The sequence below is a fragment of the Lepus europaeus genome, chromosome 7, assembly GCF_033115175.1.
Source record: "Lepus europaeus isolate LE1 chromosome 7, mLepTim1.pri, whole genome shotgun sequence".
NCBI lineage: Eukaryota > Metazoa > Chordata > Mammalia > Lagomorpha > Leporidae > Lepus > Lepus europaeus.
Genome location: NC_084833.1, coordinates 23,637,808 through 23,781,986, shown reverse-complemented (window position 1 = coordinate 23,781,986; position 144,179 = coordinate 23,637,808).

Here is a 144,179-nt window from a genome sequence, read left to right as displayed (position 1 = left end):
ACGCCATAAACAAGAGTGTCAAATTGTTAAGTCAACAACAGGAGTCACTGTGTACTTACTTCTCATGTAGGATCTGTCCTTAATGTGTTGTCCAATGTGAATTAATGCTATAACTAGTACTCAAACAGTATTTTACACTTTATGTTCTGTATGGGTGCAAACTGATGTAATCGTTACTTAATACATACTAAATCGATCTTCTGTATATAAAGATAATTGAAAATGAATCTTGATGTGAATGGAATGGGAGAGGGAGCAGGAGATGGGAGGGGTGTGAGTGGGAGGGAAATTATGGGGGGGGAAGCCATTGTAATCCATACACTGTACATTAGAAATTTATATTTACTAAATAAATAAAATAAATAAATCACTGATGCTCCTGAAATGGAAGCAGCAGCTAAATCAACTCATACCACTCATGTCCTCCAGTTGACTCATAACCATCACAATTACTTCACAAAAACAACTACTAAAGAGATTTTACTCATTTAATAGTACATGGCAGTAAAAAGATATGAAACTATGAGATTTTAGAGGGGAAATTTCATTAGCAACATGGAAATTTATATATTGCTATAATTTGCAGTCATATAAAAGCTACCACTTATCTCTTATACAGTTAATATAGATTAAGTGAGAGATCCCCATGTCCTTGTTGCAGAAAACCTACATTCAAGGTATGATTCTCTTCCTACTTAAGATAGGTGATCTCAGATAAGCAACATAATGTTACCAAACCACAGTTCTCTAATCTGTGCAATACTGACAGCAGCAAAATTTTTCATGGGTCAAAATGCTATGAAAGGAAAAGTGTTTGTAAGGGTCCCTTGGAATCCAAGCCTATTTTATATTCCTTTTTAAAAAAAAAAAAAAAAACAGGCAGAGTGGACAATGAGAGAGAGACAGAGAGAAAGGTCTTCCTTTGCCGTTGGTTCACCCCACAATGGCCACTGCGGCCGGCGTGCTGTGGCTGGCGTACCGCGCTGATCTAAAGCCAGTAGCCAGGTGCTTCTCCTGGTCTCCCATGCGGGTGCAGGGCCCAAGCACTTAGGCCATCCTCCACTGCACTCCCGGGCCATAGCAGAGAGCAGGCTTGGAAGAGGAGCAACCCAGACAGAATCTGGCGCCCCGACCTGGACTAGAACCCGGTGTGCCGGCACCGCTATTTTATATTCTTAGATACAGAATTGGAATAAATTAGCTCAGTCATTTATAATGCCTTTAAAATTTCTTGTTATATACAATATAATAGTAACTTCTCTGCTAATAACCTCAAAATATGAGCAGCAATTCTGGCTACCATGATTAACTTAGGAATCATTATACACATATAATTCACATTTAATGTTATCCATTTGAAACTACATTTTCTTAAAAACAGAATATACTAAAATTAATTTGGAAAAAATAAAAAATAAGGAATAACAAAGATAATTCTGAAAAGAAGTTATGTGGGAGAAGGTGTGACTCTATTCCCAAAAGGGAGAAAATACAAATTAACAATCTCTTTAATGATTAGAGTAGAAATAAAATAGATCACAGTAAAAGAAAAACAACAACCTAAATCTAAAGGTTAAAATACAATAAGAGACTTTGGATAAGACAAAGTTAGCAGTTGCAAGAAAAGAAGGGAAAGAATGGATGATTTATCAAGGACTTTGTAGAAGCAAGTTAGGACAGGAGAACAGAAAATCCACATATGGTAGCATATATAAGCACATCCTGTGTTAGGATTAGTAAAAAGATGTGATGCTATGTTCTAATGCAGAACAAATGAGAGTGTCTTTCTTAGAGGAGAGGACACATATTTGGTGGAGAAAAGGTTGGGGCATAATGGAGACTGCCATGAAGATTCAAGGATATCTGTCATTGGAAAAATAGACTTATTTGTAAAACTGAGATTTGCCATTGCTTCCTATTTTTCTCTGCCTTTCAAGTAAATGAATCTTTGCAGCAGGCACTGTGGCATAGTAGATTAAGCATCTGCCTGTAGTGCCTGCATCCTATATGGGTGCTGGTTCTAGTCCCGGCTGCTCCTCTTTCGATCCAGCTCTCTGCTATGGCCTAGGAAAGCAGTGGAAGATGGCCCAAGTCCTTGGGCCCTGGCACCTGCATGGGAGACCCAGAGGAAGCTCCTGGCTCCTGGCTTCAGATCGGCACAGCTCTGGCCGTAGCGGCCAACAGGGGAGTGAACCATCAGATAGAAGACCTCTCTCTCTCTCTCTCTCTCTCTCTCTCTCTCTGCCTCTCCTTTCTCTGTGTAATTCTGACTTTCAAATAAATAAATAAATCTTTTAAAAAAATACATATTTTTCCGAGTTTGCATAGAGTGTGTGTGGTGTGGACCTTAGTATGAAGAAAGTAAGTTCAATTCTCAAACATTAATCAGATTTTAAAAACATGCATTTTCTTGGAAAGGTACAAATGTATAATCTAGAAAAATAACTAGAGGGTCATCGGTGTAGCATAGCAGGTTAAGCCTCCGCCTGTGGTGCTGGCATCCCAAATGGGTGCTGGGTCATGTCCTGGATGCTCCACCTATGATGCAGCTCTCTACTATCCCCTGGGAAAGCAGTGGAAGATGGCCCAAATGCTTGAGCCCCTGCATCCACATGGAGACCCAGAAGAAGCTCCTGACTCCTGAGTCCTGGCTTCTCATTGGCCCAGCTCCAGCAGTTGCAGCCATTTGGTGAGCGAACCAGTAGATGGAAGCTTTGTCTCTCTCACTCTCTTTCTGCCTCTGTAACTCTGTCTTTCAAGTAAATAAATAAATAAATTTTTAGAAAAACATTAGACTAGTCATTGGGTAGTGGAGTAGATACCAGGTTTTTTGCATTTTTAACCTTAAAATTCCTTCGACATTACTGAACTAAAATTTCACTGTGAAAACACATCAACTTTCAGCACGTTGCTCCTTAAGACTTTATTGGAGGTGGGGCCAGATCTAATTCAAAATACATTACTAAGTAAACTTTTTAATTTTTAATAAAATAAATATCCACAAACTAAACGTAGACACACTGTTTATGGACTGAAAACCAGGAAGTACAGTAAATGAAACAAGGGCATCAGTTCAGTCAAAATCCAAATTATTCCCTGAATGGCAATAATGGGTTCTTTTAGGACGCTAAGTCATTTTGACAGTTTGTGTGTTCACATGTGCTTTGTTTCCTTAGATTTTCTATGGCTTCAGAGTATTTATCATAGTTTTGTAACAGCAAAATCTTTCTCAATCTCCTAACATAAAAAAGAAAGTAATTTTCCATTAGATTACAAAATATATGCATCTGATGAAACAGAAAGATGATTCTGTAGCTATTATCAGACAAAAGAGAACAAATGCTGGTGAGGACATAGAGAAAGGGGAACTTTTATATGCTCTTGATGGGAATGGAAATTTGTAGTCACTATGAACAACAGCATCGGGGTTCTTTAAAAAGTTAAAAATAGAACTACTCTATGAACCTGCAATTGCACTACCAGGTATGTACTCAGAAGAAATTATATGTATCTCCACTTCATGTTTATGGCAGCTCTATTCAGAATTGCCAACATATGGAATCAACCTAAGTGTCCATCAATAGGTAAATGAATAAAGAAAGGTTTTGCATAAATAATGTTAAGTGAAAAAAGCCAGACAGAAATACAAATACCACATTATTTCTTTCATATGCATAGTCTAAAAAAGCTGATATCACAAAACTGAACAACAGAATAGTGGTTTTCAGAAGCTGGTGATGGGAATGATGATGACAGATTAGTTGTTGAGTACAAAGCCATAGCCAGATAGGAAGAATAGGTTCTGATGTACTATCACATAGAAAAGTCATTAGAGTTAACAATGTGGTATCATACACTTCAAAATATCAAGAAGAGGGAATTTTGATTGTTATCACTACAAACAAAAGACAAATACTTGAAATAACAGAGAAGATAATTCTGATTTTATCATTGCATAATGTATATGTGTATCAAAACTTCACATAAATACATAAAATTATTATCTGCCAATTAAAATTCAAAAAGATGAGAGGCAGCCATCTGGCCTCATGGTTAACAAGTTCACAACCCATATTGGGATGTCTACATTGGAGTCCTGGCTCTGCTCCAGAGGCAGCATGTAGTGACTCAAACACTTGAGTTCCTGCACCCACATAGGAGAAACTGATTGGGTCCCTGGCTCCTGGCTTCAACCTGGACCAGCAGTGGTTGTTCTGGACATTTGGAGAGTGAGCCAGTCAGTGGATTGGAGTTTTCTCCATCTTTCCATCCATCTCTCTTTCTCCCCCTCGACCACAAGTAAATATCTATCTATCTATCTATCTATCTATCTATCTATCTATCTATTTTGTAGATGATTTTGAAAAGAATCCTGATTTTTTTCATTATATAGATCTGGGTCCAAACCCATATCTAAAATGTGCCAGCTGAGTGACTTGGGCACATTAATTAAAATTTCTGATTATAATTTTTTTCATGTGTGAAATGGTGGTAATTTTACTACCTACTTCTTGGTGCTGCTAAAAAGGAGATAGAATCTGAACAGTTTAAAAGTATCACTAAAAGTTCATTTCTTTCTCTTTCATTACTCCATGTTATCAGTAGTACATGAGTGAACTCAAAACCACTCTCCATAAAGCTTTGCAACACTTCCCCAGCTTCCACAAACCTCCTTTGGAACCTGTCATGCATTTTAACTTTGGGTTGAATATTTTCAATCCTGATCTGCTCCCCACCCTCATCACAGGCAGAGAATTAATTCTTCTCCAGGAGACATGCTATTGAGTAGAAACGTCATTGCACAACTTGAAAAAATCAAGAATCCTACTGCTTACAATTTGCTTTTAGTTAAGCTACATATTCTGTTCTTTCCCAAGCTCCCCTATCTCTCCTTTAAGTAGGCAACTAAAAAAATCCTTACTTTCTTCAATACTATATATTGAAATGATCTGACAAAGAAGCAGCATGGCATAACAAGGAAAACTGCATAGAAGGTAGTTGGAATGGATACTCAGGAGTTAGTCTTCCTGAAAATCAACCCCAGCAAAATTTAATAGGTTTGTGTGCAATAGTCCTCTTACTGTAGTTAGGACAAGGACATACACCAACTACTCACAGGCTCACTGTGGGATCAAATGCACAAGTGTGTAGAAGAGTGTCTATAACACTGCAAATGATTGAGCAATGCAGATCAGCATTATTTTCAAAAGGTGTAGGAGGAAGAAGGAAAAAAAAGAAGTCAGAAGACTGGGAAAGGAGGGAAGAAGAGAGGGAGGGAGAGGGGTTGGAGAGAGAGAGGAAGGGAGGGAGGGAGAAAGGAAGGAAGGGAGGGAGGGAGGGAGGAAGGGAGGGAAGGAGGGAAAGGAGGGAGGAAGGAAGGAAGGAGGGAGGGATGGAGGGAAGAAGGAAGGAAGGAAGGAAGGAAGGAAGGAAGGAAGGAAGGAAGGAAGGAAGGAAGGAAGGAAGGAAAGAAAGAAAGAAAATACAGTGTAATGTAACGATTAAGGCCTTGGTGCTAAAACTTGTTTCTGAAATTCCCTAGCTGGTTTGGGGCAAGATATCAAGCTTCTCTATGCTCAGATATCTTACATAAAGAACCATACATCCTTTTTGTTATGCTTTCACAAGAATTTGAAAGGAAATCACCTTATAGCACAACACAGAATTTGCCTGTCTCCAAAAACAGCCTGATATATGTTAGTGGTTTCTAAAACTAATAAGTGATTGTTATTACGCAAAAATTAATGCCTGCTTTCAAGCTCAAACCACAGAAATCAATAACAAGAATACTTCTGGTGCACTTATGGCCAAAAGATTGACTCACTGGATTTCTCAGTCATCTATTCCACAAAGATTTATAGAGAATCTAGTATGCAAGGAGCACCTATAGGTATACACACACACAACACACACACACACACATATATACACATACCACTGTCAGTAATACAAACAAGCCCTTGACTTCACAAAGTCTATATTCTACTGGTAGATAAAAGCAATGAGTTGAAAATAATTATTGATTTTGACAAATGATACAAAACTGCTGTGATGAGTGGGCCAGGGATTGTCTTTCTGTGTATCAGTTGAGTTGAGACAAATCAGAAAAGGTTTTTCCAGTGGAATAAAGGCTTTGATGGGGAAAAAGACCAAATGGATGATTGGACCCAAGAGAACAGCAATGTGACTGGAAAACAGGGAAAATAGGTGACAGGAGCTCTGTTTGTGGAACTGAGTATGGGACTGGATACTGCTGTGCCTGCCAATGCAATAAGGAGTTTGGATTTTTATAAAATGGGAAGCTTTAAATGGGAGAAACATGTTGAGAAATAAGGATCATGGCATTTAGAATGCAGCTGAATTAAAGTGAGAAAGCATAAAGGAGAAAAGGTTGCTTAGGGGTACATCATCATTAACTTGATGACCTGTATCAAGGTGATAGCTGGCAGGTGAAGAGTAATGGATAGACACAAGGTATATTTTGAAATTAGAAGTAATGATATGAGAGGGAATGAAAGAAGTGGGTGGTATGAAATGAGGAATGAGGAAATAAACTCTGGGGATAATGCTTTTTACTCAATTCACAGTCAAGTCTAAGTAGTTCCCATTGCACTTCCCTGCCAGCACAAAGCAACTTAGGGTCTTCACAGTATATGCCCATTCCCAGAATGGCCCTGATACTTCATCTGTTGTCTTCACTCCATCAGTCTTTCCATAATTGCCTACCTCTCTAGATGACCAGTGTTTGTGTTTGCTGTCCTATATATAATTAGATTGAAGACAACAGAAAAATCACAGACATGTCTAACAATCTTACATGAATATTTGTAATATATATATTCTAAATTTAACATTTATAAATATTTATATGGCATGATATAATGTTACTGACAATCTTTCAAGGGCCCTAGTTTATTCATTACTCTGTAGATGTTGAGGGTTATATCTATTTACCCTGCTTCCCTGACTTCCAGACTTCCCTCTTGAGTCTGAAGTAAGGTGGAAAGCAAGAAAAGTGAAGGGAAAAAGGCTAGAGAAGTGAAATTCAACATACTTGTGACATCTAAACAACTTCATCTATTAATGGCCTTGAAAGCTTTATAATTAATGAAAAATGGCAAAGTTACAGAAAATTAGTTCTTATTAGTGTGAATAGGGCAAAAATCCAAACATTTCCTGGAAGAACTCAATGGATGAAGAACTCAATGGATAAAGAACAAACACCTCTTGGGTAGTGTTTTATTCACCTTGTTTGGTAACAGCACAGTGCCATCCTCAATGCATTCAGGTCCTAGCAATGAAGAAGCAAAGAAAGAATGCTCTCCTCCACTGTATTTATTGTGGTCAGAGAACTGTGCACATAAATTACCGAGTCCACACTAACGCAGTGCACTAGCTAAACAACTTTAAAATGATGTATGCTCATCTGAGTACATTTGTGTTCATCCATACTTGCATACACAAAAATATATTAGCAAACCAAAGGCTTGATGTTTAAAATCTGAAATGACGTGACGCTGGTTTGGCCATAGTTTATTTTCAAACATGCTGTATCTGCAGAATGTTGGGTAATGATGATGAAAATCCTTTCAGAATAATTATAGTACAATCATTCAGCACCAAACCCCTTCTGAAGCTCACTGTCACTTGTTCAGTTCCTTAGAAATTAACATCTCTTGCCACAGTGAGAGGAGAACTGCGGCAGTGACTTACTGTTGTATATCCCAATAATGAGAATTTGAATGATGAAGTGTGATAGCATTCGCTGGCCTTGGCTCATCTGTATTAATAATTGATTGTTGTAATCTCTCTTAACCCCTCCCTGACCTCTTTTCCTCCAGCTATTTTCTGCTTAAGGACAAAGTGTTTTTATTCTGCAATCTGGAGAAATTTATCTTCATAATGCCTTCCTTATTCATTTTAAAAGTACTGGTTTGAACTTGGTCTTCCTCATTATTTTCATTTTAAATAAGAGTGGACAGATCTAAGTCAGAATTCCCCAGACCCACAGTTTTTCCTGTATTTTCTATAATTTCTATTGAATATAAGATTATCTACAATGAGTAATAAGAACCCATGTGAATTTCCTACTTTATTTGTGCCAGGAAAAGAAATTTACCTGCTCTTTTAGAGGCCTTACATTTAACCAAATATGGAAGGTGTTTTTTTTTTGTGTGTGTGTATGATTGAAGATAGTCTTTTCAATTTCATGACAAATTAACTAAATCAATATTTTTTTACTGTTCGTCATTCATGAAATGGTAAACCAAAGCAAAAGAGGATACCAGTTCTGATCACAACAGCCAAGTATTATAGTGACCCTGTCATATTGTGAATAAGTCAGCCTAGGAAAGAACTCACTGCAAAGGTATCAGGTCATGCTAAGCCAGACTGAGGACCTAGAGTTGGTCTAACACAATTTTCTTTCTTTTTTTCTTTTTCTTTTTTTTTTTTTTTTTGACAGGCAGAGTGGACAGTGAGAGAGAGAGACAGAGAGAAAGGTCTTCCTTTGCCGTTGGTTCACCCTCCAATGGCCACCGCGGCCGGCGCGCTGCGGCCGGCGCACTGCGCTGATCCGAAGGCAGGAGCCAGATGCTTATCCTGGTCTCCCATGTGGGTGCAGAGCCCAAGCACTTAGGCCATCCTTCACTGCACTCCCTGGCCACAGCAGAGAGCTGGCCTGGAACAGGGGCAACCAGGACAGAATCCGACGCCCCGACCTGGACTAGAACCCAGTGTGCCGGCACCTCAAGGTGGAGGATTAGCCTGTTGAGCCACGGCGCTGGCCCAGAATGGTTTATAAATTGTAATTTACAAGGGGCTAATGCACTGGATCTTAGGAACTTTGGTTCACAAGATGAACCCTGGACATTTCTGACCCCCAATTTGCATCAAACAGAACAGCTCTCAGTTGATCATTTTATTTGTTGATGCTTCAGATATGTTCAAGAAATGATTCTGAAAATTATAAACAATAACTGCATACCTGGGACACAGACTCAAATTTGTAGACCAGATACAAAGGCTCTAAGGTGCTATGGCACCTTCTTGTTGTCTGGCTTTGAAAATTTTATGACTTCTGTGTCAAAGGAAGAGAGAAGTTTAAAAACAATGAGAAGACTAAGAAGATAAAAAAGATATACATGACTCATATTCTTTTCACTTATTATTTTCTGAAGAATTTATTTATTTCTTTATTTGAGAAAGAGAGAGAGAGAGATCAATTTTCCATTCTCTGTTTCTTGACCCAAATGCCCGCAATAGCCAGGGCTGTGCTTGGCTGAAGTCAGGAGCCAGGAACTCCATCCTAGTTTCCCATAAGAATGGCAGAAGGCCAAACATTTGGACCATCATTCACTGCCTTTTCAGGCACATTAGCAAGAAAGTAGATCAGAAGTCGAGTAGCCAGATTCAAACTCACACTCCAATCTGGGATGCTGGCATCACAAGTGCTGGCTTAATCCACTGCTGCACAGCACTGCTTCTCTTCAGTTGTTCTTCCCTTGAACTCTAAATACTCACTGTGAGCTTCACTCACACCTTTGCATTATCTGCTTCAGCATCAATTTATTTATTTTTTTAAAGATTTGTTTATTTATTTGTTTTTTTAAATTTTTATTTAGTAAATATAATTTCCAAAGTACAGTTTATGGATTACAATGGCTTTTCCCAAACCATAACTTCCCTCCCACCCGCACCCCTCCCATCTCCCGATCCCTCTCCCATTCTATTCACATCAAGGTTCATTTTCAATTATCTTTATATACAGAAGATTGATTTAGTATCTATTAAGTAATGATTTCATCAGTTTGCACCCACACAGAACATAAACTGTAAAATACTGTTTGAGTACTAGTTATAGCATTAATTCACATTGGACAACACATTAAGGACAGAGATCCCACATGAGGAGTAAGTACACAGTGACTCCTGTTGTTGACTTAACAATTTGACACTCTTGTTTATGGCGCCAGTAATCTCCCTAGGCTCTAGTCATGAGTTGCCAAGACTATGGAAGCCTCTTGAGTTCGCTGATTTCAATCTTATTTAGACAAGGTCATAGTCAAAGTGGAAGTTCTCTCCTCCCTTCAGAGAAGGGTACCTCCTTCTTTGATGGCCAGTTCTTTCCAATGGGATCTCACTCATAGAGATCTTTCATTTAGGTTTTTTTTTTTTTTTTTTTTTTTTTTTTTTTGCAAGAGTGTCTTGGCTTTCCATGCCTAAAATACTCTCATAGGCTCTTCAGCTAGATCTGAATGCCTTAAGGGCTGATTCTGAGGCCAGAGTGCTGTTTAGGACATCTGCCATTCTATGAGTCTGCTGCATATCCCGCTTCCCATGATGGATCGTTCTCTCCCTTTTTGATTCTCTCAGTTAGTGTTAGCAGACACTAGTCTTGTTTATGTGATCCCTTTGACTCTTAGACCTATCAGAGCCATCAATTGTGAACTGAAATTGATCACTTGGACTAGTGAGATGGCATTGGTACATGCCACCTTGATGGGATTGTATTGGAATCCCCTGGCACGTTTCTAACTCCACTATTTGGGGCAAGTCAGCTTGAGCATGTCCCAGATTGTACATCTCCTCCCTCTCTTCTTCCCACTCTTATATTTAACAGGGATCACTTTTCAGTTAAATTTCAATAACTAAGAATAATTGTGTGTTAATTACAGAGCTCAACCAATGGTATTAACTAGAACAAAAAAATACTAAAAAGGATAAAGTATTAAATTGTAGATCAACAGTCAGGACAAGGGCTGATCAAGTCACTGTTTCTCATGGTGTCCCTTTCACTTCAACAGGAAAAGTCAGAGTCACATAGAGAGAGGAGAGGCAGAGAGAGAGGGAGAGGTCTTCCATCCTCTGATTCACTCCCCAATTGGCCGCAATGTCCAGAGCTGTGCCGATTCGAAGCCAAGAGCTTCTTCCAGGTCTCCCGCGTGGGTGCAGGGGCCCAAGGACTTGGGCCATCTCCTACTGTTTTCCCAGGCCATAGCAGAGAGATGGATTGGAAGAGGAGTAGCCGGGACTAGAACAGGCACCCATATGGGATGCTGGCGCTTCAGGCCAGGGCGTTAACCTGCTGCACCACAGCGTTGGCCTCTCAGTATCAATTTATTAGTGAGGTATTCCTTGGTCATCCAACTAAAATAGCACATACACACTGCTCTGCAATCGTTTTCCTCAACTGATTTATCAGTAGCATCTGATGTAGTCCATGTTAGGTGTTGTCATTGACTCATTTCTTCCCACACTTGCATGAAATTCCCAGAAAGGGACATATTGAGCTTTTTTTTTTTTTACTGCTTTATAACTGAAATGTAATATTCCCTTCACATATAGACATTCAATATATAGGAGAGTATTTTTAAATATTCAAGGGAAATGGAATTAAAAATAAATTTGAGTTAGGCTCAAAAATTTTGAAATCAGTGAATATCAGAGTTCTGCAAAAAGTTCGTGGAGATTTTTCTTATGCAAATACTATTCATATATTTCAAAAGTGTTTTTTACACTGAAACAAATATTTTAATTCCACATTTTATGTACTTTTTGACGTTCCCTCACATATATTTGTTGAATAAAGGGGTAAATGAGTACCCCTTTTTTCTATAAACTGTTTATAAAGTAATTATTGCCAAATAGGTAAGAAAATAGAAAAAAAGGTTTTATATATAACGAGGAGTCATGGATTATAGCACTGTTGCTATTGTTAATGCACTGGATAACATTTGCCAAATAACTTCAACCCTGTGAACAACAGCACAGACACACTAATATCAAAGGAATTCAGGAGCCTAGATTATATGATTGTACAGATACACATCCCATGATATTTGTCTCCTGGTATTCAGGGATTTGTGTAATCTCCTCCATGGAAGAAACCTGTAATTTGTTTCTAATCAGTAGAATACAGAAAAGCAACAGATGTACATAATTACACTGCATATTATGAGGCATCTTGCATGAGTCGTTCCATTGCTGATTTTAGGAAGCGAGTGGCCACATTGTGAAGCTCCATATCACGTGACCAGAAACAAAGGTTTCTTTCAGACCCACAACTGGAGAGGACCTGAGACTTTCAGACAGAAGTCCATAGGCTAAGAGATGCAAACAACTAGATGAACCTGGAGGCCGATTCTTCCCCAGTCAAATCTCATTTGAGACTAAAACTCCAGGTATGAGTTCAATCACAGCTTTTTTGATCCTGAAGCAAAGGACTTAGTTAAGCCACGCTGGACTCCTAAGCCACAGAAACTGTGCTGTCATCAGTTTGTGTTATTTTAACTCACTACATTTGTAGTCATATTATTACAGAACAACAGATTACTAATACCTATATGGGGTATTTCCTTTGTTGTAATCGCAGGTTTATCAAGGTTACCTATGAAGGAGAAAGAGATAACCAAGCCTCTGAGGTTAGGGTTTTGAAATTTTCAGAGGCATACCAGAGAATAAGCCTCATTATGACATATAAAAAAAGGCTTATTCATTTTGGTACGTATTTCATCCATATTGCAAAGTGGGCAAAGGTGTATTTAACACATAGTTTCTTTTTAAATCTTTCTTTTTTTATTATCACAGCCTCCTTCATCTGTCTGTCATCTTCTGAACCCTTTTCCCTAGGTATCAGTCCTCTGCCATTTTTTCCTCCTTAGGTTAACAAAACAAATCACATTATGTGCACGTGCCCTTTGCAAACTGCTCACCAAAGTAAACACTATTTAAATTACCCTCATCAGAACTTGGCCTAGTTCTTTCACAAATTCTTCTCCACAAAATCAAACCAATAGTTAATCATAATTCAACCAACAGTTAATCATAATTCAACCATTGGAAAAGATATCATTAATTAGTTCACATAGATAAAGTTATTCAAGGTACTGGAATCATTAACACTGCATGGAATGTCCTTGCACTCGCTCTCTCTCTTTTCAGAAACTAACAATGTGCTAGGGAAAGATCTAGCAAGAAGATATGCAGATACTTTTGTGTTGGACTCTGAGCCAAAGTGGTCTCTCCATCAAACCTAGCTTAACTAACAATGGAGCAATGGAGCTATTCCCATTTAGGAAGAAGAGAAGGGAAGGGTTTGATTTCTTTTTGGTCCAAGGACTCATTCCAGGTGAGAGAATCATTAATGATGTTCTTTGACTATTCTTTCATCCTTTGAACCAATTTCTTTCAAAGTGTCTTCTAGTTTGTTGCTTTTTTTTTTTTTTTTTTTTTTTTTTTTTTTTTTTTTTTGCTTATGGTCAATTCTAGTTCTAGTAATATTGGTTTTCCCAACAACTTGTAAATTATTGAATCTTGATAACATCTCCAAGGCTCAGAGTCCTAAGTTTTTTGTGAAAGTTGTTAATTAGTCACTACAATAAGGTGAGCTAGGATAACAGAAAATTCCATCCAGAATTTTAATGGCCTAGCAAAAGAAATTTATTTCCGTTGACATAGTAATTTATTAGGGTATTTGGTGGATAAAATGTTTTACTCTGTTCCTGTTATTTTTTGATCTCTGCTCTCTCTGAAACCTTCAGAGTCCTTCCCTTCCAGGCGGTAGATGAGAAAAAATAACTTATAGGTCCTCACACGTCTTAATCATTTCAATCAAAATGTAATGCCCACTACATTAAGTGAGAATGAGTCTCATTAAGCCTCAATATTCAAGAGCTAAAGTAGTTCTCAACTAAGTAAACACATTCAGCAACAATCCTATGCTATTGTAGGACAAACAGAGCTTAATTGGGCAACTAGTCATCTCTTTTTGGGGGATTATCTTTGATTTTTTTTTTCAAACTCTATCACAGAGTACTTGTATTATGCATATCTTCTATCCCAAGTTAAGGTATAAAAGATGTAATTGGAAGGGTGGACATCTAACTTAGTGGTTCAGAGACAGGTTAAAATCCCTGCCACCCACAATAGAGTTCCTAGATTTGATACCTGGCTCCAACTTCCTTTTTTTTTCCTTCTTTTTGATTTATTTATTTGAAAGGCAAAGTTACAGAGAGAAAAAGAGAGAGAGAGGGAGAGATGTATAGAGAGATCCTTCATCCTCTGGTTCACTCCCTAAATGGCCACAACAGCCAGACAGGGCCAGTCTGACGGCAGGAGCTTCTTCCTTGTCTCCTATGTGGAAGCAGCGGCCCAAGCGCTTGGGCCACCCTCTGCTACTTTCCTAGGTGCATTAGTAGACAGCTGAATCATGAGTGGAGCAGCCAGGACAAGAACTGGTGCCCAGGTGGGATGCCAGCACCGCAGGTGGTGCCACAGTGCTGGCTGGCCCCTTGCCCCAGTTCTGATTCCAGCTTCCTGATAATGCAAACTCTGGGAGGCAGAACCAAGTTTTGGCCAGGTCCAGCTCCAGCTCTTGCAGACATTTACATAGTGAACTAATGAATAAGAGTGCATACTTGCTTTCTGTCTCTCAAATAAATAAAAATTCAAAAAAGATATATATGTACACAAATAAATGAAGAACTAAAAAATAGAAACCAAAAGAAATTTTAGGAAAGTATACTCACATGGATTCTGATTAAGTATAGATATAAAATATGTACTTCAAGCTGTCCATCAATAGAAATTTCATGGGAAGAATCCATAGAGACTCAAAAATATAAATTGTGAAATACATGGGCAAATTATTGGTAAAATATTTTCGTTATTAATAATTTATTTTGGAGGTAACTTTCCTGGCAACACTCTAACCTGAAAGGAATCAATTGCTTACTAATCATCTACACTGTTCAAAGCACTATCCTGGGTATAGTAGTAGAAATAAGATGGAGGAAAACACTTTATTAGGTGGACAAATATCTCATTGAAGGAGGAAAATATCACCGATATAATTAAAAACATAGTAGGTGAAAGTAAGTCACAATGTGTCCTTTAGCATACTTATTACAGGAGTGAGCATTCAGCTGGGCTTTGGAATACACACAGATAGGATTTGAGGACATGAAAATGATTACCAGTCTCCTACTTTATTACTTATCCAAAGAACGGACCAAAGAAATAAGAAGTCCTTGTCTATGGACTTTAAGGAATTATGTATCTGCACATATATTTATTTTTGTATCATGGATTTGCTCCATTTTTCTATGTGAGTTCTCCTATTTACCCTAATTTTTATATTTAAGTGATTTCCATTCTAAGTTTCTAAAATAACAGCTATTGTAATTAGCCAATATTCAACTAGTATTGCTAAATCCATGACATTTATAAATGCCAATTTGAATATTTTAAAATGTACTATGCAAGTGTACAGGTACCTCTTCTTAAATTTCACATGAAATTTGGAGGCATATCTCCTTCAAATAGACTGTACATGCCCCTTAATTATCTGAAAGTATACCCTAGGGTAAATGCTAACTTTTGAGGGAAAGAAAGAAACAGTATCGCTTATAAATGCTGTTAGAAATCAACTAGTCTAGTGCCTTCATTTTTAGGTGAGGACTAGGAAAGTTAAATATATGACCCAAAGACTGTCATCAACTTAATTAATGTTAGTGTCATGATGAGAACATAAGCGTACACATTATCCCATTTACCAAGCTGGGTCCATCAAATTCAATTCTTAGTTCATAGCGGAGAGACTGAAAGGTTAACATTCATTGTCAGATAGATGGAAAATAATATATTTGACCACCAATAATTACCTAGCACTTATCAGATGATCTCAACTTGTAACAAATAAGTGCTTAAATGAATACAAGGATGGATAGATGCATAAATGGATGAAGAGTTGAGGAGGGGGCAGATGGGTGGATGGATGGAAAGACAAACACATTACTACTATAAATTTACAAAAATTTCTCAAATTTTCTTTCAGATTATAGCTCAGTTGTACCAGGGACTGAAAATTCATTTAATACCAGGATTTACAGAAATTAGTTGGCGATTACTTTTAATAACTCCCATCACCCAACTTTCTCCAGAAAGTATCTTCATTCTTATGTCAGATACTCTGAATTGAAGGGAAAATAGATGCTAAAATCTTAAAATATATATTTTTTTGTTTTTCAGCTTGAAAATCATTCTGTGTTTGCTCTGGCCCAAACATTAAGAATAGGAAATGGAGCCAATGATTAGAATCAAGGAAACTGTGTGCATGGAAATACCATTTTGTTGGACTGCAGAACAAGTTACAGCTGCACTCTCCTTCAAGTGGTATAACTGCAATAAAGTAAGAGCTTTCTGTTGTTATTTGGCAGCAGATTCATCCACAGATCTCTATACACACTAGCATTCTTCACGGATACATCATAAGACAACACTATTTTAGAAAATAAGCCCTTGAACTGATAAGGCCTAGATTCAGATCTTTCTATTTCTAAGAGATGCCTGAGGTGGTAGATTCGGATGCCTACCCTGACATTTGGGAAGATAGGCTTATCATTTTATTGGGCTTTGCAACCTGGCTGGTACCATGCTTAAAATAACTGCTGGAAAATAACAAGAAAGGAAATTCTGTTTGCTTGTCCTACACATCATTGTGTTCTATTCTCTAGAGGATTTGCAGGTGTGAAATTATCCCTTAGAAAGACTCAAACACTGAACCACACATGTTTTAAAACTCTCTCTCAAACTCTTTACTAGAAAAATATGAGGTTAGACATCATTTTTTCTCCAGATATTGATGGATTTTTTTTTTCATTGACAACAGACAATTCCTTCTGTACAGTTGGCTTTAATAGGTGGTCAATTCTCAGAAGTTCATTGTTCACCAGGCATCTTCCAAATTAGTTTCCTGAGACTTATTTTCACCAAATTATTTGGAAAAGTCACTTGGTCATTCTAGTCTTAGTCTGCCTGAGTAAGATGGAAATATCATCTGTGTCAAGGAATCACGGAGGGGCCAGCGCTGTGGCATAGTGGGTAAAGCCGCAGCTTGCAGTGCCAGCATCCCATATGGGCACCAGTTTGGGTCCTGGCTGCTCCACTTCTGATCTAGCTCTCTGCTATGGTCTGGGAAGGCAGTAGGAGAGACATGGGAGACTGGAAAGAAGCTCCTGGCTCTTGGCTTCGGATTAGCAAAGCTCTGGCAGTTGTGGCCATCTGGGGAGTAAACCAACGGCTGGAAGACCTTTCTCTCTCTATTTCTGCCTCTGCCTCTCTGTAACTCTGCCTTTCAAATAAATAAATAAATCTTTTTTAAAAAAGAATAATGGATATCTCTTGCAAGTAAACAGTCATCATAATGCCTAGCATCTAGTAAGTGCTCAATACATGAAAATTGATACCAATATTAATCAAAGTCACCCTTTTCCCACTATCACAACCACCCCCTCTATTTTTATCACCATCAGCAGCATTTGAATTCAAGGTCATCTTGTCAAATTTTTCTTACTTAGGTAATAGTGGAAACATTTAGCAAATAGAATGTAGGGTTTTAAATAATCATTATTTTAAACTGTATCATCACTTATGGACATTATGACAAAGTAAAATAATGAAATAGCAGACAATTTTTATAATGTATAAATCTATACATCTTTAAGCAATTAAACCTATACTATTCTTTTGTCATAAGTATCTGATTACTCACCCTAAAATACATGCATGTCCCACACATCACCCTAAGATGATTTTTCTTTAACGTCCTCCATTTGAAATATGCTATTCTGGAGGAAACATATATTATTGTGAATAATTATGGAAGTTACCCAGGTTAGAAACATAATTCTGTGTATTACTGAACATATCTTTTTTTTAGGAGGTAAATGACAAGGAAGTACTTAAATATCTGTTATCAACATCATTTGAAGATTCAGAAAATTTCGACAAACACAGCTTTGAATGTAAAATGGAGCATTTTCTTCAACGACAAGGTTAGAATCACAGCACATAACAACAATTTGGAATCCACAGAGAAAGCCATGCTCCTGGGTCCTCTGTAAAAGGGAGCTGGGCTTCTGGTGCAGCACTTAAGATGTGGCTTGGGACATCCACATGCACGAAGGATTGCCTGGGTTCAAGCTCTGGTTCTACTCCTAGTTTTAGCTTGTGGCTAATATTCTCCTGGGAGGAAAGTAGATGAAGGCTTAAGTTTTTGAGTCTTTGCCACCTATATGAAAGATCTGGATTTTAGTTTTCAACCCAACTATTGTGGACATTTGGTGGAATAACCAGTAAGAGAGATACATTCCACCCCCATTTTTCAAATAAAAATAAGTAAATAAATAGATAAATAAATAAATATTTTTTTAAAAATATTGGCTCTTGGGCTTATGATATTGGCACCCACATGGGAGTGTCATATGAGAGTTCCAGCTGCTCCATTTCTGAGCCAACTTCCTACCAATGTGTCTGGGAAGGCAACAGAAGATGGCCCAGGTACCCGGACCCCTGCCACCTATGTGTGAAATACAGATATATTTCCTGGAATCTGGCTTCAGGCTTTAGTCTGACCCAGACCTGGCTGTTGCAGGTAATTGGGAATTGAAAAGCAAATGGGATATTTATCTCTGTGGAAGTTTATATGGAAAATCACATTGCTTTTATGCCTATCATCCTTAATTCTGTTTTATTCTCTTCATACACTTCTCAATTCTGAAATAAGCTAACTTGTTCCTCCAATTTTTGCTATCAACTTGGCCAATTACAATGCAAGCTTTGTGGAGGTTAGGGCATTGTCAAACTTGATCTTGTTTATTGTTAAGTTCTTAACTCGCTAAAAATAGTGACACCTATTAGGTGCTCTGAAATATACATTTTCTAATTTGAGAGGCAAAGGGACAGCCAGACACACACACACACACACAAACACACAGAGATGCACACACAGAGAAAGAAAGAGAGAGAGGGAGAAAGAGAGAGAGAAAGATATCTCATCCACTGGTTAACTTTCAAATTCCAGCAATGGGCCCTTACTAAGGCCAAAGCCAAGAGCTGGGAACTCAATCCAGGTATTTCACACAGATGGCAAGAGTCCAGGCACTGGGTCCATTGCAGCTACCTCTCAAGGGTCTGCGTTAGCAGGAATCTGGAGTCAGGAACAGAGCCAGGTGTTAAACCCAGGAACGCTGATTTGGAAAATGGGCATCCTAGCCAATGTCTTAACTGCTAGGCCACACACTCATCCCTCTGAATAGTTTTGAAGGAAAAAATGTATGACTGAATTATTCTTGTGTGTTAGGAATGAAAAAATGCTCTGGGAGTTCAAATATTATATTTTAAAATGAACTAAGGCTTTCTGCATGCATTCAAGTCATTGTTGCAACTGACTTTGCTATCTCATGCATTTTATATCACCGTGCTGTGGAAGGTGCACAGAGAAACTTGTTCTCCTCCGGAGAGTTAAATCTTCTTAGGCATATTTCTCTTTTTTCTTACTGCTGTCAGAAAGAGTTAATCTACCTAACTGCTGTTGCTATAAAAAGGTGGGGCCGGCGCTGTGGCATAGTGTGTAAAGCTGCCTCCTGCAGTGCTGGCATCTCATATGGGCACCAGTTCCAGTCCTGGCTGCTCCACTTCTGATCCTGCTCTCTGCTACAGCCTAGGAAAGCAGAAGAAGATGCCCCAAGTCCTTGGGCCCCTGTACTTGCATGGGAGACCCAGGAAGAAGCTCCTGGCTCCTGGCTTCGGTTCCACACAGCTCTGGCCATTTGGGACCAATTGGGGAGTGAGCCAGCGGATGGAAGACCTCTCTCTGTCTCTCTTTCTCAGCCTTTCCTTCTCTCTGTGTGTAACTCTGACTTTCAAATAAATAAATGAATTTTTAAAAAAAGAAAATCTTTAAAACAATAAAAAGTGTGTGTGGGGAGGACTCAGTTTCATTTACAGTCACTGCTACTTACCTTTGTGTAACTTGGGTCAGAACTTGGTTTGGGGCCTGCACCATGGCATATCGAGTTGAGACGCTGCCTGCGGCACTGTCATCCCACATGGGTACCAGACTCTACTTCCCATCCAGGTCCCTGCTAATGCACCTGAGAAAGCAGCACCAACATGGCCCAAGTGCTTGGCCCCCTGCACCCATGTGGAAGACCTGGGAGAAGCTTCTGGCTCTTGGCCCCTGGCTTCAGATCAGCCCAGCTCCAGCCATTGCAGCCATTTGGGAAGTGAACCAGTAGATGGAAGATCTCTCTGCCCACCTTTCTCACTCTCACTCTGCCTTTCAAATAACAAGTAAATTATTTTTTTTTAAAAAGAACTTGCTTAACCTGTGACAGAACAGATATCCTTATGACAATACTTCTAGAAAAGACCACGCTGCAATTGTTTGGGCTTCATATCATCCTGCTTTTCTCCACTTTCACCTAAGTTAATTGTGCTGAATTGCTATTCTCTATGGCCAAATCATTGCCCTCCTGAACAATCTTCTTTTAGAACACTATCTGGAATTGGCAAATGATTGAACAGCACTCGAATTTGGACCATTTTGTTTGTCAGTTTCTTTGCTGCTTTAATTAATGGGACACATAGAGAAAAAGAATGCTAGGCAGGTAGCACACTGAAAGAGGGGAGAGGAGAGAGTGTGGCGATGTGATGAACCAGACAAATGGGAACTCCAGAATGTCCATTTGTGGAGGACACCTGGGAGTAGTAATGTGTCCATGGCTTGTATTCCTGCTGCAGTTTGTACAGGAAATGCACAATTATTTCTCAGTTTGCATGCTAATTTGATGTATTCTAGGATGAAGGAACTAAAGGAGATTATAAGAGATACAAAACTAAAAGAGACCTCTCTGTCTCCCCACAACAGAGACCTGACTGTTGCACTTCTCATATTTTAAAATCGACCTTTTGTTAGGCTTGGGTGGTAAGGTGAAAAATGTAAGTGGTTATAAATATCTATCAGACAAAAGGAAAGACTCTGAAGTTTTGACGGGTAGCGTAAGAGATTGTATTTAAAGAAACCGAACAGTAGCTGAAATTAAGAGAAAATTCTTCTTTGGAGCCACCCAGTTATGGAGCTCGTGTTCCCAAAACCAATCCCAACGTGACACCTAGTGGCGGCTCTAGGCTTAACCCTTCAGGTCCTGACAAATGCCAGTCTATGAGGCTTACAAAATCGTCATTCCTGGTGGCTCTTAGTTTTGTGGTGGGGAAATTTATCTATTTCATGGTAAAATTCAATTATTCAGAAAGACTCCTTTCAGAAAAGCGCTAACCCCTGGTTTTGAAGATGATAACAAAGCTGCTCCCTGCAGCCCCCACTCCTTGCAATGTGTGAATTGTCTATTTCTGAGAATCTGTGAAGAACCTTTCTCACCCCCTCACACATCTGTCTATTTACAAATGCAAAGATCCAAAGTCCCTCTTCTGGTATTATAATAATAATTCAGCCACTTTAATAAAGTGATAATAATCTCAGAAGAGTATGCACTGGTTTTCTTTTAAAGATATTTGCACTGCCAAATTTTTTTTTGGAAAAAGTTAATTATTCAAAAATATTTGTATAAATGTGAGACATGTTGGTTTCATTTTCTCCTGTGCATTTATTTATTTACTTACTTTCTACTTCTAATTTTAGTTTCTATGAACATTCAGGATGCTTGTGGCTGCTTAACATTCGCCCCACCCCACCCCTCCCACCCCCACCCCACCACAAACACACAAACATGAACTCCAGCGAATACAATATAGGCCAAAGTGTGAGATGAAGTTGAACTTTGATTCCAAGACTTCTAAGAACCTTTCTGTACCATTCTTCTGCCTCATTGCCTTAGCCACTCTCTAGAACCTTGGTTGTTCTCCTTAGCACAGCAGATCTTCCTTGAGTGGACATTGGCCAGTATTTTATTCCTTCTCTGGTGTGCCTCCGTTTGATCAAATAGTCATCACTAACAGAGAATCGGAAAGGCCCAGATTACTAAATCTGAAGATGAGCTAGATTTGTTTGAACAGATCTTTACTGGTATTGGCTCAACATTGTCTATTTAATAGACAGAAGAGGATTGCAATAAATGATTTGAGCTTCCCACCATCTCTATCCTGTCTATGCATATAAAATAGATATTAGTACATCAATTAAGGAATTGATTTAGCTTCACTCTCCCAAGTTTGATGATAAGCTGGAAACAAAGGATTTTTGTATTATGTATATAATGATTCTCTTTTATTATCTGTCACATAATGAACACCCAGATGTGGAACTAAGATCCTTTTGTAGACATGATCTCAGGAATCCTCAGATGAGTACAATAGAGCTCTTTTATTCCCATTTTATGTGAGAGGCAACTGAGGTTTGGTGGCTTGCTGTTTGTCCTTCTGTTTATAGCAGTTCTTTTGACTCTAACACCCTTTGCATGAGCTTCTCTTTATATACTTTATATACTTATGAGTTTGAGATAGAAACTCTATGGTATAAAGATAAGTTTCCCTCAAATGACTATTTATTAGTAAACTGAGTCTGTCCACACTTGATCTTGGCCAAAAGGCCAAGAAGTGATATAAACCAAATCTCCCACAGACTCATAATATGTACCTATGTGCTCTCAGAGCTGACAGTGTATCTAATGAACATGATGTTGTAATATGTTGATCCTCATCATCGGAAACTCTTGCTTTGGAAATTGATCTTTTTTTTTCAACTTCTTGGGCTGTGTTTATCATGGAATACCTAATTTTTAGGAGGTCCATAATCCTAGTCGATGTCTACTGCTTTAGCTTTCCTCAGTCCTGTTTTCTTGAGAATGGAATGCATATGGATATTTGGACAGACACAAACATAGCTCATTTTATTTATCTTCCATTTTGGAGATCACATGTAATTGAAGGCACCACAACAAAAATATAGAGCACACAGAATATAAGCCCTGTCATTTTGACAAATCTCATCTAAGATGCTAAGGAAAAGGCAGTTGCTTTGGTAACAAGGATTCAAAAACACTGGCCAGCTTTAGATGTAGAATTATAATTATAAGCCTGAAATTTTGCCTAAAAATAAGAGGAAGCAATTTTTCTGAAACTATTGGTTTTAGATGATTACAATTTTAAAAAAATAAAGTTAGAAACTGCATTCTGATGTATGAATCCTTGTAACCCATTTATTCAAACAGACTGCTGTTGATATTGGCTTTTCATTTTCTATTTAATAACTAGAGGAGAATTGCAAGAAGTGAGTTTGGCTTCCCACCACCTCTATCTTGTCCACACATATAGAATTAGGATTGTCTACTACACACCACACACACACACACACACACATCAGTATTGGCTCACCAATTCATCAATTAGGGGATTAATTTAGCTTTACTCTCCCAAATTTAACCATAAGCCAGAAACAAAGTATTGTATTATTATGTAGAGAGACCTCAGAGATACTGCCACTGGGGGAGTAGGTTTTTACAAACTTACGTCTACAACATCATGGGTCACCTTGGACACCACTGATCTCTCGTACCTCAGTTTTCCCAGCCTTTGAATGTGAACATTAAAAGAACTAATTTATGGGCAGCCTTTAGATGTCATTTGGAAAAAGATAAGCTGTCAAAGTTGAATGTCAATGCTGTGTTGTTGAGAATAAGTGTGTACACACAGCATTCACATCCCCAATACCTCTGCCCTTCCAGCAAGCCTGTGAGAGGACGTCTTCTGGAGGTGTCACTGACAAGTAACTCTTGGAAGATGCAGGAGGCATTTCACAGACACTCCATTTTTTTTCTTTCTTTTTCTTGCTGTGAAATAGCCACATGCAACTGTTAGATGAGAATGAGAGCTCACTTTTCCCCCCTCCAGATGATAGATGGCAAAACTAAAATAGGTCCTCTCGAGATAATGTGTTTGAGTGTCCAGCTGGTGGAGACAGGAAAAGCAATTTCAGTGATACAAGAGCCTTCAAGAACAGATTTGGAGAGAAAGTATTATCCTGGTCTTCTAGAAATAGAAGTGCCATGATGCAGACGGCAAGGAATTAAGATTATCCACAGAGGCATTTTATTGTTCAGTGAAAGAGGAAATGATGGAATGCTTAAAGCAGAAATGGCCTGTAGAAGGCAGAAATGGCCCAGCCTGTTGAAGCTTGATTAGGCACGAAATCCTGTTTCAAACACTTAACCTCCTAGGTGCGGCCTGACTGTCGCACAAGGAATGTGGTACTTTCAACCTTCATCGATGTCAGCACTTACTTCATGGACAAGCCCAGAGACCATCAGCTCAGTAACATGACTTAGAAAGGCACTGCTTTCTTCCTTTGGGAAAGAGATCTTTCTCAAAAACAGGGTTTTAAAATATCCACTCCATTTTCCTCACTATAAAAAAAAAAAACCAACAACAACAACAACAAAAAAAACTTTAGGCTCCCGACTCCGTGCCAAATAGTGCTGTCTAGTTGTTGGTAAAATTTTTCAATTAATTGTATAAGCTTCGTGTTTAGGCTATTGTTTTGGTCATCATGCTAAAATAAATTGGGTACCTTTTATGAACTATTATTATTTTTCTTCCTGCCTTCCCTTCTTCATCCAAGTGATATTCATTGAGTTCTTACTATGTGCCAGTCACTACGGAATGTAATGTTGAATAATTCAGATAAAATCTTGCCCACCAAATATCAGGGAGGAGAGACAATGCACAAGCAAAGAGATAAATATGCAAAATAATTGTGCCATATGACAACAGGTACTAAAGAGATGATATATATGCAGATCACTCTGAAGAATTACCCTCTTCAAACAAAATGCTAAGAAATGGTTTTTCTGGGGCCAACATTGTAGTGTAGCAGGTTAAGCCATGGCCTGCAGTGCTGGCATCCCATGGGTGCCAGTTTGAGACCTAGCTGCTCCACTTCTGATCCAGCTCTCTGTTATAGCCTGGGAAAGCAGTAGAGGCTGGCCCAAGTCCTTGGGCCCCTGCACCCACATGGGAGACCCAGAAGTTCCTGGCTTCTGGCTTCGGATCAGCGCAGCTCCAGCTGTTGTGGCCAATTAGGGAATGAACCAGCAGATGGAAGACCTCTCTCTCTCTCTTTGCCCCTCTTTCTCTCTCTGTGTAACTCTTTCAATAAATAAATAAATCTTTTTTAGAAAAAAAAATGACCTTTCTGAGGAAGATAACTGAGTAGAGATACACTGCTTGAGAGGTGGCATCAGCCCTTTTTAGGTCTGGGATAAAAGTTTTTTCTCTCAATGTGAATATGCACAAAATCTCTCTGTAGAAGTGGCTGTTTAGTCTGGTGGTTAAGACGCCTATATCCCACATCAGAGTACCTGGATAGGATTCTTGGCTCTAGCTCCTAACTCTGGATTCTGGCCAGTGAAGACGCTGGGAGGCAATAGTTGATGACTGAAATAGTTGTGTTCCTGCCACCTTTGTAGCTGTAGATTGCATTCCCTGTTCCTGCCATTGGTCCCATTCAAGCCTTGACTGGTGCAGATATCTGGGGAGTGATCCAGCTGACAGGAGCTCTCTCTTCCTGTTTTTTCCTATCTCTCTGACTCTCAAATAAATAAAGTTTTTAAAACCCTGAGTGTGTTCGAAGACCCAGAGGTAGCAAAAAGTTTGATGTGTTTTGGTAGCATAAAGGACACAAAAACAGGTAGAACACAGTGAATAAAGGAGAAGATTTGAAACAAGGCTGAATACTGGAATGAATTGATTGCAGAGAATCATATGAACTAAGGGTGTAAGATGGGCATTCTTCTAAAATTTATAGAAAGTCAGTTAGCATATTAAACAGGGAAACAGAATGACTTAAGTTTTCCTTTCTTCTGACCATTGCATGGAGAATGAATAGTTCAATAGGTAAAAATTGAAGCTTTGAGGCCGGTTGGAGGCTATTGCAGTCTTCAAGGTTAGAGATGATAGTGGCTTAAACTCAGGCAGTGAAAATGGAAGATCATCATATTTAAACATTACACCAAATATATGAAAGGAACCTTCTATTTTCTCTATTTTAGAGATGGGTTAGCAAAGGCTACCAGTTATTGCTGCCTAACGTTATGCAGTTTCTAAATAGTAAGTCACAAATCAAACCCAGACCTCAGGGATCTAGAGGCATGTTTTATTTTCAGTAGATTCTCTGACCGGTGCTTCTTTACTGAGTTTGGCAAAGGAACCTTAAAATAAGCTCCAGGAATCCCTGCCACTCAGCAATGCTTTCAGTGGACCTGGCTGCACTGTGTTTCCTGTGCATTAACAAACTTAATTTTCATGACAACTCTATGAAGTAGATGTTATTATTACATGCCTTTTGCACATTACTAATCTGAGTCTTGTAGAAACTAAGCTTGTAAAAGTCAAAGACAGAATGTTAAAGCAGGTACTTAGCTTTGAAGCCATGAGCTTTACCACTGAGCTCTTCAAGAATGGACCTTCTTAGCTGGCCAGTTTTTCTACATAAACTATGATAAACACACACAGGAAATTAGCTACCATGAAACTCCTTCAAACTTCCAGTTAAGTCAAGGATTTGCAGAAAACTTAGCTAAACCTTTTACAGCAATTTCATCAAAATGCTGAAGATGAGATAGTCAAGGCTTCCCACACATTTCAAATGAGAATAAAGAAACATCTCAAAAAGAAAATGAACACAAGATTTGTCTTTTAACCATTTTCAAGTCTCAGAATCAACATTTTCCCCAGGTTGGTTTCTCTGATATAAATGTAACAGGAGATAGATTGAAATGCCAAACCTAACGGCTCAGTGCTTCAGAAAAACCCGTTTCTCACAGGCAGCCTCAACTCAAAACACATTTGTTTGATTATTCTGAAAAATTTCAACAAGTTGGGTTTGTGGTTCCTAATATTAATCACAAAAAGTCTAATATTTCAGCAGAACAAGTCCTCCTTAGTTTTCTGTTAGGGCCATAGCACTATGCTCTCAGAACTCAAATATCACCTTGACTAGCTGTAGCTTTACCCACAGCTTTCCTCTTCTATCCACTTCCCATGTATCTTCAGTAACCTTAAATCACTTGTACAATTACTGTGCTATTTTCACCTGCCCTTTGATTGCACAGGGTTTCACCACTTTCATATGTAAACTATAACTAATTTGGACTTTTCAAGGACATAATTTTGAAACCCTTACTCCAAAGTGTGAGGGTCTTAATGTATCAGGGAAAAGATAAATGGAAATAAAAAGCAGAAATTTTTTCTATTTGAGTTCTTTATTACAACTGCTGCTGATGGTCTATTTGAGGCTTTACATATGTAATTTCACCTAATCTTCAGAACAAAGAATGCCATTAATATCTTAGAACTCAAGTTGTTTGGTTCTAAGGCCTTGTCTATAACTTACACCTAAATTTTAAGTACAGAGAGTGATATACAGTATAAATACATGTTTTCTGCACATCACATACGTATAGTGTATAGATTAAAATAACATATAATATATATAGGGGTTATTCCTTGCAGCCACAATCCGATTTACATATTTGCATTATGGATTGGATCAATAAGTACAGAAGGACATCATTCTGTGGTTTTTCAATCTTAGATGAAAATTTATAATCACATGGGGACAACTTTTAAGGAGTTCTGATGCTCTTTCCTAGCCTCCAAGATTTTGACTTTATCATTCTGGTGTATGGCCTGAACATAAGTCTCTATTTGAACAGTACAGTGAGACAGCTGCCATCTCTTGGTTCCCTTCCTAGATAACAAAAACAGCCCTAGCCAAAGCCCAGAGCTAGAAACTCAATCCAGGTCTCCCACCTGGATGGCAGGAGCTCAATTACAAAATAGTCACCACTGCTTTCCAGGGTGTGTATTAGCAGGAAGCTAGAACCAGGAACCAAAGCTTCACATCGAATCCAGGATGGACAATATGAGATGTAGGCTTCTTAACTACTGGGCCAAATGTATGACCCTCATCAATTTCTTTTAATATTTCTCTCCCCCACTCCCACTCCCCAATGACAAAAAAAAGTCCAGAAAATGGAAAATCACTCCTCTTAGTTAGCAAAATCTCATCTGATATAGAATGGATTATTTGTCTGAAACAAAGTCATACATTAAAGACCTAACCACTAATAATATGACTATTTTTGGCAATAGGGCTTTTAAGGGGTTAATTATGGTAAATAGAGGTCAAAGGCCTAATCTCATTAGAAGAGATGCCATTTCTCTCTCTCCTTCTCTCTCTCTCTCTCTCTCTCTCTCTCTCTCTCTCTCTCTCTCTCCACAAACAAAAGGCCATGTAATTACATAGCAACAAGGTGGCTATTTGCAAGTTAAGAAGAGTGACCTCATCTGAAACGAACACTGCTGGTACTGATTATTCAACTATTATTCAACTTGAAGACTCCAGAGCTGTTAGAAAATAAATTGTGTTGAAAAAGTCACCACGTTTATAGTCTTTTGCCTGGAAACCTGAGTATTCTCATAAAGATTTTAGTGCAAGGAAGTGGGGTGCCACTGTAGCACATACTTAAAAATGTAGAGGTGTCTTTGAAACTGAGTGATGGATAAAGGCTGGAAAATGTTGAAGTGCATTCGAGGAAAAGCCTTGATTACCTTGGAGGGACTGATAGTAGAACTATGAACATTATAGGTAATTCTGGTGAGTGCTCACAAACTAAAGATGAGAGATATAGTGAAAGCATCGATCATTTTAGAAAAGATACACATCATCTTGAACAGATTGTTGGTAGAAATATGAACATTAAAGGTGCCTCTGGTGAAGTCACAGACAGGAGTGAGGAATAAGCTATTAGAAATGGGGAGAAAGGCAATCCTTGCTATAAAGTGATGAAGAAATGGGATGGATTGAGTTCTAGTATTTTATGGAATGCATAACTTGCAAGTGATGAAACTGGATAAGTATTTATTTTAAATGTTTTATTTTCTTTATTTAAAAGGCAGTGACAGAGCGAGAGGAGATTCAGAGAAGGAGAGAGAAAGACAGAGATCTTCAACCCATTGCCTCATTCCCCAAGTGGCTGCAAAGACCAAGGCTGAGTCAGACTGAAGCCAGGAGCCAGAAACTCCATCTGCGTCTCCTACATGAGTGGCAAGGGCCTCAAGTACTTGGAAGATCTTCCAGTGATTTCCCCAGGACATTAGTATGAAGTGGGATCAGAAGCAGAGTAGCCAGGATTGGAACTGGCACTCTGATATGGGATGTTGGCGTTGAAAGCAGTGGCTTAACCTGCTGTGCTGCAATGCCAGCCATTAAATTTAATATTTAGTTGAAGATATTTTATGCAAAGTGTTGAAGGTGTTACCTTGTTTTTCCTTACTACTTATGTAACAAAATATGGGATAAGAGAGATAAACTAAAAAAAATTGTGCATCAAAAAGGAACAAGAATTTAGATTTGGAAGTTCTCTGCCTACCCATATTGAAAAGAATAAGAAAGTGTGCTATACACTGAACACAAAGCGTGTAGTTGGACAATCCATAAATTGCTCCACAAAGAAATTATAACAGGGTTTAATTAACCATTTTAACAGAAGCCTGGAATAGAGATGGCAGCAGAAACACTGCCAGCTGGAACTAAATGGGACAGAAACAAATGGACAGAATGAAGGAAGGCTTTCGACTTCTGGGATTCTAAGGATGAGGCAATAGAGTTATGTGGCTGTGAATATGCATTGCTCTTCTAGTAAAGGAAAAGCAAAAATGATCCTAAAGTCAACTCCAAGGTCATTGCAGCTGCTACTTCCACATCAGGCTAATGAGACAACCCTGTTTCTGCCCTCCTTTTCAGAGGTTTGGGCCACTTCTTTTGTTGCAGTGGGCCACAATGCTGCCGATCAGTAAATCAGGGGCCAGGAAACTGCCCAGGATCATGGGATTGGGATGGCTCTCTTATTGCGAAGCTGAAGGGAAAGGGCCAGCATGGAGAGCTAAGGGACTGGGAAAGCTATCTGGGGTTGTGGAGGAGTACAGAGCAGTAAATTGAAGAGCATTGTTCTCAAATCTTAACCATCAAATGACATTTTCCTTGCTAGATTTTTGCTCTTGCTTGGGCCCCATCACCCTTTGTCCTTTCCGATTTCTCTCTAAAGGAATGTGAATGTCTACATTATGCCTGTCATGCCACTGCATTTTGGCAGCACACAATTTGCCTGATTTTACAGATTTACAGCTGGAGAGCAATTTTGCCTCCGTATGACTCATATCTCAAGTCTCATCCATACTCAACTGAGATGGGACTTTGACCTTGGAATTGATATAGAATGGGACAAGAATGTTGAAGATGTTGCTGTGGGGAGAATCAACTTTGCGTACAGGAAAGACATGGATTCTGGGGAGGCAGGGACTGAAATGTTATAGATTTACTTGTGCTCTCTTCTAATCCATATGCTGAAGTCTTATCTGCCAGCATCGTTGTACTTGAAGATAGGGCCTTTGAGATATAATTATGGTTAAAAGATGACAAAAGGAGGTCTAATTACATAATTGATGTCTTTGTGGAAAGAGAAAGAAACATCACACATCTCTAACCTTCACTCCCATTTTCTTTCTCTTTCTTTTCAGACACACAGAGGAAAGACCATGTGAGAAACTGGTGAGAGAGAAGTAAGCCGTCTGCAAGCTAAAGGCCTCACCTGAAATCAACCCTGCTGGGACATGGATCCTAGAATTCTATTCTCCAAAACTATTAAAAAATCAACAAAACCAAGAGCTGGTTCTTTGAAAAAATAAACAAAATAGACATACCATTGGCCCAACTAACCAAAAAAAGGAGAGAAGATCCAAATCTGTAAAATTAAAGATAGTAATGGAAATGTAACAACAGACACAAGAGAAATAAAAAGAATCATCAGAAACCACTAAAAGAGGTGTATGCTAACAAATTGCAGAACCTGGAAGAAATGGATAGATTCCTGGACACATACAACCTTCCTAAACTGAGCTGTGAAGATGTAGAAAACCTAAACAGACCCATAACCATGAAAGAAATTGAATCAGTAACAAACGCACTACCGAAAAAGAAGAGCCCAGGATTAGATGGCTTCATGGCTGAATTCTACCACACATTTAACGAACAACTAACTCCAGTTCTTCTCAAATTATTCATAATGCTATAACTAGTACTCAAACAGTATGTTTCACTTTGTGTTTCTATGTGGGTGCAAACTGTTGAAATCTTTATACTAAATTGATCTTCTGTATATAAAGAGAATTGAAAATGAATCTTGATGCAAATGGAAGGGGAGAGGGAGCAGGAGAGGGGAGGGTTGCGGGTGGGAGGGAAGTTATGGGAGGGGGAAGCCATTGTAATCCATAAGCTGTACACTGGAAATTTATATTCATTAAATAAAAGTTAAAAAAAAAAACAATTGAAAGGGAGGGAATCCTCCCAAATTCTTTCCATGAAGCCAATATCACCTTAATTCCTAAGCCCAGAAAAGACACAACAGAGAAAGAAAACTACAGACCTATCTGATGAATATAGATGCAAAAATACTCAACAAAATTCTGGCAAACCGAATCCAACTACACATCAGAAAGATCATTCACCTGGACCAAGTGGGATTTATCCCTGGTATGCAGAGATGGTTCAATATTCAAAAACCAATCAATGTGATACATCACATTAACAAATTGAGAAACAAAAATCATATGATTATCTCAATAGATGCAGAGAAAGCATTTGACAAAATACAACACCCTTTCATAATGAAAACTCTAAGCAAATTGGGGTTAGAAGGAACATTCCTCAACATAATGAAGGCAATTTATGATAAACCAATGGCCAGCATCATATTGAATGGGGACAAGTTGGAGACATTTCCATTGGAAACTGGCACCAGACAGGAATGCCCACTGTCACCACTGCTATTCAATATAGTCCTAGAAGTGTTAGCCAGAGCCATCAGGCAAGAAAAAGAAATTAAAGGGATACAAATGGGAAAGGAGGAAGTTAAACTATCCCTATTTGCAGATGACATGACCCTATATATAGGGGATCCAATAAATTCCTGTAAGAGACTATTGGAACTCATAGAAGAGTTTGGTAAAGTAGCAGGATACAAAGTCAATGCTCAGAAATCAACAGCCTTTGTATACACGGAAAATGCCGTGGCCGAGGAAGAACTTCTAAGACCGATCCCATTCACAATAGCCACAAAAACAATCAAGTACCTTGGGATAAATTTAACCAAGGATGTCAAAGACCTCTATGATGAAAATTACAAAACATTAAAGAAAGAAATAGAAGAAGACACAAAAAAATGGAAAAACCTGCCATGCTCATGGATTGGAAGAATCAATATCATCAAAATCTCCATTCTCCCAAAAGCAATTTAAAAGTTCAATGCAATACCAATCAAAATACCAAAATCATTCTTCACAGACCTAGAAAAAATGATGCTGAAATTCATGTGGAGAAAGAGCAGACCTCAAATAGCTAAAGCAATCCTTTACAATAAAAACAGTCAGAGGCATCACAATTCCAGACTTCAAGACATACCACAGGACAGTTATAATCAAAACAGCCTGGTACTGGTACAAAAACAGATGGATAGACCAATGGAACAGAATAGAAACACCGGAAATCAATCCAAACATCTATAACCAACTCATATTCAACAAAGGACTTAAAACCAACCCCTGGAACAATGACAGCCTCTTCAACAAATGGTACTGGGAAAACTGTATGTCCACATGTTGAAATATGGAGCAAGACACTTACCTTACATCATATACAAAAATCCACTCAACATGGATCAAAGAAATAGAGATATTCCGCAACACCATGAAACTAATTGAGAGCATAGGAGAAACCCTTCAAGACATTGGAACAGGCAAAGAATTCCTGGAGGAGACCCCAGAAGTGCAGGTAATCAAAGATAAAATAAACAAATGGGATTACCTCAAATTGAAAAGTTTCTTTACAGCAATAGAAACAGTCAGTAAAGTGAAAAGGCAACCAACAGAATGGGAGACATTATTCTCAAACTACACAACTGATTAACAACTAGAATCTATAAAATGATCAAGAAACTCCACAGCAAAAAAAAACAATTAACCCAATAAAAAGATGGGCCAAGGACCTTAACAGACATTTTTCAAAAGAGGAAATTCAAATGGCCAACAGACACATGAAAAAATGCTCAGGATCACTAGCCATCAGGGAAATGCAAATCAAAACCACAACGAGGTTTCACCTCACCCTGGTTAGAATGGCTTACATACAGAAATCAACTAACAACAGATGCTGGCGAGGATGTGGGCAAAAAAGGAGACTAATCCACTGTTGGTGGGAATGCAAACTGGTAAAGCCATTATGGAAGACAGTTTGGAGAGTCCTCAGAAACCTGAATATAGCCCTACCACATGACCCAGCCATCCCACTCTTTGGAATTTACCCAAAGGGAATTAAACTGGAAAAAGTAAGAGCTGTTTGTACCTCAATGTTTATTGCAGCTCAATACACAATAGCTAAGACATGGAATCAACCTAAATGTCCATCAACAGATGACTGGATAAAGAAATTATGGGATATGTACTCTATAGAATGCTATACAGCAGTAAAAAACAATGAAATCTGATCATTTGCAACAAAATGAGGGAATCTGGAAAATATAATGCTGAGTGAAATAAGCCAGTTCAAAAGGGACAAATATCATATGTTCTCCCTGATTGATGACAACTAACCAAGCACCTAAAAGGAAACCCATTGAAATGAAATGGATACTATGAGAAACAATGACTTGATCAGCCCTTGTCTTGACTGTTGAGGAACAACTTACTATTTTATTCCTTTTAGTATTTTTGTTGTTGTTGTTTTGTTCTACTTAATACCATTGTTTGAACTCTGTAATACACAATTATCCTAAGGCATTTAAAATTAACAGAAAAGTGATCTTTGTAAATATAAGAGTGGGAATAAGAGAAGGAGGAGATATACAGGTCGGCACATGCTCTCTCAGACATACCTCCAATGGTAGAGCTAGAAATGTGCCAGGGGATTCCAACTGAATCTTTTCAAGGAGGCATGTACCAATGCCATCTCACTTGTTAAAGTGATAAGTTTATAGGTTAATGTCGAAGAGATTTCACAAATAAAACCAGTGTCTGCAAATAATGAAGGATAAAATTAAAAGGGAAAGAATGATCCTGTGGGGGATACACAGCAGACTCATAGAATGGCAAATGCCTTAAACAGCACTAAGGCCTCAGAATCAACCCTTGGGGCATTCGGATCTGGCTAAAAGGCCCATAAGAGTCTCGCAGGCATGGAAAGCCAAGACACTGTGGCAAAAATGACCTGAATGAAAGATCTCGGTGAACAAGATCCCAGCAGAAAAAACAGGCCATCAAAGAAGGAGGCACCTTTCTCTGAAGGGAGGAAGGAACCTCCACTGTGATATGGTCTTGACTAAATAAGTTCAGAGTTGGTGAACTCAAGAGGTTTCCATAGCCTTGACAGCTCATGGCAAGAGCCTCGAGTGATTATTGACATCATAAATAAGAGTGTCAATTGTTAAATCAACAACGGGAGTCACTGTGCACCTGCTCCCCACGTAGGATCTCTGCCCTTAATATGTTTTACTATGAGAATTAACGCTAAAACTACTAGTAGAACAGTACTCTATATCTTGGGCAGTTGTGTGGTTCAGTCTGTTGAAATCTTTGCTTAGTATATACTAAGTTGATCTTCTGTATATAAAGATAATTGAAAATGAATCTTGATGAAGAATGGGATGGGAGAGGGAGTGGGAGATGGGATGGCTGTGGGTGGGAGGGAGGTTATGGGGGAAAAAGCCACAACAATGCAAAAGTTGCACTATGTAAATTTGCATTTATTAAATAAAAAATTGAGTAAAAGAAGCTAGAAGAAAAATATGTTAAATAATGCTTAAAAAATCAGACAAAATAATCCGTGATTTTAGAAGTCAGGGAAGTTTAACTTGGGTGGTGGTAAGTGGGTGGATTACTGATAAGGGGGGTGGTGTGGGTACTCTTCTGGCTTTTGACTGAGTGGTGCTTATGCTTTGCTTTATGGTGAAAATTCATCTAATAACGCATTTCTTGATTTCTTTTTTAATTAGTATTTTTCTTGTTATATATATGTATATATTTGTGCCTATATATTGTTATACCAATATATATGGTTATGTATGTTTTATATATTTTTCTGTCAATCTAACCACACACATTTGATTCACTGACTTTTGCATATGCTACAACTCAATTGACCATTATTTTTAAACTTTTATTTAATGAATATAAATTTCTAAAGTACAGCTCATGGATTACAATGGCTTCCCACCCCCCCCCCATAACTTTCCCTCCCACCCGCAACCCTCCCCTTTCCCGCTCCCTCTCCCCTTCCATTCACATCAAGATTCATTTTCAACTCTCTTTATATACAGATCAGTTTAGTATATATTAAGTAAAGATTTCAACAGTTTGCCCCCATATAGCAACACAAAGTGACCATTTTACTTAAGAGCGAATATGAGCCTAATACCACGCTTGTCCTCCTGTTATTGGTCCCAAAATAATTGATTACAATGTTTATATTTTCTTAAAAAATAAATAAATAAACAACTTTCTGTTGTTAAACCCACCTAATCTGTGGTATTTTGTTATGGTAGCACTGGGAGAATATAGCACTGTCCTTTGATCACAATGGTTCCTGTGGGCAGTGGGCTGGTGGAGATGTCTAGCATTTGAATGTGAATAAGAAGACTATGATCTGGGAGATGGGGTTGTAACCTTTGCCCTTAGGAAGCCAGCCAAGGACAGAGCCCATACAAAATACAAAGAGATTCATATGCAGGCGAAAAGAAACTGGGCCTCACAGTTTATCATTTATATGTTGTGGAATGACAAGAAAGAGCTGTGTTCAGAAGAACTGAGGATGGCCTTCTAAGTGTGTCTATGTGGGTGTAATCTGTTGAAATCTTTACGTAGTATATACTAAGTTGATCTTCTGTATATAAAGGTAATTAAAAACAAATCTTAATGAAGAATGGGATAGGAGAGGGAATAGGAGATGGGATGGTTTGCAGGTAGGAGGGTGGTTATGGGGGGGAAAAACTGCTATAATCTAAAAGTTTACTTTCAAAATTTACATTAATTAAATAAAAGTCTTCTAAAAAATTTAAACATAATTTATAAGTTCTTATAAATTATATCAATGCAAAGTAAGGACTCAATGGTGATTTGATTGTTCTATCACCTAGTAGATGCTGTAGAGCTCAAAAAATCTCTCCAATTATCATGGGTCCAAGTAATTTTTGTTTCTGTGTGTTTAATTTAATTTAATGTATGAGCAAGGTGTGTGTGTTGGGGGGGGGGGTCATTAGATCAGTGCTTATAACTGATACTTGTACCAGAAACAATACTGGAAATTTGAAGAAAGTGCAGTTTATCTTTCACAATAATTTTTTTTTCTAATTAATATTATGCTTTCTCAGCTGGGTAACCTTTTTGGAAATACTTGTGGATGAAATGAAATTTAAGGATGACCCCTGTGTTATCATATTAATCAAGGCTTCAAGATAGTGGTGAGTCACTTTTCACAACAAAAAATAAAGTTAAATATTTTCCCAGTATCCTGAATACATTTAGACTATGTGACCAAACATAAAACCTTAGGCTTTAAAAGTCCATTGTACTAAATTAAAAATCTTTGATAGTAATTGAACCTGGAATTTTGAATTTCCTTCTTTCTTTAAAGGAGATAATAAAAACCTACCTCTAATTATTTCAGGTGAATTTTATGTGTAACATCCTACTAGTTTCTGCATTGTTGCTAGAATAAAGTCTTCATAAATATTATTTGATTTTCATACTTCATTCTCAATTCTTTTCCCTCTGTTTTGGATACTGAAAAGTTTAAAGCATTTAAGTTTCCATATTTTATAAGCTGTATAATTCTAAAATAATTATTACAAGTTATGTGTTAATTACTACATGAATTGATTTGGTAACATATCAAGGTGTATAATAATATTTATTTATTTTGTATAAAATCATGCAAGAAAAAGAATGTAAGTCCCTATTTGGTACTTTTCTCAACAAACATCTCCCTTTTATAAATAGCTATGAAACAGGAAAGATGAAAACTGACAGAGAATGCTTTAACACCAATTTTAATTAAGTTTGGCATCTCTCAATAACCAATGGATCATATAACTGTCTAGAAAAGTCTACTCCCAGCATCTTCTCTACAGCATAGAGAGTTTGCCACAAACAACAGAAGGGTCAGTGCTACACATTTGTAGTGATCCCATTACTGCTTTGAGTAGCAAAGTTGCTAGTTCTCAGAGATATACAAGACGAAATCATAACAGACGTTGCGTGTCAGAGAGTTAATAGATCCACGCATGTTGTAACAATAAAGTGCAGGATAAATATGCACTTCCACACACATACTCAGTGTCCTTCGCATTTCTCTTCTCTTTGAATTACTCAAGTGCTATCCCAAGAGGCTTAATGAAACCAGACACAGACTGAATTACACTCTCTTAAAACTGGAACAATCACACATCAGCTTGCATTAAGTCTCTTTCCTGCAGATCTAACTGGTGCAACACAGGACTCTGAAAGCACATTTTGACCTCCATTTGTTATTCTCATTTGTTCATTCTGCTATAAATTTGATCTGATCTCATTATAATATCTTTAAATGTACTAAATCTTCCATTAGTGAAAAGACACACAAAGCTTTTCGACTAAGCTGTTTTCCCTTTCCCCTTCCTGGGCTGTCACAACTTGTGGTCTACAAGTCTGTGAATTACCTACCTGCCACATTTAGCTAGGGAAAGGCTTGAAATCTGTTTCAGTGAGAAAAAATGGCTATGGACATTTGCCTCCAAATGAGGAGTGTGCAAAGGACCTCTTCAGTCACTGTTGGTGATTCAATCTCCAATGAGTTACGTGGATAACAGTGACCCAGATAAGAAAAAAAGTACCCCTAGGTCTATCAAGCTATACTTTTCTAGTTACTTTCTGGAGTACAGTTCTAGGTCCTGAAGACTGATCAAGCACTTGTCACTTGTCACTGAAACTGGATCATATGGTAACCCTTATGTCTAACATTGTAATGAGCTTTCAATATGTTTTCCAACATGGTTGTGCCATTTCACAATCCTACCTTATATGCAATTAAAAAAAAAAGAAAAGCAAAAAGCAAAACAAAAAAAAACAAAAAAACTCCCAAACTCTTATTTAACAAAACAGTATTTGTTTGCCTTCTTAAATAGGAAGTATCAGAGCTATAGCATTGCCCTTTTATTATAGCAAGATTTAGCTCCTGTGACTTTACATTTTGGAAGATTAATTTACCCATCATCATTATAAATTAAAACAAAATCGAAAACTAGAGAGAGAGAGAGATTTGAAACATTCCTGGGAATTAGAACATAGGGGAAAGAGTACTAAAGGTAGACGAGTGAACTAGCCTATAAGCAATAAACATTAACTTTGCATTTTTATATCAAAGAGGCAAGACAACATGGAAATAAACAACTTTGAGATGAGTAAATGTCTCAAATTAGGAGTTTAGAGATAGATATCAGGATAAAAATGATATTTTTCCCTTTAAAGATATGTTTTACACAAAAGAGGTAGGTAGAAGTTAAAAACAAATTTCACTAAACACCAGTCCTTCTGACAGCCCAGTGTGTGAAAATCCAGCTGTCCTTTTCTACTTCATACATTAGCAACAATAATAGTAAAGATGATGCCTTCCTTATTTGCTGACAGTTGTGTTGATGATGCAGGAGGCAAAATAGCATTTCTCTTCTGGGCAATGTTAATTATGGAGTGCTGACAGAAGTTCCAAAATAAATCCAGACCCATCCAGTCAATGCCCCACATGTACATACTACAGAAACCATAATTCACTGACAAATGTAAGAGTAAATTTTGCAAAATATCTCCTCTTTTTCAATAAGTGGATTTTTGAAAACCAATAAAAATAATAGGTTTTATCAGAAATACAATTTAGACATCTATTGATCCGTATTTTTAATTAATATTGCTCATTTGATTCTTCAGAGTAGAAAAACTCCATATCGTTGTGCTTCTATTTTAGGTGACATCAGTGGAGCTCTGACAGATGAAGTGACATGGGTATTAAATGGGTGAGTAAGAATTTTATTCCATGTGTCTCTCATTTCATCCAATACTGCAACAACCTATTTTTCAGGCAAAATTTCTAAAAACAGTCCAGCAATGTCAAAGTTATTTACATGAACAATAAGGAAGGATTTTTGAAATTTGGGCCATAGGATGGGCAGAATGTAACACTCCCACACAGTTCTTTAGGCGGTACACATTTTCTGTAAGAAGTTACTTGACGATAGCAACTTAAAATATTTAGAACATGTGAGTTATCTTGCCAGAATTTAGTAACTGTCTTGTCCCCATTTTCAAAAATACATGGCATATTTAATTAGTAGTTATTTATCTCTGCTCTATTTCCTGAAGTAGCAATTTTAAAATGAGTATTATTATCCTCATACTTTAAAAAGGAAGAAGCTAACAATAATGAAGGTTGGGCAACCTAAGGTCAAACAACAATAAAAGGAAGCTTACATCTTGCAATCAAGCTTGCCTGAACACAAAGATATACACAATAATAAGGGTAACTTAAGACAACAAATTTAGGTTTCAAAAACATAAAGGTCCTTTGAAGTAGTAATTTTGAATTTAGAACTGTATTGTAAGAATAGAATCAAGGATACATACAGTAATTTAATAATGAGAATATGTGCATAAATGTTGGTTATTTTTGTTATAAAGCTGAAGCCATCCTAGTGACCAAATTTAGGTTTTCATTAAATTAATTGTGTTACATCCATATGGTGAAATAGTATGCAACCATTAAAAAGATTGTCATAGAAAATTACTTGCTAGGATGTGGTGGAATGAAAAGGCCATGCCAAGATGGCTTAGGAAACTCCCTGGGAAACCACCTGGCAATGGAGCCATCCTGGGAGCAGGTAGTGATTGGTTAGGGCATAAACCGCCCCTTGACCGGATTGGCTGCCTCTGCTATATAAGCTGCTGTATCAACTGAAATAAATGAGTCTGTGGGCTGCTTGCCTCTGGCCAGCTTTCAGCTGACTCCCGGTGTCTGTGTGATGACTCCATGCCTCTTGCCCCTACCTCACTCCTCCTCTCAGAACGAATCCATAACAACACTAGGAAACTGATATTACAGAAAATAGTCTTCTCAGTGAACTCCACAAAACCTGCAGCATTCAGTTAAAGATCTTCCGCGATGTGTACTCTCACTATGTATCTCATTCCCAGTAAAATCAGACCCACTCTCCTATATATGTGCTCTCAAGGGGCAGCACATATGATATTGCACTTAGTTATTTAGGTATCTACCTTGCCCTATAGGCTTTGACCTCCTCCAGGTAGGTGAACAATTTAATTCACTTATGTTCCCCTGCACATAGGTAATACATTGGTATATTGTTAATAGGAGGTATTTAACAAATGTCCACTGGAAAAGTAAATGAATGAATACACGAAAAATTCTTTAGCAGTGTGTTCAGCCTATTTCATTTATGTGCAGAAATCGGTAAGATTTCCAGGGTCTACCAGGTAAAAATGTCATGCTTGCTCACAATGAGAGGAGACAGACCCCAGAATTCTAGCTACCTTTGATTCTACCTTGCTGCACTAAAGATGTAAAGGGGTTATGATCTTGGCATAGAAGTAACCCATTCAACTAAACAGCACAGTATGATATAGAATTCTTTATATTTTTATTCAGAAAATCATTGAGTCTAAAATATTTATACTGCAGTGATAGATTCCATATAGTTTTCATTATACTGTTGTTACTAAAAATCATTTTAACTTTTATATGTGTATTTCATTGAAGTCAATAATTTTGCTTCTGTTTTCATTATGAAGCTGTTATGAGCTGACATTTTATTAAAGACCATTAAAACATAGTTAAAGAATACTTTTTTATTAGTCTTTTTTTTAGTCATTATAGTACAGATAAAAATATTTCCAAGATTACAAAAACTCCTCTAGAATGCGAAAACAGTTCCTATGTGGAGTTCAGAGAGGATAATGATCTTTTTCACCCTTGGCATCTGCACAGTCAGTATTTTCAAATTATCTAAAGAGAGTCAGAGGGTGGGTCATTGGGAATAAAATCAAATGGATATGTGCCAGGAAGAAAAGAAGCACAGAACGAGTTTACAGAAACCAAAAGCAGAAAACTCTTCAGCTAACACCGAAGAAATCTTCACACCTTGATATTCAGTCAAATGTTTCTATGTGTTCTTTATAACAGTATAGCTATATTTAGAGTTGTTACCTTTTCCAAGACCTGATGAAATTCCTATCTCTTTTCTGTAACACTCTTTGTCTTAATAGAATCATCACACATTTTGGTTTAACCCTCTCCTCCAACATTAGAGGGGACATTTTCAAAAAGGAAGACATCAAGTGTTTACCTTATTTTGCTCCCTCCAAACCCTGAAAAATTGGTCTTATGAGCAGAGACTGAATCAGAGGAGATTGCCTGTATTGCCTAGACTAGATATAACCTAGTCCCAGTTTTTAACACTACGAAGAAAGCCAGAGTATTCTCAGATTTTGAGGACAGTATCAAGGAGCATTGGAGGGGAATCAGGAATTCTAGTTTCACCAAAAGAAAACAGACAACAAGAGGATATATATATATATATATATATATATTTACCTAAATTTTCATTAAGGGGTAATTAGAGAATCTTAAATTTTCTCTCTAGGATCACTACATATTGAAGTGCGAGTGAAGGTTTATACCATCCCAACTTGTTTAAATTATCTGAGTAAGGGCCGGTGCTGTGGCTCAGTGGATAAAGCCACTGCCAGCAGTGCCAGCATTCCATATGGGTGCCGGTTAGAGTCCTGACTGCTCCACTTCCAATCCAGCTCTCTGCTATGACCTGCGAAAGCAGTGGAAGATGGCTCAAGTCCTTGGATCCCTGCACCCATGTGGGAGATATGTAAGAAGCTCCTGGCTCCTGGCTTCGGATCTGCACAGTTCTGGCCGTTGCAGCCATCTTGGGGGTGAACCAATGAATGGAAGATCTCTCTCTCTCTCTTTTTCTCTCTCTGTACCTCTGCCTCTGCCTCTCTGTAACTTTGCCTTTAAAATAAATTTAAAAATCTTTAAAAAATAATTTAATAAATAAATTATCTGAGTAAGCTGACAGATAGGATACGATAGGATATGGAAAAAAATAGAAAATGTTTAGGGACTGCTTACTTTGCACCAAGGACTGGTCTACATACTTTGTGTATACTAATTCACTCATTGAACTTCTTAGGTCATTGTTTCTTATTCTCTTCCTATCAATGAGGAAGACAAAATGCAAGGAAATGAAGTAACCTTGGGAACCATCAAACTAGTAGGGGCTCACAGTTATAAACAATGTGAAATATTTGACTACAAAGAACAAAGTAGGAATTTCTCTGTTCTTCTCCTGATTAGCATTCTTTTTTTCTGATTTTTTTTTGTGGGAGTGGGTTTATATATCTAAAAAAGAAGAGTGCATATTTTAAATCATTGTCCCACCCAACACACGCACACACTCATTTGTATACACCTGAGTGTACCTGTAGTTACAAAATTTAAAAAAAATATTCATTTTGGAATAGTATCTTTTTCCACTGAGAACCAAATGATTTGGATATAGTAAAAGAAGCAAAGATGGCCACTTTGTCCTTTCATCAAAGGAGGAAGCTTGTAAAAGTTCATGGAAAAGTAGAATTAAGATAATGCAAAATTTTCATGAATGTTTTGAAATTTCCTTTTATTTATCAAATTTAAATAGTAAACATAACTAACAACAATTATCTTGATATGGAAAAACATTCAAATGAATTAATAATTAAATCTCATACCAAACAACTCATTTGTGATTTTATTCACTCAAATAAACATTAACTGAGCAATTACTCTATCTTAACTAACATCTATGCACTGGGCAAATACAGCAATCAGTAGAACATCTTTGATTTTCTGCAGCATATATTTGGTGTTAAAGATGTCACTACTACTAATTTGATTATTTCTCTGGGCTCAGGACACTTTATGTTAATAAAGCTCACAAATTTATAAATTTAATCTGGGAAATATTGTAAATAATATGAATCTATTTATAATAAATACAAATAAAATTCAAGACAATGGCTAATCCTGTCATTACCTAAACCAACAAGCACAGAGATGAGTTCTTCTTAGCATCATTAGTTCTGGTTCAAAATCTAAAGATATTCATCCACTGAACAGGTGTTGTGAACCCTGAATTTGGGCATATTATTTCTTCTAGAGCATACTGACTCTTAAGCCTCATCTTTTCTGCAAGACATAGGCCAGTGGATATGCCTCTCAACATCACAGTGAACAGCATATCTTCTTTATATGATGCATAACCAAATTAAACCTCAAATATTTATGGAGCACTGAATACCACAATGGTGAGTTACATGGGTTAGAAATAAGTGAATGGAACCTAAGTATTTAAAATTATCAACAAGGACCATCAGACAAAAATATACCACATGAAAAGCATGGACTGTAGACTATGATGTCACTTGAAATTCACTTACAGATGTTTAAATAAAATTTTTATTGCAAATTACTTAAGATTCAGGACTCTGGCAACACATGGCAATACCTGAATAGAGGTTCCACCAATACGTCACAAGCTGATGGGCAAAGGTTATGCTACCTGAGCTAGAAACTCAGCAAGGTGACCTTCCCAAGACAATTGCAATTTTACTTCCCACAAAGATAAAAGGCAACATGGAAACTGGCTACACCTGAGCATTTAAGTCAATCATCTGGAGAGAAGAATGATGAGAGTCCAATACCACATCACTTAAAAAGATGTTGGCAGACTTTCTGATCATACCAAGGAATGGGCTAGGGCTGGGGTTGAAGTTCAAGACTATAAGTCACAATTCACCTAGATCACCAAAATTGGGCTCTCAGATGCAAAGCCCCACAGCTGAACAATGGGACTTGTTCAGACCTGATATCTTGCCCAATAGTTCTTTTTGAAGTTACTTGGCATTGAGAAAACTGCTCACCTGATACTATTGGCTTTCTGTAGATTTTCCTCTCAAACAAATGCTGGTTGCGGCTGGTATGTGTGTTTTCAGGGCATTCATTCTTGATTACTTGACATTAGACGATCTTGGACAAGCTATTAATTCTGTATGAGCCTCAGTATCCTCTTCATCAAATAAGGATAATGACAGTAAACACTTCATTTGGTCTCTGTGAGGATTAAATGAGATAATCTATGTCAAGTGTTTATCACAGTGCCTGCACATAGTGAATATTCAAAAAATGCTAGCTATTATTACAAGTTAGAATTTATTTCTGGGGTAATATTTTGGTGTAGATAAAAGAGATTTCATCACTTCTCAAAGGGAACTAAAAATAAACCTCAGGGATTTCAGTAAGAGACATAGAAAGCAAATGTTATAACCCAATTATTGCTGTGGTAAGGATTATTTGCTGAGTGAATGAATCTGGGTTCCACATCAGAGAAAAAACTATCAGAGAAAAGTTAGACTCTGCTGAGCTAATTAGTGTCTGGGCATCTTTTTGTACATTCCAGAAAAGAGGAAATTAGAGAGGTTGTGTGAAGGAAAGAGACTTAATGATAACATTATACACAATTATTTATCCATAATTCATGCATTATATCCTTTATTCAACAGTTTTATTAGAAAAAATGCAATGAGTGCCACAATGAGATATGAAGACAAATCAGACCAACATAGAGAAATAAGAATCATCTTACCCAAAACTCATTCCCTACAAGCTGGCCTCTCAAAGATGGAACTGGCTGTCTGCAGCTCATGAATGGTAGTTACAGAAAAATGCTTAAGGCACTCAAGTCTGTTAAATGCTGAGAGGTTAAATTATGACAGTTATAATAATTTCAGGGTTAGGGCTCTAAGGCTTAGACATCATCTCACTGACCCAGCCCTAGATTGGGCTTTTGTTCTCCCAGCTATGAATGTCCAATTGCAGAATAATACTGGAACTGAGACAATGTTATATACATAATTGCTGGATTCCAACTCTTATTCATTCGGGGGGGGGGGAGGGATTGTTGCTTTTCTAACTAGTTTCATTCAGGCTCCTGGAGTCCATGCTAGTCTCACTAGACCTAATCTTACTAGCTCTAGTCTCACTAGATCTATATGTACTGCCTGGGTGTTTGGTACTCATTTGATCAAAACACTTTTCAGTCTTCAGAAGCTCATAATGTGGAAGAGAAGATGAAATACTATAATGATTAAACTAATTAAATTGACAGAACGCTTTGCCATGTTTAGGAGGAATTATCTAATTCTTCTAATGACAAAGCTATGGTTCTCTTGAAAGTATTGGATACAAGTTAATCTTGGCATTTCTCACTATTTCCCTGTCCATAAAAAGAGGAATATCTTTATTTCATTGGGAAAATCCACCTGCATTATTCTCTCTTGAAAGGTACAAGGGAAGCTTAATTTCTCCATGAAAATTATTGTCTCTGTACCTACACTTCTCATACTAAGGGCTAGTTTTAGGGTGATGATACTAGTCCAATGTCCAATTTGTTTTGTCATTGTTGTTTTTGCTTTATATACAGAGTATTTTTATCAATACAGCTTTATTTATATCAAAATTGATATTTGAAGATCTCAGGACATCAACACTTTCTTACCTATTCATTTTAGAACTTGGAAGAAACATTTGATTCAATGTCTCCCTGAAATCTGTTGTCTAATTCAAACATGAATTGAAATCCAATTGATCTTGAGAAGATTGTGTTCAATCTCAAAATACTGTTGTACACATTTGTCCATGGTCATATGTATCTCATTGGATTATTTGAGGATTACTTGAGACAATGTGTGTGATACATAGAAGGCAATCAAGCTTCTGCTTTGTGTGATGTATGTGACAAAAAGGATAGTCTAGACAAAAATTCATAAGAGATTAAGGGAGGGTGATTGAATTTCCATGTTAAGAACATTTTCTCAGTTATCTGAAACTTAGGAAATATTACAAAAAATTTAATGGATGACCCCTAAATAACAGGAAGCCTTCTTATTCCCCCTTTTCACAAAGCACCAGTCATTTGACAGCATTATTCAGAACTACTTGCTTGAGTATCAAAGAGCAATATCACAGGAGGACATTTAATACATTACTTTGGAAGTCTAACCTCTATCCATGCCACTCATCTCAAAAGGACATTGCTCACCATATGTCATTTAAAATGCAATTATCTTTCAATGGGCACAGAGCAGTTCTATTACCAGACATGACTGCTTTTACTACTAGCAGTAGTTTAATGATTTTATGTCATCACAATAATAGAAACATGACATTCAAGTGTGACTACAGCTTGTATGAGTCTATTTTTGGGAAGCTGATTTTGTAGAGGATATCGAAATGTGGAGTCTTGTTTTTTGTTTATTTCCCAAAAGTCTTTGCCAGTAACTGGCACATGTCATTTCCTTCTGTGGGCATTTCCTAAGTTTCTGAAATGAGAGTGGTGATTTGAAGCCTCAAACAATGATTGTTCACATACAAAAATTCTTCTTTAGAAGAGGATTGTTGGGCCTGAATCCTGTCTTTCCATCAGTAGGAATATTCCAGTGTTTGAGTTTTCACTCTTTTTTGAAAGTTTTATGCATTTGAAAGGCAGAGAGAGATACTTCAGTTTACTACCCAAATCCCTGCAACAATCAGGTATGAGACAGGCCAAAGCCAATAGCTCAGAAAGCTCAGACTTTCATCTTGGTCTCACACATAGGTGGCAGGAAACCAAGCATTTGAGCCCTCATCTGGTGCTAACCAGGATATACATTTCATGATGCTGGGATGGAAACAGAGTAGCAGGGAGTCCACCGTAGGCACTCTGATATTGGACATAGGCATCCCAAATTCCAGCTTAACCTGTTTCACTGCAACACCTACCCCCTGAATCCTCACACTTGATAGGAAAGAAGCAAATAATGACCACCAACATAGTATAAGTTGCATAAATTCTTTTGCACTGGACGACATTATCTCATAGCTTTTAGAGAAGCATTTGAAGCTAAGAGACACAAAATTCTTCAATGTCCTGTCCTCACATGCAATCACTTATCACTGTCAGGACTCAGAACTCAACTTCATTCTAATCTCAGGATGTGTTTTTCTTGCTTAGGGCCAACTCTTCCATCTCTCATTTTAACTCCTACCTCTACTGTCTTTTCTAAATCCTTGATCTATCATCGGTCTCTTTGTAATACTGTATTCCCACCTGCTCTCTTGCTATTGGACCTATCCAGTCAGTTTAACATGCAAGAATCCTCAAATATGCACATTCCCACTTTCTACCTCTAGTCACTGACCTATTTTCCTCCACAAGCAAACTACTTAAAGTAGTTCATATTCGCAGTCTGCTGTTCTAAAATTCCCTTTTCTCTTTCACCTCTATGAATAAAAAGATAATTTTTCCTTACCTCCTTACTTCAAACATTATACTGCAAGAACTTTATCTGTTCTTTCCCCCTCTTCAACTCATGCTTACAGTCTTTTTCCCTTCTCTTTCTATTCAGAATGCTCAAGTGAAATTCATTAGTGATCTCAATCTGCCATTTTCAGAAACCTAAATGCCTTGCTATCAACCTTGCTCTTTTTCAACTTTCCTTCCCCTTGGTTTCATCTTATTATATCTTTATTTCTTCCAGTTACCATGTATTAGATGCATATTTTTCCATGTACAACACCCATACACTTCACATTCTTAAAACCACCCTGAAAGGGAATAGTTCATACTGTAAAATTTAAAAATTAAGCAAGTAGAATCTTGAGAATTTGAATAATTTATCAAGAGTCATGTAGTACTGACGTCATAATAAAAGTGTCAATTGTTAAATCAACAACAGGAGTCACTGTGCACTTGCTCCCCATGTAAGACTTCTCTCCTTAATGTGTTGTACTATGAGAACTAATGGTAAAACTAGTCTTCAAACAGTACTTTATCCTTTGTGTGTCTGTGTGGGTGCAAACTGTAGAAATTTTACTTAGCATAGAGTCGATCTTCTGTATATAAAGATAATTAAAAATGAATCTTAATGAAGAATGGGATGGGAGAAGGAGTAGGAGATGGGATGGTTTGTGGGTAGAAGGGTGGTTATGGGGGGAAGAACCACTATAATCCAAAAGTTGTGCTTTCGAAATTTGTATTTATTAAATAAAAGTTTTCTATTAAAAAACATGCAAGGTGAAAAAAAGGTCATGTAGTATAAAGATATAAAAAACCCATACTTGTCTGACATCAACGTCTGCTTTTTAATCTCACTGTATAAACCAGTATAGAGATTTCTTAAAAAGCTCAATAGACTTGCTATGTGACACAGCTATCCTACCCAAAAGACATGAACACATTGTAACAAACAGATACCTGCACCACCATGTTTATAGCAACATTGTTTAATCTCCTTTCAAACTCAATGGGACTTTAGAGAACATACACACTAAATTTTTTTCTTCCTAATCTAGATTGGCAATTAGCTTTGTTTTACTCTTGTAAAAGACATTGTTTCAAACCACTAGCTATCTAAGTTATTTTTTTCACAGATTAAGTTTACTTATTTTTAACATCTGTGTTTTTCTTTCTCTTTTAAAGATTGATGTATTTACTTAAAAGTTATAGTTACAGAGAGAAGGAAAGAGAGAGGGAGAGAGAGAGATTGATGTACCATCTGCTGGTTCACTCCTGAAGTGGCTGAAACTACCTAGTTAGGGCCAGGCCAAAGCCAGAAGCCCAGAGCTTCTTCCAAGTCTCCCACATGGGTGGCAGGGGCCCAGGCACTTGGACTCAGCAGCCTTTCCAGAACATTATCAGAAAGCCAGATCAGAAGCGAATCTGGTAGCACACCAACTATTGCACATATGGGATGCCGGCATTGCAGGCAGCAGATTTACCCATTACACAATACTGGCCCCTAACCTACATTTTTTTTCAATATATTTCTTCATGATCCATCACATTTTTGGTGGGGGGTTAAATTTCCTTTTACAGATTATCATTCCTTGATATGTTTCTTTCCAGGGAGAGTTTACAAATTGTTAATTCTCATTCTTTTTATGTACATGTTTCTTTCTTTTTTTTTTTTTTTTTTTCATTTAGATTCACTCCTGAATTAAAGTTTCACTTTATACTAGATTGACAGTTGTTTTTCATTCACTCTTTAAAGTTATCATTCCACTGCTTCCAATTTCTTTCCTGGTCATGCGACATCTTCTTAAATGCGAATTTTCATTCCTTTGATGGCAATATATTTCATCCTTCATTCTAGTCAGGATGTTTTCTGTTTGTGTGAGTTCTACACTTTCTCAGTTTAGGTGAATATTTGTCAAAGATGTGGTATTCAATCATTCTGAAAACTGATATTGCCTTTTTGTGTCAGGCAAACTGTGAACCATTTTGTCTTCCTTTTCACTATGTCTTTCTTTCCTGAAATTTCTCTCACATATTTACTGTAGATCTTAGATCTTTACTGCAGATCTGGTTAATCACTGTGTCATAATTAGGAACCATATTTCAAGGGTCTTGTTGGAGACCACAAACTGCATTCCAGAAACCTTAGTTGTTTGAATGAGTGAATAATAACAATATTTTAGTGATCAACAAACATTATGTGTGTATGATTCTTAATATATTATATTAATATATTAAGTATTAATATATTAATATATTATAATTAATATAAATTAATATAATTCTAATTCTTTGATATCCATTATTTCATAGCTAAACATCTGAAATGCAGAATATTTGACTTATAAATCATACTTCTAATTTGGAGAGATAAAGTTCAAATAATATTTAAAAATATGGATATACATATAATCATATGCATATGTATACAAATATATTTATTCATGTCCTAGTGAGAGAAAATGCCAAGCAAGATGCAGAGTCAATTAAGAATAATTAGTAATTTTGTGAATTTTCTGTGTCTTCAAATTTATTTTGCCAAGGCTAATGTTTAAATAAGTCAATATCTATGCCAATTAAAAGAGACTTCATTAAATGAGCTTCTGTTTGAATTTCAGCAACTCTGCATTTAAGTTGAAGGAAATATACATACTCTCCTGGGTAATTATCAAAATAAGTGACTATGTTGACAACGAGTGTTGAAAATAAAAGCTGCATAGAAGGAAAATCATTATATTTTTAACTGCCCTTTTGACATTTATTTAACAAAGGTTTAGAGAACACCTAGAATGTGCTAAACAATTAAAGGAATTAAATGATGACACAATGATCACTACACTTCTAATAGAAGAGGTATTTCATGTACTTAAGTAACCTCAAGAAGTGGAATCAAAAGGTTAAAGAGGTTCAAGTGAAATGGCCATTTCTTTGATTTGTAAAAATCAAGAAGGGAATAATAGAAAAGACAGTATGGGAATTTTGGTCTTATAGTGGGTTGATGGGTGGGGAGAGCATTATTTACAATATAGTTAAAAAAACTGAAATAATCTTAATATTGAATACTAGCAGGATAATAACCTTCCTTTGAAGGTTTTAGTACTGGAAAGCCTGTAATTATATGAAAAGCTATGTTTTTCTAAAACTAAATCATTAGGAATCAGAATTTTATCTTCAATTTAAGAATCAGCAGACATAAAGATAAAATGCATAGTGTGAATATCAAGGTCTGGAAGAAAATATATGTCAATGAATGGAATTTGTTGTTTTGGTATTGCAGGACTAACAAGTGTAATAGGATTTCTTCTTTAGATATTTAAGTAAGATAAATTAATCTTCAGTAACTATTTGTATACACAAACATGATAAGATAAATATAGGTTTTGTCCTTTGACTTAACTTAGATTTGAGAATTTAAATAGGCTTTCATTGATCTCAGTTACCACATAGTTGCATAATTCTCACAGAAGTTTCACATATCACAAGAGAAAAAATAATTCAATTTTATTTTAACACCTCACTAAACTAATCAGATTATTGATTATTTCATAGACTTGCCCTTAGTCCTTAGATTAAGGAGGGCTTACTGGCTATGCTCCAGGAATGCAGGTGCAACACGGGGACAAGGAGTGCCCTGCCCTGGCCTCTAGATGCTTCTAATATACATTTTAACATATATTAACGTTTTCCAATGTGTCATCTCACACATGACAAGCTTAAGCATAATACCTCACATCCAAACCACAACAAATCCATTCCAAGTCTGTCCAATGCCAAATGAATTTATCTTGTATTAAAAGATTCTTAAGTTGTTTTTGAATTCACAAATGCAAATTGCTTTATGAATTGTCTTCAGAAAGTTAATATAAAATGTGTGTTATCATTTGATTCTATTTTTCAACATATCTTTTGAAGTTCCCTTGTGTTTATCACATGCAACATGATATTTTGAAATAATAGTATATTGCAAATGGCTAAAATAAGCTCATCAATATATGTATTAATTAACACACTGTTGAATTTTTGGTAAAGACACTTAAAATAGCCTTATACTAATTTTAAACAATATAATATATTGATATTTACTCAATGCTAATTTGTACAATAAGTTTCTTGAACTTATTCCTCTTAACTATAATTTCACATTTATAAATCCATATCAGTGACTTTCCATGCCATAGATTATTTTTTTAACTTTTATTTAATGAATATAAATTTCCAGTGTACAGCTTATGGATTACAATGGCTTCCCCCTCACATAACTTCCCTCCCACCCGCAACCCTCCCCTCTCCCGCTCCCTCTCCCCTTCCATTTGCATCAAGATTCATTTTCAATTCTCTTTATATACAGAAGATCAATTTAGTATAAAGATTTCAACAGTTTGCACCCACATAGAAACACAAAGTGAAACATACTGTTGGAGTACTAGTTATAGCATCAAATCAAAATGTACAGCACATTAAGGACAGAGATCCCACATGAGGAGCAAGTGCACAGTGGCTCCTGTTGTTGACCCAACAAATTGACACTCTAGATTATGGCGCCAGTAACCATCCTAGGCTGTCGTCATGAGTTGCCAAGGCTATGGAAGCCTTCCAAGTTTGCCGACTCTGATCATATTTAGACAAGGTCATAAAAGACAGAGTGAGGATAGTAACCAATGATCCTAAGAGTGGCATTTACCAGGTTTGAACAATTATACAGCATTAAGTGGGGAAGAGGACCATCAGTACACACAGGTTGGGAGTAGAGCCATTGGTGGTAGAGTAGAGGTTATGATTACAAAGGAATGAGGCCCAAGTGCACTAGACAGTAGGGTCAGCAACATTGCAGGCAGAACTGTAAATTTCTTGTTAGAGATGCCCCCTGCCTTTACCTGGCCAGCTCTCCTCCCAGGCCAGCCAAGTAATGAAAGTCAACAGAGTGCCTTCCCCTAGGAGGTTCACACCTCCCTTAGGATATACCCCATGTGAAGAGCTAGATAGTCCTGGGCCTCTGAATTTACAAGGCCTAAAGCCCACCAGATTATTATCAAGCCCCTTCTATCAGGTTCTATTTGCCTCTCAATCAGAAAAATTACTTGTTGCTTAGACAGCACCTTTCTTAGCTCCTCTAATAATGACTCTGTCCTTTGTCCTAGGCCATGCCATAGATTATTAAAATCGATCTGAGCCAAAATAAATAATGAAAAAAGTTAAAACTTGTGTAATTATACTTGATTTGATGTACTACTGCTTGAATAAATTGGATAAAGGTAAAGTGACCTGAATGCTATGGAATGCTCCCATGTGGCTATTGTGGAAAGCTGAAGAATTTGAGGATCAGCATTAATTATTTCCCCAACAATTCTGAGAGAGAGGGACTAAGAATAGTCGAATTTTGTAGATGATAAAATTGAAATCCTAAGAACAACTAATTTATCCTAGGTTACCCAACTTGTATGTGGTAAATAAAGACTTAGAACTCCCACCACCTAACACCACAGATATGGTCCTAATCATCTCCTGTACAGAGTTCACATGATTGCAAATGCTGAGACACTGGAGACCTTGAAGAGTTGTCGAGGGGACTAGGATGCCTTCAATGTCTGAACATCAGGATCCAGGCAAAAAGAAAATAGGATTCTGCAAGTGCAAGCACCAAAACAGTGAGGAGACTACAAGGAAAAGTATAGGAACAGATCTACTACCTTTAGCAGTGAGTGAAAAGAGTGTGTCAGTTTCATTGAAATGTCAGGTTCTATTTGCCTTTCAATCAGAAAACTTATTTGTAGCTTAGCACCTGTGTCCTCTGTATCTAACCCACTTGGGCCTCATTTGTAACCATAGCCTCTACTCTACCACCAATGGCTCTACTCCCAACCTGTGTGTACTGATGGTTCTCTTGCCCACTTAATGTTGTATGATTGTTCAGAATTTCTCTACAGACAAGCCCAGCTACCTGTAAAAGCTAAGTGGCCTTTTCTCCCAGTCTTGGCTGGGACCAGCTTTAAGCCACATCCATCAAACTGTCCCCACAAGGGTCCGGAGACCCCTCATTTCCTCTCCTTTATGAAATGGTTAATGCTACTCTTGGGATCATTGGTTACTATTCTCAACCCTGTCTTTTATACTACAGTGTCTAAGTGTTTACAGCAAGTTATAATGGAACAAACGAAGGCCTTCAACAACCAGGTGGTCAACCAAATGCTGCTACAGGAATATACTCGGCTCCCCACCCAGGAGACAGCGGCCTGAGACATCGCCCCATGCCAGCAAAGAGTACCACCCCATGTCAGCAGGAAGTAGCTCTAAGGACAGATCATCCTCCCTCTACCCCTCCTGGACTTTTGGGACTAATGTAACCCCATACAAATCCTGCTTTATAAAAAACAAAAGGGGAGAATTTTAGGAAACTTGCACAGTTTTAGCCAGGTGGCCACACAGCCCAGCTACCTGAGCCAGGCTCCACCCCCATCCTAATGGGATTCGCTGCTCCTGCTTCCCTGCCTGCCCTCAGGCAGAGTTTTTAAAGGGCCTGTTCCTGAACACGTGCTCTCTTGGCTCTGCTCCCTGCTCTCTTGGCTTCTCTCCTCCTCTCGTCTCTCTTCTCCCTCCTCTCTGTCTCTCTCTCTTACAGTCTCCTTCTCTTTTTCCTTCGCCGCCCCTTCACTCCGGTCTGTAGGGTGTTCCCCAATAAACCCTTTCCTTTAAAAAAAAAGCCATAAAATAAATGCAAAATTTTCCTTGTATTAAAAAAAAGCAGCATTGTTATTGGAGAGGAGAATAATGCAGGATACAACTAGAGAGTCCATTAGTTTAATTCTAAAATTGATCTACTTGATTTGCTCATTTACGTGCACATTTTGGGTGCTCCATTTGCATAGCTGTTTTGAAACACATGTAATTCAAGTTTTTTCCAAGACAACCCATTTCTCTTAGATAAGGTAGTGCTTGTGTATGTGAGTGTGGTTTTTAAAATGTTTTGAGGATAGTGTCTTGGACACCATAACATAAATGGTTAGAGATGATTACTGTGTTTATGCAACATTACAAAATAACAAGTTTGACATTTGAACACTGAAATTGTCATTGTCTGCCTTATATTCACTTATTAAAGCAGCACTCACTCACCTAGACCAGTGTATCTGGAACATTGTGTATCTGGGTTATAAATTATGCTAGAAGATTAAAGGAATAAAAAGGTAGGAGAGTAGATTGGCAAACCAAAACACAAAAACTTAAATCTCTCCTCTTCCAGGAACACTTTGGTATCACTGGATTCTGCACTGACATCATCTTTATGTGGATGACTCACATCTCTGCAGTTATGTGCACCTGTATCCTGTCTTCCAGTGCAGTTCTTTAAGCATTCAAGTGACATCTTTTACTCCTTCAGTTCTACTTAGCTGAGAGCTGATTATGTGTTCAGGTACTGTCTAAGCACAGCAATTAATAAATGTGTAAATCATCCACCCATGATAAGCAGTCATTATTTAATAAATTTTTGTAAGAACTACATTTATAGAGAAAATTGGTGATAGAAATAACAAAATGTACTAAAAGGCAGTAAAATAAAATTTGTGGCCTCAAAATTATCTACAGAGGCTTATTAAAGAACCAAATTTATTTTTCCAAAATTTTTCTCCAATATTTTTGATATATGTTATATATAGTATAACACTACAGACTCCAACACTACAGACTTTCCAAATGCATGCTCCTCCTAGCATGGAGCTGCCTTGAGACTTGTGTAATTGCTGTCCTCTCTGCATGACAAGTATTCCCCTAATTGTCATATACTCTGTCCTTCCATTTCCTCAGGTCTCTGTTCCAAGGTCATTTCTCTAGAAAAGTCTACTCTGCTTGATAAAAAAAGGAAAAAATAAAAAGCAGAGGCAGGTATTTTGTTTAGCAAATGGCAAATGTTTTGTTTAGCAAATAATGCTCCACATTATATTACCTAAGCTTGATTTTCAGTTTTGGCTCCCATATCCTGCTTCTTCCTGGTGGTAAGGACCCTGGGAGGCAGCAATGATTGCTCAGGTGATTGAATTTCTGGATTTTTTTTTCTGGCTGCAACTTCAGCTTCTGGCCATTGTGGGCATTTGAGGAGTGAACTAGCAGTTAGAAATTCTGTCTCCCTATCTGTTTCTCTATCCTCCTCTCAAATAAATAAATAAATAAATATACTTTAAAAATAAGATAAAACACTCTCGTCAGTCTACTTAGCTTGCTTCTTTTTTTAACAGAAAGCTGATGCCTAAAAATATATAGTTATAGCTCCATTTGTTACTAGCTCCTTTCCCAAATTTATGCTCCTCAGAAACAGGGACCCTATCCATTTTATGAAGTGTTTATCTCTAGCTCTTAGAAAAACGCATGCTACATAGTAAGTGCTGAATGAATATTTGTGAACAATAGTCAAGTAAATGAATGAGTGAATGAGTGACTATAATGACTTAAGCTAATTGTATTCAACTCAAGCGCATAAATATTAATGAGTACATTATTCTCATCTTCATAGCTTTAAAGTTTTTAACATAGTTACTCTGTAACATATATACACATGATACATCTAAAATATATAATATATACATAATATATGATATAATATAAAGCATATATGATATGTAACATAATTTATATTTATATACATAACATATAGTATATATACATAGTATATATAGCTATATATGGATTATTACAGATTTATATCAATACAGATAGATATAGTTATTTATTTGGTCTGTCAACTAATAACAAAAGCAAAAATCTTTATTTTCCATGCTCTACAATATATTTTTTTTCTGAAAACTATTTTATATAATACAGTGTTTGTTTTAGAAATATTTAGTTTGCAAAATATCATAACTTTGAAATTTTCATAGATTTGTGTCTATTTTCTTTTGACCTTGGGCAATACTATCCTTGAACTCATAAGTAAAAGCAGGAAGGAGTGATACAGCATGCAGATTCATTGAAGTGATTAAGACAATGATTTCATGTAAAGCATCTCAATTATTGATACTCATCCCTTTGCCAGAGTCACATAGGAAATGTTGCCTTCCATTGCTAAAAGTGAGATTTCTAATGAAGAAGGCAAGGACTACTTGAGGACATGAGGCTAGCATATAGCTTCACAGGAATGGGTTTCTCTACATCCGATTCCTAAATTTTGAGTATTTATGCAATCTGAGATAAGATTTTCCATCTGTGTGAAAACTTAAATTAGAAATGTTCAACTCATAACTATTTTTGCTTGTCATTCCAAGCTCTACAGTTACACCCTCAGCTTTTCATTGGTTCTTTTTTTGTTGTTGTTAAAGATTTATTTCTTTATTTGAGAGATAGAGTCAAAGACAGAGAGAAGGAGAAACATAGAGAAAAGTCTTTCATCTGCTCGTTCACTCCCCAAATGGCTGCAATGGCCAGAGCAAGGCCAATCCAAAGCCCAGAACTAGGAGTTTCTTCTGGTTCTCCACATGGTGCAGATATCCTCTACTGCTTTTTTTCAGGACATGACATGATAGAGAGCTGGATCTAAAGAGGAGCAGCCAGGACTCGAACTGGTGCCTATATAGGGATGCCTGCACTGCAGGCAGAGGCTTAACCACAGTGCTGGTCCCTATCACTTGTTCTTTTTTTTATTTTATTTTTATTTTTATTTATTTACTTATTTTTTAAAAGCCTCACCTCTTTTTGGAAGTTTCTGAGGTTTTTTTTTTTTTTTTTTTTTTTTTCAGGCAGAGTGGATAGTGAGAGAGAGAGACAGAGAGAAAGGTCTTCCTTTGCAAGTCATACAAGGCCCAAGAAAACATTTTGTCAGCCCCTACCAAGGTACCAAAAAATTCAATCAATAAATCAATCTAAAGCTGGTTAATTTTTTTCCATTTTTTTAAGGAGAATGAATGTCATTTTTGTTGTTTTTGTTGTTGTTTTAAAGATCTTCCATTTGCTGTTTTACTCCCCAGAGGGCAGCAATAGTTGGAGTGAAGCCGATCCAAAGCCAGGAACCAGGAGCTTCTTTGGTTCTCCCACTTGGGTGCTGGAGCCCAAGGACTTGGGCCATCTTCTACTGCTTTGCCAAGCCATTAGTAAGAAACTACATTGGAAGCAGAACAACCAGGACTCAAACGAGTGGGGTGCCAGCATCACAAGTGGAGACTTTATCTGCTATGCCACAGTGCCAACCCTTGTCATGCATTTCATATATACAGATTTAGAAGTATGTGATGCTTTCCATTCTATGCTCCCTCCCACCCATGCTCAAACTCTCCTTCCTTCTTCCTTTTTTACTCTCTCTTTTAATTTTTATAATGATCTGCTTTCAATTTATTTTATTCTCATAAGTTTAACCCTACACTAAGTATTCAACAAATAATAATAAGAAAAAAATACTGATCCTCAACAGTAGGAACAAAGGCTGTAAACAATCACTGAATCTCAAAATGTCAATTTCACTCATATACATTTCCCTACATATCAGGGAAAACATGGTATTCGTCTTTTTGGGACTGGTTTATTTCACTAATCTTAACTGTTGCCAGTCACATCTATTTTGTTGCAAAAGACAAGATTTCATTCTTTTTTTTACAGCTGAGTAGTATTCCACATGTATATCATAATTTCTTTATCTAGTCATCAGTTGATGAACATCTGAGTCAATTCCTTATTTTAGCTATTGTGAAGTAACCTGCAATAAACACGGAGGTACAGACAACTTTTTCATATGCTGATCACATCTTGTTTGGGTAAATTCCAAGGAATGGAGTTGTTGGGTAAGCTGGCTAATTTTTAAGTTAAAAATTTTGTGTGACCCCTGAATGATGTTTAAACATTCAAACATCCCTTTGCAGAAAAAAACATATCCCACACCTGGAAGAGAAATATGAGATAAAAATGAAATAAAATATTTGAAAGTTATCTGGCTTAGCCATAGTGGGAGAAAAGAAGAAAAATGAAAAACTCCCTCCCCCAGGGTAGGATGTAAGGGGTTATATACCAGTTCATCCATATTCAGGGTGTAAAATATATATGCAATTTAGTGAACAGATGAAAGAACTATGAGTTCAAAACCCACATTTCTCATTCATTGACAGAGTTACCTAAGGAAAGTTCATAAAGTTGTTTACATATCAATATATGCATTAATAAAATGAAAATGATGATAGAACCCACTATACTTCTGAAATGATAAAATTAGAACAGATAATCTTTTTAGCACAGTTCTTAAGCAGAGGTGAACAATAAGAGCTATTATTTGATTATATTTTTATATAGAACTGTTTTGAAAATATATTTAAGAAAAACAGAAAGGTTGAATTTAACATTAGTAAAATCAAGGTGAAAATTAAGAATCAAGGAATGAAAGGTGATGAGGTACATATTCCACCTGACTGTCCTTTAGCCCTTATGCCCTTGTGCTTTCCTAGTAAACTTGTTAAAGATTTATTTATTTATTTGACAAAAAGTGTGAAAGAGAAAAATTGAGCAAGAGTAGGGAGGGGAGAGCAAAATAGAGAGAGAGAAGTAGAGAGAGAGAAGTAGAGAGAGAGAGAGAGAGAGAGAGAGAGAGATCTTTTAACTCCTGATTCACTCCCCAAATGCCAGCAATAACCAAGGCTGAGTCAGATAGAAGCCAGGAGCAAGGAACTCCACCCAGCTCTCCCATATTAATGGCAAAGGCTCAAGTTCTTGGATCATCATCTGCTAACATCCCAGGAACAATGGCAGGAAGCTAATGTGAAGTAGAGATGCTGAGTATCCAAGTAACTCTTAGATATAAATTGCTGGTGTCACAAGTGGTGGCTTAACCTGCTGCTCCACAATGCTGGCTCCAGTAATAAAATTTTTAATATTGGTTCCTAGATTCCTCTAGAGACAGAAGTGGTCCAAAAATTAAGCTCCGGATGATGAAATAGAAATGGAATTTTTTATGTTAAACTTTGGGGAAAGTACTTAGTACTCAACTTGCATGTGAATTTCAACTCTTATTCTTTTACTAACAGTACTGGAACATAGGCCAATTAGACTTAACATACACCTAGTGAACATGCCTGGTCTCAAGTATGAAAGTTCTGAACTAATAATTTGAGAAGAAAATGGTAAAGACTGCCTGGATCTCTATCAGACCAACCTGAAATATCACCTTCTGAGTCTTCTTTCATAGGTTTTGACCACTCTTTTTTTTTTTTATCCACTTATTGTTTCTCACAGAATAACATAATTTTGACTGATAGACAAATAATGAAATCAGAGTCCAAAGGAATCGATTGCCCTTGCATGTTATTAAAATGTACACTTTCCTATACACATACAGAAAAGGACCTATGAAAGCTTATAAAACACTCACAAGCTAATAAAAAAGTCGTCTTTCTATATGCAGCTCAGTTTATTCCACTCATTAGAATAAAAAGAAACTACTTCTTTGCTTTTATTTAGCATGTGGCATATTGATTGGTGTATTTAATAGTTTTTTTAAAGATATGAAAAGATATGAAGTGATCTTCATGTTTATTTCTTATAGTGACCTTTGCAAAAACTTTTTTTTTTTTTTTGACAGGCAGTGTGGACAGTGAGAGAGAGAGACAGAGAGAAAGTTCCTCCCTTTCCATTGGTTCACCCCACAATGGCAGCTGCGGCCAGCACACTGCACTGATCCAAAGCCAGGAGTCAGGTGCTTCCTCCTGGTCTCCCATGTGGGTACAGGGCCCAAGCACTTGGGCCATCCTCCACTGCCCTCCTGGGCCACAGCAGAGAGCTGGACTGGAAGAGGAGCAACTGGGACAGAATCCAGCACCCCGACTGGGACTAGAACCTGGTGTGCTGGCGCTGCAGGCGCAGGGTTAGCCTATTGAGCCGCAGCACCGGCCAAAAACAAAAAAATTAAAATTTCCAGTAAGACTGTGAAAATATCTCTATGGAAAAGTCATAGCACATGTTCATTTCTAAATGGATGATCTGATTTAGAAGAATGAAAGAATATGGAACAGCAACAGTTTGCATAAAATTTTAGTCTTCTAGAATGAACTGTTACAGTTGCTCTGTAAACTGACATTAAATATTAACAGATTTGATGTTATCATTGTTGAGAAGGACCTGAAATGTAAGCTCAATTTTGGTAAAATAAATTGCGACTCACATATTTTCCTATGTGGGGGATGAAATGGAATCAGTAGATGCTCTGTTATAAACATTTAAGTCCTTGCTCAGAAAAAAGGGTCATATATATAAATATGTGTGTGTGTATACATATATCCCAAAGTAAACTAAAATTGTTTCCAGAGGTAGACCTAAGACAGTTAAGACCAGCAGTTATTCAAGTGCTTTAATAGAACTCATAGAGATAAGCTACATAAAGCATAGAGAAAATGACATAGGCATGGATGATTTTGAGAGCAGAAACTACCTTTTGCTCACCTTGACCACTAAAAAGAATTTTCTATTTGGCTTACATTTATCAACATAATTGACTATTGTAGTCAGCTCAGAGTAGTATTGGGGAATTAATGCCCCGGTATGGAATACTAAAATAAGAAACAGGTGACTGTCAATTGTGTATTCAAATGACGCTTTGCTAGTTAAAAAAAGGAGATTTCTGCAAGGGAAAGGAGTTTTCTCTTAAATATGGGAAGCAAGGGAATTCAGAATAGAAAAGCTGAAAGAGACAGGGCAGCTTTAATTTACATGTCAACTATAATATCTGCCTTATAAAACTATTTACTCCGTAACTCAATGACATTCTTTAAACTAGTTGCCATAGCAACTGCCACATGACACATGTGACTCCATGACACAAAACATCTTCCTGCAAGACACAAAGGCACCATCAATGCCTCAGAGAACATTACCATTTTGAGTAATGCTGAAGGTGTGATGGAAAGGTGTTAGCCCTGATTCACTGTGATTTTTTCTTTTAATTTCTATATTCAGGTAGAGTGTAAACAATGCTTTCTATATTGTTTCACTCTTATTTATCACTTCATTTTTTTTTTAAGTAACCTACATGCAAATTGTCCCTAGTTACAAGAAACTTTCGGATAAACCAAACCTACCTTCAAAAATTTCATTTAAAAAAAACGAATCTCTTCAAAGACTCTAGACTCCAGTTTAGTGTTTCCTGAATGATTTTTCCTGGGCCACTAGAAGCAATCGTTGTGATATCTTGTTAAAAACATCCTGTCCCGGTTGCCCCTCTTCCAGGCCAGCTCTCTGCTGTGGCCAGGGAGTGCAGTGGAGGATGGCCCAAGTCCTTGGGCCCTGCACCCCATGGGAGACCAGGAGAAGCACCTGGCTCCTGCCATCGGATCAGCGCGGTGTGCCGGCCGCAGCGCGCCTACCGCGGCGGCCATTGGAGGGTGAACCAACGGCAAAAGGAAGACCTTTCTCTCTCTGTCTCTCTCTCACTGTCCACTCTGCCTGTCAAAAAAAAAAAAAAAAATAACTGTTGGGGCAAGCATTTGGCAGTGTCTAAGATGAACCTTTGGGTGCTTGTATTTGCGTCTCTTCTAATTCCAGTTTCCTGATAATGTACACTCTGGGAGATGGTAGGTAATCACTCAAGTATTTGGGTTCCTGCCACCCACATGGGAGTCTGAACTCTCAGCTTGAACCTGGTCCAGCCCTGACTGTTGCAGGCAATTGGAGAGCAACCCAGCAGGTGGAAAAGTCTCTCTCAGTCTTTTCTTTCTCTCTGCCTCTCTGATTTTCAAATAAATAAATAATTTTTAACACATCAGTTCTTTAGTTTGAACCCACACAAACTGAGTGGTATATTTGGGATGAGATATTGAAATTTGCACTTTTAACAAGCTCACTTGATAAGTTTTTAAAAAAGATTTATTTTTTTTTTATTTGAAAGCTAGAGCTACGGAGAGCGAGTTACTCCCTCGTTTTCTGTAACTCTGCCTCTGCTGGCTCACTCCTCAGATGATCACAATGGCCAAGGATGAGTCAGGCCAAAGCCAGGAGTGAGGAAATTTTGCCAGGTTTCCCACATGTATGGTAGGGGCCCAAAAACTTGGGCCATCTTCTGTTGCTTTTCCTAGGCCATTAGCATGGATCTGGTTAGGAAATAGGGCAGCCAGGACACAAACCAGCTCCCATATGGGATGCCTTCATTGCAGGCAGCAGATTTACACGCTGTGGCACAGCACTGGCCCCCTCACTTGAAAATTCAAGCTATTTATATAATATCTAGAAACTTTCTATTTTCTTACTGCTAATTCTTTGCTAATTCATTCGCTACTTTGAATCTTAGCTCTATGTATAGAGATAGTAGCAGCTATTTATTATTCAGCTGTACTGTCATTCTTTTCTTAAAAAGCTCCATTTTTAATCAACAAATGATGAGCTTTACTATTTTTCAACTTCTCTGATTTCTCTATTTTCCATCCTATCTAAAATAGTATATTTTATGCATTAGTGCACATATAAGGAGTCTCTTCATCCCCTTGAATTTTGGGTAACTCCATTAAAACTTAGCTAAAGGGTAAACATACTGGGCTCATGCTATCCCTGGGGCTTCCCTGAGACTGCAGACAGTATCTATTTATGTCTGTTTCCAAGCATCTGAAACATACAGGTGTAAACAAGCATTTGTTTAATTTACCTAAGTCTAGAAATAAGTGAAATCACATATTTCTTATTTAAGTTTCCATTGTCTTTGAACCTCACAAGAACCATGAGGGATTTTTTATTAACACCTCTATTTCACAGATAGAACAATTCAGCTATGAAGAGGTCGTCACCTGCCTTAGTTACACAACTGATAAGTTGTAGATCAGGATTTAGGAATTGAGTGACAATAGGAATCCAAACACATACATTAGGCATAGAAACTCCTTGCTTAAGAGATAAGGAATTAAGAGTCTTTCATTTCTCTCTTTTGGACATGGTTTAAAATGTAGATGTGAGACAGATTTGTCACGTCACAAGATTTAGCTGTAAGAAATGAAATCGACACTAAGAACTGTCCTCACTCTCTAGATGCCTCCTGATAATCAGCAATACAAAGACCCAGTAGTGAATAATAAAAACAAACAAGCATGCAAAACAATATCACTCAACTGAATTATGTTGAATATATTTTCTCTCTTCCCTGGGCCATTTCCTTACCTACAAAATAGGAGACCTGGATTGTATGATCTCAGAAGTTCCTTGCTGAAATCAAATTCTGTGGTTTTGTGTGCCTCTTCTGTATAATTTCTGTTTTTAGGCCCAGAGAGAAGATTTTTTTCCAACCTAATGGGCAGTTTCAGGAAAGCATTCCTTATCCAAAGTTCTTCACATTGCTTCTCTTATCACTCATAGCAATTGTCAAAATACTATGCATGGCCTATGATGCTTTATCCCTACTACTAATCTCTTCTGCCTCATCTCACATTCTCCACTTCAACACCATTAGTTTTGTTGCTATGCTTTCATTTCTGGCCATTTGAGCCAGCTATGTCTTCTCCATGGATTCTAATCCACCCACATACAGCCAGGGCTCTTAATTCTCTCTGATATGTCATCCCATTACTGAGGCCAGCTCTGGTCATCATATTTAAAACTGCATGTACAAGCAACATCCTTTTCACTCTGTTTTTATTATTCATATCATTTTAACATACTTGATTTATTATTTTTCTTTTTCATATCAATAGAATGTTAATTCCCAGAAAATCAACTTTTTTTGTGTGTTTTGTACAATGATAAACTCTCAGCACTTAGAACAGCGCTTTATACCTAACAGGTCATCAATATTCAATGTTTGTGTGAATGAATGAAAAATTATTCATCTACTCTTCTTTTCATGCATGCATTCAAACAACTCTGTTCATTGGTGAATTGTAGGCAAAGTTCCAGTTGCTGAAATCCTCTTGATGGTTTTGAAACCTCAGAATCACACAATTCCATCCATTTTAGCCACTGAAAATGTGCTGTGTCCATTATGAAAAATGAGTAAGCTTTTATTTTAATAAAGAACAGAATTTTTTTTACAAAAATCAAATGTCAAAGCCTAGAGCATGAACATTTACTACAGCTTCAGAAATATGTCCTTGAAATCACTCATGTTGGCACAAACAGAAAAGAAAAATGAAAAACTAGATTTTTAAAAATTTTGTGAGATTTGCAAGCTATTACACTAAATTAGCTCTGGTCGCCTGAAGGATGTCATCAGTAACTGCAGCTATCCCCAAACATCTAATTCTTGATGTTATGCTTTGTGGAAAATATGAAGAAATCAGAGAAGGGCAGAGTCCCTATCCCAATGATAAAATGCAAGAGTAGATCGCGCCTGAGAAAGATCAATTGAATTAGAAACATACAGCCAGAAAAATCACAGCTTACTGAAAAGGAGTTTCTTCCCTTGTAAATAATTTAAAAAGAACAACAAAGGGAAAGATGCTATTATCCTAATTAAGTAATGGAATGCTGTTTTAAAAGCACTCTGGTTTTATGTACATGAGAATCTGCATTAGACAAGAGTGTCTCTTCACTTCTGGGGGAAAACAGCATTAGAAGGCAAAGTGGATTTCCCCAAGCCACTTTTTGCATAAGTGGATTCCTAATTGATTCTAGTAGGGGTCATGAAGGACCTACATGGGGATAATCTTGCTGAGAAATTGGGATGTAAAGCATTCTGCTCTCATTGGAGATAGCACAAGGAATTAGGAGGATTTGTATGGTGTCATTGTTGCAGGGAGCACTTTCATTAAACTGAGTGGTAATACAAAAGTAATGTTCAAGTCTGAGACACTATAGTTTAACAAAATGGAGCTTTATTTTCTTTGGAGTGGAAATGTAGTCCTGAGAAATGGAAATACAAGCCCTGAGATCTACTGCCTTTGCTCTTTGATAAAGAACCACCATGTTGTTGCAAAAAGCCAAGGATTAAAACTCATGATATTTGGGTTTTTCTCTATGTTCTATAATTATGTTGTTTTTCAAGTTATGGGAACTTGTCATCTTCAGTATAACTTTCCTAAGCTGTTAAATAAAATTAGTGCTTATACTTAGTAATTTATAATGTTAAATACTGTGCCCTTTTAAAACAAGAAAGTACCTGGAAGAATACATTTTCTCCAAATGTAAAACATTTTTCAAATGCTCATTTAATTATATTAGATTACTTTAGCTACTTAGGACGAATGGGCACCTCTATGGAATCCTTCAGGTCCTGGTGTTCAAATATTCCAACAATGTTCCTACAACGAAAATCAGTACTTTTGAAACAGTAATACTCTGCAACAAAGGTTACTATTAAAAGTGACCATTCTGAATTGGGGCACAGTGGTTGGGAAGCCTCTTGAGATGCCCACACTTCATATCAGAGTGCCTAGGTATGAGGTCCAAGTCCCCTCCCATTCCAGCTTCCTGCCAGTGCACACCCTAGAAAGCAGCAGGTGATGGCTTTAATGATTTGGTCCCTACTGCCCACATACAGGATCCAGATTAGCTTCTAGCTGTTTGGAGAGTGAACCAGCAGTTGGAAATTTCTCTCTCTCTTTCTCTCTTCTCTCTCTCTTTCTCCATCTCATAAAAATAAATAAGACTTTTTAATAAAGTGACCACACAAAATACAGTGTGAGAAATGTAGATTAAGAAGTATTAAATTCATGGATATGCTCAGATCAAAAGCAGCAAAGCAAAGGTAGATTGCAGAAGGAAGTCAAGAGAGGTGTAATACAGAGGGGTTATTAGCTAATCAGTGGGAGATTAGGGACTTGAATACAAAAGAAAAATGATGAAAAGATCAGAGAATAGGAGAATAAGAAACAAAAGGTCAATAATTCTGAGAAGCCCAGACAAATTTCACCAAACCATGCTTTATCAAACTAGAAGGCGATGGTAAAGGTGATGATGGTGGGTCAGTCTTCAGGAAAGTTGTAGGTGCCAGTCTTCTATGACCCACTTTTCAGCTGAGTTAGTCAAAACTTAGTCCCTCTTTCCTCTTTTCCTTGAATCTAATCTATGTGGAACAATTTGTCTCCTGACATCTGTCTTTCTAAACAAGGAAATGAATTCAGTTCTTTCTGTTGTGTTCAGTGCTCCAAATCAGTTACAGAGAGATTCAATCTCTTCACTAGCAGTAGCAATTCTCCAAACATTTTATATGGCCATCACTTGTAGACTTATATTATGACTTTCCTATGACAAGGCCCACATTTGGCTAATAAAGAAAGATGTGTCTCAACATCATCATTTTCTTTGGCTAAATTTTTTGTAAGTTTTCTAGTCCTATAAAAATTCTCTGCTTAAAGAATCATTCTAAGGAGAAATTACTCTGAGTTAATTCTACAGGATGTAACGTTTTGTCATTTTTTGCAAACCACTCAATCTCAGGTTATAGCACTTTTTGGATAATGCAATAATCCAATAATACAATGACTGTTAGGACATCTCTTTGTTTTTTCACTTCTGTTTTTTTTTTCTTGGTCATAAAGATATTGAATTATTATCTCCAATGTACAAACGTTTTTTAGGCCAAGTCTACATTTTTCATGTACTTCCTAACATACTTCAATTTTCTCTACATACATTTTCCTCTTTACCTTGCATGTTTTCATGAGAAAATCACTCATTCTACAGGCAGAGCACTATGTCGTGGAAAGGGGAAGGATAATGAAAGATACATGGCACTTAGAAAATCCAGAAACACACAGAGGGTTAGATACCTCATTTGTTGAGGCTGGTGCTATGGCACAGCGGGTTAGAGCCATGTCCTGCTGTGCCGGCATCCCATATGGGTGCCGGTTCTAGTCCCAGCTGCTCCACTTCTGATCCAGCTCTCTGGTAGGCCTGGGAAAGCAATGGAAGATAGCCAAGTCCTTGGCCCCCTGCACCCATGTGGGAGACCTGGAAGAAGCTCCTGGCTCCTGGCTTCTGATCAACTCATCTCTGGCTGTTGTGGTCATTTGGAGAGTGAACCAGTGGATGGAAAACCTCTCTCTCTCTCTCTCTCTCTCTCTCTCTCTCCGGATCTACCTCACTCTGTAACTTTGTCTTTCAATATAAATAAAAAAAAAATCTTTCAAAAAAAGATACCTCATTTGTTAAGAACTCTAAAATCCAGTACACTTATTATTCCCATTTAGAAAAAAGAAGAAATTAATACTAAGAATTACCAATTATTAAGCACCATACAAATAATATATTTTATTGATCATATACAATATTTGATGCTATCTCTGTCTGTTTAACCATCTTATCTATCCATATCCATCTATCAATCTATCATGTATCTATTTTTCTTACTTCATGTCTGATTTTAAAATCATCTTAGAATTATTCAATATTAGTCCAATTTGAGAATTGAAGTATTGAGACAAATCTATATATGACCTTCCCTTTCTAATTATGAGAACAAACCAGATCTGACATATCATATGATAGTCTATACTTTAACAGCTTCTTGTAAAATATTAATGCATTATATTTATTTAATGCTATTTTGTATTACATACACAGTTAATTACCTTGGTTTCTCTCAGAAGCAACACTGAACATGTTCATGGTTCAGGCTTCTGAAAGAACAAAATAGAATTGTCAGAGTTTTCAAAATAAAAGCATATTCTGTCAAGAATCATGACCCTCTGCTTGCCTCAAAAGTGCCTACGTCCAGACATTAAAATTCATGTCAAATCTCTGACATTCTGCTTAGCTGTGTTTCCTAAACATTTCTGACATTCTCAAGTAAAATTATTCTTTATCTCATAACTCAGTGCTTCTTTAATATCCTGATACACAGTCTCTTACAAAACCACTCACTATACAAGGGGGGAACAGAACCATCCCCCTTTACAATTACTTAGCCATTTTACTCCTTTTAACGTATTCCACATCCATTATCATGTTTAAAAGATAAAGCTTCAGAGAGAAACACACATTTGTGAAAAGATTGTCTTTCTGTGGTTCAACTTATGGGCTAAAATCATAAGTGGAATTGCTAACAGTTGCAGACACTCTATTCCCTGCTTTCTCAGTAGTAAGCAGCCTAATTTCTACTGCAGTCTTTTGTTGTCTCCCCGTAAGGCTTTCTTCACTCTTCCTCACAACTATCTGTGCATGGCCATATGTTACCAAATATATGTGAATTATAGACGGTTGCCTCAGAAGTCAATAAGGATGTCTTTCTTTTTTAAAGTTTTATTATTTATTTGAAAAGCAGAGTTACAGAGAGGAGGGAGAGACAGAGGGCAAGAGAGTGAAGAAGATCTTCCATCTGCTTGTTCACTCCCTGAATGGCCGGAGTTCCAGAAACCTCCTGGAGTCAAAAACATGGAAGCATGTCCTGGGATGACAGAAAGGTCAATTTTAAATAGATCAGATTGATGTAAGAATTTGGAGACTTGCTTTACCAGAACTGGCTGCTAACTTCTGAAGTCTGAATTTTGGTACCTTAAATATATGAATATAATATGTCAGCCTTACAGTACTACTTGTGAAGAAGGTACTAAAATCTCTACTTTATAAAATATTTAGTAAACTCCAGGGATTTTCGGTGAGTTACCTAAGACCACACAAAATTCACAGTTTAGAATCGCATTTCCTAGCACAACTCTAGTAAAAAATGTGTTCCATGCATTTGCCCATTTACCAAGCTAAAACAAGCCCAACTTCATTCAGCCCATTGAGTACATGGTCAGGTTATGAGAAGGGAATGAGTAATTCCACTAACAAGGACAAATGGGATGCTTTTAGTCTAGTGACCTTCATTTGATGCCAGCATATTACTTTCAAGCACATTTTTATTATATTTTTTAAAAAAGAAATATAAAAAGAGAAAAGAGGAAAAAGAACATTTTTAAAGTATAAAGCAGTTGACATTCCCAACTATATAAAACTTGCTAACCTGGATAGAAATAAATGGGAAATGCTTCAATGCAGTAAAAGCCAGGAGTTGCACATGTTGAGTCCCATTTTATTGGTTGTGGACCACATTGTTCTAAAAGTTTAGCAAATAATGGAAATTTCAGATGAAGTCATGGCTACTGATGCTGAAATAACAGGGAAGGTTTCAAACACAGTTATAAAGCTGAGGGCAATGAAAAAGAAGGAAGACAGCCATTTTATCAAGGGCAAGAAGCAGCAGAGAAAATCTCACACTGTTTAAGCCGGTGCTGCGGCTCAATAGGCTAATCCTCCGCCTTGTGGCGCCAGCACACCGGGTTCTAGTCACGGCCGGGGCGCCGGATTCTGTCCCAGTTGCCCCTCTTCCAGGCCAGCTCTCTGCTATGGCCCGGGAGTGCAGTGGAGAATGGCCCAAGTCCTTGGGCCCTGCACCTGCATGGGAGATCAGGAGAAGCACCTGGCTCCTGCCTTCAGATCAGCGCCATGCGCCGACCGCAGCACACTGGCAGCAGTGGCCATTGGAGGGTGAACCAAAGGCAAAGGAAGACCTTTCTCTCTCTCTCTCTCTCTCTCACTGTCAACTCTGCCTGTCCAAAAAAAAAAAAAAAAAAAAAAAAACCTCACACTGTTTGAATTACAAACTTTTCTTTAGGGATTGGATTTGGCATTTTTAATTGAAATTCTTAGATAATCACCTTATGTTTCCTATTGCTTCCTAGGTTTTAATAACTCATTTCTTGTTATAGGAATCTCTCAGATTATGAAGGAAAGTGAAAGCTACTGGAATTTCTGAACATAAAACTTCACTGCAAGAACCAGAGGGTCAATTATTAAATCAACAATAGGAGTCACTGTGCACTTGCTCCCTATGTAGGACCTCTGTCCTTAATGTGTTGTATTATGAGAACTAATGGTAAAACTAGTCTTCAAACAGTACTTTATACTTTGTATGTCTGTGTGGGTGCAAACTGTTGAAATCTTTACTTAGTATAGAGTTGATCTTCTGTATATAAAGATGATTAAAAATGAATCTTAATGAAGAATGGGTTGAGAGAGGGAGTGGGAGATGGGATGGTTGGCGGATGGGAGGGTGGTTATGAGGAGAAGAACCACTATAATCCAAAAGTTGTACTTTGGAAATTTACATTTATTAAATAAAACTTTTCTATTAAAAAAAAGAAAAGAGGGAAGAGAGGCATTGCAACACAGCAGATTAAGCCGCGACTGGGACACCTGTATCACATATTGGAAAGCCTGGCTGAAGTTGTGGCTACTTTCTTTTGATGTAGCTTCCTGTTAATATGCTGGGAGGCAACAGATGATGACTCAAATTCTTGAATTCTACCACCACCTAGGAGACCTTGGTGGAGTTCCTGCACCTTGGCCTTATCTATACTCGCTCTCTCACTCCCTCTCACTTTCACTATACCTTTCAAATAAGAAAAAATATATATATTTTACATTTTATTATATATATATATATATATATATACATTTTTTTTTAAAGAAAGAGTGAGGCTATATCTCTAATCTCTGGGCTAGCATTATAGGTGTCAGGGGTCAGGTAGAAAAACACTGATAACTGACTCAGGCCTCCTCACCATTCACAGTAATATTTACCAGTTATTAAGCCCACACCAGGAAGCTTACCTCTACCATCTCAATTCTGAAAGCCACCACCGACACCTCCCAGGAGAAGCAGGTGTGGTTAAAGGAATGGATTCCAGAGTCATACTACCTGGTTTTAAATCTACTCTGTCCATCCTTCTCATTCTTGGACCTTAGGAGGTTTATTTATCTTTCTTATTCCTCAGTTTCCTTAGCTATAAAATAAGACAAAATCAATATCCTCCTAAGTTGTTGGGAATTGTTAGCTCAAATAGACGGTACATTGAGAACAGTGCTGACTACAGTTTTGCATGGATTTACTGCTAATTAATGTTGTTCTTATTGTTATCCTTGACCTGGTTTTATTTGGAAGGAAAAGGAGGCTAAATGGATTTATCAAATTAACAAATGACAAAGTTAATATTGAACTCTAAGGCTGCCACACCTAAACCTGTTCGTCACTCCAGGAAATTCTTTCATATGCAGTTTTTGTCGAGTGATATTGAATTATCAAAAGTAGCTTTTAAGAACTCAAACTCTCATTTACCAAAAGCCTTGTTGGTGTAAAAGCTGCTCACTGCAAGATTGTATCTTTCCCTCCTTATAGGATGACTGCAGGCCACAAATCCTTGCCAAGCAGAGATCACAACTGACTTCCAGAAGAGGAATACTTTATTAAAGGGCTATTTGATGTGAATCTGAGCTATTAGTGGCTTCATGACAACCACAAAATGAATGGAATTAGTTTTTCATCTTTGGAAAGAGAGCTCCAAGTCTGATAGGACTGCAGAATGTCCTTTGCCTTGGCTTCAACATCCTCCTGCCTCTTAGAATCCCTGAGTCCACAAGGCCAAGTCCAAACAGTGTTTCCAAGATGTCACAAAGGTGTTTTCCAAATTAGTGAGGTTTTGAGGTGAATTTTAATAGATTCTTCTTGCTTTTCAATCTCTATTTAAGAACAAATGCAAAGTGATCTGCAAAGTTTTTTGTAGTTCAAGCTCAATAAAAAAAGACATCAAAATCCAAATGAGCAATAATGTCCTTTCACTGCTTTCAGTACTGAAAAGCCAGTGGTTCTAAGACTGCTGTAGTACTTAAAAGAACAAATTAGCTTAATTGTATCAGAAGTGGTACTAAACTTTGAAAAAGCAAGAGTGCTTGCATGAGAATGAGAGGAAAGTGCCATCATTATGGTCTCATTCTAGAGGGAGACATTTGTTTGCATTTCAGCTGACAGCAAAGCACTTTCTAGTAAATCAAAACTCAAAGAAGTGTGGAAAGCAAAGTTATACAGCATGTGCTACCCATAGCTGAGTTCTAGTACATGAAACTCCACTGTGCTGTTCTGAATTATGAAATTATTTGATTTCAATTTAGTCAACTTCAAGCTTCAAGCTGAAGGACATGATATTACAAAGCATGTGATTTATTTTTCTGTTTGGCTTGGCTGGAAGTTCTTTCAACTCTTACTGCCCAACTCATCTCAAAAGATTTTTAGAGTTTTGGGGAGTTTGAAAGGAAATACATTTCCAAGGTGGATAAATCCCATGAAGAATCACTTACCTGAAGGCAGAGGGAAAGGAAGGTGTGACAAAAATAATAGAACTGGGGTTGACGCTGTAGCACTATGGGTTAAAGCCCTGGTCTGCAGTGTCTGCATTCCATATGGGTCCCAGCTGCCCCACTTTCGATCCTGCTTTCTGCTGTGGCTGAGAAAGTGGTAGAAGATGGCCCAAGTCCTTGGGCCCCTGGACCCCGGAGACCCAGAGAAGGCTCCTGGCCCCTGGCTTCAGATCAGCGCAGCTCCGGCCATTGTGGCCATCTGGATAGTGAACTAACAGATGGGAGACTTTTCTCTCTCTCTGCTTCTGCCTCTCTGTATCTCTGCCTTTCAAAAAATAAGATCAAAGTCGGCGAACTCAAAAGGCTTCCATAGCCTTGGCAACTCATGACTAGAGCCTAGGGAGATTACTGACTCCATAAACAAGAGTGTCAAATTGTTAAGTCAACAACAGGAGTCACTGTGTACTTACTTCTCATGTGGGATCTGTCTTTAATGTGTTGTCCAATGTGAAGTAATGCTGTAACTAGTACTCAAACAGTATTTTACACTTCGTGTTTCTGTGTGGGTGCAAACTGATGAAATCTTTACTTAATATATACTAAATCGATCTTCTGTATATAAAAATAATTGAAAATGAATCTTGATGTGAATGGAATGGGAGAGGGAGCGGGAGATGGGAGGGGTGTGAGTGGAAGGGAAGTTATGGGGGGGAAAGCCATTGTAATCCATAAACTGTACTTTGGAAATTTATATTTACTAAATAAAAGTTAAAAAAATAAATACACTTTAAAAATATAATAGAACTGAGAATAGAGCAGATTCTTGACAAGAGTATCTTAAACTTACTAGACAAATCTTCTCTTATAAATTATCCCTCTTTTGATTCTAATATCTTAGCAAGCAAATTAAACTTCTACCACATATTTTCCTCATCAATATCCATAAGCATTTATTTTTCTTCCATTTTTCAAACTTCTGGGAAGAATTGCCTTTACTTACAGTTTGCTTTACCCTCTTGTCTTGGACTCAGCACTAGGTATTCACCTTCTGCTTACACACAAATTCTTTTTAACAAATCACCACTGATCTCAATTTTGAAATGTCCTGTGATCATTTCCCAGTTCTGTTTCTTTGATCTATCAGAAACTCTTGGAAGAACTGATTCATCACTCCTCCTTGTAATACATTAATTTTTCTTAAATTTTATTAGTATAAATAGATTTAACATACTTCATTGACAAAATTCTAAGAAGATTACCATACTTCTCTCCCTCCTTCCCTTCTTCCCTCCCTCCCCCAACCTCCCTTCTTTCCTTTCTTTTTTTCTTTAGATTTTACAATAACATAATTTCAATTTATTTTATAATAACATACTTAATACACCACTAACCATAATATTCAACAAGTAAAAAGTAGAAAGACCACCCTGAGCTTCCAGGATGACCCTGGAAAGTTCCTAACACGAGCATCCTTTCCTTATCTATAGTCATTGTTAGTTCCACCCCATTATCTCAATCTGTACCTAATCCTAGGTATATCCAAGTATCCAGGATATAGCCCCCAGAGATTTTTCTCTTCTCTTAGACTTACTCTCAGAGTACTTTCATTCAGTAATATGACTTTAAGTTCTATCCATATGCTGATGACCAAATTTGTATCTCCATTTCCACTCTCTACCCTGAACTACCACATTTTACCTTATTTACTTACTGCAAACAAAAGTCTAGTAAGTATCTTAAAATTAAAGCTTCCCAAAGATACATTTAATAGCTACTCTCTTCCAATCCAAAATACAGTCTTCTCTATATCATTAACTGTCAATTCCATTCTACTGGACCAAGCCCCTTTTGTAGCCTTTACTCCCCTTTCTTATTTCCAACTGCCAATCTATCAGTAAATAGTACTGCTTTTACATTCAAAATGTACTTGAATCCGTCCCCTTCCCACTGCTGCCACTGCTATCTCCCTAGTCCAACTTACCATCTTCACATCCTTAGACTTTTGCAAAAGATTTCTTTTTAATCTTTTTTTTTTTTTTTTTTTCTTGACAGGCAGAGTGGATAGTGAGAGAGAGAGAGAGACAGAGACAAAGGTCTTCCTTTTTGCTGTTGGTTCACCCTCCAATGGCCGCCGCGGCCGGCTCATCGTGCTGATCTGAAGCCAGGAGCCAGGTGCTTCTCCTGGTCTCCCATGCGGGTGCAGGGCCCAAGCACTTGGGCCATCCTCCACTGCCTTCCCGGGCCATAGCAGAGAGCTGGCCTGGAAGAGGGGCAACCGGGACAGAATCCGGTGCCCCAACCGGGACTAGAACCCCGTGTGCTGGCGCCGCAAGGCGGAGGATTAGCCTGTTAAGCCACGGCGCCAGCCTGCAAAAGATTTCTAATCATTCTCCTTACTGTCATGGGGGTTTTATTTGGCATATGGTCATCAGAGTAATTCTTCTACTACTTAAGTGAGAGCAAATCACCCTTGTATGCATTATACACCCATGCTTTCCTAATGTATTCACAGTGAAGTTCAGACAATTCTTCATGACTTACAGTATTTTACTTCTTTTCTAACCACTTTTGCTTTTACTAGTTTTTCAGCTTACCCATTAGACTCACATCAGACTCCTTATTATTTCTTATTAGCCCTTGCATGTTCTCATTTCAGGGCTTTGCACTTGCTGCTCCCATGGAATAGACTGTCTCCAAACCTTCTTTCATATACTTCAAATAGACCTTTATCCAAATGTCTCTTCATCAGAAAAACAAGCTGTGATCTACATAAAATAGTATACTTGTCTCTCACAGTCCTGTTAACCTGACTTATTTTTTTCATGAAATTTATCACCATCTGGCAGGTTGTAATTGATTTATCTCCAGCTATTTTCCTCAACTAAATTTGAAAATAATGTGGAGTTTCTTTTCTTTATACTTATATATTTGGTGTAAAGAACAGTGGTGCCCGATACATAGGAGATACTTAGTAAGTTCCAGAATTATCTGAATAATTACTTCAAAAGAGTGAGTGAAATCAACAGAATAGTACTGTTCCCTACCTGAATTAAATACTAAAACAGGCAGGAAGAATGAAGGAATTTGGGAGCCTCCTAACTTTGAAAATACACAAAGTTTGTGATGCAATCTCAGCAGAAGGAGAGTGGTGTTATACCCATCTATCTTTCGGCACTATTGTATCACTGCTAAAAGGTCATGTGTATTTGAAATAAAATTTTCCTTGACATTACATAAAGTCAGTCTTAGTAAAATAATTAGGAAATATTGATTTAGAGAAATCCAATAGTTCAGACTTTCTGAGTTTCAAGGAGAGAAAATGATCATGGGCTTGTATGGTTTGGTATCTTTTTAGCTTGCTTGAATCCATCTTAAGCTTTTATGAATCCACAGGGCACATGCTTGGTACATCTGTATGAGTGTTCTAGTCCCAATAACGATTCTCCACAACTAATAACATTAACCACTACAAATTAAGATCTCTGCTAAGTTAGACTTGATGCAGCTCAAAATACAAGCCAACTGTTTTCAATTCCATAATCACTCAACATTGTTATTTTATTAAACCTAGAGACAAAAGGAGCTTAAAATGTATAAACTTTGTTAAACAAAATCTGATTTTATAAATCAAATATCAGTCTTCCCTATTCAACAAATTCTTTTGAATATTCTACAGCATTTTCTATATGGCCTCCATAAAGATATATAGAGAAATTTCTTTGATTTTTCTAAAGTTTAGCTGGAACTTTTTGCTAGGTTTTATCCATCTCTAATATACTCCTCAATCTCTTTTTTCACCATAGACTCAACCAGAAATAAGAATCCAAATAATAATAAACTTTAAAATTATTTAGCATTTATTTCACAAAACTACTTTGTTAACTCCTTGATCAGAGGCTTGACTTATCACTAACCCCACATTTAAAATATGTATATGGAGTACTTCAGCTCTACCATCAAGGAGAAAGTTTCATTTCAAGAGTTACAACATAAAAAGAACCCAGGTGAAATATGTTGTAACACAACTCACTGACTGTACCTACCTCCTGAGATACTGATTACTCTACACATCTTTCTCCCATTTTTTTTATGTACTGTTCTTCCTACTTATATTGTTCTAACACTTCTTGATATAAAATGTGTATATGCATTAACATTGAAATATGTGTTGTTTCTCTTTGCTTATCACTTAATTTTCCTTTAGTATTATTCCAAGCCATTTAGCACACACAGTCTAATACAAGTATTTTTGGAAGCAATATTCTGAATAATATATGGCCAAATGCGCATGATCATTTTGTGTATGGAGCAATTAAGGGTTATGGAACAGCTTGGACTAATTCAGAGCAACTTACCAGAATTGACTGACAAAAATGAGTATTAATTATCATGCCCTGCCTCCTTACTACAGCTGATTTTAATTTTCCTGGCTTTAATATTACCAAAATAACACAAAAATGATTGCACTCTTATGGCCTTAATATATGAGGATAAAAGCTCAACATTTGAACAAACATTCTGTGTGTTGTTATGTTGTTTAGCTAACATTTCTCTCAAGTAGAAAAAAAAAAGGATAATATAAGCATTATCTATTGAGTGCCATATAATTAAGACCATTATGTAGCAACATGGAAAATGTTTCAGATAAATAAAAAAGATGTAAACATAAATATGTTTGGAGTATATGCATGTCTTATGTTTGCTATGAAGACATTAAAAAAGGCTTTCTTTTAGGTTCTTAGAATCTCAAAGAAAAATACTTTGGCTGGAGTTAAGCAAGCAAGGAAAACTATTAAAAGCATATTGCACAGAATTTTCCTCAAAATGCACACCACTTGGGAATGGCCAGGTTTCCTCACATGTAATTACTTTTACACATTCTGACTTTGCTTCAGTGGAATATTGGTTGTTAATGAGACCTTTCTTCATTCAGACTGCCAACCAGAATATATCAAGTAACTGACTGTTTCACAGCCTTCAAGAACTGTTTGCATCGCATTCCCCAGGAGGAAAATGAATGTTGTAGGACACCTGAGTCTGGGAAAATTTCAAAATGTTAAGATAGTTGTAGTAAAGCTACTAAGTGTTAAGTATGCACTGGAGACTGCTTATTTTCCTAAGTTTGAAGCCAAGGTAGAACTAACCCATTATAAACTCAACAGGTAATATTGAGAGCTCTACAAAGTTCAGCATTTCTCTCCTATCAGTGTTATAATGAACACGATATTTGGATACCTGCCACAGGATATACAGAGGAATCATCTTTCAATGTTTATTAAATTATACTTGTCAAGTTATTTGCCTTTTTAATAAAATATTTATTTATTTAAAAGTCAGAGTTACAAAGAGAGAGAGGGGTGGACAGAGAGATATCTTCCATCTGCTGGTTTACTTCCCAAATGGCTGCAATGATTGGGGCTAGGGAAGGCCAAAGGCAGGAGCCAGGAGCTTCTTCTCCATCTCCCATGTGGGTGCAGGGGCCCAAGGACTTGGGCCATCCTCTGATACTTCCCCAGGTGCATTAGCAGAGAGCTGGATTAAAAGTGGAACAGCCAGACTTGAAGTGGCGCCCAGATGGGATACTGACACTGCACGGCTGTGGCTTTACCTGCTGCATCAGAACATCGGCCCTGAGTTGTTTGCTTTTGACTATCAGAAAGTTTTGTGCCCTTATCAACTAAAATGATCTGAGCTAGACAGTGTTTAAAAGTAATTTTTAGAATACTGTCAACTAATAAAATGGCACACAATAGCCAAACCTCAAAGATATGGCTGTAGTAGAGATTCTAAAGGTAGACTCATAAGGGGAAAAGTAACAGATCTTGGTTCATTTATTCCAGGAAATAAATCATGGTCTAAACAAATTGAGGCATAATGAGACTTGGTTGCTTAATGGATAATCCATTGCCCTTTTTAATCCCCTTGGTTCAGTTTGGTATTCATTTTTTTGCGTAATGTAGCATATTACTTGTGAGAAAAAAAAAAAAACTGTTGTTCTAGGCAGAAGTGAGGTTGTAAAAGGGAACAGAAGGGGAACTGCTGCTATTCTCCACCTCCACCTCCACCCCTACCCCTCACCACTGCTTATTTTCTCACTCCTCCTAGTACTCTTGGAAAACTGAGACGTAAGTAGAAGCGAATGCTTTACAGCAAATCATAACAAAATAATCAACTCTCCTTTTCTGCAACTCTTTAACCAAAACCCAGATTCAGCAACCCTAAGAAGTCCCAATGTGCTGTGAATTAGGTGGGTGCACCAGGTGGCAATCCTCTGATTCTCTAGACTGGGTCATTCCAAGCAATTATTTCATATTAACAATCTGAATTCAGGTAGTCAATATGATTTCTTTCCCCATCACAAGTAGAGTAGACAGATAATATCAAAGATTCAAAAAATGAAGACTGATTATAGGAAAAACAAAAAGAAATCTTCTTTGGAACACTTGCAGCAGGAAGCAGAGGAAGAATTTAAAAGGCTGAAAGCTCTAAACATGATAAATATATTTTTAATAAAAAAAATCCCAAACAACAGTTTAATAGAAAGTGGCTCGATCTTTAAAAGGCTGGCTCTGTTTGTTTATTTCTTTACCTAAAACATTCTCATCTTTTGCAAGAACATAGTATCACTACCAACACTTCATGGCCTAGCCACCCAGGGTGATAACATGATCAAGTATTGTGTATAGAACAATCAATGAATCAATCCAGAAAAATGAGTAAGTCATTCTCAGCAGGTGTATACCTTAGAGGAAGTAGTACACTTTTTTTTTTAATTCTCCCAAAATGGATCCAAATCAGTAATCCAATCAACTACTCTATTATACTACCCATGTTGGTAGATTGAATGATAATGATATTGTTTAGTCAACCATTTCAGCCATCATGGCATCAAGAACCCTATTTTGCATAATGTACCTTCTGTGCTCTTGATTTATGTCAAATGTCCCCTCAAAGGAAAATGGATCCAACAACTATTTGGTAATAATCAAAATACAATGTTAATAAAAAAGTAATAAGCAATAATCCATTCACATTAATCTATAGATAGAAATGAGGCTTATCTAGTTCAGAACAACAAAGGACAGTTCATTGACATAAAATAAATACCTCTCATAGAGCATGTGTTGTTTATTTTAAGAGAAACTGGTGAGAGTCTATGTAGATCATCCTGAACTCCACCACAATGTAAGCCACAGACAATATAATCTTACAGAACAGAAAAGCTCTTTATGCAACAGATCAAGAAATGAAAATTTAGAGGTAAATTTTAATAGTCATGAAGCTAGTAGTAGAAGAGTAGATATTGTGTATAAGTCCCAGAAGTCTTCAGTCAAAAACTACCTTCCATTACATTAAAAAGATCAGTTTTATCATTGGTCATTGGCATAGTCTGTGTTTCATTGAGAATCTGAATATATAGTGATTAAAACTCATAAATTGACATGGATGTGGACTCCAATCTAGAAGATATGCTGCTAATCTAGATTAACATATCAAGTCACCAAGAAAATAAAAACGCCATCCATGTTCAGGACTTGTTCTTGTATTATGATCAACAATAAATTATTCATACACATTGCTTTTCCAATTCACAAACCATAAACCAATTCAGTAAAATCAGAAAACAAAATACTGCATGATAAAGTTCAATCATTTATAAGAGGAAATAAACAGAAAATAAATCAGAAGTTATGAAAAATTTGAAAGAGAAATCTAATGTTAGAATATTTGAACAGTGATTAGAGACAAAACAGTCACCTTTAGGCTGATACTCGATCGCATTCCCTGCAGGAAATAGATGGCACAATCAGCTCAGTTAATTTGAGGAGAATTGAATAAAACAACTATCTATAAGAGTGAAGCCAAGTGTAAGGAAGATAGAAGTATGGTTCAGTACCCAGACCAATGACAACAGAACACTAATTATATTCACTAGATCTAAAGGGGATTGAAAACAGAAGACAGATAACTCTAAGACTTGTGGTAACTAGTTTATGGTTTTTCACGCATCTTGTTCTCCTTTATCCTCCTATCTCTTGCCAACAAGGCTCCAAGCTAGGAAAACTCAGCAGGATGTCAGAAAGTGAGGAAGCTAGAATGTGGAAAGTTGATCTGGGGAGACAAACAAAAGACATCAAGTGCATCTACTAAAAATGATTTCTAGGCATGGACATTTGGTACAGTGATTAAGAAGCTATTGGAGACAGCCACATCCCATTTCAGAGTGCCTGTGTTTGAGTCCTGCTGAACTCTTCAGTCTATATTCCTCCTAATAAACACCCTAGGAGGCAGCAGGTGATGGCTCAAGTGGTTGCTCACCTGCCATCTCTGTGGCAGACCCACATTGAGTTCCAAGTTCTTGGCTTTGGCCTGGCTGTTGTTTGTGGATGGACCAGTGGCTGCAAGATGTCTCCTTTTCTTTATCTGTCTCCATCTGTGTGTGTCTGTATTTCTCTCTGCTCTCCTAGGCCAGCAACACTAGAGTTTTTCTCTAAAGGTAATGGATGAAGCTACATTTTCAACTTGAAATTAGTAGACCTTATGTCTGCTTTTAGCTCATTTTAATTGAGTTGCTCTGGAGCTAGTTATATGAAAATACCATATTTTGTTTAGTAAATAATCAAGAAATCAGCATACTTCCCATTTTTGCTGGGGGTTGGGAAAAATAAAGCAATGTGGATCAGAAGTTACAAGTTTACAATTTACAGACAAAAGTAATATGAGAGTAGATTGCTTGCGAAGAATCATCATCCACAGGAGCAGGCTATAGCCTTCCTAATCTCCCCATTATATATGGGGAACACAAGATCAGTGACAGTGGATTATACTGGGGGTTGTGAGAGTTTTTTATAAGAGGAATCTTCAAAATCAGTCATGTTCCAGTTTCTCTAGAACTTAGTGACAATTTACCGTTAACAAATTTGTCTTGCTTTTCTCATGTAAAAAACATTTGCAAACCTGCTTTCTAGTACTATATTTTATTTTTCTTGATTAAAAAGTCACCAGCCCTGTGATTCAACTTTTGTTATTTCCTAGTGGATCTTGCTGTGTTTTTCAATGATCTAGCAATTAAATTATTCTTATCCAGTTTATATTCCCTATAGATTCTAGAAACATATGCATAGGCATATGAATTTATTCTTATCTTTTGTTTGATGATTCTAACTGGAAACTTACTTTGGATTGATTTTTTTTCTCTTTGAAGCTTTGTATATTAAACCTGACAATCTGGAATGGAGAAAAGTAAAGCATTACTTAACTGTGTATGTTCAAGTACAGCTTAGATATTTAAAGAAAATCATTCTATTGAATGCCATCCACCTGACATCACCATGTCTGACTTATGAGGTATACACTATTGTGAGGATGAGGAACACTCTCAGGGAACTGTGTCAAATAACCTGAGCTTCAGACTGGTCTCTCAATCATACCAGCTATGCGGCCTTGAACTATTCACTTATCCATCTCAAAATTTCACATCTCTTTGTGCAAAATATAATAAGTCTTCTGTCCATGATGTTCTTGAAAACAAATCATATGCATTTTGAGTTAAGTGCTTATTTCATTATAAGTCTGCAGACCTTCATGTGTCTCTGACTTTCTATTAACATAGAATATTAATAGATTAGATTAATAGAAAATTAATAACCTGCCTTTCTTTAATACAGAATTTTTAATCTAGTGAATTGAAAGGGATAGTGATGAGACTGGACTCAAGTACCTTTAGGCTTAAATCTCATGTTTGCTCCTCTATAATTTTATAACTTTGGCCAAATTTCTTTTTTTTTAAAGATTTATTTATTTTACTTGAAAGTCAGAGTTACATAGAGATAGAAGGAGAGGCAGAGAGAGAGAGAGTCTTCCATCTCCTGGTTCACTCCCAATTAGCCACAATGGCTGGAGCTACACCAATCCGAAGCCAGGAGCCAGGAGTTTCTTCCAGGTCTCCCATGTGGGTAAAGGGGCCCAAGGGCTTGGACCATCTTCTACTGCTTTCCCAAGCCATAGCAGAGAGATGGATAGGAAGTGGAGCAGCCAAGACTCAAACCAGTGCCCAAATGGGATGCTGGCACTGCATGTGGCAGCTTTACCCACTACACAGTGTTGGCTCCAGCCAAATTCCTTAAGCTCTCTGGTGAGTAGTTTCGTTTATTTATTAAGCCAAGGAAACAGATCACTTTCGATTTTAAAATTTATTTGAGTTGTAGATAGAGAGGGAGAGACAGAGAGAAAGGTCTTCCATATGCTGGCTACTCCCCAAATAGCCACAAAGCCTGGAGCTGGGCTAATCTGAAGCCAGGAGCCAGCAGCTTCCTCTGGGTCTCTCATGTAGGAGCAGGAGCTCAAGTACTTGTACTATCTTCCACTTCTTTCCCAGGTGCATTAACAGGGAACTATATCAGAAATGGAGCAGCTGAGACTTGGACTGGTGCCCATAGGGGATGCTGGCATGGCAGGTGGCAGCTTTACCAGGTACACCACAGCTCCAGCCCCAGAGGTAACTTCCATATAGATAAAATATCTTTTACATTTTTGTCATTCATTTGCTATTGCATATACTTTTCTTAGATTTCACTCTTCTTTCTCAAATTATATTTCAAAAGTACTTTAAAATTCATAGAGAAGAGAGTGCAATTGGGATTAAAATGGTGGGTGGAATAATTGTTCAAACAGCTTCTACTTGGGCATCTATAGTGCTTGTGTGATTATTTTAGCTGTTAGCATGAATGAAATGGTATAAAGAACAAGGATAAGAACATGATTATTCATGTGTGGTCATCAAAGTATAATATTTATTCTATAGAGGGGATGTAGTATCTTGGAATCCTAACTGAAATGGCCATGCCATAAAGATGTAAAGGATTTAAACTTTTGATTTTATTTATTTATTTTTTTGACAGGCAGAGTTAGACAGTGAGAGAGAGACAGACAGAAAGGTCTTCCTTTTCTGTTGGTTCACCCCCCCAAATAGCTGCCATGGCCGGCACGCTGTGGCTAGCACACTGCACTGATCCAAAGCCAGGAGCCAGGTGCTTCCTCCTGGTCTCCCATGCGGGTGCAGTGCCCCAAGCACTTGGGCCATCCTCCACTGCACTCCCGGGCCACAGCAGAGAGCTGGACTGGAAGAGGAGCAACCAGGAGAGAATCCGGCGCCCCAAATGGGACCAGAACCCCAGGGTGCCGGCACTGCAGGCGGAGGATTAGCTAAGTGAGCCGTGGCGTCGGCCAGGATTTAAACTTATACATTAACTTCTACAAAATTATGCAATTGTTTTCCTAATAACTTGATAGATAAAATCATTGTTATGTGATTGATACCTGCTTTTACATGCTACAGCTTAGAAACTAAGGAGAACTCACCCAAGTTCCAAAGTGTTACAGGAAAATTAATGGCTTGGAAAATAAGGTATGTGAAGGGAACTTAAAGGAAGTGGATCACTCGATGCCAAACAGAAAACTAAGAGGCAGAGAAATTGGAAATGTCGTTTCAGAAATATAAACAGGAAGATGGAAAGATGATCAACATCTTCCATTCATGAAAAGGAAGACAAACAGGAAGTTTGATCACAACTGTAATATCTTTCAGTAGAACCTTGGCATTAATGATTTTTCATGTAAACCCTACTGTAAGCATTAAAATGTCAGTAAAGAATATTTGTATTCTTTTTTTATAAAAAGTAATAAGTCACAAAAAATGGTAATTAAGGATCACAAGAACCAAATTTACCCAACTACAAAGCACATAGACAGGTGGTAACTGACCGAGCAGACTGAAAAAGTGAAACCCCAAGCTGGATGTAGGAAACACAGCTAAAACAAAAATAGAAACAAAAACAAAAACAAAAACTCTCATTTATACCACAGAACCCCCCCCCCATTTGTTTAAGCACTTTAAAGTTTTAATGTAGGAATGAAAATCAGGAATATTGGTTGAACGTCTGCATAATGATCTATTATATTATTCCCCAGTCCACCCAGTCTGGCAGCTATATTTCTTTCTTCAGGCAGAATACTGTTTACTATTGTTTTCCGGCATAAACAGAGAATCCCCTATGGTCTCAATACTTGTGCCTCACTCCCACCAACACAATTCATGCTGAGACTCAATTTCCAGTGCAGTAGGATCAAAAGGTTGGAATTTTAGGAGAGGATTAATCATGATGGCTCTATCCTCATGAATATAATTAGTGATTTTGTAAAAGGCATTGAGGTTGCCTTTTTGACCCCCTTTTTTCCCTTTAAACCCTCTACATGTAAGGACACAGCAGAAGGCACTGTATTTGAAGCAGGGAACAAGCCCTCACCAGACACTGAATCTGCTGACACCTTCATCTTGGACTTCTGTGAGACATGCATTTCTATCATTAAAAATATCCTGTGTAGGCTATTTTATTATTGCAGCAGGAATGGACTAAGACAGGGTCTCTGACCTGAGAGATGGCAGACAACACTGAAAGGGGAGTACCAAAGTGTAAGTAGAGTAATTGAGTAGAGGTTTTCATACTGAATGGTGAGATCCCTCAACTTTATTTCCCAAGCTAGCTTTTAGATGTGTGACCCTATAACTTATTTTTGGAAATGAAAAGATGTGCTATTACTATTTTTTATTTGTGAAAACAGTGCAAAATACACATCTCTCAGGTGAACTGAGGTGTCTAGAGTAATAATGGGCCTATTCCTAGCACTCTAGTCACCAGGCATATGCTCTCCAAAGATCAGAGGAATCTTTCTTGAGAGATTCTGAATGTCTCAAGAGAAAAGATATAGAGAGGCTGACAACCAGGATTCATATAACAGCATGTCAGATACTTTTACAGTGAAGACCATGTTCAACATATTTCAACTATGAGTAGTGTTTGCATAAAAATGCGAAACCTAGAAAATTGTCTTACCAACATCATACTAAGCACTGTCAGTAGAATGAATGTGTGCACATCAGAAGTAGGATAGTGATGTTTCTAAACATAGGATAAAAAATCCTCATCCTCTAAAAGGTGGTGTCAGTGGATAATGCCTAAAAGTTAAAGACAAAAATCTCATAAAATAAGCATAGTATTTAAAAATATGGAGTACATATAAGTAAGTATACACACATAACAAATTAAGATGGGATCCAGTGACTGATAAACTGTAGGTTCAGTGACTACTATGTTTTTACAATAAATCTTGCATGCTATTTGACTTCTTAATGCAAAGTTGGTATACTATAACCTGCAGACAAAATCTATCAGGTCATCAGCTATTGAAAAAAAATAATTATTGCCTAGGAAACAATAACACTCATTTACACCTTTCTCTGTCTGCTTATCGAGTATAAGAATGGAATAGTTGTGAGGGAGACTATATAAACTTATAAAATCTAAATTTTATAAGTTATATGAACTTATAAAATCTAAAATATATATTATATGGCACTATACAGAAAAAGTTTACAGATTGCTACTTAAATTCTAAACACGTACAATTGATTTTATTATATTATTTATTATATATTATTATAGATATCTACTAGGATCAAAATACACATTAAAGGTTTTCTTGAAATGCTTTGTAATCACATCTGTGCACACCACCTACAAGGCCTATGAACAATCATGAAATAGGAGGTAAAAATCTCTCTGGAAATGTTGCTCTCAGAGGCACACAATGACAGAGACCTACACTCACTGCTGCACTTGAGAGTTTAAGTGTTTTGCTGCTGGAACATATCACATGAAATTTTATCAGCATCTTGCTTGTTCACTTGCTTTCGCATCACATTACCTTAACATATTACACTATCCCTTAGTGTCATGTTTTCAAATATATTTCCTAAAGAACTGCCTACTTAAAAAGAACAACAACCCTTCTGTTAAGGTCTCTTGTTTTTTTTTGGTCACACAGGACGTAACATCTTCAGTGGTCAGATTTCCATCCTCACCTCTACCTTAGGTTTCAACATGAGTTAGGCTAGAAGTGGAATTTACTAATCAAAACTGTTGGGTTTTAAAATGATTATTTCACAGCAAGTGAAATCTATATGGTTGGGAACACACAAGTCCTTCCATGTCAACATTAGCTATTGATTGTAAAAGAATTAGCACTTGTTCCTCCATCACTAGCAAATCACATGCAATAGTTTAAGAATTGTGAAGAAGCAAGTAGCCTATCAATTAGAATGGACTAAAATGCAATATTACTTTTCTGGGATTAAAGCCTGGCCTTAGCTAGTGCATATGATTTATACTTACTTCCACAGATTTTGTGGAAAATTCCTATGGAAGTGGGGTAAAGGGTCATTTTAGATGATGTGAAAAACCAACTCTTAATTTGAACTTTTTTATTGTGAAAGATTGGTCGAGATAATTATTCTTTGCTACTTCCTGGGAAGGAGTACTACTTAAACGTATGTAAGGGAAGAAGAATGGGGTGGGTTGTCAAAAATCTTTCAAGTAACAGTCAATATAAAAGTATTTATTCCCTGAGACCAGACAGTGTCTAATATCTAGTAGGGACTCAAAAACAGTATTGAATGCTTGAACAAATGAATGACTATACCTATCAGTATATGCAAGAGAGAGTGAATGCATAGAAGAAGAAACACAACCAACTATACAGGGTAAACTTAACATGAGAGGAAAGATAGAACATGCAGAATGAGACAGGGGGCTAGAAATATATGAACTATCTTCATATCTTCAATCTTCTTTGTCTTCCAGTCAGAATCTATTTGATAATTAGATTTTATGAAAAAGCATAATACAGTGATGGAAATGGTGAGTTTTGGAGTTTTTAGATGCATATAGATGTTCTTTTAAAGACAAGCTGTAGTTTCAAAATAGCATCCGAAGATGGTGTCAAATGGCTCAGGCTGTTGATCTAGCAAGGAATACTGTTCTCAAATAGAAAAGTATAAAAGTCATATATATATATATACACATATACAAATAGACCCTTATGTCCATGTCCAATCTCTTATTGTAGCATCAAGTGAATAAAAATATCGTAGGAATAATATAAAAAATCATGTAAGAGCTCTCCACTTCGTTAGATATTGGGAAGGGTTTGAGTTGGAATGAGAATTAAACACTATTCTAAGGCTTAGTTTCTTTGCTGATAGAATTATAATAAAATAGGAAAGAAAAGATATATGCAGTTTCAGAACTAGTAACAAATTCAAGTTAGGGTATACTTCTGCATCGGTGCATATCAGGTATAAGGTTACCAATGCTAGCTATAAGAGAGAATAATGTGGTGGTGTAGTGTGATATCTAATTTCATAGATGTGTAAAGTTCAAGTTCAGAGAGATGTAACAGATCAGGAACTAGAATCTAGTCTCCTGTTTCTCTGTGTAGTCTATTGTCCTCATGATCCTGCGGATAAAATGACCAATGCACATTATAAGGGTAAGTGTTCTACTATTCATTTATGATTCTCTGCATTTCACACAGTGACTGATACATTGTACAAGCACTGTAACTTTAACAAATAAATGAACAGAATAATGAAGCTATGAACAAACACCTTACAAGTAAGAATGATAATGACTCTTTCCAATGATAAATATTTGACAGTTTGGACATATGTTATCCCTGCTCATATCTCATTTTTCTTTAATTCATTTTCTTAGTTTTGTAAGCTTTAAAAAATGACTAATATATTATATTTGTATATTTTTGTAGAGACTACTACAATATTTCCACACACTTATATAAACTGAAAATTCTGGCAGTTAGCAGTTCCATTTACTTTTCTTTAAGTTTACAGCCTAGAAACTCTTTGGGAAGACTAAGATCTATTAGTTTTATCTATTCTTGGTACCCTTTATCCACCTTGTCTCTACGATTCTTTCTCCTATGCTTTCCAAATCTCTAGTAATTTCTAGTCTAAGTTCACATTGGGTTTCATTCAACTTTTATATATGACAGAGAATATGTGATGTTTGTCTTTCTGTGTCTGACTTATTTCATTTAACATTATGTTCTTTAGTTCCATCCAGATTGCTGTAAATATCAGAATTTATTTTTTAGGGATAAATAATATTCCACTGAGTGTGTGTGTATGTGTGTGTATGTGTGTGTGTATATATCACAGTTTCTTGTTCCATTCATCCATCATCAATGGACTCCGACATTCTGAGATCAAAAATATTATTCTGCCCATTTTGAAGGTAAGAAAACCAGTATTCAAGGAAATTAAAAATATGTCATTACAAACCATGTAGACACTACATTAGGTGGTGTCTGATGGATACAAATAAGGAAGTAGAACTAGAAGTCTAAAATTATGGTGAGGAAAACTTTAGTTCAATTCAAGTGTATTGACTTCAAAGCAGAAGGAGACAGTCTTTGTGTAGACATTTAACAAAAAATCCAGAAATATTACCAACATTGGCAATGTAAATTAAAATTAACTAGATTTACTGAGAACAAAGAAGGGAAGAGACAGAAAGTGTGGGAGAAAAACCTAGTTGCTAGACAATAAATAGCAACTGTATGTCTTTCTCAAGAACACAAGGGAATTATGTAGGGCATTCAACATTTATCAATGTCTATGACTGTAGACACGTTCTGTTCTGATCACAGAAGAGCTGTAATCTTTCTCCTCAAACAGTCCCAATAGAGTTACAATTACAGCTAGGGAGGACTCTGCAAACAATCTCCATTTGCTTCCCTCATCCACCCATCCTCCTGGAAATGCCCTATCACCACTGTTTCTGGAAACACTGATGTAGGAGGCATTTGTCTTTCTCCTCTTCCCTCTCCACCTCCTCTTCCTTCTTCTCTTCTTCTTCTGCTTTCCCTTCTCCTCCGCCACTGCCTCCTCAGCCTCCTTCTTTTTCTTTCAACATTAGTTTCATTTTTGCTATAACTTCCAATGCTTGGTGTATGAGATGTAACACCTAGGAAAATCAATCATTTCCCTCTTGTTTTGCTTGGATGTATCATGTATCATATAATAGCTGGGATAAAGTTAAAGAAAATGATGATAAACCATCATGTGTTTGAGTGATGACATAAAAAATAGTACCACATTATAAGGACAAAGTGTTTTTCAGTTTGTCTTTATCTAATCTCCATATTATCTTGAATTTACCAGTATTCATCAACAATAATGAGTAAAATCTATAAATAGAGAACATACAGGAAAATACCAGAGTTGATGCTTATTTTAATTAGCTAAGCATAAATAGTCTGAAACAAGGTAGATGCCTGATATTTTGCCACTTTGTAGAGATATGTATTGTGCAGAGCCCTGTTATAAATCTTATAATATTTGCAATTCTCAAGCATAAGAAACAGGATTTTCTTACTGACATTGTTTCAGTTTAATCAAGTTTTACAAACCTAAAAACTTTGTAGTCCTGAGATTCTCCACTCTTTTTTGGGGATAAAGGGATGTAAAAATAAACAAAATAATTTTAACTACTATTTATTACTATTTTATAAATATTCACAAAGAAATGTAATGGAACAATTGAAATGAGAGGAAAAGAACGAGATTAAATAGAAATGAAACATGATTAGGTGTCCGTTTAATACTCTACTGGTTGTCTCATAATTCATTGCTAGAGACAGCAATACAGAATTCATTTTGATTTTAAAATGCCCTTAATGTAATTTGAAGTTCTTGCTTTGAGCACCACACAGCAAAATGCAAACAATTGACTTCTTTTGGTGCCAAAATCAGTCTCCCTATCAGTGACTTGCAAGAACAAGTTTCCTTCTCCTGTTTCTCAGTGCTTAATAATGATCTAATTTAGGTAAGTGCATAACCGAAAGAAAGATGATTGATATGAAATATGTGCATGTTGTTGTGTTGGTTCAAAGAGAATTTCACTTCATCAGGGAGAAAGTGGATTATCATTTCTGCTCAGCAGTATAAACGCTGTACAGAGTCATATATAAAAGAGTCCAGTAAACAATTTCCAAAAGCTAATCCACTCAGCACACTCTGGGCTAGACCTAAAATGCTATTTGCCCTTGGCTTTCATTCTGTATTGCCTTCAGTACTTAAAATGGTAGTAACTAGCCATTAGCATATAGTACTTTACCCTGGGAAAAAGAAAAGGGAAGAGTGTCTTGTGCTAAAATTGCTGTAATATATCATTGCATATTCACAACCTCTTTCAAATGACATTAATATCTATGTCACATGTGAATCCAGAAATGGATCTGCTACTAGAAGCTACCATCCACGAATCTGTTGAGATTTTTTTTTCTTTCTCTGCTGGTAGAAGTAGTCTGGCATAGTGAAAAGAAAATGCATAGCTTTTAAATCAGATCAACGCTGCTCCAAATGTACCTTTGACCATAGAGAAGTGACAATCTCTGAAACCTCAGCTTGCTTACTAATAACGGGAATCCCACTCATTCCAGTCTTCACTGCAGGACTGTTGCAGGTGCATTCGGTACTGACAAAGCACCTAGCACACTGCCTGGAAACCACAACTCTCTTGTTACCAACAGTTCTATTTTTTGGAGTCTGCTGAAAAGTATTCTTGAATTGTTTTTTGATGTCAGTATCCACATATTTTTTTCCTACATGGCACAAGTACTTGTTTGAAATAAATTAAAAAGAGGACTTAGAATGCCAGATCTTTCCTTGCACACTGTGTGATCTCAGGTAAATTGTATAACTACTTAAACTTCAGTTTCTTTAGAGAGAATAATATTCATTGTTCAGCCTTATGAAGATAAAATATGGCAAGTATTAAAAAATTAAATGCATGGAATAACATAAGCACTTGATAGATTTAATCATTCTAAGTAGTAAATATAGTAGTGATAACATAAATAATATATAAACGCTTACTGGCACAAGTTCTGTTGTTAAAGCATTCCACAGACCTTGCTTACAGCCACTAAGTCATTCCAAGGCAACTCCACACTTGACCTTTCACTGTGACTTTGCATACAAATGTTTATTTCTTAAAATTCCACTTTACTATAATCATACTGAATGTCTGAATGCACTATAGAATGTCAAATGTCTTAGTTCTGTATTGTGGTTTCATATAGAAAGTGAGGTGAAGACATTTCTTGAAGAGTTCCAAGCTTCTTAGGAATTTGATTCCCTGGAGTGCTAGTCTCAATCTTGCCCCACATTCTGCGTTAGTTTCAGTCACCCTTTAGAAATAGATAATTCCCAAAATGAGCCTTTGATGAGCACTTAGTCCTAGCCTACACTATAACTGTTGTCTTATTTGAGGCCCTTCACAGAGGACCCTGCTGAACTATGCTTGGATTTTAAGACCCACAGAAATTGTGAGATAATAAATACATGTTGCTTTAAAACACTAGTCCTGTGGCAACAGTAATGAAGTCATATTTACCAATAAATATCACAGAACACATTGTGGGTAATGCTGGTATGCTTAATTGGAGTAATCAGACTATAGGCCTAGAATATTATTTATTTGTTCTTATATTTTCCATATCACATTTCATAATACTTAATGCTCAAAGTTCTTTTATTTAACCAGAAATTGGCCTATGGCTCCCATAATCCCTTTTCCTAATCAACCTAGATGTTTATCAACTGACTGAATAAAGAAAATGTGCATACATACAGAGTGGAGTATTAGTCATAAAAAAGAATCAAATCCTCACATTTGCACAAAATGGAAAGAACTAGAGATCATTATGCTAAGTGAAATAAGCCATAGCCATATACATAAAGAAAATTCCACAAGTTTTCTTTCATATGTGGAGGTTACTATGTGTGTATTATATATATTATAAATATAATGAAAAGTAGGCCGGCGCCGTGGCTTAACAGGCTAATCCTCCACCTTGCGGTGCCGGCACACTGGGTTCTAGTCCCGGTTGGGGCGCCCGATTCTACCTCGGTTGCCCCTCTTCCAGGCCAGCTTTCTGCTATGGCCCGGGAAGGCAGTGGAGGATGGCCCAAGTCCTTGGGCCCTGCACCCGCATGGGAGACCAGGAGAAACACCTGGCTCCTGGCTTCAGATCAGCACGATGAGCCGGCCGCAGCGGCCATTGGAGGGTGAACCAACAGCAAAAAGGAACACCTTTCTCTCTCTCTCTCTCACTATCCACTCTGCCTGTCAAAAAAAAAAAAAAAAAGTAATAAATAAATAAATATAATGAAAAGTATGGAAGCCCTATTATTTGCTATATCTTTACAAATGTCTTCACTGAACTGTATCCCTTATATAATAATGTACCTTTCTTTCTTCATTTTATGATTCCATCTTGAATTCCACATTATGTGGTATTGAAATCCCTGCTTTTCAAGAAAAAAGTATATAAGTGTATGTATATAAATATTTACATCTGAAGTTAATGTGGAAAATGTTAAAAGTTGTTAAATCTGTGTGTGCTCATTGAACTTTATACTTTTCTGCATTATTTGAAATATTTTAAAAATGGAATAAACAGAAGAAACCAAATATTACTTCCAATAGATACCAACAAATTGTGTGTGATTAATAAAAACTAATTCCAAATTTGGATTATTGATGCAGTAAATTACATGCAAATGAAGCTTGGCAATCCAAAATTTCTAAGTGCATGATAACTGATAACAATAAGACACTTTTGGGGACTAGGGAGGGAGCTTACTGCTCTAGTCTAGGGAAAGATAAAAAAAAAGAAACAAAACATGGAGAGAACGCAGTCTCAGGAAAGAGAGAGAAAACGGCAGTGGAAACTCAACATAAATTAGAGGCATACCGTGGATGTGGAGGGTGTGGATATATACAACTCAGCACCCCAGCAACTAAGAGCTGCAACACCAGCTTTGGTGAGGTGAGACCAGACCGCAGTAGCCAAAGCCACTGGCGATAAAGCTGTGGGAAGAGCCTGGCGTGAGTCTAGGTGGGAGCCCTAAGCGGGACAGTATACCTGCCAATCTAGAGGGAAAAAAAATGGGAACATTTCTCTTTCCTAGAACACCTGGCATTGGTGTCCTGTAACTAGCCTAAAGGAGGTGGGCACCATTTTGGATACATGTTAACAGCTGTGCCAGCTCTCCTGTCTGCAGGCCCAGCAACCAATCAAGAGCAGCTGCCAAAGTCTAGCTAGGAGAATTGACAGGGAGCTAGGTGCTTGTGACTGTGGGACCTTTGTGTGCTGAGGCTGTTTTCACACTGTGGCTGCATGTCAGGGCACAGGGTGTGCCTGGGTCTTTGGGCGGTCACTGTAGGTAGCTCCACAAGCTCGAGGCGTCCTGATTCCTGGAGGGGGTCATTGCTGTGGGATCTGTGCTCATGCTGAGGACAACATGAGTCCTTTATGTGGTTCTTGTGGCAATGCAGATGAATATTGTACCCACTGGGGCTAGTGCCCAGGCATTGCTCTCCTTGGAGGAGAAGAAGTGAGCATGAGACTGTGCCAACAGAGCTGAACAAACCTCCTCGCTGATAATAAACAAACAAATAAATAGAGGAGATTTACCACGCCTAATTTGGGAGTTACCTGGGACATGCCCCTCACCCTGGAGCACTGAACAGAGCTCCCTGGCCACACCTAGCACATGCCTCAGGGTATTCACTGAAAGAGCAGATACTCCACTATTCCACAGTGGCATAGCCCAAAGACCATAGCCAAAACAGGAAAAAATATAATAAACCAAGAAATATCTCCACAAATGGCTAAAAATAAATGCAGCAATTCAAAAAGCAAGAATAAGTAAGGAAGACAAATGATGCTCCCAAAGGAGCACAACAACACTGGCTTGCAGTGCCGGCATCCCAGAGGGGCGCCGGTTAGAGACCCGGCTGCTCCACTTCTTTTCTAGCTCTCCGCTATGGCCTGGGAAAGCAGCAGAAGATGGCCCAAGTCCTTGGGCCTCTGCACCCGCATGAGAGACCTGGAAGAAGCTCATGGCTCCTGGATTCGGATCAGCGCAGCTCCGGCTGTTGCGGCCAGTAGGGGAGTGAACCATCGGATGGAAGACCTTTCTCTCTTTCTGCCTCTCCTTCTCTCTCTAACTGTGTAACTCTGACTTTCAAATAAATAAATAAATCTTAAAAAAAAAAAACTTCAATGCTAGAAAGTAAAAATGAATAGATTGAAGAAATGCCAGAAGTGGAATTCAAAATATTGGTCATAGGATTCCTTAGAAGTAATAAAAAAAAAAAAATGCCACAAACTAAAGAAATCCATACATGACATGAAGGAAAATTTTTTCATGAAGTCGAGATTTTAAACATACATCAAAATGAAATATTAGAAATGAAGAATTTGGGGCCGGCTCTGTGGCACAGCGGGTTAATGCCCTAGCCTGAAGCGCCAGTATCCATATGGGCACTGGTTCAAGACCCGGCTGCTCCACTTCTGATCCAGCTCTCTGCTATGGCCTGGGAAAGTAGTAAAAAATAACCCAAGTCCTTGGACCCCTGCACCCACGTAGGAGATCCGGAGGAAGCTCCTGGCTCCTGGCTTCGGATCGGCACAGCTCCAGCCATTAAGGCCATCTAGGGAGTGAATCAGCAGATGGAAGACCTCTCTCTCTCTCTCTCTCTCTCTCTGCTTCTCCTCTCTCTGTATAGCTCTGACTTGCAAATAAATAAATAAATCTTAAAAAAAAAAAAAGACAGGATTATGCCTGGAAGCTCTGAGACTGCTCCCCCAAACCTGGACCCAGTTAATGTACTCTTAAAAAAAAAAATAAAATAAAAGAAAGAAATGAAGAATTCAAGAGAACAAATAAAAAATGTGGTGGAAAACATTAACAATAGAATCAGTGAGGCAAAAGAAAGAATATATGAGTTAGAAGATAAATCTCTGGAAATTTTACAGTCAGACACCCCCTCCCCCCCAAAAAAAGAAGAAAGTAGTGGAAAAAAAAAAAACAGTGTTGGAGAATTATATGATACTATCAAATGACCCATTGTATAGTTATTAGGAGTTCCTGAAGGTATAGAAAGAGAGAATGGATTAGAAAGTCTTTTTAGTGAAATAATTTTAGAAAACTTCCCCCTGGAGCCGGCACACCAGGTTCTAGTCCCAGTCGGGGCACCGGATTCTGTCCTGGTTGCCCCTCTTCCAGGCCAGCTCTCTGCTATGGCCCGGGAAGGCAGTGGAGGATGGCCCAGATCCCTGGGCCCTGCACCCGCATGGGAGACCAGGAGAAGCACCTGGCTCCTGGCTTCAGATCAGCAAGATGCGCCGGCCGCAGCGGCCATTGGAGGGTGAACCAATGGCAAAAGGGAAGGCCTTTCTCTCTGTCTCTCTCTCTCACTGTCCACTCTGCCTGTCAAAAAAATAAAAATAAATAAATAAATAAAAAAGAAGAAAAGAAAGAAAAATTCCCTAATTTGGAGAAAGAAAGGGACATCCAAGTACAGCAAGCACATAGAACTCCTAATAGGCATGACCAGAAAAGACCTTCACCATGACACTTTTTAGTCAAACTCTCTACAGTAAAACATAAGTAGAGATCCTAAGATGTGCATGAGAGATGCCAGGTTACATTCAGAGGATCTCCAATTAGACTCACAGCTGACTCCCCATCAGAAACCCTACAGGCCAGGAGAGAATGGTGAGGTAAATTCCAAGTCTTAAGAGAAATTAATTATCAACCTAGAATACTGTTCCCTGCAAAGCTCTCATTTACGAATGAAGGTGAAACAAAGATCTTCCATAACAAACAAATTGAAAGGATTTGTCACCACTTGTCCAGCCTTACAAAAGATGCTTAAGGATGTGCTACACACAGAATCACAGAAACATCATCATCACTATGAAAGACGGTCTGTGGGATTAAAAGTTCAGACCTAATGGATATCTACAGAACTTTTAATCCCACAGTTGCAGAATACACATTCTTCTCACCAGTGTATGGAGCTTTCCTAGGATAGACCACAGGCCAGACCATAAAGCAAGGCTCAGCAAATTAAAAAAAAAAAACTTGAAATCATACCCTGCATCTTCTCTGACCACAATGTAATGAAGCTGGAAATCAACAACTCAAGGATCTCTAGAACATAAGCAAAGACACGGAGAATGAACAACATGCTCCTGAATGAACAGTGTGTCATGGAAGAAATAAAGAGAGAAATTAAAAAAAAAAAAAAAAAAAAAAAAAAAAAAAAAAAACCTGTTCCTCAACAGTCCTCAGCTGTTAAAAAACAGCTTTTTTTTTTCATAGTACTTGTTGAGCACTTTACTTAGTAGAGAGTTAATCTTCAGTGTATAAAGTTAATTGAAAATAAATCTTAGTAAAAATAAAGATGGGAACAGGAAAGGGAGGAGGAAGAAAGGTGGAAGTGGGGGTGGGAGGGTGGGCATGGTGGGAAGAATCATTATCACTGTGTTCCTAAAGCTGTATTTATGAAATGCATGAAGTTTACATACCTCAAATAAAAGGTTTCTGGAGCAAAAAAAATGACTCATCTGTACTTTGAAAAAAAAATTATAGAACTCTCTATTACTTGTTTTTATATAATCAAACTTAACATTTCTTAAAAAATAGAAATAAAATAAAACATTCAAAGCTATGAATATATACTATCCTAGAAAGGAAATCATTGTTTTCTAAGTTTATGGACAGGGTTAATCATAGACACAATATGATCAGACATTTATTCTCTGTTAGTCCAAAGGGAATATACTTGGGTACCAACCAAGTAGGATAAGCCAATAGTACAGTGCACTGAGAAGATGGTGATAGCTGGTGATATCTTGGGTGCAAAAGATAAAATAATATCTGAATGATTCATACAGAAGTACTTTCAAAGCAATTGAGCCCTGAGACTATCGTGCTGGTTTCTTCAGGGGCTCATTACAATGTATGAGGTCCTGGACAGCAAGAAGCCATTGGTCAGTGTCAGGGCAGTACATCAGACTCATTTTATTTATTTATTTTAGTACTCCTGAGAAATGTGTTCATTGCTCGGGGTGCTTTGCTGCTCTTCCCCCTTAATCTTCATTGCCTTGTCCATTAGTTTTCACGGTCATGGTTCTCTCCCCAATAGAATGTAGGTGTTATGACAGCAGGGTTTTCTCTACTTACCACAACTTCTCCAATATAACAGTAGCACTTGAAACACAGTAACTGCTCAAAAATGTTGTTTAATGATTGAAATAATAGCATCATCATCATGTCTTAAAGGGGAAGCACAGAGAGGAAGGAACTAATAGTAATTGTCAAGCCACAACCATATGCTTACTTACTGTCTTTACATGTATAGGCTCATTTTACTTTCACACCGAAAGTAAACCATGAGTTAGTTTTTGTTATTTTTTTTGTATGTGATGCAGAGAGGCTGAACCTCTCTCCTAAAGTCATATAAAAAAGAAAGTGAATGCCAGTGCCGTGGCTCAATAGGCTAATCCTCCGCCTGTGGCGCTGGCACACCAGGTTCTAGTCCAGGTCAGGGCACCGGATTCTGTCCCGGTTGCCCCTCTTCCAGGCCAGCACTCTGCTGTGGCCCGGGAGTGCCGTGGAGGATGGCCCAAGTGCTTGGGCCCTGCACCCCATGGGAAACCAGGATAAGCACCTGGCTCCTGGCTTCGGATCAGCGTGGTGCACCGGCCACAGCATGCCAGCCGCAGTGCGCTGGCTGCAGCGGCCATTGGAGGGTGAACCAATGGCAAAGGAAGACTTTTCTCTCTGTCTCTGTCTCTCTCTCTCACTGTCCACTCTGCCTGTCAAATAAATAAATAAATAAATAAATTAAAAAAGGAAAGTGAAGTGAAATTTTAACATGACACCATGACAGAAGTTTTTCAACTAAGTCTACTCTAGGAGGGAAAATATAAGGCAAGGAAGTTTTAAGGACTCATTGGAAAAATAAATTATAGAAAACAGACAGGTAATTTAAAATGTCCTGGTTTTTAAGAGGAACTCAGGTGTTTCCAAAAAGGACAATGGTTCACATTGGCCATGTGGTGATGCCATACAATCCCATGGGTCTGAGGGTAGGGAAGTACTGTCATACAGAAGAACCCAACAAATATTTCAGCAAGTGAGCTCAAAATAACTGGGTGGGTGTTTGCTTTTCACTTGGATAAATTTAATTAGCATTGTGGGTGGCTGAGAACTGATGCAGACCTCCTCTGGCTGCTGTACAAATTTATCCAGGGCTACGTTTAGCATTTCTCGATACATGCCTCTGATCACCATCAAACTTGAAGGGAAATAGACTCTCAAGTGCTTCAGCCAGGAGAATTTTGAACCAGTACATAGAACAAAATTAAATTTAAGATAAATTGAATAAGGTATTTTCTCAACTGTGCAGGCTGCAGTTAGAAAGACTATTATCTCCTAGTATACAGGATTACAATACACTTGAAAAGCCTTTTCAAGCCACGTTAGCTGCTGCGTTTGTTGATGAAACACACACACACACTTCAAAGCACTTATTAAAAGGAAAATGTTAAAAGCTGAACAAATGTTTTAAAAGAATTAAAATGAAACTAGTCTCTTGAGAAAATAGATGCTTTACTCATCCCTTATCTTTTGAAGGAGAAGGTATACTTTCAATTTCTCTCTTTTTACCCTTTCTTCCTTTTTTTTTTTTTTTACAATTATGCTACAGCAAATCCGAAATGTTCATTTTCAGGGCATTTACTTCCTTAGTTATTATTTAAAGATAAGAAGTTTGATTTAAATTATTCAATTCCCATGCATATCCATGACCAGTTGCATAAAATAATTAAAAATCAGAACTTGGTTAGTTATAATGCTGAGGCTGATTCTTACTTCATGTATGCACAAACTCTCTGCGAATCAGTTACTGGCTGAACGATAAAAGAAATCCTAGAGGTCACATTCTAGTGAGGGGAATGTGAAATAAACATACACATAAGTAGCTAAATACGCACCCCTACACACATAAAATTCCAGCAGTAGATAGCATTATTAAGAAAGAGTAAATTGTGAGGCAGGTGTTGTGGCGTGGTGGGTGAAGCAATCACCTGCAGCACAGGCACTCCATATGGACGCAGGTTGGAGTCCCAGCTGCTCCACTTCCTATCCGGCTCCCTGCTAATATGTCTGGGAAAGCAGTGGGAGATGGCCCAGTGTATTTCTATACCCACATGGAACGCTTGGAAGAAACTCCTGGCTCTGCCTGGCCATTGTGGACATTTGGAGAGTGAATCAACAGATGGAAGATTTTCTCTCTCTCTCTCTTTTAAGATTTATTTTATTTATTTGAAAGACAGAGTTACAGAGAGGTAGAGACAGAGAGAGAGGTCTTTCATCTGCTGGTTCACTCCCCAGATGGCTGCAACGGCCGGAGCTGTGCTGATCCAAAGCCAGGAGCCAGGAGCTTCTTCCAGGTCTCCCACATGGGTGCAGGGACCCAAGGACTTGGACCATCTTCTACTGCTATCCCAGGCCATAGCAGAGAGCTGGATGGGAAGAGGAGCAGCCCAGATTAGAACTGGTGCCCATATGGGATGGGCATCCACTGGGCCACTGCACCAGCCCCTCTCTCTCTTTCTCTCTTTTTTTCTCCCTCCTCTCTCTTTCTCTCTAACTCTCTCTTTCAAAAAATAATTTTTTAAAAAACAAGAGTAAAATGTAGCAAATATTGGTGAGGACACGGGGAGAGTGCAATGAAGGATACAGATACTGTGGAAGACAACATGCAGTTATCTCAAAAATTTAAAATAAGGATTGGCACTTGGATTAGCACTTAAGATGGTGGCTGGATGCCCACCTCCAGGTTTAACTTCCAGTTCTGTTCTCAATTCCAACCTTCTGCTAATGCATACCCTGGAAGGCAGCAAATGATATCTCAAGTAGATGGGTACCAGTCACCCATGTGGGAGACATGAATTGAGTTCCCAGCTGCTGGGGGATGAATCAGTGGATTTCTCTCTCTCTCTCTCTCTCTCTCTCTCTCTCTCTCTGTATCTCAAGTAAATACATTTATAAAAAGTTTTAAAATTAAAATAAAGTTGCCATGTGGTTGAACAATGCTCCTTATGGGTATACATCCTCTCCAAATTAAAGTCATGATCTTGAAGAGCTATCTGTGCTCTCATACTCCTTAAAACATTATTTACCATAGTCAAAATATGGAAGAAATGAAAATGGATTAAGAAAATATGTTGCACACATAAAATGAAATGCTGCTTGGCCTTATAAAAAGAAAAATTACCACCAAGGAGAAGCAGATAAACTTAGAGGATAAACCTAGAGAGCATTATGCTAAACAAAATAAGCTAGCCATAGAAGGACAAATACTGTATGATTCTATCTAAATGGAATTTTTAAATGTAGTCAAGCTCATAAAAGCAAGGGATTGAATGATGTTTACCAGGAACTGAGTTCTGCAGAAAATTGAGAATTATCCTTCATTGTGTGCAAGATTTCAGTTATGTAAGATGAATAAGTTCTAGAGATATGTTGTACAACATTGTGTTTGCAGTTAACATTATGATATTGTACATTTTAAAATATATTAAAAGGATAGATCACACATTAAGTATTCTTATAACTGAGCAAAACATAATGGCACACACATAAATTTTTGAAAGTGATGGATATCTTTCATACCACAATTAAGTGATGGTATTAGAGGTATATGCCTATGTATAAAGACATCAGGATACATTTTTTTTCATTTTTATTTTTTTATTATTAAACTTTTATTTAATGAATATAAATTTCCAAAGTACAGCTTATGGGTTACAATGGCTTCCCCCCTCCCAAAACTTCCCTCCCACCCACAACCCTCCCCTTTCCGCTCCCTCTCCCCTTCCAATCACATCAAGATTCATTTTCAATTCTCTTTATACACAGAAGATCAGTTTAGTATATATTAGGTAAAGATTTCAACAGTTTTCCCCCATATAGCAACACAAAGTGAAAAAAAATACTGTTGGAGTACTAGTTATAGCATTAAATAAGAGTGTACAGCACATTAAAGACAGAGATCCTACATAATATTTTTTTAATTGTATGCATTGTATACCAATTATACCTCAATAAACAATGAACAAAAGAAAGTAAAAGTGAAATATTTAAGGAGAATGAGAATGAAGGTAAGAAGTCAAAAGTATTTGAATAGAAGTCTGGAAAGGTTGTGAGGGAGCAAGGCCTATAGGTAGTTGATGAAGTTAAATATAGAGATGCATGTAGAAAGTAAAAGTTTACTGACATGGAAGCATGCCTGGCATGCCAGGAAACAGCAAGAGTTTTCAATGACTGAAGTGGTGTATATGCAGGGGACACAAGTAAGGAGAGGAGAGGAAATGGAGAGGTTGCCAGGTTTAGAACATGAAAATCTTAGAGTGCAGAGCAAGCACTTAGGATTTTATTTTGCATTGGAAGGAAATTGCATGGCTGGTTTTCAACAGTAGAGGGACATGATCTCACTAATGGTTTTAAACCATATCAATAGTTTACATGTTGAGAGCAAATTGATCAGGATCAAGGGCCAAAGTTGAAGATCAGAAAAGCCATGGTCTAATGATGGTGACTTGGATGGGGTTGGGGGGAGCAGCATTGGAGGTGGTGAGCCGCCAAGTTGGAGAAGGTTTGCTAATAGACCAGATGTGGAGAAATGAGAGAAAAAGAGGAAAAAAAGGATAATGTCAGTATTTTTGGCCTAAATAATTGATGAAAATTTACCTTAATGGAGGTGTTTTCTATTCCATTAAAACAAGAAGCAAGAAAACAGAAAATGTTCAGTGAATGAATGTCTCCTCCCTACCATTCTTGTTCTTTCATGTACAGAAGCAACAGAGAGGGACATGTTTTCTTTTCCTCGCTATTGCTCAAGTTAGTTATCCTACCTTGCTCAGTGGGAGGATAAAACATGTCATGATAGCATAAATTAGAAAAGAAACAAAAATGGCCTTGGCCTCAAAGTTCCACTGTTAAGAATGTATCCCAAAGAGCGATAATGCAATTGTGTGAGCACAATACAAGAATGCTCACTGATACTTTTGTTTGTTATAATAAAACATTGTGAATGACAGTAATTAGTCATTGTGCATTATTGAAATCACCATTATCAGTTCAGAGGTGCCAATCTTACATGATACTGTCATAGTAAGATCTTAGCCATATATTGTGAAGAAGAAAAGTCAGGTTACCAAAGAGTATGTAAAGCATTATTTTCTCTTTAAATACAGATGCGCAAAGGAAAAAAGATGCATAAACCTAAAAACAAACCGTTAAATATAATTATCTCTGGCTTGGAAAATGATAGGATAATTTTATGAAAATTTATGTATGGATTTATAAGAAATCAAATGTATCAGCATTATGATGCAATGTTATTTTTAAAGTAAGCAGATGAGAAAAATAAGGAAGATTTAAGTGCCCATAAACAAAAGCCATGAGTAGTTCTAAAAGTACGACCTAGAAAAATATTTCATTCACCTCCTATAGGTGATACTCAGATTTAGCTCTAACAAAAATAGCAACAAAGATTAAGAGACAGATAATATTGATCGCAAAATTCACCATGGTCAAAAATAAAAGTCAGAAGTATGAACCTTCGGGCCGGTGCTGTGGCACAGTGGGTTAAAGCCACAGTCTGCAGCGTCGGCATCCCATATGGGCGCCGGTTTGAGTCCCAGCTGCTCCACTTCCAATCAAGCCCTCTGCTATGGCCTGGGAAAGCAGTGGAAGATGGCCCAAGTCCTTGGGCCCCTGCGCCCACATGGGAGACTTGGAAGAAGCTCCTCGCTCCTGGCACTGGATCAGCTCAGCTCTGGCCATTGCGGTCATTTGGGGAGTGATTCCAGCGGATGGAAGATCTCTCTCTCTCTCTCTCTCTCTCTCTCTCTCGTTCTACCTCTCTCTGTAATTCTGTCTTTCAAATAAATAAAATAAATCTTTAAAAAAAGTATGAATCTTGACCACCTAGGCCCTTTTTATCCTCACTGTAAGAAGGAAGGTCTGGGCCTCTTCTTACCTCTACAGAATCCCTGTGGACTCCTCTCAACCCCCACCTCCTAATTAACACCATGTGGGTAGCCAGCCTGTGTTTGAGCTCTATGCACATGCCAATCTGTTTTTGCCTCAGGATGTTAGCCCAGGCTTTTGTCTCAGATAGTCTGCCTTAGCTACTCAACTGAGTAACTCTTGCTTTATTTGTTTCAGTTTAAATTTCACCTTGTGAAAAAAGAAATTACTTGTCTTCCTGTAATAAATGATTCATGTATAATTCCATCTTGGAACATACAATAGCTTGTAATTATATAGTTATTTACATGGTGGTTTTGAAATCACTTTTTTCCCATTAAACGATGGGGAAAACAAAGTAAAATCCCTCTACCCCAAATATATCAACATCCTAATCCATGAAACTTGTGATGTGTTACATTACACAAAGGGATGTTGCAGTTGTGATTAACTTAATGATCTTGCAATGGAAGATTATTCTGGGTTATCCTGGTGGACACAAATGTCCTTATTAGGGAAAGAAGGAGGCAGGAGTTGGGAAGGTGGCCGAGGATGGCATAAGTGTTGAGGCCACAAGCTGATGTAGGAATGTAGGAGCATTCTGAATTCTTCCTCTCCACATTGCAGAAGGAGCATACCTCTGCTGATGTCATGGTTTTAGTCAAATGAAATTCATTTCAGACATCTGATCTCAGAAGGGTAAGATAACAATTTTTTGTTTAAGCCACTGTATGTGTGATAGGGTGTTATAGCAGCAACAGAAATCAGCACAGATAACAGGGAAGTTGAGAGCAACAGCCTCACCTCTATAGTTCACCACTGTATCCACAGCATCAAGCAAAACACATTGTAATTTACAAACATTTATTGAGTGGATGAATATTTGAGTCTAGTAAGCTGTATTTACTCCCCAAATTCTCCATTTAAAAAAAAAGTGAGATAAATGCTAGTGACAAATAGCACAGCATTTAAAAAACATGATCCTCTTTACAATACTTAAATTACTTATATGTTTTTCCCAACATTACTGATCTTACATAAATGAAACAGAATTTGCAGTTACACTCAATTTTTAAAATTACTCCAAAATGCACACACAATTTTCAGAACAGATATCTGAGAATATGATTTCTTTTAAAAAAGATTTTCTAGAGCGTCCAGGTAGAGTACAATATTAGAAAATATATTTCCACACTGGTTGTCATAAGAGTTCAATTGTTCCTATACGTTTCCATTCCTATTTCTTATTGCCTTGATCTTCTTACCAGGTCAGTTCACCAACAACATCGGAGTAAAGAGAGGTCCATGGTGCAAACTCTGAGGCTGACAACTGAGCTAGAGTTCAGGGCAAAGTCAAATAACCGAAAAGAATGGAATCGACAATCCAGTACATGCAAATTCACTTGTGATATTTAAGCTTCTGTCTATAATTACATGAACTCTTCTCAAAAAATTAGAAATGTGACTACTGCTCTATCCTTTTGTTATTTTTGTTCAGATTCAATGAGTAACTTCAACTTTCTACAGCTATTTTAAATGAATTCTCCAGCGCAGTGGTTCTCAAAAGCTAATATATGTCAGAATCAACCTGAAAGCTTTGCTAAGACACATGGTGCCAGGCTCCTCCCCTCCCCCTGAGTTTCTGATTCATTAGAATTCAGGTGGGATCTAGGACTCTGTATTCCTATCAAGTAGCTACTTGTAGTAGTGCTCCAGAGGATGGCTGTTGAAGTTGAGCTGGTGGCTCACCTAGATTCTCTTGACCAGTTGTTGGGAGTGGTGGTGGCTGACTGCAATTCACTCCAGCTATTTTCAGTTTTCATTTTTTACTTTTTGCTTTCTCCTGAAAGGATTCGCTAACCATTAGGAAGCTGCTTTCTATGAGGTTACAGAAATACCACCCATCCCCCTTTCCACACCATAAGTGCAAGAGGGCAGTTTCTTTGCCTCCAGTTTGTTGTGCAGTTTCCAGAATGTCACATGGGTCCAGCTTACAGCTAGACTTTGGCTGAGCTCACTCCTGCTTTGCTCCTCTACCCCCGTCCTAGTCTGCTTCCTTTACACTCCTTCCCCTGAGACTGTACCCTTAATAAATCTGTTGAACCAGAGTTTTCATTTCAGCCTCGGCTTCCAGGGAATCAGAACTATGTCATTTCCCTTTAAGTCACAGAGCAACTTGTTTTAATGCATTGATGACCAGCTGGCTCCTTGGACATTAGAATTGGAATAAATATCTTTAATGACTAACATAAAATGAATACAGTATCCCTGTAGAACACTGGGGTACTTGATATATAAAATGTGGCTGGTCGTAATAATTTTTCAACCTTTTCCACCACACTGACAAAAAAGAATGTTAGTTTCCTTCAAACCTAAACTCAAGCTTTATTTCCGCAGAGAAAAATCACTTTTTTCCCCTTAACTGTTCAGTTTGTCTGGTTCCTCTGTTTAATGCCTCATAATGCTCAATACTTACTAGCATAGCACTTCAGTGAATATTTTATACTGTTTTCTTTTAATTTATGTCTCCCCACTAGGGTTTAAGCTCTAGAAAAGGAAGACATGGACAAATTTCTAGGCCTGCTAGAGCCCTTACTATAAAGTATGGACACAGTATGTGAAGGAGGAATACAAGGAATAAAAATAAAATGACTATTTCTGAAATAGTGGGAATTCCAAATTCTCATCATGAAGGTCTTCGTCATCTGGTGTGTACGGGAAAGGTGAGCAACATGGAAGAATGGGAAGAGGTGTTAGTTCTGCTCTCGTACTACATAGAAGACAAACATGACTGGTCAGCTAGTCTACTGTAAGGAGGAAAGTAGGAAACTTGGGAATTGAGGACCTACCTACTGAACCCAAAGACTAATGTGTGACCCTGTATTCATCAATCATATTGTTTTCCTAAGGAAAAACCTAAAATTAATAATATACACTGTGACTTTGTACCACAAGGCAAACATGCAACCCACTCTGTGCCTTGTGCCTGATGAAATTACTTTGCGTTCACCATTGTGTTTATGATATGGGCATGTGTATATCACTATGAGAAAGCTTTCCTTACATTATGCTATGCAACACAGTTTTTAATGGTTCCACATTTCCCAGATAATCTAAGACTAAGATAAAAGTATGCATATTATTGTTCTCTCTTTGCCCTTCTGGCACAGAAATGTCAAACTGCACCATTACCACAATAAATCTTGACACTTGTCTCCTATAAAATCTATTTTGAACTTGAGCATAAGAAAGATGGAAAGGCAAGAAAATCTAATGAATAATTGTTGAAAAGCTAACTAAGTGAGGAAAATGCAAACCAAAGACATTAAAAATCAATTTAGAGACAAATAGCTTTTTGTCAGTCTTAAGAATTATTCATTAGGGGTCGGAGGTTCACCCTCATCACCAAGACAACATAGAAAATGAGGCTGACAGAAAATAATTAACAATTAGCCTGATATTTTTCTCTTTCCATTTTATTTTAAGATAATCTCACTTAAATATATGCTTTTTGATGCACACACATACACATTCACCTATACACACATGGACACATTCTTTCCATAAATAAATCACATGATCCTCTGTGGTGCTAAAATCCAAAGTACTGTATTGGAGACCATTAAAAAATTTGCTGAAATGGATGCGGACTACCTCCTTCTCTGAGTCATCAGGTTTTAAATAGAAATGAGATAGTAAATTTCTGCCTGCATCACACTGTGTGTCTTCTTTGATTCACTACTCTCATTCATCTTGCTGCTCTCTAATTTGTAAAGATGCAGGCAATGTATAAATATTCATAGCAACTCTGGAAATAGACTGCACGGTGGTGCTCAGTCTTCCGTTAGAAATGGGCAGAACATCAAACAGAGCTGGAGATGAGTATAAAATGTGATACACTTGGTTTCCCACTGGAAGGAAAAAAGAATGGTATGATTATGTTACAGAAGAATTTCACAGTCAGGTCTGTGTGCAGGTTTTATGATGATGGCTCGGGCCAATAGTTCTCAAACCTGTTACACATCACTATGATGTGGGGAAGGATTTCAAAGTATCAAGATCTGAGTCTTGTGCCCACAGATTACGATTTAATATACTTCAAAGTGTAAGCAGGATGTTGGTATTTTAACACATTTTCCCAGTGATCATTGGAACAAGTTAGGGTCAATATCCACTAACTCGATTATTGGTGAGGAACATGAAACCATTTCAACAAACTTTTGTTTGTGGACCTGATGCCAAGGGCTGAAAATAAAAGAAATGCTATCAGTATAGTATGAATGGAATAACAAATATTTCAATGGTATGATAGAGCATAAAAATGGGATTAGGTGACTAATTCATATACTTCAGAAAAAAAAAAAAACAGAATGAAGTTCTCAAAACATCTCCTAAAGATCTTTAGAGATATGAGGTAATGTGTCGGGGTGGATAGAGTAGATAGAGTGGTCTTGCAAAAGGAATTCCAAACTAAAGGTATATTTTGTTCAAAATGATATGTGGACCTGGAAGACGAGCATCTGTGAAATGTCAGTGGACTGACATGGATGGAGTATAGAGAGACTGCCTCCCTCTTTGACAATTTTGTAAAATGCACAATCTAGCCACTAGACAGAGATATTGTTGGCTATGAAAAGTGGAAAATCAGAATTAGTTTGAGGTACAAATGAGAATAATTTGCTACCTGGAATCATATGATTAAGGTTTATGATTATATGGTGATAGCTGTTTTTCTGGAGCATCCCAACATATTAAATTTGCCACTGAGGAGAGAGAAAAAAATTTCTGTTGAGTATAAAATACCCCACTTCAAATATTAGGATGGCAGTTCTGGTGTAAAGTCTCCTGTCACTACATTATGTTGCTTGTACCCACCAGTTCCAAAGGAAGATGAATCAAATTCTGAATCCCTAACAACAAACACATCCTCATTATTACAAAAATCTGAATCTTTGGTGAAGACAATACTCCAACAGGCATTTGGATGTTTTGGCATTTTTTCCCAATGATATACATCATTTTTCATAGGTCAAGATAATACTTGGTTATTGGTTTTAACTTAGGTTTAACAGCTTATAAGTAATGAATATTCTGTGTTCCAAAGTTTTCCTCCTTCTACTCCTTTATTTGCTTCCACCAAATTTTTTATAATTATATTGTTTCATATCAAAGGGTGAACAGGACACGTTTGCACTTCACCTTTCCCCTACTCTTCTTTCTGGTCACTTAGAAATGTGAGAAGACAAGCTTACCCAAGTTCATCTCATTATGCACATTGCTAATTACCAGTGATTTCCACTGACACTACACTTCATTAACCACATTGAAAAATTCATTCTTCAGCCTTTTTGCTCTAGGCACTTGTCTCTAGCAGCCATCCCCACAGACAGTTGTATTTTTATTCTGTACTAAATCCCCCAAATTTTTAAAATCAATCATTCAATAAAACACAACTTTCAGGTCAGCTCTGGCTGTGTGATTAGATTCCTGGGAAAAAGAATTTGGACAAGTGTAAGTTGAACACCAAACCAGAGTCACAATTTATTAAAACCATTGATTTCCCAAATACTACCTTGTTGGAAAATCAATCCACATATTTCATTCTTTATTTTCCAGTATATCTGAAAGTAGCACTAATACATGAGGTTGTGAGTAAATGGTCAAGTAAATTATGTTTGAGTTTATTGCCAAAACAGGGAATTTGGGCTTTCATAAAATGTTTCATTCCACATAATTGATAAGGTGATATTCTTTTCGCAAATGACAGATAATAATTATAGGGCGTACCTCAAACAAATACAAGGGGGCCCAGGAAAATGATTAGATTGTTTGGTGAAACTTAAATACCTAGCCCAATATCTGGCATGTGACTAGAAAACAACAACCCCATGATGATTCAGTCCATTCATCCACCCAGCCATACATCCATCTATTGATTTACACATGTATATGTTCATGTATGAAATTGTATGAAATAAAACCCTAGGTTCACAGCATTTTGGAAACACTAGTAGTTCTAACTTTCAAAAAATAGGACTCATTTTTAAAATATTTGCAGTTATATCAGATGCTAAGCAGCATATTTATGATTAAAAAACCAATTAATAGGGGCCAGTACTGTGGCACAGTGGGTTAAAGCCCTGGCCTGAGGCACCGGCATCCCATATGGGCAGCAGTTCTGGTCCCGGCTGCTCCTCTTCTGATCCAGCTCTCTGCTATGGCCTGGGATAGCAGTAGAGGATGGCCCAAGTCCTTGGGCCCCTGCACCTGTGTGGGAGACCTGGAGGAGGTTCCTGGCTCCTGGCTTCAGATCAGCACAGCTCCAGCCGTTGCGGCCACTGGGGAGTGAACCAAGGGAAAGAAGACCTCTCTCTCTCTCTCTCTCTCTCTCTCTCTCTCTCTCTCTGCCTCTCCTCTATCTGTGTAACTCTGACTTTCAAATAAAATCTTTTAAAAATCAATTAATAAGACTAGGGCTCAGTAAGCTAACAGTCCAGAGGAAGCCACAAAGTGGAAGAAATACACTTTGAATGTAATCTAGTAGCTATAACATTAACAGCACCTCTGAGGTCCAGGAAATGATTTGATATATTCTATAAGGGAGACCAGAGAGGGATGTCCTATAGAAGAAACAGTCATATATGGTATCCAGATGTGAGATGCTTGAGTATCACACAGATTTTTCCATATTATTACTACATGATTTTATGGTTGATTATTATGCATATGTGTACAGTTTGTCTATTCATAGCAAAGGAGTAGATCATATGATGGTTCTATGTGGCATGATCATTACATAGTTAAGATCTTCTTAAGAACAAGAGCCACAGCTGCAAGAGAAAGGTAGATTCCCCTCATATGACAGGATTCAACTTGACTTCTTTCTCTGCTACCTAAAAAAGGGGATGTTTCTTTACAAAGTGTAATCATGAAACATAGTATAAAGAATTGACTTGCAACATTATTCAGGATAGTTTTGATTGCTAAACTTGAAATTGAGTCAAATCATTAAGAGGTAGCAAAATATAATTTTTTAAAAACATATACTCACAGATAGGGAGGAAGGGAGGGTGGGGGGGAGGAGGAGGAGGAGGAGGAGGAGGAAGAGGAGGAGGAGGAGGAGAGAGAGAGAGAGAGAGAGAGAGAGAGAGAGAGAGAGACTTTCTATTTGTTGATTTACTCCTTAAAGCTGACCCAGGCCAAAGCTATGAACCAGGAACTCCACCTGTGGATGTCAGGGGCCCAAGAACTTGGGTTATCTTCCTTTGCTTTCCCAGGTGTAGTATCCCAGGGCTCAATTGGAGGTGGAGCAGCCAGGATTTGAACCATCACAAATGTAGGATGCCAGTGTTGCTAGTGGCAGCTTAACCTGCTGTGCCACAATGTCAGCTCCTAAAGTATACTTTCTAATGGACACAGGGACGTTCATTTTTACAGGTGAAGATAAGACCATTTAGGACTACGAAAAAGTGACCAAGCACACAGATCCAAGTAGAAAAAAAATACAGGGTTTCAGCAAAAAGGCATCTGTGGGAATCCCCCAGTTTTCCTCAAAATTTTTATCTTCCAGTGAGAGTTCTAATAGAACTAGTGTAAATAAAGATTGATCACATAATTGTAAGACAAAGTGGTGGCCATTTTTCGCCTGTGAGTTAATCTTACATTACTTTTGGAATTTTCATATTCCCTTTAACAATTGACAGGCTAATGTTATTTAAAAGAAGAAATGGGGGAAAGACCCAGTGTAGCATATTGTTTTCTTGGCAATTAGCAAAAGATCCTGTTCCTTATGGAAATAACCACATCAGTTATGAACTCCATACCTAAATTCCAGGAGTGAAGTAATTATCACAATGTAAAAATGAAGCTTCAGAAGTTTATTAAATACATAGTGGGTGCATTGCCTGGAAAGCCTAAAAATATTGCTAATTGATATTTTGATTAATTTTCCTTTGTTCTCTAAACAACAGCCAAAACAAAATGAGAATTAAATTAATGATAGGGAATAAAATCTTTTCATAATTTCCATTAATATAAGGCATCATCAGTTCTGGTAAATGTAATGCAAACTCATGGGTCTTGCTAAATCTCATTAAGTAAGTTGGTCATGGTCTGGTTGTTACATAGACTAAATGGCAAGGAAAATCAAATTGGTATTTAGTGTGTCATGTTTATGTTTCTTAGAAAGTATGGCATCCTCAAGCCAGACCAGAACATAGGACAAGGAATATTAGGGGAGGGAATAGGAGGGACTGGAAGAGTATCTTACCCCAAATATGAAAACTAAGGACTCAGAAATAAGCTGAAGTATAAAAACTATAGGATCCTTTTGAACTTTTACTCTCCCAAAAGAACATTATCTAGTTTCATAAATATATGACTGAAGTTTTCAGTTTCTGCCTGGAAACTATTTTCAAGAAAAATGATTGAGAAACAGATGTAAATATGCAAGTTGATAAAATACATTTCCCCACTGTGAATCACTTGTGAATAAATATAAATAAACCATAAAATCATGTTTCTGCTTTTAAGTCCAATTATGAAGAGTTCCCTCATTTCCTAAGCACATATGAGTCTTTCCTGACTTTTTCTTTCTGATTCTCTGGTCTATAAGCACTATTTGTTCATTTGTGAACTCGTATTAATGATGCAGCTGTCATTTCAAATAAATTACAAACACCTTAAGCCTCAAGCTAGTATTGATACTTGGTTCTGCAACCTTCTGATCGTATGGAAGAGGGATGCAACAGAGGAGGGAGGTCCAGGACACATTCCAAGCACATTAGATGCTGCACTGTTCACTCGAGAAATATTTATTGTTTACTTTGTGCCAGATTCTCTTCTAGGATTTAGTTATTGGATGCATTCCTTGCCTTCATGGAAATTACATGCTATGAGGATGCATAATCAAACAAATAGGCAGATAATAAATACAACGTGATGTACTTCTCTAAAGGAAACACTTTGGATTTAAGGATTGATAACAGCAATTCATACTTGGAAATGTCTCTTAGAAATTTCCTTTGTCATCTTTATTATTTTTGAACTGTTTGTTATGATTGTGGTTCAGAGTCCCATGCACTAGGGTGAAGGTGGGGAAACAGAGCAGGAGGAAACAGCACCCTTTCTGAGCCTGTATAACTGTTAGAAATGAGGTTCTCAGACTATCTGCATGAAAACTATTTCAGGAACAGGAGGTAGAGCATATATGCACTCCCTAAGATGGAGAACATGGACGCTCATCATAGAGTATCATCATATCAAGGGACACAGGAAAATAAAAACCAATATTACTGTAAAATACTCTTTTCTCCAAGAATACATCACCAAATAGAAAATAAATACATATTTGTTTTAATAAGTGGTTGAGTTCCTATACCTAAGGAATAGCATAGTTGCTGAATAATGCTAATTTGTTCTGTCACAGATTTCCATGTCAAAAATCTAGGCATGACTTAGATGAGTTTTCTTCTGGGTTCTTACGAAGCTTAAATAAAAATGAAAGCTAGAGCTTGGATTTTATTTGAGACTTAGAACCCTCTTCTGAGGTTTTATAATTATTGACTATATTAATTTATTTAATAGCTATAGAATTCATGGCAGCTTTCAAGACCAGCAGGAGACTGTCTCTCCTTTTCTGACTATTTTCCTCCAAAGTGGACATGGACCCCTTTGTAAAGAGCTTATTTGATTAGCTGTATTCCACCCACAGATCTCCTGGATGATTAACTCAAAAATAATTGATAAGGGACTTCATTTGCAACTGCGTACTCCTTTCACGTTTGCTACATAATGTATCCTAATCAACCAGACAGAATATACTAAAGCTCCCACCCACACTCAAAATTATACATAGTATGTATACCAGAGGATGGAAGTCTTGGGAAGCATTAAAACAAAGTTCTGCCTATCAAACATACAAGTAGCCTGCATTTTATCTTTCATGATATTAAACTACCATAACTGAATTTAGTAGTAGCTTTCACTTTTAGTGTTCACCACAGTTATTTGAAGTCATATTTGCATCCTAAAAACGGTAGCTAAATGTCAATTATCATCTATAATGGTACTTCACACATAGCCATTTTCATTTAATAATCTAATTTATTTGTATAGCCATATGGACAACTTTAGTCATTTCTGTTAGTGACTACAACATACATTTAAGACTATAATTACATGCTGCATATAATTAAAGTTTTACACTGCAAATATTATCTCTGTACTATAATCTCATATCTGTAATGTGCTTTGTGGTTTAAAAATAGTGCCTTCCTGCTACAAATGTCCCTTTGAAATTAGATGAGGTGAAAAGACATTTGCTAATATTATCAATCAATAAATAGTATTTGTTGATAGGCCAATACTATATCTTTATTAACTAATTTTTCTCACAAGAAATCAATATTTTATTTGATGGTTAATGATGCTACTCCCCACTTGAAAACATTACACCTAGACACTGACCTAGAACACTATAGTTTGCACAATGGTGTCATATCCTTTGATGCAACAATGCTATATGATGGCTGAATTTCTTTCAATAATAATCCTTTAATTAAGGGGGAAAATTTAGGCAGGAAGAATTTAAATGGATTTTAAAAGTCAATCTACTGGGACCAGCACTGTGGAATAGTGGGTAAAGCCACTGCCTGCAGTGCCGGCATCCTAAATGAGTTCAAGTCCCGTCTGCTCTACTTCCAATCCAGCTCTCTGCTATGGCCTGGGAAAGCAGTGGAAGATGGCCCAAGTCCTTTGGATGCTGCATCCACTTGGGAGACCTGGAAGAAGCTCCTGGCTCCTGGCTTCGGATTGGCGCAGCTCCAGCCCTTGCGGCCATTTGGGGAGTGAACCAGCGGATGGAAGGCTAACCTCTCTCTCTCTTTCTGCCTCTACCTATCTGTAATTCTGCCTTTTAAATAAATAAATCTTTTTTTAAAAAGAAGAAAATGGAAGAACTGAACCAAAAAGATGCAAAAATCAGAACATAAGGGTAAGCAAAAAAAAAAATTTTATGGTTTTTTTTATTTTTTTCAATTTTTTGAAATCAATCCATACTTTTTTTTTTTAAGATTTATTTTGCTTATTTGAAAGACAGAGTTACAGAGAGAAGTAGAGACAGAGAGAGAGGTCTTCCATCTGCTGGTTCACTCCCCAATTGGCTGGAGCTGCACCGATCTGAAGCCAGGAGCTAGGGGCTTCTTTCAGGTCTCCCACGTGGGTGCAGGGGTCCAAGGACCTGGGCCATCTTCCACTGCTTTCCCAGGCCATAGCAGTGAGCTGGATCAGAAGAGGAGCAGCCAGGATTAGAACCTGCGCCCATTTGGGGAATGAAACAACGGAAGGAAGACCTTTCTCTCTGTCTCTCTCTCTCTCTCACTGTCTAACTCTGCCTGTCAAAAAAAAAAATAGTTTAGGCTTATATTTCCATATCTTAAAAATTGTGAATTAAATGGATTTGATAGTAAGAGAAATTAAAATAATCTATTTAATATTTGGAAATTTGTGATGGAATGTACTTGAAAACAATGGGTCCATTTCATCTAAATTATCAAATAGCTATGTGGCTAGAATTGTTCATGATATCCCTTTAGTATCCTTGTCTTATCCTTAGTCTCTTGTGGTATCTTCTGTTTCATTGCTGACACTGGTAAATTGCTTCTTCTCTTTTTCTAACTTTTCAGTTTTGCTTGATGTTTGTAAATTTTATTGATCTTTTAAGCAAATCAGTTTGTTTTCTATATTATTTTTTCTGTTTTTTTTTTTTAACATCTACTTATTTATTTATTTTAAAGGTAGAGTTAGAGAGTGAGAGAAAGAGAAACCAGAAAGATCTTCCATTCACTGGTTCGCTTCCCCAATGGCTATAATGGCCAGATCTGGGCAGGCCAAAACCAGGAGTCTGGAATTCCATCTGGATCTCCCATGTGGATGGCAGGCTCCCATGCATTTGGGCCATTTTCTGATCTTTTCCCAGGTGCATTAACAGGGATTTGAACTGGAAATGGAGCTGTCTGAACTCATACCACCACTCAGATTGAATGCTAGTATTGCAGGCAGCAGCTTAGTCCACTGTGCCACAATATTGGCCTGTTTTACTGTTGATTTCTAGGGGCCGGCACCGTGGCTCACTTGGTTAATCTTCTGCCTGCGGCGCCGCCATCCGTATGAGCACCAGGTTCTAGTCCTGGTTATTCCTCTTCCAGTCCAGCTCTCTGCTGTGGCCTGGGAAGGCAGTGGAGGATGGCCCAGGTGCTGTGGGCCACTGCACCCGCATGGGAAACCAGGAGGAAGCACTTGGTTCCTGGCTTCGGATCGGGGCAGTGCCATTTGGAGAGTGAACCAACAGAAGCAAGACCTTTCTCTCTGTCTCTCTCCCTCACTGTTTTAATTCTACCTGTCAAATTAAAAAAAATAAAAATAAATAAAATTGATTTTTGGGGGGCTGGAGCTGTGGGACAGCTAGTTAAAGCCCAGGCCTGAAGCTCCAGCATCCCATATGGACACATTCTTTTCAAGTACATTCTTTTCAAGTACATTCCATCACAAATTTCCAAATATTAAATAGATTATTTTAATTTCTCTTACTATCAAATCCATTTAATTCACAATATTTAAGATATGGAAATATAAGCCTAAACCATTTTTTTTTGACAGGCAGAATTAGACAGTGAGAGAGAGACAGAGAGAAAGGTCTTCCTTCCGTTGGTTCATTCCCCAAATGACCACTATGGCCGGCGCACTGCGCCAATCCGAAGCCAGGAAGCAGGTGCTTCCACCTGGTCTCCTATGCGGGTGCAGGGGCCCAAGCACTTGGGCCATCCTCCACTGCCCTTCCAGGCCACAGCAGAGAGCTGGACTGGAAGAGGAGCAACTGGGACAGAATCCGGCACCCCAACAGGGACTAGAACCCAGGGTGCCAGTGCCATAGGCGGAGGATAAGCCTAGTGAGCCGCAGTACCAGCCTGAACTATGTTTTTAAAAGGAGAATTCCTATAAAACTTGAAGTGATTATCACTCATTCTTCACAATATTTCCAGAAAACAGTGAAGCGTAACACCCATCACACATCTGCCATCATTTATAAGGCCAGTTATGATCCTGATATCAATATCTCACAAAGGCCACTAAGAGAAAGGCAGAAAGGAAAGAAAGGAGGAAAGGAGAGAGGGAGGGAGGGAAGGAGGAAGGAAGGAAGCAAAGAAGGAAACTATAGACCGATATCCATCATGAATACAGATGCAAAAATTCTTAACAAAAGATTAATTAGTAAAATCAAACTACATATAAAAAGAGCTGTATATCATGGCCAAGTGGAGTGTATTCTAAGATTTCATGAGTGCTGTAATATTCACAAAGCAATTTAATGTAATATATCATAGTAATAGGCCAGAGGAAAAAAATATGACTGTATTAATTAATTGGAGAAAAGTTCACAAAATTTACAAGACCCTGCAGAAAGCTAGGGAGAGGCACCTTCTCCACTGATAATAATAATATACCAAAAATCCTGCAGCCAACACCACATGGAAACGTGAAAGACAATAATTTCTTCCAAATATCGAGAAGAGGTAAGATTGTCCAATCTCAATTGTCTTGTTGAACACAGTAATAGAGGTCCCAGCAAATATAGCAAAACAAAGCAAAACAATAAAGGAAATAAAAACATACAGGTCAGTAAGGAAAAATGGAAGCCATCTCAATCCATAGATGATTTATAGTGTAGCAGTTATCTCACACATTAGGAGACATCAAATCCCATGCTACTATAGATCATTATTGTTGGCTGGCAGGAAATCAGGAGTCTTGTCACAACTGAGCTTCTTATTTTTGAAATTCATATTACATTAAAAAATAAACCTCTTATTTTGCTATGTCTCTCTATATATAATCTTTACTTAAAATACTTATTTCAAGGTAATACAAAATCAAAGTTTTGAGGTAGTGATACAAAGATTTCCCACATACTCCTCAACCCATTTCCTTTGTTAACATCGCATATTAGTATATTTGTCACAATTAATGGAGCACACCCAACTTTCCCTATTTCTTACCCAGGCTCCTTTTATTCCTCCTGCCACTCCCATCTTCTAGTAATCCACATGTTGGACTCAAATTAAGGTTTTTTTTAAAAACTTTTATTTAGTAAATATAAATTTCCGAAGTACAGTTTATGGATTACAATGGCTTCCCCCCCCCCATAATTTCCCTCCCACCCACACCCCACACATCTCTTGCTCCCTCTCCCATTCCATTCACATCAAGATTCATTCTCAATTATCTTTATATACAGAAGATCACTTTAGTATATATTAAGTAAAGATTTCATCAGTTTGCACCCATACAGAACATAAAGTGTAAAATACTGTTTGAGTACTAGTTATAGCATTAATTCATATTGGACAACACATTATGGACAGAGATCCTACACAAGGAGTAAGTACACAGTGAATCCTGTTGTCAATTTAACAATTTGACATTCTTGTTTATGGCGTCAATAATCTCCCTAGGCTCTAGTCATGAGTTGGCCAAGGCTATGGAAGCCTTTTGAGTTTGCTGACTTCGATCTTATTTAGACAAAGTCATAGTCAAAGTGGAAGTTCTCTCCTCCCTTCAGAGAAAGGTACCTCTTTCTTTGATGGTCCCGTTCTTTCCACTGGGATCTCACTCACAGAGGTCTTTCATTTAGATCTTTTTTTTTTTTTTTCAGAGTGTCTTGGTTTCCCATGCCTAAAATACTCTCATTGGGAGAGAAGAAGTCAAACTACCCCTCTTTGCAGATGATATGATTCTTTCTTTAGGGGATCCAAAGAACTCTACTAAGAGACTATCGGAACTCATAGAAGAGTTTGGCAAAGTAGCAGGATATAGAATCAATGCACACAAATCAACAGCCTTTGTATACACAGGCAATTCCATGGCTGAGAAAGAACTTCTAAGATCAATCCCATTCACGATAGCCACAAAAACTATCAAATACCTTGGAATAAACTTAACCAAGGACATTAAAGATCTCTACAATGAGAATTACAAAACCTTAAAGAAAGAAATAGAAGAGGATACCAAAAAATGGAAAAATCTTCCATGCTCATGGATTGGAAGAATCAATAGCATCAAAATGTCCATCCTCCCAAAAGCAATTTATAGATTCAATGTGATAGCATTTTTCTAAGACCTGGAAAAAATGATGCTGAAATTCATATGGAGACACAGGAGACCTTGAATAGCTAAAGCAATCTTGTACAACAAAAACCAAAGCTGGAGGCATCACAATACCAGATTTCAGGGCATACTACAGGGCAGTTGTAATCAATACAGCATGGTACTGGTATAGAAACAGATGGATAGACCAATGGAACAGAATAGAAACATCAGAAATCAATCCAAATATCTACAGCCAACTTACATTTGATCAAGGATCCAAAACCAATCCCTGGAGTAAGGACAGTCTATTCAATAAATGGTGCTAGGAAAATTGGATTTCCATGTGCAGAAGCATGAATCAAGACCCCTACCTTTCACCTTACACAAAAATCCACTCAACATGGATTAAAGACTTAAATCTACAACTGGATACCATCAAATTATTAGAGAGCATTGGAGAAACCCTGCAAGATATAGGTACTGGCAAACACTTCCTAGAAAAGACCCCAGGAGGCGCAGGCACTTAAAGCCAAAATTAACTATTGGGATTGCTTCAAATTGAGAAGCTTCTGTACTGCAAAAGAAACAGTCAGGAAAGTGAATAGGCAACCGACAGAATGGGAAAAAAAATATTTGCAAATTATGCAATAGATAAAAGTTTTTTATTTATTTTTTTTAATTTTAGCTCTCATATCTAAGGGAGAACATGCAGTGTTTGTCTTTTTGTGTTTCACTTATTTCACACAACATGAGCTCCAGTAGTATTTATTTTGCTAATTTCATTTTTCTAGTCAAATAATAATCCATTTTCTGTGTGTATCACTTTTTTTATCCATTCATCTGATGATGGACATCTTGGTTGATTCTGTATTTTGGCTCTTGCAAGCAGTGTTGTTCTAAGCATGGTGGTACAGGTACTTCTTGGATACTAGGGAAGGACCATGGGCTAATACTACTGAGATACAAATCATTTCTCTGATTAAGTGGCAAAGTTCTAGAATACCAACTTTGAAAAAACTCAAGCAAACTGAGAATAGATACCCTCCATAATCTAAGTGTGAACAGAAACTAAAAGTAGAACTAAAACTAAAATGAATTTATTATTGTCAAAACATATCCACGTGCAGGAGAAATTATTACTCCTAACAACAGCAAGCATTTGTGTTAACATCTGAGATTTTTCAAAATTCAAAGCATTCAACAAGGGTAAAAGGATGAGATTCACCACTTATGAAGGGGAAATGATTTGAATGTGAATAACTGACAACAGATTTCTCAAATTGGATAGATTATTACTTTTTTTGAGTTGGAATTCTATTTACATTTATTTGAGATAGAGAAAAAGAGGAAAAGGGGGAAAGAGGGAGAAAAGAAGGGAGAGAGATAGAAAAAGGGAAATGCAGTTGGGTAGAGAGACTAAATCTGCTGGTTCACTCCTCCAGTGCCCTGTAACAGCCAGGGTTGAGCCAGGCTAAAACTAGGAACCAAGAGCTCAATCCAGGTCTCCCACAAAGGTTGCAAGAATTCAGTTAGTTGAACCATTATCACTATTCCCAGGATCCACATTATCAGGAAAATGGAATTAAGATCCAGAGGTAGCTATAGAAACCAAGCACTCCGATATTGGACATCTTTACTGCCAGGTTGAACATCATCTGTAGATTGGTGTTTCACAAGGGAAGCAAAGGTGATAATTAAAAGAAGAAAGTCAACAATCACATAGACATGTGATGGTAGACATTCTGGTTTTATTCTCATGTCACTCAGCAGCTAACTCCCAAGATATAGCAGAATTCTTTATACTTTTTTTTCATTACATAGTAGGTTATACAGTATATTTGCATATATTATGGAATTCTTTTAAAGATTTATTTATCTTATTTGAAAGGCAGAGTTACAAAGAGGTAGAGAAACAGAGAGAAAGGTGGGGGAGAGAGAAAGAGAGAGAGAGAGAGAGAGAGAGAGAGAGAGAGAGAGAGAAAATGTCTTACATCCACTGGTTCACTCCCCAAATGGCCACAATGACCGGAGGCAGGCTGATCCGAAGCCAGGAGCCTGGAGCTTTTCAGGATCTCCCAAGTGGATGCAGGGGCCCAAGGACTTGGGCTATCTTTTACTGCTTTCCCAGGCCATAGCAGAGATCTGAATCAGAAGTGAGCAGGCAGGACTCGAACTGGCACCCATTTGGAGTGCCAGCACTGCTGGTGATGCCTTTACCCACTACATCATAGCGCTGCCCCCATACTTAGGAATTTTTAAACTGAGAAGTTCACATTGTAACATTTTGTAAAAGACAACGATTTTATTTGGTGCTGCTCCGGATAATAAGGGAAGAAATATCTATGGAGATGGATTTTTTTGGAGATGGTTTTGTAATCAACACAGAAACTGGAATAAATTGTTTTCCTATAAAATTGCAACACCTGTAATACATCTGCCTATTCTTCCCCAGAGATTAAGAACATTTCTCAGCATATATAAGAAAGAAGTGATCTTGAGCATTTTCATACTTGAGCAGTTTTATCCTATAAACTTTTCTTTCAAGAAGGTTTTATATTAGCCATGAGGATAACAAGGAAAGGGGAAGTTATTAGTTACAGAAACTGTGTGGACAGGCCGGCACCACGACTCAATAGGCTAATCCTCCACCTGCGGCACCGGCACACCGGGTTCTAGTCCTGGTCGCTCCTCTTCCTGTCCAGCTCTCTGCTGTGGCCGGGGAATGAAGTGGAGGATGGCCCAAGTGCTTGGACCCTGCACCTGCATGGGAGACCAGGAGAAGCACCTGGCTCCTGGCTTTGGATCAGTGTGGTGTGCCAGCCGCAGCGGCCATTGGGGGGTGAACCAACGGAAAAAAGAAGACCTTTCTCTATGTCTCTCTCTCACTGTCCACTCTGTCTGTCCAAAAAAAAAAAAAAAAAAAAAACTGTGTGGATAAGGAAAAGGCTTATATATTTTAAGAACTGAATACTAAACAGGTTTCTTAATATGAAATCTTGGGATCATTCATTTTGCATATTATCTGCAGATCCAAGGGCATGGAAATCTTTGGAATAAATTAAGACACTATTAGCTTTGCATATAGCATTTAATCCTGAAAAAGATTTGCAATTTTGAAATCCCATTCAAAGCCAGAATGATGTAGATTGTATTTTTGTCTAAAATATTAGCTACTGTTCCTTGGGAGAGAATGGAACTTCCCTGCTGTGTTGATAGCAAGTTTGACCATGTAGCTTGCATTGCCTCTCATAGGGGAACAATTTTATACCACCACCCCACTGGTGTGAAGAATGGCTATTTGACTCATTTTGGCTAATAAATTGTGAAAAGTCACATGTGTCTCTATTGAGCAGAAGGCCAAGCTTAATTATCGTTCCACTGGTCCTCTTCTCCCTGTGCCACATGAGCAGTTCTTTCGTAGATAAAGGCTGTTTCTTTAGTCTGGGTTCCTGAAAGAACAGGTATGGAACAGACAACCCACAACAAATAGCTGCATAAACAAAAGTAGAGAAATTTGTTTCTGAAGTCATTGAGATATGAGGACAGTTTGTTACTAGAATGGAGCTCGGTCTATCCTGATGTTGCACCGGATGACAGAGACGATAGTTAACAGGCTTTATGTTCAATATTATATTCTCTATACAATACAATAGTTTATATTTTATGCTTAATATTCTTGTGTTAGGGACTCATCATATCATTTTGACAAGTAATTGGTAGTTAACTAGAATTACGGCAGTTGATCATCTGAAACTAACCTTAAATCAGTGGTTCAGTAACACATTGCAGCTCATTCTGTGGTTTATGTACCATCTCAGTCAGTCCTTCGGACCATAACAAAGTCCAAAACTAATCTCTACACACAGATGCTATTCTGAAATACTTGTGGGGAGAAAGAGTTTTAAAAATTTTTATAGGAGTAAAATCTAGTAATATGTATATTATCTTTACAAATTTCAAGTACTTGGAGTCAGGAATCTCAACTTTTGAAAGCAGTAAATCAGTAGATACATTATATATATATATATATATATATATATAAAATATATATATACATATATATATAATTATTTAAAATATTATAAAAAATAGTAAAATCAGCCTGAAGATCCAACTGTTAAAAATGTACCAACTAAATTCTTGTTTTTAAAATAAGCATTAACTTGGGTCGGCATTGTGACATAGCAAGTAATACCACCAACTAAGATGCTGGCATACCATTAAGGTGCCAATTCTTGTCTCGGCTGCTCCACTTCTAATCCATGTCCCAGCTAATGGTCTGTGAAGCAGCAGAAGATGGCCCAACTATTTGGCTCCTGGCTTTGGCCTCGCTCAGCCCTGCCCATTGCTGCCACTTGGGGAGTGAACCAGCTTATGGAAGATCTCTCCGTCTCTGTCTTTCCCTCTCTTGCTGTTAACTCTGACTTTCAAATACCTAAGTAAGTCGTTTTAAAGAAATAAGAATTTTCATATATCATATGAGGAACATTTATCTTGGGAAATGCCCTAAATACATTAAAAGGACAAAAACTCATATTATGACACAATATATATTATGTGATTCAGATATTATTTCAAAGTGTAAATGAATAAAGACTTCCACTGTTAAACAAATGCTTTTCTAATATTCTTTAAGCTTATACATTTTTTCAAAATTATCTCCCATGACTTTGTCTTACTAATATTATAATAATATTAAACAATGTCCTAAGTTACTTTATTGAATTAAAAAAGCAGGTGAATGTCACAGTATCATTGCTATACACATATAATCAAGAATTTAGAAAAGTGCATTCAGAACTGCTAATATTGATTAATTTTTAAGAACGTTGGTATGGGGCAAACAAGAAAAGAGCTTTCATTTTTTGCCTGGTGAAACTTAGTATCACACACCTCATTAGAATAAAATGTATTAATTTATAATTGTGAAACTTCACTGAGTACTTCCATTGAACACATGAACACATACATGCACACATGGGCATTCACACACAAGTGTATTTTGAGTCTTACAAATGAGATGCTGTTAAAATTGGTAGCTTCACTATTATATCTTTTTTAAAGGTCTACCTTCCATTGGTTCACTCCCCTAATGGCTGCTATGGCTGGCGCTATGTGATCTGAAGCCAGGAGCTAGGTGCCTCTTCCTGGTCTCCCATGCAGGTGCAGGGGCCCAAGCACTTGGGCCAACCTCCACTGCCCTCCCGGTCCACAGCAGAAAGCTGGACTGGAAGAGGAGCAACCAGGACTAGAACCCAGCGCCCATATGGGATGCTGCTGCCGCAGGCAGAGGATTAACCAAGTGAGCCATGGCACCAGCCCATTATTATATCTTGAGGCCCATACTGCATAGAACAAAAATGTAGTTACTCAGTATTAAAAACCTTCCTTCAAGGTGAAGTAAAAAGCTAAAATTCATGCCAACTTCCACAGGCAGTTATTTTTACCTCTGGGATTATTTTTAAGTATCTGCTTATTTATTTTCACAAAGAAAATGTACTACTCACATCCCTACTTCCCAGGCTTTTGTCCAGTGCCATAAAAACAAAAATCACTTGAGGTAAAAACAAAGAACTCTGCTTCAAGAATTCAGGTCACAGAATGTGAGAGAAAATTAATTCACTCTTGTATGATTTTGGATTGGTTAGTTTAGACTCTCAGTTCCATTCACCTCTGTGCAAGGTATTCTTTCTCTAACCTCAAGAAGCAAAGATTATTTGGGATTTTTGTGAGTAACTGAATAAATAAATGATTTAGCCTAAAGACAAATGTATTTTCATTTGATCATTATAGTATAATGTTTTATTTGTAAGAATGTACATTGCACAATAATTTTTAGAGGAAATACTGTATCTTATTACTGTGTTTTCTTAACATTAAAATATACATTCATTTGATTTTATATTCTAAACTCACTTGATCTTTTCAGAATGCAATATGATCCATGACTATTTATGGTTATACAAGTTTCATAATGTATCCCAATAAAACTATTATAGCAGGAAAAGGGAATTAACAAGGACAAGGGTAATTGAGTCATAATGCAGAGACTATGAAGTTAGAATTGTTTTTAATAATAAATGTAGCAATGAGCTAAAGGAATATAATTATTGGAAATTCTGAATAGGTTAAGGACTTAATATAACGATCTCAGACACTGAATTTTCTCATAATATAACTATCTCTCTCATTGAATTTTTCCCATAAATGGGGGGGGGTGAACATGAAATCAAACATACTGAAAATATAACATATAACTGCACATACACATGTCTGTCCACATTATAAAGTGTTGTGAATCATACATGCTCAAATGCATGAAATGTCTAAACTATTTACCTTGCGATTTATCATGAAGAACTAATTCAAAGGGGAAATATATTCTTGTGGATTATGAAAATAGTGGAAAATTTAAATCAAGATAAATGTCCAAGTAATAGAAAAACTATTAAAAATATTTTGACTTTTGGCCATTAAAATATATTTATAAAGCCAGCACCATGGCTCACTTGGATAATCTTCCGTCTGTGGCGCTGGCACCCGGGTTCTAGTCCTGGTTGAGGTGCCAGATTCTGTCCGGTTGCTCCTCTTCCTGTCCAGCTCTCTGCTGTGGCCCAGGAGTGCAATGGAGGCTGGCCCAAGTGCTTGGGGCCCTGTACCCGCATGGGAGACCAGGAGAAGCACCTGGCTCCTGGCTTCGGATCAGCATGGTGCGCAGGCTGTAGTGGCCATTTGGTGGGGTGAACCAACAGAAAAGGAAGACCTTTCTTTGTTTCTCTCTCTCTCACTGTCTAACTCTGCCTGTCAAAAATGTATATATATAATATATATATATAATACTAATGATATAGGGTAACATATGATTCATCCCTATATTTTAGTATTTTAGAGTTTACCAACCTACCTAATCAATCATGCAATATGAGTTTTAAAAAGGCAAAATGCAAAAAATAGTTTGTTGTGATTCAGTGATGTAGAATACGTAAACAAAGATGGGAAAAAAAGGGATTAACTGGAGTTACAGCTTTGTTAGTGGGGTTTTAGAGGTGTATTTTTCTTTCAGAAAATTGCTTGTGTTTTATTTTTATTTTCCAAATTATGAAAAACAGGGAGAAAAGATTATACAGAGCGGTTTGTATGTTTGTATGTTTATATATGTAAGTTTGTATGTTAAGGGAAGCAGATTTAAAAAGTCGCTGGAGTGCTTAGTATACCATCTTGATTCTGAGAACTTCATTCTCCTTGACGTTCTAGCTGACGCTTTCCATAGGATGATGCAATGTCACAGGTAAGATCAGATAACCTATTACCACTTCCAAATTGTCTTTTTATTACATCTACTTGCCTAATGCTTAAACTGTTTTCCTCCAGTGATCTCCTCCAAAAGTCAAGTGATTTGACTGAGTTGGTTGAGTGGTTTCACTTAGACGTGGAATGTCAAGTTTGAGTGCTATTTCCTTTAGTAAATAATTTCATTCCATTTTAATTAATTAACTAATGAATCTGAAAGAGTGACACAGAGAGAAAAAGACAGAGTGGGAGGGGCCGAGAAAAAGAGACAGAGAGGATCTTCCATCTGCTGGTTTACTCACCAAACATCTGCAATAGCTGGATGTGGGCCAGGCTGAAGAGGGGAGCCAGGAACTCCATCCAGGTCTCCCCATGGGTAGCAGTGGCACAAGTACTTTGGCTATCATCTGCTGCCTTCCCAAGCTCATGAGCAGGGAGCTGTATCAGACATGGAGTAGCCAGGATTGGAACTGGCACACGAATATGTGATGTAGGCATTGTAAACAACAGCTTAACCTGTTGTACCGCACCATCCCCTGAAGGCTGTTTTCTTTAAGTCATGCTCAATTGGGTTGATGGAAAGCTGACTGAAAATAAGATATATCCAATTCAGGTAATACTTCATCTTACCCTAATATTTACTAGATGCTCTCCAAACCAAAAACACTAAATAATTAAAATCCATGTTTCCATAAGGCTGTCATTTATCAACTCTGTTTCAGAATCTGATATGGAAAGGAAGCTGAGAGATGGTGAGCACAAAGTATACATCAAGGTTTCCTTCATCTTTGTATCAGATGGCAAGGCTTAACATGCATTTGCAAAGGACGGAAACTCAATGCTCAGCCTCTTAGAGACCCAGATTGCCTTACAGGACATTGTACTTCTGCTGGACTCTTCCCTGTGTTCAAAAGGGATCCCAGTAGGGGCCAGCATTGTGGTGCAGCAGGTAAAACCACAGCCTGTGAGCACTGGTTCTAATCCTGGCTACTCCACTTCCAATCAAGCTCCCTGTTAATGTGCCTTGGAAAGCAGTGGAGGACAACACAAGTACTTGGGCCCCTCCACTGATATGTGAGACCCAGAAAAAGCTCCTGGGTGGAGTTAACCAGCCAATGGAAGACCTCTCTCTCTCTCTCTTCCTCTCTCTCTGTCTCTGTCTCTCTCTGTCTCTGTCTCTGTCTCTCTGTCTCCTCTCTTTCCCTGTAACTTTGCCTTTCAAATAAATAAAATAAACCTTAAAAATAAAAATAAAGTTTGAAAATGTTCCCATTATGCCTATTTTTCAGAATAGTTTAAGAAGTATTGGTATTTGCCAAGAATAAAGGAAATAACTTTATTAAGGAGTATGGAACAAAGGGGACTTGGCTTGCTATCAAACAGAAATAATGATTTTTTTGGTATTAAAAGGAAACAAATATTTTTAATAAACTATTAAATGATGTCCTTATTTTGCTTAAGTTTTGTGCAATATATTAAACAAATGTGTGTTGGGTGTTAACCCTCAAAATTTGGATAGAAATGGAAAATAATCACTACAGACTTAATGAATATTACATGCTATTAATACAAATAAAAATTTAACATTTTGGCATCTCAAATGCATTAAATTTTACAAATAGACTACATAAAATATTTTAAAGGGTGGCAGGTATTTTTCACAGTAGTTAAGATGTGGCTTGACACACCCACATGCCTTATTATAGTGCCTAGGTTCAAGTCTTGGCTCTCCTTTCAATTTCAGATTTTTGCCAAAGCACACTCTTGGAGGCAGCAGATGATGTGTTATATATTTTGGTCCCTCCACCTGTGGGAGAACCAGGTTATGTTCTCAGCTCCTGGCTTCGGCCTGGCCCAGCCCTGCCCATTGCAGGCATTTAAGAAATGAATCAGCAGGCCAGCGCTGCGGCTCACTAGGCTAAACATCAGCCGGCGGCACCGGCACCCAGGTTCTAATCCCTGTTGGAGTGCCGGATTCTGTCCCGGTTGCTCCTCTTCCAGTCCAGCTCTCTACTGTGGCCCGGGAGGGCAGTGGAGGATGGTCCAGGTTCTTAGGCCCTGCACCTGCATGGGAGACCAGGAAGAAGCACCTGGCTCCTGGCTCCTGGATTCGGATCAGCACAGCGCACCAGCCGCAACGCGCTGCCCATAGTAGCCACTTGGGGGGTGAACCAACGGAAAAGGAAGACCTTTCTCTCTGTCTCTCTTTCTCTCACTGTCTTAATCTGCCAGTCAAAAAAAAAAAAAAAAGAAGTCAATCATCAGATGCAAGATCTCTGTCTGTTTATTCCTCTCTACTTTTCAAATAAGCAACATAACAAATGAAAATAAATAAATTTTTTAAAAACTTTTATTTAATGAATATAAATTTCCAAAGTACAGCTTGTGGATTACAATGGCTCCCCCCCCCCATAACTTTGCTCCCACCCGCAACCCTCCCCTTTCCTGCTCCGTCTCCCCTTCCATTCACATCAAGATTCATTTTCAATTCTCTTTGTATACAGAAGATCAGTTTAGTATATTAAGTAAAGATTTCAACAGTTTGCCCCCATATAGCAACACAAAGTGAAAAATACAGTTTCAGTACTAGTTATAGCATTAAATCACAATGTACAGCACATTAAGGACAGAGATCCTACATGATATTTTTTAAAAATTGATTAATTTTCTATGCAATGTCCAATTTAAAACCAAGGTTTTTATTTTTTTTTATTTTCAATTATCTTTATATACAGAAGATTGATTCAGTATATACTAAGTAAAGATTTCATCAGTTTGCCCCCACACAGAAACACAAAGTGTAAAAATACTGTTTCAGTACTAGTTATAGCATTACTTCACATTGGACAACACATTAAGGACAGATCCCACATGAGACGTAAGTACACAGTGACTCCTGTTGCTGACTTAACAATTTGACACTCCTGTTTACGGCGTCAGTAATCTCCCTAGGCTCTAGTCATGAGTTGCCAGGGCTATGGAAGCCTTTAGAGTTCGCTGACTTTGATCTTATTCTGACAGGGTCATAGTCAAAGTGGAAGTTCTCTCCTCCCTTCAGAGAAAGGTGCCTCCTACTTTGATGGTCCGGTTCTTTCCACTGGGATCACACTCACAGAGATCTTTCATTTAGGTCTTCTTCTTTTTTTTTTCCAGAGTGTCTTAGCTTTCCATGCCTAAAATCCTCTCATGGGCTCTTCAGCCAGATCCGAATGCCTTAAGGGCTGATTCTGAGGCCAGAGTGCTATTTAGGACATCTGCCATTCTATGAGTCTGCTGTGTATCCTGCTTCCCATGTTGGATCTTTCTCTCCCTTTTTGATTCTATCAGTTAGTATTAGCAGACACTAGTCTTGTTTGTGTGATCCCTTTGACTCTTAGACCTATCAGTGTGATCAATTGTGAACTGAAGTTGATCACTTGGACTAGTGAGATGGCATTGGTACATGCCACCTTGATGGGATTGTATTATAATCCCCTGGCACGTTTCTAACTCCACCATTTGGGGCAAGTCCGATTGAGCATGTCCCAGATTGTACATCTCCTCCCTCTCTTTTTCCCACTCTTATATACAACAGGGATCACTTTCTGGTTAAGATTCAAACACCTAAGCATAACTGTGTGTTAATTATAGAGTCCAAACAATAGTACTAGAACAAAAAAAAAATACTATAATGGATAAAGTATTGCATTGTACATCAACATTCAGGACAAGAGCTGATCAAGTCACTGTTTCTCATAGTGTCCAATTCACTTCAACAGGTTTCCCCTTTGGTGCTCAGTTAGTTGTTGCTGATCAGGGAGAACATATGATATTTGTCCCTTTTGAACTGGCTTATTTCACTCAGCATAATGTTTTCCAGATTCCTCCATCTTGTTGCAGATGACTGGGTTTCATTTTTTGACTGCTGTATAGTATTCTATAGAGTACATGTCCAATAATTTCTTTACCCAGTCTACTGTTGATGGGCATTTGGGTTGGTTCCAGGTCTTAGCTATTGTGAATTGAGCTGCAATAAACATTAAGGTGCAGACTGCTTTTTTGTTTGCCAATTTAATTTCCTTTGGGTAAATTCCAAGAAGTGGTATGGCTGGGTTGTATGGTAGGGTTATATTCAGGTTTCTGAGGAATCTCCAGACTGACTTCCATAGTGGCTTAACCAGTTTGCATTCCCACCAACACTGGGTTAGTGTCCCTTTCTCACATCCTCTACAGCATCTGTTGTTGGTAGATTTCTGAATGTGAGCCATTCTCACCGGGGTGAGGTGAAACCTCATTGTGGTTTTGATTTGCATTTCCCTGATTGCTAGTGATCTTGAACATTTTTTCATGTGTCTGTTGGCCATTTGAATTTCCTCTTTGAAAAAATGTCTATTGAGGTCCTTGGCCCATCTCTTAAGTGGGTTGTTTGTTTTGATGTTGTGGAGTTTCTTGATTTCTTTGTAGATTCTGGTTATCAACCCTTTATCTGTTGCATAGTTCGCAAATATTTTTTCCCATTCTGTCAGTTGCCTATTCACTTTCCTGACTGTTTCTTTTGTAGTACAGAAACTTCTCAATTTGAAGCAATCCCAATAGTTAATTTTGGCTTTGACTGCCTGCGCCTCCTGGGGTCTTTTCTAGGAAGTGTTTGCCAGTACCTATATCTTGCAGGGTTTCTCCAATGCTCTCTAATAATTTGATGGTATCCAGTTGTAGAGTTAAGTCTTTAATCCATGTTGAGTGGATTTTTGTGTAAGGTGAAAGGTAGGGGTCTTGATTCATGTTTCTGGACATGGAAATCCAATTTTCCTAGCACCATTTATTGAATAGACTGTTCTTACTCCAGGGATTGGTTTTGGATCCTAGATCAAATATAAGTTGGATTGATTTCTGATGTTTCTATTCTGTTCCATTGGTCTATCCATCTGTTTCTGTACCAGTACTATGCTGGTTTGATAACTACTGCCCTGTAGTATGTCCTGACATCTGGTATTGTGATACCTCCAGCTTTGCTTTTGTTGTACAAGATTGCTTTATCTTTTCGAGGTCTCCTGTGCCTTCATATGAATTTCAGCATCATTTTTTCCAGGTCTTAGAAGAATGTCTTCGGTATTTTGATTGGTATTGCATTGAATCTGTAAATTGCTTTTGGGAGAATGGACATTTTGATGCTATTGATTCTTCCAATCCATGAGCATGGAAGATTTTTCCATTTTTTGGTATCCTCTTCTATTTCTTTCTTTAAGGTTTTGTAATTCTCATTGTAGAGATCTTTAATGTCCTTGGTTAAGTTTATTCCAAGGTATTTGATAGTTTTTGTGGCTATCGTGAATGGGATTGATCTTAGAAGTTCTTTCTCAGCCATGGAATTGCCTGTGTATACAAAGGCTGTTGATTTGTGTGCATTGATTTTATATCCTGCTACTTTGCCAAACTCTTTGATGAGTTCCAGTAGTCTCTTAGTAGAGTTCTTTGGGTCCCCTAAATAAAGAATCATATCATCTGCAAAGAGGGATAGTTTGAGTTCTTCCTTCCCGATTTGTATCCCTTTAATTTCTTTTTCTTGCCTAATATCTCTGGCTAGAACTTCCAGAACTATATTGAATAGCAGTGGTGAGAGTGGGCATCCCTGTCTGGTACCAGATCTCAGCGGAAATGCTTCCAACTTTTCCCCATTCAATAGGATGTTGGCCGTGGGTTTTTCATATATTGCTTTGATTGTATTGAGGAATGTTCCTTCCATACCTAGTTTGCTTAGAGTTTTCATCATGAAAGGGTGTTGTATTTTATCAAATGCTTTCTCTGCATCTATTGAGATAATCATATGGTTTCTATGTTTCTGTGTGGGTGCAAACTGATGCAATCTTTACTTAATATATACTAAATCGATCTTCTGTATATAACGATAATTGAAAATGAATCTTGATGTGAATGGAATGGGAGAGGGAGCAGGAGATGGGAGGGGTGTGAGTGGGAGGGAAATTATGAGGGGAAAGCCATTGTAATCCATAAACTGTACTTTGGAAATTTATATTTACTAAATAAAAAAAGGTGAAAAATTGTTTTACAAGACATTTTAAAAATTCTTGTAGGACCTGTGTATAGATATATAAGTATCTATAGGTATATCTGTAGACATATTTTCAGAATCTGATATTCAAAATGAGAATTAACAGGAATTCCAAAGCACTTATATACTACCACTATCTTTTAACATTACCTTTTATTTTTAATTATCTATGTCTACAGTGACACTGGGATATATTTGAAGACAGTGATACCTCAGTAGCAGTAACATACAGCTACATATAGGAAAATTCAACAGATATATGAACAGGTAGGAGTGTTTTTGATTCTGTAACAATGTGTAGCTTGTCAACAGAATGATCATTAGGTTCCGGTTTCAGGTACCAATGACAGACCGAAGGAAGAGATAGAAGGTAAGCCCTTTCTCCTAGCAGGTCTTTTTTTTTCTGTATTATTTCAAAGTTATGACTATAGACTTCCCAGTTCATTACCTTTGTCAGAAATGAGTCACATGCCCATCCTGAAATACATGGAAACTTGGAATTTACTTAAAAAAAAAAAAAGTTGGGTAATAGCTACCTGTGACCTAAACCAAATGATGTTGCGCTGCTAAGAAACAGGACCTGACATTCTGTAGGTAACTGGCAGTCTGCTACACTCAATTTCAATTCAAGTCATTTAGTCTCTCTTGAACATACAGCCCATGAGTAATAAGACCAGAATAAAACAACAGAATGAAACAAACACAAAGTATTTTTCTCATATTTATCTCTCTCAGAACCATTTAAAAGTAATGAAATGAGCTAATGGAAGGCAGTAAGATTAAGAGAAAGATAAAACCAACAGCATCAACTTTGTATAATGTTAAGCAAGTACGGAGTTCTTTTTCATTAAAATTATATCATATCAAATGTTGCCCACCTTTTATTCACCTGTTTTATGATAATTACACTTGAAGTCCACTGAATTATTCTCAATTTTCTCACACACATTACTTCTTCAAAATGTCATAGCAGCTGAAAATATGGTCTGTTAGCTGCAATTATCTTTCTATATCTTACATTCAAAAGGTCACCAGTTCCTCAAGTTTATTATATATCCAGATGAGGGAGAAATATCAACATGATTAGGAAAGAGAACATTTCATAAAATAAAATGAGTTTTTGGTTCATCACCAGTTTGTAAGTATTAAAAAAAGTCATACTGAATGGACTATAAATCTTTATTTCAAAAAATAATCATTGAGTTTTTTCAAATGACTTATTTGTACCTGTCCAAAGACTAAAGTTTTTCAGAAAGAAAAACTTCAATTTTCCTCTCAGAGACTACAAAATTTGTCCATGATGAGTTGATACCTCTTCATGTATTTAAGAAGTTATCATTGGATGGGAAATATAGTTATTTTATCAGGTCAAGAGAAACAGACCACTGAATGATTTTCATAGGAAAGCAAATTATGGTTTCATGAGGTTAAGAGCAAAGTTTTGCATGTACTCAAAATGGAATAAGCTTACCAAGGACATGATGAGTGCACAGTCATTGGACCAGCTTGTATCTAAATGTAGAATAAAAGAATTTCACTGAAATGATAAGACCATGAAAAGGATATGAGTAACATCTGTAAATGAAATCACAGCAACAGTAGGGGATATATAACAAACTTCAATTCAAGGTTTAGAATTTGAAGTCATTGGAGAAACCATTTGCTAACCTTTGTAGTTTTAATTGGAGATTAAAATTTGTGATGTACTTTGTTCACTCAAGAGATTCATTAAAAACATATCACATGAAACTTAATGATTCACCTTGCCCAAAGTTTTTCCCCTTGAAATCCTCTCCAAAATATTATTTGCATATATTGCTTATATTTGTTAATTCCCTTCAGGACCCAGAATGTTTTCCCTTATTTAGGATTTTTGAAAACTAGGGTCTCTTTTTTCCTATGAATTCCTCTTGAAGTTCCTCTCAGAAGCAAGAAATGCAAATTATCCTCACAGTCCCCTGTTACGGATTCTATCAGTGGTCCCTGGACTCTGGCTTTGAAATGCCCAATTCAGTGGTGGAATGTTAAGTCAATCATGATGAGCATGAGTGATGATTGTATTCCCTCCATTTCACTTGTCTTTTCCTAAGACTTCAAAATCTTCAAGGAGGGGAGAATTTTTCTTTCTTTACAACAGTCCTCTACCCAGTTTCCTGACAGCATATCTCTCTCAGCATCACCAGTCACCCAAAGCTGGACAGAGCTTCTTAACTATCTCCATTTGTGCAAAGGATCAGATGCCCCAAATCTAGCAAATTTTACTTGCACTCTAGTCCTAGAAAGCCCCCAGCATATCAGTGTTCTTTCCCCTTTAACATTCATATAAAATGATACAACTTCCGCATTATAAATATAATATCATTTCACAATCAGCTAATATTTTTGAAGATAAGACAGAGAGAGGTGTGGGAGGAGATGGAATTTCAGTTTTGTTATGAGTCATCATTGAAGAGTTATACTATACTCTTTGGAAATTCGATTTTCAAAAATGTTGTTTGGACATTAAAATAAAAATACAATTAGTACTGGAAGCCCTCCTAAATGCCCTCAACCTAATGGAACCACTGAATTAGCTGATGTTTTCAGTGCTCTATGTAATGTATTAACCATACTTACAGTACATTGTATGCTTACTGCTGGGCTGTATTAGGCACACACATCTTGCATGGGCTGAAATGCGTGCTCGCCAAGTGCTGGTTTGCTGATTGTATGGTTTCCCAAATCTATGTACTTGTTATTGTAATTATGGCATTTAATTATTATGTAAACTGATAGAGTGAGTGTGAAGAAAAAGAGAATTCCCATTTCTATGAAAACTATGTTGAATATTTTACTAAGTCTTGATATGAGTGAGTTGCTAAAAGCTTTGTTGTCAAGTTAACGTGGGTGGAAAAATCCCTAAAAAGCAAAGAAAAATCATAAAAAATACATATAAATGAATTTTGCATTTAAATTGACTCACAAGTTTTTCTTTTTTGAAATATTACCTCTACTTTGAAGAAACAGAAAAGGGAATTACGTGTTATATATAGCAGTGGATTATGCAAGCATGTGACTCAGACCTTCTAAGTGGTATAAGGAAACTCTAAGGAAAGGCACAATGGCCCCATATCTTTCCATTAGCTAAGAGATCCCATATTTGTTAGCTATAAAACAATTACCTATAATTCTTTTTTTTTTTTATTTTTGACAGGCAGAGTGGACAGTGAGAGAGAGAGAAAGAGAGAAAGGTCTTCCTTTTCCGTTGGTTCACCCTCCAATGGCTGCCGCAGCTGGCGCGCTGTGGCTGGCACACTGTGCTGATCCGAAGGCAGGAGCCAGGTGCTTCTCCTGGTCTCCCATGTGGGTACAGGGCCCAAGCACTTGGGCCATCCTCCACTGTACTCCTGGGCCACAGCAGAGAGCTGGCCTGGAAGAGGGGCAACCGGGACAGAATCCAGTGCCCCGACCGGAACTAGAACCCGGTGTGCTGACTCCGCAAGGCGGAGGATTACCCTATTGAGCCACAGCGTCGGCACCTATAATTCTTTCTTACCAATTCTATGATTTAACTGAACAAAATGACATAGCAGTTGGAAATGCCCTCAACTCATATCACAGGGCCTCATTTCAGTCCTGGTTACTGCCTTTCTGATCCAGCTTCCTACTAATGTACCTTCTGAAAAACAGCAGGTGATGACCCCTGCCACCTACATGGAAGACCAGCAATGAGTTCCAGGCTCCTGGCTTTGGCCTGGCCCAGCATTGGCTGTTGCAGGCATTCTGAAAGTGAATCAATGGGTAAAAATATATCTTTCCTTCTTTCTTTCCAGCTTTGAAATAAAATGGAAATAGTTAATTAATTCATCAATATGAAACTAAAAAGTATTTTCAAAAACTCTTTGGATAGCCAAATTCTCCTTTGTTTATTTCAAACTGAGAGGATTTTTACAAGATAACTACACTAAACTGGCCAACATCCTTCACGCCATTTGTTGACATCTTGACTTTGATTTTCTCAATTTTTCATCTCTGTACACTTCTACTTGTCTTACTCCTCACTGTTATTTTTATTTACTGACATTTGTTTTACATGAATTAGTTGAGAGTAAGTCACAGCAATTACTGTCTTTTATTCCTAACAATTTCAGAAAATTTAGCTTTGACCCCATCCCATAATATATACAGGAAAATATTGATAAATTCACATAAAATAAACTTAAATATGGTACATGAGTTGAGAGTAACTCAAAAGTTGTAAGTCAGGAAACCAATGACAGCCTCCTCCTCGGAGTTAAAATTTGAAATAAACACAGAACATATTATAAAAAATACAGTTTATAACCTAAAACAGACAAATTTTTAAGAGCCTTAGCAGAGTTGATTTTAATTATACTGAATCTGTTTATATATTCCAGGGAATAAATGCACCATTCAAAAGTGAGTGATGGCGCCGGCTCCATGGTGCAGTAGGTTAATCCTCCGTCAGCGTCCCATATGGGCTCCAGTTTCTAGTTCCAGCTGCTACTCTTTCAATCCAGCGCTCTGCTATGCCCTGGAGAAGCAGTGGAAGATGGCCCAAGTGCTTGGCCCCTGTACCCGCATGGGAGACTGGGAAGAAGCAACTGGCTCCTGTATTCGGATTGGCGCAGCTCTGGCCATTGTGACCATCTGGGATTTTCAGTTTGATACACATCAAAAGGTAGAGGTTTATGCAATTTTCTGATAAATTGCTGGTTTAAAAAAGACACACACACACAAAAAGCCAGAAGAGATTTCTATTCTCTTGCCAGATTAAGCTTGCCATTTGATTCTTCAAATGTATTGTTATCATATTACTTTCTGTGATGGAAGTTCTTCAAAATCTCATCATTATTTAAATAGTAATGTCAGATTTGGAGCCAAAGATACAATGTTATTCCTAATTTAATCTTATTCTACATTTGTGACCTGATCTTTGACCCAGGGCATATATGGCTATTGTCCACTGCGTGTGCTTTTGTTTGGTCAAGTCAGGGCCATCTGGTTCCTCCTAGACAACCTTTTCTTCCCTCTTCAGTGCTTCCAAAATTTTATTCTGTTATAAAAACAGAGGGGGTAAGTAATTTATTTACTTGAAAGGCAGAGTGATAGAAAAGGAAAGAGAGAGAGAGAGAGAGAGAGAGAGAGAGAGAGAGATATCTTATATATTTTAGTAGACTTCTCAAATGGCTACAACAACCAGATCTGGACAAGATCAAAGACAGGACCCAGGAACTCCATCCTGGAATCCTGCCTGGGTAGCAGAGACCCAATTACTTGGAGCATCTTCCATTGCCTTCCCAGGTGCATTCATAAGAAGCAGGGTTGGAATCAGAGTAGCTAGGACTTCAGTTCATGTTCTAATATGTGATGTTTGTGGCATAAGGGATGGTTTAACCTACTGCAGCACAATGCCAGCACCCCCCACCCCATTTTCTTAATATTAGGCCACACCAAGTTATAACGAAACCTGTCATAAAGCAAAATTCAGCAACATTGATCCTGTTATTTTTTTTAAAAGTTTTAACATTTTGTTCCTCCTGAGATTTTTGGAATTACGATGAATTTTTAAAAGCATTGCATTAAAACATTGCTTATTTTGATTACATTTTTTGCTCCTCCTTAAATTTTGTACCTGATACAACAACCTTATTCATTTCATTCTCAAATCTTCCTAAAGCCCATGGGAAAAGTAAGCTTTCTCTTGGCTAGATTCCCAGAATTCTTTGTTTCTCTTTCTTAACACTCAAAATCCCTTACTATTCCTGTTGCTGTTACAAGGATTTTCTAAATTGACTTAGGGCAGAAACCTGATGGTGCCTTTGTCTCACCTTCATTACTTATCACTCCTTTATGGAAATTGAATGTTTAGAAGTCAAAAATTTAGTGGTTAGTGAAGACACTACTGTATTTACTCCATTTGTTCTCTACTTCTCTAGAAAAACTCTTGCAAGAAGTTCTTTCAAATTGCAAAGAGTGGCAGACTGTGAATTCAACATTCACACACAAAAAAACTACTCACTGGGCATATACAACATGTCATACGCTGTTCTGAGCAGAGAGTATCTAGCAATGACTATGTCAGACATAGCCACTAAACTCACAAAGAATTCTTGTGAAAGCAGAAATTCAACAGTAGAAAGCTATTTTTTTTAATTTTGTTTATTTATTTGAGAGGTAGAGTTACAGACAGATAGAGGGAGAGGTGAAGAGAATGGTTTACTCCCCAAATGGTTGCAATGGCTGAAACTGGTTCTATCCAAAGCCAGGAGCCTGGAACTCTTCCAGGTTTTCCACGTGGGTACAGGGGCCCAAGTAGTTGGGCCATTCTGCTGCTTTTCTAGGCCATAGCAGGGAGCTTGATTGGATGAGGAGCAGCTCAGACATGAACCAGTATCCATATTGGATGCCTGTGCTGCAGGTGGAAGCTTAGCCTACTATGCCACAGTGCCAACCCCAGGAAGGTATTTCTGATGCTAAGGAATAGGAAAGAAGAGTGCAGGATGTTGAGATATATGGAAAAATCCTTGAACCCTGGGTGGGAGAGTTGGAACAAAGTTACTGAAGAATGATAATGCCCTGGGAAGTGTGTGTTTGGTGCAGTGAATAAAACATACTTGGGATGCCCACAGTCCATGTGGGAGTGCCTGGTACAGAGTCCTGGTTGATCTAATTCTGATCTACCTCATGTTTTGTTCTATTGTGATACCTCCATATATTATAGTCTATCTATAAATGGATGTTTAAATAGATGATTATCTAGTATCAAATTAATTTCTCTATAAATTATGAAAACATACAAAAAGAGAATCAAATACAAAAATATGAATTTCCCTGTGCTACATATATCTCAATAACTAAACCATATCCCACGCCATAGAATTCAGATGATTGTGTATGATCCTTTAGCTTTGTTTATGAGAATACCTGCAAATGTAATTCTCTCACAATATTATATTTAAAAACTTCAGGGAGAGCCAATCAAGCAACTGACTAGTGACTAATCCTCAAGTGGTGGTGGACAATGCTGCTTTTGCTGAAGGGGAAGATATCAAAATGAAGACCTAGACAGCAGCAAATTTTTTTAAAATGAAAACATCACTGATATTTGGAGATTACATATTTTTTGAACTTGATAAAATTTTTATGCAAAAAAGATTTTTCTTTGAAATTCAATCTTTTACAGTAATTTGTTGTTTAATAACCATGGCACGTCAGGAGCTTTATAAAAAATGCTTTCTTGTCTTCCATACTGGAAGAAGTCAAGCCCTAGGGACCCTCCCCCTGCTATCCCTGCTGAATGGAGCAAGTCATTAAAGAGGAATTTGAATTGAGGAGCTTTTCATGAGATTTTCTGTCAAGCCTTCTAAATAGACAGCCAATGAATGAACCCTCACTTACAAACACAGCCTTGTTGCATGTGGGCTGAACAAACAGACACCATTGTGGGGACAGGTGGAAAAGAAACATGAATGGACAGTGCAGTTTGCTGCTGCAAGGAATCTCATTACTGTCTGACTTTGTTCACGGTCTCTGTGTCTGGGAGAGCAGCAACCCTTCCACATACCCTCATCTTTTCCCACGTGCATCTTAAGGATTTGCAACAATTGGGGAAAATTTAAAATTCTTTAGAGTGGATATGTCTTACTGCCCTTCTTTTTTCCTTTATCTAAAACTAAGTTCCATTTTAGGAATTCAGCTGCTATACCATTCTCACAGGGACTGAAAAGATGAAATGAAAGTATGAAGATTTCCTTTTTGGAAAAGTACTTTGGAGAAGTTTTTCATGACTGCAAGATGCCTTGGTGGTAATTGGCATACCCAAGGGAGACAGAGCTTCTATTTCTCTACTGTGCACCTCCAAAGCCATGTCATTCTGTAAGGATTGTGGGATCATTAGGACCTAAAGGTAACCAACAATAATGTCCAGCTACCACTCCCAGGAGACAAGCAAATAGGCCAGAAGGAACTTCTTTCAAGCATTGACCTTGAATAACTAGCACTGATAGAGACCACATCTGGGAGAAAGATGTAAAATTGTCATCTTACCCATATTTTACCAAAAGAAACTTGCACAGTTCACCCAAATAAACTTCCAATGGCAAAAGTTACTTTCAAAGCCTGAAACTCCAAGGAATTTCAGGAATTTATGAATATCTATTGGTAGTTTTTGTGCAACAACATGGGTACCAAAAAAACAACAAGGGATGCTCCATTCATTTCTTATGTATCTTTCCCTAAGCAGCAGAACTGAGAGTATGACAGGACATCTGTCACATAACATCATGTGGCTGGAGTTCCAGGCTGAATTCATGCTGAGGTATTTTTTTTTCTTTTTTTTTAAATTAAACTTTTATTTAATGAATATAAATTTCCAAAGTACAGCTTATGGGTTACAGTGGCTTCCCCCCCCTAAACTTCCCTCCCACCCACAACCCTCCCCTTTCCCGCTCCCTCTCCCCTTCCAATCACATCATGATTCATTTTCAGTTCTCTTTATATACAAAAGATCAGTTTAGTATATATTAGGTAACGATTTCAACAGTTTGCCCCCATATAGCAACACAAAGTGAAAAAAAAATACTGTTTGAGTACTAGTTATAGCATTAAATAAGAGTGTACAGCACATTACAGACAGAGATCCTACATAATATTTTTTTAAAAATTAATTAATTTTCTATGTCATTTCCAATTTAACACCAGGGTTTTTTTTTTTCCAATTATCTTTATATACAGAAGATTGATTCAGTATATAATTAGTAAAGATCTCATCAGTTTGTACCAATGCAGAAACACAAAGTGTAAAAATACTGTTTCAGTACTAATTATAGCATCACTGCACATTAGACAACACATTAAGGACAGATCCCACATGAGATGTAAGTACACAGTGACTTCTGTTGCTGACTTAACAATTTGACACTCTTGTTTTTGGCGTCAGTAATCTCCCTAGGCTCTAGTCATGAGTTGCCAGGGCTATGGAAGCCTTTAGAGTTCGCTGACTTTGATCTTATTCCGATAGGGTCATAGTCAAAGTGGAAGTTCTCTCCTCCCTTCAGAGAAAGGTACCTCCTTCTTTGATGGCCCCGTTCTTTCCACTGGGATCTCACTCACAGAGATCTTTCATTTAGGTTTTTTTTTTTTTCTTTTCCATGGTATCTTGGCTTTCCATGCCTACATTACTCTCATGGGCTCTTCAGCCAGATCCGAATGCCTTAAGGGCTGATTCTGAGGCCAGAGTGTTGTTTAGGACATCTGCCATTCTATGAGTCTGCTGTGTATCCCACTTCCCATGTTGGATCCTTCTCTCCCTTTTTGATTCTATCAGTTAGTATTAGCAGACACTTGTCTTGTTTGTGTGATCCCTTTGATTCTTAGACCTATCAGAGCCATCGAATGTGAACTGAAGTTGATCACTTGGACTAGTGAGATGGCATTGGTACATGCCACCTTGATGGGATTGTATTGGAATCCCCTGGCACCTTTCTAACTCCATCATTTGGGGCAAGTCTGATTGAGCATGTCCCAAATTGTACATCTCCTCCCTCTCTTTTTCCACTCTGAAATTTAACAGGGATCACTTTTCAGTTAAAATTTAAACACCTAAGAATAATTGTGTGTTAATTACAGAGTTGAACCACTAGTACTAGAACAACAACAACAAACACAACAACAAATACTAAAAAGGATAAAGTATTACACTGTACATCTAGAGTCAGGACAAGAGCTGATCAGGTCATTATTATTATTGTCCATTTCACTTCAACAGGTTTCCCCTTTGGTGCTCAGTTGTCGCCGATCAGGGAAAACAAATGATATTTGTCTCTTTGGGACTGACTTAATTCACCATGCTGAGGTAATTTTTGAAAGGTCTACTGAACTCTTGGGGGGCCATCAGGAGTTTATTCACAGTCAATCAAACAAAACAGAGGCAGAAAACAAACAAACAAAAAGAAGCTGAACCATGCACAACAAGCTTGGACCAATTCTATAACCACAAGTATTTGGAAGAGAGCAGATACTCTAATTTAAGATGGTTACTTGGATTTATCTCCTGGCCCAGATCCCAAATATCCAATGGGTTTTGGGTTTTCTGAACAGCGAGGGTCTGTCAAGTGAAACAAATTCCGAAAAAATGTTCCATGTGAAATATTGGAGCAAACACTAATGGTATTGGAAACCCACAGAAATCTTAGAGTTACAACATTCCTAACTTCATAACAGAGACCTTACCTCCAGAGACTCAACTTCACCAAGATTCACTTAGACTGATGGAAAACAGAGGCACCTAGTGGTCAAGGCACATCACAGATACGAGGGAAGCCTACAGGGATGACGGCACCACTACCATAAGGGCATTCACTGATGCTGCATGGGCTCTGTAGTTCAGTGAACTGGAATGCAGGTTAGACTCCAACAAGGGGCAGGGTCCCTTCCCCATAGGAAGCAGCAGTTCCTATAAGCTAAGGAGGCTGAAAAGAACAAACAAGACAGCAGATGTTTTGTGATCTCTGATTGACTTCCTTTTTGAGCATAGAGAAGACACTCCTTGGGTCTTTGTGTCTTTGAGGAATGAGAATCAGAGAAATATTGCACAGGGAATATTTCCACTTTATATCTGTCAACCACAAGATTCATTAAAACTCATGTGAATGCTGCACTGTCTCTCTTACACTTTTACTGTCAAATCTGAATTGAAGTGCAGTACAAAATGACAGGGTTTCTGTGGCAACTTCATTGAAATATACAGAAATTATGATTAAAGACCAATTAATTATAATTTTTCACAACAGTTGATTTTAAAAAATCCAACATACTTCACATCTCTAATTCCATCCTGAGCATCTTCACCTTTGGCAGATGAATCCAACTGAGGATGTACAGATTTAGCAAGATCAGCTATTTTTTTCTTTTGACCACCACATCATGCTTTCTTGCCTCCTGAACATGGTCTTGTTATGCTCAGCTGTGCTTTGAATACGCTAATTTCTTACCTGCCCTTAAACTTTACTTGCTTTTTCTCTCTGACAGCTCTCATTCTTCCCTTTCAGTGAGTTCCTTTTATTATTTCCTCCATTGGGAAGATGTTAAGATATTAGATAAGCATGACCTTAATGAGAGAAACTAACATAGGTAAAAATAAATAATCTAAAGCAAGTTTGAGTTTTATTAGCAGAAGCATGATAAATGCAATAAGGGAGATTACTCATCTCTATTATACATTGGCCAGAATACACATTGTTTTTAAGACATATCACATGTGAAAGACCTCACAACCAAGTAGTCCGTACTTTGAGATGGAGAATTTTTGTCTATGATGTCCTTCCGTGTCTGGCTGAGTGTGATTCATAACACATAATCAATGTCTGACACAAACAGCTTTCTTCCTTCTGAAGAGAGATTATATAGGATTACAGGCTGAATTTAGAAAGCCAGACAGATTGTCTTGGTTCATATTCTATTTCCACCATATATCTATTGTAGGATCTGCTTCAAGATCTTTGAGTTCTGAACAAACTCTTTGACTCAGTTTCCTTAAACATTAAATGAGCAAATTGTAACACATACTTTTCAGCCATAATAAGCGGATTAAATAAATTAATAAACATAACAGCTTTAAAACAATAAAAATAGCTACCTGTCCTTAGGTTTAAAAACAAAACAACAACAACAACAAAAAAAACAGAAGTTCTTACTAAAATATTTATTGCAACCAGTCTAGGCAAAAAGAAAGAAAAGAAAAAAGAAAAAAAAATCTAGAAGCAGAAAAAATTCACAGTAAACAATAGCCAACATTTTGCTTCTGTTTTTATATATTAACATGAATTTAAAATATTTTTTATTTTAAGATACAAATAAAATTTGAAATATAACTCTAAGCAATGTTGCACCTGCCTTGTCAAATCTTTTGTACCTGTTTCTAATATACATTTTGGCTTCCTGGAGAGGCTGTAAGTACATTTAAATGACAATGTAACAAGCAGAGTCTCCAAGGGAGTTATTTCTAATGGTAGCACATTGACTAAGCCTTGGATTCATTTTCACTTTTATCCAGTGAGGAAGTAGAGGAATCCTCACATAGAGATCCTTTGAGAAACTAAGGCTTAAAACAACTGAAGAACTAGCACTTTTATCCACTTAAAGTTGTGGAGTTTCTTATGACATGAGGCAGCAACATTATGTCACGATTTAGAGTCTCAACGTTATTTTTAGTTTGGATTGTGACTCTGCAGGCTCATTGAGAGCATTATCCACTAAGAAATTCATTTCAGTGCTGAAGACCTAGAGCCTCCTGTTCATTGCTCAGTCCCTACTTGCTTTGCATGTGCCAATCTCCAAAGGAAGGAATGGCCATCCTGCCTCCTACATAATTTTATTGAAATAAATAAGAGCAGATTATAATGAGAGGGGGAAAGGGCAAACACTGTTTTATGACAGTTAGTAGTTACTGTGTTTTTGTTAGGAGTATTTTTATAAAAATAGACTTACCCTAATTTACTGTATTTTTCAGTTAGAGCATAAAATATATGCTCCATATTCTTTTGAAGTATTAACAACT